The sequence below is a fragment of the Bemisia tabaci genome, chromosome 5 (genome assembly GCF_918797505.1).
Source record: "Bemisia tabaci chromosome 5, PGI_BMITA_v3".
In the NCBI taxonomy this organism is placed as follows: Eukaryota; Metazoa; Arthropoda; class Insecta; order Hemiptera; family Aleyrodidae; genus Bemisia; species Bemisia tabaci.
Genome location: NC_092797.1, coordinates 32799214 through 32943392, shown reverse-complemented (window position 1 = coordinate 32943392; position 144179 = coordinate 32799214). Strand labels below are relative to the sequence as shown.

Sequence of the window (144179 nt, the reverse complement as noted above, 5' to 3'; positions counted from 1 at the left end):
TCCGTCTAAATCTAGAGCTCAGGCATGAAAATAGAGGATATTAATACCAACACGCATCTGACTTAAATAAGAGAAGGTACCCAGATAAATTTTCCTCTTGAGAGACTGCTTCCGACAATCACTTCCGCAGACGCTCGGGAAAATGGCAAGAAAAAACGCTGCTCATTACGCGTCTCGCTAACTTACGAAGCAGTTCATAAAATCCAGCTAAAATTGAATAGGTAATTGTTACTTTAACGAGTAAGTTTAAGCGATTTACTTGAATAAATATATTAATAGTACATTAGAATCTCGAGTACCTTGTATTCGATCGCCCGCAATTATTCCGGATTCTTCGCGATTTTTTAATATATATATATATATATATATATATATATATATATCCGGAGAGAATGATTGTCAACAAGTTCATGGTAAAGCTGCAGTTGCTCAAATAAACAATGGCACAATCCTCTCTCAGAGGTTCCTTCTAAAATTGGTGTTTTAAGGGTATGTAACTTTTTTTTGCATAATAAGGATAGAACAAGTGAATACAATAATAATACTCTTTCTTTTTAAAAACTGCTGTTCACAGCAGTTCTTTATTTTACAACTTTTTATTCTTTGTACATTCAACACTTATAACAATAACAGTAATAATCGATCGCCAATAGTTTGACAATCATTTACTATATTTATGGTACAAAATAGTCTATGATTTCATGAGAGAAGTATAACAATCATCACAATGACTGCAAGTAAATGTATTTTGTGACGACATTTTTCTCAAAATTTCTCTCTATTCCTATAAATAACTCTTTATTAATGTCTGTTGTTTTTTTTTTCATTCTTTATCACGAGTGCATTATAAATTTATTTCTTCCTCACACGCATAGTAATTTTGCATTTTTCTAATGGATACGTCCGAAGATTCACTAAGCTATTAGACTTCAATCAATATTATCAACTAAATTGAAGGTGTTTTTACTAAAAGGAACTATGTTGCACAGAAACCCTATGAACATATAGTTCTTCAAGCATGAATACCTTCTTATAAGGCATGACCAAATTGTTTTCTGATACGACTCAATTTTCGTAAAACTGATTTTTCCCCCTTGTTTTTAAAAAAAAAAATACATTTGCAGCTGAACATATAGTAAACCTTAATATGAAGAATGAGCTCGTGCAACTTTTCTCAAAACATGTAAAACAGGGCTAAAGTTGGTCATTTTTTAATGCTTACACAGTGTTCTTTCTTAACACGTCAGAGAAGTTCTATCTCTTGGCATTAATATATATTGTGTGGAGGTAACGTTGCATGGTGGCAACGATCATGGTGTCAACAAACCAAAAATCTGATCATGGAGTCAACGATTGTTGACGTCGTGATCAGGCAGTAAAACGCAAAAATGGGCCCTGAGCATGGTGTCAACGATCACGGTGTCAACAAACAGAAAAATATCTTCCTTGTGAGTAAAATTAAAAAATTAAGTGTACAGGAGAGGTCTGGGTCACGTATAAATTTTAAGTGATGCCCTTAATAAATAGTTCGTTTTTTACAATATATAGGCTCATGTACTCATTCATAGTTAAAAATCAAATTGCTGCTTTTATGAATGAAAAATTTCACATTTCCAAGCCTCTTTTTGCTGAATTTGCCGTGCTAAGCAAAAACGCAATATAATCCCCGAAGTTTGTCACGAAGTTTTCAATGAAAAACAAATTTCAGAGAAAATTGTAAATATCTTTATCTCAGTTCTCAGAGATTTGCATACGCAATGTTATCAACAGTATCGAAAGCTGCAAAGAGGAATATTGATAGAATTCCTGAAAAATACATATTTTATTTGAGAAAATCTGGCATCGACTGATGCTCATATGTTATTTTTCCTTAGCACGGCAGGTTAATAGCGGCATGGTGTGCTTTGCGACATATCGATTGATCTGCCATTTAAACCTATTAGAATAGGGTCGATAGACAGGGTGTTCGCAACGAACACTTTAATAATCGATTCTTTACTACCACTTCAAATGGAGAGATATCAATAATCGATAATTCACGCCTCGCCTTTGCAAATTAGTGCGATCCAAGAAGCTACGCAGTGCCACCGTGCTAAGGAAGAAAGCCGTATGAACATTCGAGAGTTGCCAAATTTCCCTTAATAAACCATGTATTTTTTACATCATTCATGCATATTTTTCCTTGAAATTTTCAGATATTTAGATTAAATTGCGTACAAAATCGTCTGAAAATTTCGAAAATAATATTCGCAATTTTCCTAGTAAATTCGGTTTTTATCGGAGGAAACTTGGCAACGTTTGAAGGCTCATACGGCGTTCTTCCTTAGCACGGCAGAGTAGCTAGGTGGCAGCGTTTCACTCTTTCGGGACATAGCCATGAATTTGATGGATCCTATCTTTCAAATTGACAGAGTCCGATTGGTGATCAGACGCATTCCTACTAATACCTTCGGGCGGCATCTCCTTGGTTACCATTTTACTCTGAAGCCTGTGAGGTTCGAATGGTATCTCGTACTTTTGATTGATCTGCGTGTCGAACTTGTAGTCGGTGTTGGCCGAGTAGAGAGCCCTGCCGTGACCTATGACCTTGTCGTACGACTTGTGCGGGGACCTGAAGAACTCCTCGTGCGTGAGGATCATCGGTTTCAGCGGAATCAAATTCTGCTTCTCGATTTTCACCTCGTTTTGGTCTCGCTGATCCGGTGGCGGGGACGGCTTCGAGAAGGGACCGTTGACGTAGGAAACGTATTTCACCTTCTTCTTCGGCGGAGGCGGAGGGCTCGCTTTAAAGAACTGGAAGTCTGGCTCCGGTAGTTGCGGAGTGGGGTCCGGCTGACTTGGGTGGAAATTGGGTGAGTCACCATTACCTGGGGGTGGAATTGTGGTGTCGTGAGGTTTGGGTGGTTCGGGTGGAAACTCAGCCGACGGGAAGTTATCGGATTCGTCACTTGTCAACCCTAGTTGAGCTTTCAGTTCCTCTGACTGATGGACGTATTGGTAGTTGTCGTTGAACTCGTTCGGGCCCACGTCCGTGTTGATGTAGTCGTAATTGTCTTCTTTAGCCCCGTTCTCCTCCTCAACTTTGTCCTCATAGACTGGACTAGAATAGACATTCGTCGGGACTTCATACGTAATCGGTTTTACAGTTCCTTTCTGTTTGGGAGGCTCGTAGGTATCTGAATTTCCCGCGTTCTTACCCTCGAAAGGGAGATTTGGACCTGTGGGATGACTGTCTCCTTTCCCGAAAGGATACGAGGATTCCTGTGGGAAGTCAACGCTCGTAGGAGGCCTGAAGCTGTTCTTCGACGGGAACCGAGAGAGGGGTTTTTCGTGGTTGAATTTGTAGGGAAAATCGCTCGGGAGTTTCCCGTCCTTCGTGATGGTAGGTTTGGGTTTGCGGCGCGGTTTTTTAGGGGGTGGATCGAAGTCCTTAAAGTCATCGAAGTCGACGGGGGTGTCGGTCGGGAAATCGTCGTCGAAAGATGGAGGGGCAGGTGAAGCGAACTTGTTGGGTCGGCTATCGAATTTGTTGAAGTCGTGGAAGTACTTCTCCGCACGGACGGCGTGACCGATCCCGGTGGCTGGGAAAGAGCCACTTCCAGGTCCCCCATGGCCGTTCAGTGAGAATCTACTGAATTCCTTCCTGTACGGAGGCAACGGTAGATCAGTCGGTCTGTACGTCGGGCCATCATAGATTGGCGGACCACTAGGTCCTGGACCTGGTGGGGGTCCAAGCTGAGGAGCAGGTCCTGGACCCGGTGGGGGTCCAAGCCCGGGTGCAGGTCCAGGCCCTGGGCCAGGGTCCGAGTAAGCGTCATCGTAGTAGGGTCGATCCTCGACGGAGCCGGGTGGAGGGGGTGGTCCTTCACCCTCTGGTCGATCCTGATTGTAGTCTACGTTCTTGTTGTCGTTGTACCCGTTCCCTTGGTTCCCCTTTGGGGGTGGCGTGGGTGAGTCGCTGTAGCTCGGTTTCCCTGGGCCTGGATGTCGTGGATCGCCCGTCGCTGTGCATTTCACGTATGGCCTTATCGGACCGATAGGTATCCGGTAGTAGATATAGTGAGGAGAGTACGTGCTTTTATGGCCTTTCAGTGGGTAGTGGTGTATATGATTCACATGTCTGATTTGGGTTGGCACAACGATTATGATTCTGTGATGCCTGGAAAGTAAACCAGGGAAACATCAGAATGGAGGGCTAACATTTATAGAGGACGAATGAATGAGAGTAGGTATAAGGTACCTCTCAGAGGGTCTCTCAGAGAGCCTCGACTAAAGTCTGGAGATCAGTTGCAATTATTGTCTTTGAAGAAATATTAATGAGAGAAAGTCCTCACTTTTCTCAGGTGTTTCTGGGCCAGGTGAAAAAATTTCAAATTGAGCATAGGTTTAAAAGACTCCATGAATCAAATGAATAGCAGGTAGCGGATCTAAATTACCAGAGCGCCTCAAAATTGGAGACAGAGACGTTGACATTACGTCATAACCCTCAGTTAGAGTACCTATATTGAGAGAGTATGGCCACTGAGGTTACCACCTCTGATTGGCTCAGCCATCTTAGGCTGAATGGAGCCCTTAGGACCCAAAAATGGCGGACGCCATAAATTAATGTGATACAAAATGACTCAAAATGTAGTTTTCTTTGCTTATCGTAACGAGAAATTTACCCAAATGCTCTATTGCGACATCTTTACATATTTTTAAGGCTAATCGTGTGCAATTTTTGAGAAAAATTATCGTAGATGTAGTAAGGTTGGCAGCAAGTGCGGTTGGTGATAACCGTCAAAAGTTGGCAATGACCCCCCTCCCATCCACAAAAACCAAAATAAAGCACCGCCATTTTTGGGTCCTAAGCCTCTCCATGGGGCCCAGTGGCCATACTCTCTCAATATAGGTACTCTACCCTCAGTGCTAAGTGGAATAGAAGACAGCGCCGAAAAAAAGCATTTTCAAGCAACATAAACAGGAGGCTTGGAGGTCTAGTGTGGTCTTAATAGATTTGTCACTCTGCTATCATAGTATTTTTATTTGACAAAAATAAACGAAAATAACTATGACGTAAAATGGTAACACTTCTATCTGTAATTTTGGTACGCTCTAGAAATGTTTCTCCCATGCTAATCCCTCAATTTAAGGCATATTTCACACTTTTACTTGACACTATCGTCTCCATAGCCGACTTTGGCATATTTGAAGGATATTATACAATTTTTCCGCAAAAATTCCTCAATGACAATTTCAGCTGTTTCCGAGACTTCATACAAGTAAATCTTCAGGAATAATGTAGGTAAATATAACTTTTACAGGGTGGAACTCTCACATTACATCGAAATTAGAGAATGTTTAGAATATCGTGTGTTATATTTTTCAAAAATATCGCATTAGGATGCAGTTTGCTCTGAAAAAAGTTAAAAAGCAGAGTATCAAAACTGTAATGCATTTTCTTGATTTAATTTTTCTCTTCATTATATTTTACTTTGATATTGATTAATACAGAACCATTATGCATCTAACCATCTGAGAACCATACATTTGTCGATAATATAAATTATTTTTCAAAATGTGGAGACAACTTACGTGGCATGAGGAGAAAAATGTCCTGTAATCGTTTGACCTTTTACGACGTCATGAGTTATCCAAATCGTCATCTGTAAAAATAATTATTTCAAATAGAATTGGCTCGATATCTCACCATTACATTCTTTAGTAAAATCATGGCTGAATCTATGAGTGCCAAAAATCGCACTTTAGAAATCGATTTTAGAAAATTATCTTGTCACTTTTAATTTTGCAGGAAGGCGTATTTTCAGTGAATCCTCAAATTTACCTTCAAAATCATGAATATGCTGTTCCATGACAACTGAAGTCTAAGTAGTCATATTCCAATTAAACTCTATTTTGCAATAAGAAAACCAAACGTGGAAGCACATCCTTGCATACAGAAACTAATGGTACATACGTCATTTCTAAAATAAGTCAAAATTATAGTTCTTTTTTGCACAGTACCGTCCAATTAAGAGTCATTTGAGGGACGCGTCAGAATATTTCTCAACCAATTGCTCCGTTCAAAGGGTATATATTAAAACTCACTATTAAACTCAATGCAAGTAAGGCGCTTTGGAAAGAATTATATTTTAATATTTCCCGGAAAGTCATTCCTTTTTAATGAAATGGGGTCCTCCTTGAAAACTGATGAATAATACCACATTTTACACCTAATATAACTTTGATAATGATGGCCAATCATTTGTCACTGCATGTTCAAAAAACTTCGATTAACGCTGTGAACTTTTGTAAGAAAAAATATTTTATTGAGAGCAACGAGGCAACGTGGGAATGCTCATACGGCGTCGAGACATAACATGGGCTCTTTAAGCCCCATTTTTCGATGCCGCGATTATCCCAACGCGAGCTCGAATAATTGCGACTACGAGTATAGGCACGTTGCAGCTAGCTGGATTGAAGGTGCATGGCACTATGAAGATGACGCGACACTCGAACGCGCTCCCTTCCCTGGCTTGCGCTACGCTAAAATCGCTGCAAAACTAAAACAATGCGTTTTCTTTTGACGATCCCTGCCCAGTTTTTACCACAATTACAGGATAAATATGTATCTTAATTGCAACGAATCAGAAACTCGGACTATGTTTAAACGATGCAGCTGGGATTCTGAAACTTAATTCGCTAAAATTAATTTTGGTTTAATAAAAAGAAAACGGAACGAACGAAAATTCCGCGTCGACATTTTGATGCTTCTATTTGAGCTCATTTAAAAAACTGCAAAGAAACTCTTCAGAAAAACTGTAACCGCTCAACTTGTTGCGATATTGAATTTAAAGAGCGGTACGGGCGTTTAAAGTAGGCTACTACGCATTAGAAATTAATTTTTAAGACTGAAAAATATATCTTTAGCTTATCTCTTACACTCAGTCTCAGTGTTTTGTTTCTTATCGGGAGGATGCTTGTGAGGATGATTATATTGGAATTCATTTAAAAAATTGCAAGGAAACTCTTCAGAAAAACTGTAAGTAGGTTTTTAAAAACGGTGATCAAAATTAAAACATAAAAAGTGGTGCATAATGTTGCACTCAGCAATGAATACTTTAAGCTTTCTTTCGCGTGCACCCGTCGGCTTTTGAATCCATTCACCTCTGAAATAACTTGAACATGGTTGTTCTGCTAATTTTTACGTGTAGTTTTATTTCTGCAGTTGGCGGCCACAGGCCCCTCATCACTATATTTATCATTTATGTTTGTTTTCAATTGAAAATGAAGCGAATAGAAGGAGCCAATACTGTTCAGATCCTTCATCTCATAACTGCTTATAGAATCTCCTTTTCCGCACGACAGGGAAATCCGGCAAGGTGACGCCAATCTCAAAAACCAATCATCCGTCAAAACAAATCCGGAATAATTCTTCACAACTGTGTCTGTGGACTCGCATTCAAGCATTTCATACTGTATCTGGACTCATCGATGAGCTACGCTTACAAATCTATGCCTTCAGTCATAACATGGGTCTCCCCTTAGGAAACTATTGAGATCAACGCGTCATAGTCGATCATGCTGATTTGTGACTGCATCTGATGATAACCGATTGACGCAGGTTGCTAAAAAAATGTTTTCATAGCGGCGAATCGTGGTATTCGTTTGCAAACGGAACAATTTCGCAGCTCCCATTTTCGTACTCTGTTGGTATTGCATGTAATTTTTGTATTCGGTGAGTAATTTTCGTGTAATCTATTTATGAGATGGAGGTGTCGTTGGGATGGGCAGAATGGGTCTTGTGCCTTTAGTGACCTCTTTTCTTTCATTATAAAATAATCCTGTTGCCCGACTTCAATTAATACACAATAGATACAACTAAACTAGACAAAAAACAAACTAAACAACTAGGAGCATTTGAAAGTCTTATACATAAAACTTCGCTTAAATTAATTTTTGAACTCGAAGGTCTGTTTGCCTGCTTTTTTTTATTTCCAGCCCCTCATCATCAAAATTGGACACGCTGACCAATTTCTTTTTATAGCTACCCTCGACGCTCACCGACTAAATTTGAAAATATTCAGTTTCATATTTTACTTCAAAACATTACTAATTCATTTTTATTTTAAAAAAACATGGCTTTACAGCTTTTGAAAGGATTCATAAAATTTTACACGATGTAAAACACAACATATCCATTTTTAATTTTAAGATGTTCGTGTGAATTAGTTCGCTGTGGGTTATGGGAAATGGTTAATGGTTTATCCATTCTTTCCAAGGTCGCTCAGTGTTTCAGTCGTCATTTTTAGGATCTGTTTAATTATCTGATGACAGTCAACTTTGCGACGGTGATTTATTTGGCATTTAAAGAAAATAAACCATTTGGCATCAAGACCTGACCGTGGACAATTGATAAGTTTGGCATGGCATAGTGTTATTGGCCGACAAACGTCACTTCCCGCTCAACGCGTTGCATTAGTTTAGACTGTGCAAAAATGACCGGATTGACGCTTGAATTTTGCACCAGTGTTTACATAATTCTGACTGTTGTGCAAGATCCTGGTATGAATGTTATGTACCCGCATTGAGTAATTAACAATGCACTTACATTTCAATATTTGTTTTTTTGCTGTTTTTGTCTATGCTTGTACTGTCTTGCATTAATGAAACAAATCGTTTTAAAAAAACATTTAAAAAACTTCGATTAACAGATCATGGATTGAAAAGAAAGCTACATGCACTAAAAGCAATTTTAGAGAGCGCAGACGGTCAAAAAGAGAGATCATACAATTCGTAACTGAAAATTTCTCAAACTACTCGCGTATAAATCCTTGCCGTAAAATTGGATTAGCGTGGTAAACATGGTAGGGCAAATGCTGACAACTTTGACAGTTTAATTTATATTTTAAGAAAAACAAATGATACTCAAAATAAGTAACCAAATGAGTTAAGTAAGACCAAATTAAAGCGTAATGTTCAGTAACTTTGAGTGTTGTGACTGGTTAGGTGCACACATAAGAGCTGACTGTACGCTCTGTTATCACTTAAATCATTTATCTCACGCTAAGAATTATGAACACTGAAACGGAGTGTAAGAAATGAGCTAATGATATATTTTATAGTCTTTAAAATTAATTTCCAATGAATGGTCCTCTACTTTTAGTGTTCCTGACGCTCTCTCATCCATATCGAAACAAGTTGAGCGGTTAAGGTAGCAGCTGGTATTTATTACACTTGGAAATCGTTAGTTTTTCTCGATTTCGCCTCGTTTTTTTCTATGCATTTTTCCCTAAGGCGGGTCATGAAGATTTAATAGAGCACATTTTTCTACACAATAACACTATGCTCTAGTATAAAAACACTTCTCACCTGATTTTGAATAGTCTAATCGAGGAGCTTGGAGGACAAAGCGCTAAGTGGAGTTTTCGAAAAAGTTGAGATATAATGATTGTAAGTAAAACTTGCCTTAATACATATGCTGCGGTAAAATTCGCTTCCAAATTCCAATTATTAAGCGTCAAAAAGAACGCTTGAACTCTTTTTTCACAATGACGATCCATGTGATTTCGAAACTTCAAACACGTATTTCTCGGAACAGCAAAAACTGCACTTATGTGCCTTATCCTCCAAGCCTCTCAATCGTGCTCTAAGACGTCAAGAGTAGTGGACCATTCTGCCACGATTAGGAAAAACGTTTATGCAGATTGTAATACTGCCAAATTCTTCCCGATCAAACATAAATTTTTGACGGTTTTTGTAAATATGTTTCTTCGAAAATTTCAGATACTTTAGATCGGAGTAAAATTCATTCCAAAACTGAAGGAAAAACATATTCTTAAGTTTCCAGAAAATTCTAATTCTCTCGATGGAACTTCAGCAACGTTCATGAATGCTGATGCGGTTCTTTTTCTTAGTGCAGTGGCATTGTGTGAGAAATGGCAGATCTGGCTGACGTTGACCTGTGAACCCGACGCTTCGTGATCAGACACTGTTTTCCTGAGCGTGATCTTGGCTCTTAAGCGGGGGCGGGGGTCGAAATCCGACCGAACAGGAGCAGAGGGCCCCGATAGAAAGTGAAACAAGGGGCTATGGAGTTAATTTTTCTCCCACAGATAATCAAGGGCACTTAAATGCCTTCAACCTCCTCGTGGTTCACGGTTAGACACACGGACAACATCAGGGAAAGAGTATTCGAGATCGACCTTTCGTGATTAAAATTGCAAACAAATACGAAGAGGGAAAGGATTACACTACATAAAACAGAAAAGACCAACAGCAAACAGAAAAGTTGACGATAGGAGGGGATCGGCAAGACATAGAGCTAGAAGATTGATGATGTATTAAAAGCTGCGAATATTACAAATATTTAGGAGTTCGAATATCCCAGGATGGAAAGATGGACGAAGCCATAAAAGATCGAAACCTGCATGGAAGGAAAGCTATTGTTATATGTTAAATAGGATTCTTTGGGATCAAAGTATCTCCAAAGAAAAAAAGAGATTGATTTATAACACCATAATCAAAAGAATTCTGACCCACGGAAGTAAAGTATGGCCCATGAAAGATCATACCCGAAAAATTCTTAAGGCAATTAAACTGAAATAGATTTCTGGCGAAGATCAGCCGGAATCTCTAGGAGAGATCACGTAAGGAACGATGGAGTGAGTGAGATCATGAACGCCGAGCAGAACATCGTGCATGAAATTATGACCAAATAGCTTGTCTGGTATGGTCATGTTCAAAGAATGGCGGATGACAGATATCCTAAGAAGGTACTAGATTGAGTTCCTCCTGGGAGTTGACGTAGGGGACGTCCAGCAAAATCGTGGACATGTGTCATTCAAGACGGAATTACAAGATGCCATTTACTAGATGACCTCTGTATCGATACACAAGAATGGCGATTAGGTGTGTCGCAGAGGGGACGCCGTAAAAGCGACTTTTATGTAAATATACACTACTTTAAACAGTAAACTTTTAACGTCAATCGAAACAAAATTAAATATAGTATAGGCAACACTCTGAACTGAAAGTGTGAAACTAAGACAAGGTAGGTGAACCAATCTCTCGAGAGGTACGCCGCTTGAATACGGGTATCCTGATCATGCATTAATTAGACCGAGTTTAGTAGAAAAATATCTACAGTAAAGGACCTGTATCAATGGAAGGATTTGACTGGAATCAATCAATTACTGCATTTCGAGTTGCATTGCATGCATTCAACCTAATTTTGTTTCTAATTTTTTATTTGGTTTTTTGTTAAGGTTTTCACTGCAATTATCTATAATGACAGAGTACCTTTAATTCTTCACTTATACATCAAACACAGCCCTTAGGCAAGAATAGTTGCCCCACAAATCACTTTCGCGCATCGGTGTGCAAAAACTTGACCGCAAAAGATACTAACTTCCTGAGTCAGTGTGCAGTGGCGTATGCCTGTTTTACGTACGAGATATCTCGGTAGTATAAACGAGGAATTGAAAGCGCTCTGTAATTTTGGATCCTAGCAGGAAAGTCCACTGTTGGCGCCGCGCAGCGTGTAAAGCGGGATGTGCCTGGACAGTCAAAACGCCTTCACATCCGTGCGTATGCAACATGGACATCCATGGAGCCCGAATAGTTGCATCCGAGAGTTAAAATAAGTGTTTGTCGCATTCGACACTAAGTAAGGGCGCTTTGTTTTTTTCTCTTTAAAAGTAACTTTATTCCAACGTTCCCTATTGTACCGATGAATAAACTATTACTTTTTTTGGCAACATTGTCAATTTTCCGAAAAATGCTTTAGCTGTTTAAATATTAATAACGACGTTACCGACCTAAAATGCGGACTGCGGCTTATATCCTTTCTTTCCGCCACCAGGAATCTACAGGTTCAGTAGGTCCTGGGTTTAAGTCCTAGTAGTGGCGACTTTTCAAGGAACTCCCGAGTGGTTCCGCTGATTTGGCTATTTTGGCTTTTTGAAATTCTACTATTTTGGCTAAAATCTACGTTTTCGCGGTTCTACCTCAGATTTCGACCAGGGCCCGAAAGAAACGTATCATGAGCTTCGAATATGATGCCAGGGATACCTAGCACGTAGCAATCTGGAGTTGACAAGTTTACCCATATGTGCATTAGTGTGCAATTCATTTTAAACTAAGAATCACTCAAGTGACTTGTGAGAACATTCAAGAATATAGCAAAGCTCTATGAATCCATTATATGTGAAGACAAGCTCTGGGTTTAGTCTAGAACTTGAATGAAATATGGGTCAAACGGGAGTTTTCAGCTATTTTGGGCTAAAAAGTTGGAAAAGTTCGAGTTTGAACTTGAGCCCGAGGGAGACGGTTGATCATATTCAACAATGTTACGTGCCTAGGTGTCCGTGACATCATCTTCGAAGCCCATGGCCCGTCACCTATGGGCCAAAGTCGAAAGCTGATGTAGAACTGCGAAAAACGAGAATGTTTTGCTATTTTGGGCTCCGAAGCCATATTTAGGTCCCTGTTTTGCAGTGAAAAATGTGAATATTAGCAAAACTCGATTATTTCTGGTTAATATGCATCGTCAACCGTCATATATCCAAAAGTTTCCCGATTCCGTGGAGATTTCGGCTCAAATCGCAACCCCTCCTTCACTTCGATTTTTACAAAGTTCATATTATAATCATAAAACCAAATATCTGTCATAATCTGTTGCCAATGGGTTCAGTTCCAGGGTTCATAGGTGATCATTAGTCAAAACGATGTCAAATTAACTTCTTTTAAGCTGCGGCATCGTTATCTCATTTGAGGGGCTTGGAGGACAATGCGCATAAGAACAGTTTTGGCTATTTCGAGAAATTCATGTTTGAAGTGTTGAAATTATTTGGATCCTTATGGCGGAAGGAAAGTTCAGACGCTTAAATATTGGAATTCGGGAGTAAACTTTTCAAAGCATGCGCATTAAGACTAGTTTTACTGGAAATGATTAGATTCCTAATTTTTTCAAAAACTACACTTATGCGCCATGTCCTCCAGGCCCGAGTTCGCCCATGTTCCCTGCATGTTCCCTGCATGTTCCCTGCATGGTCCCTGTATGTTCCCTGCATGGTCCCTGCATGTTCCCTGCATGTTCCTTGCATGTTCCCTGCATGTTCCTTGCATGTTTGCTGCAAGTTAAGGCACATTTGGATTGAGTTTATCAGAAAGGAACTAACTCTCATTAAGTTTAAACTGAGAAAAGGAGGTTGGAAGTTTTATTTAGACATAAGGCTCAATGCAGAAACTAAACTTTAACCTCGCTTTTCACAAACTAGTTTCTTTTTCCGACTTTCAGATTTAATCAGGAGAAAGTAAACTACTAGTGGAACTCAAAAACATTCTTAACTCAATTTTTTCGAAAATTTGAGTTGGTTCCTTTTTGATAAACTTGGTCAATTTTGCCCTGCTATGTCACATTCTGGGTGGAGCCTGTAGCTCAGTGAACTTTTAGTTTATGTTTATACTGCACTTACAAATGCTATCCATCGTGTGAACTTTGCGGTCATTTCCTGGCACGAAACTCATGAACCGAACAACGCGAGAAGGGCGAGGTGCCTCCGGAAGCGCGCGGAACTTCAGGCGGTGCACATAAACTCGAAAATCGGACAGGAGCGAAAAAGACGGATGGGTCCTGTAGCGACGCACTAGACATGGTACGGCATGCCAGGGGCAGGGCGAAACGGGATATGACCGGACGCCGCCGATGCACTAGTACCAAACCTGATCACCGACGTGACATAATTCACACATTAACTGATAATATAATGAAGGAATGGACATAATAACGATCGCCGGTAGACGGGGGACAACTACCAGGCACTTATTTCGAAGGCACGGAAAACGCCGCCTCGCGCCGGGCCGCCGACGTAAAAAATTTTCTCTGTCGCTCGTCGGAAAACCCACTCTTTCTCTCTCTCTCTGATTGTCTCATTTGGGCAAACATCGCCCCCTCTGAGATCGATCCGATGGCATGACTCGGATTTGATGTTTAGTCAACGGCGACAGTAATGAGTTTTGGAGTTTCTTTCTTCTTCCTCCTTTTCTTCTTTCCCGCGACGTGAATCCTACAGACTGAGGAGTCCCGAAGGGGAGACAGAGATGGACAGTTTTCGCGGAGTTCTTTCTCGCTCTTTTTTCATTTCCTTCGTTCCTCCGCGACTGCCGGCCCATCTTCCTTTTTCCGTTAAGCATCTGAGTATTTCGTGGACCAGCTCTTGCATAAGTTCTATGGCAATTACCTCATTTGAATTATATTTTGATTTCATCGCTCGACATTTTAATTGGGGCAGTTTGTCGTGCTGTGTTGAGAAGTTTTTCTGGCAAAAGTTCGATTTACGATATTAACACAGATGTTCCAAGTCGTAATTTACAATGAGCGAATTATTAAGTTCTGTAGTTCTTACAGTATACTTAACGATAAGAAAGGAGGGAATTAAAACATGGGTAAACAAGACTAAAACAATAAAAACACTAAAAGGCAGGACGTTTCTAGCTGCATGTTACCAGCTCATTCTCCGCTGCAAAAAACACAAAAAAATCAATAAAAAATTGAGTCACAGCCTGACCCCAGCCGTTTTCACGTAACCACTGGTAACCACTTCGAGAGTGCAGCTCATTATCTTACTCCTTATTAATATTCATGTCAAAGTTCCAGCGAATGTTTCAAGGGACAAAACTACCGAAAGGTGATCGAGGTGTCGAGGTGTTAAAGTGATAAGGTGTTAAGAATAACCTCAATCTTCCCAATATGGCCTGGTTACACGCTCAAATTTCCGTCAAATACATACATACCAAGCTGCTACCTCAGCGCACTAGAGCGCTCTGCGACTCCAAATCGCCATCGCAATCGATCCTCCCACAAATCATCGGGCAGATTACACCGTCTGATCTCCCCCTCCACTCCCTCTCGCCAACCTTTTACTGGACGTCCACGCCGCCTTCTTCCGGGAGGAACCCAATCAAATACCTTTCTGGGCAACCTACTATCTGCCATTCTCCGCACATGTCCATACCAAACCAGCTGCCTGGTTTTGATATCGTGCACAATATCTTCCTCAACTCCCATTATTTCACGCACTCGGTCATTACGAACGCGCTCTCTCCGCGAGATCCCTGCAGACCTTCGCCAAAAGTCCATTTCGGTTGCCCGTAAGATATCCTCGGAATTTCCGTCAAATTCCGATCAAAATTATGACCAAGATGGCGGTCAAGAGCTATCTAGATTGATAAGTAAAATTAATTAAAACAGTGTGTGTTGATTGAAATAAGCATGGAATAAGCACGGTTGTATGGAAATCAGATGAAGGATGAGCCCCACAGCTCCATCATCTACCATCAAATTTTTGCAGGCCGCAGAAATTTGATGGTAGACGGTGCACACCAGTCAAATTTGAGCGTGTAACCAGCACAATACAGTAGTCCGTTGCATGTTAGTTTTGGTCAGAGCTCCGGAATCAATTGGATCCATTATGCCTTTTTTCTCCATTGTTTCTTTTTTTAATCCACATTAACATACTCAGGAGTGGCAATGAATGATGATGATGAATGAGTAAGCAGAATAAAAAATGACCCAATTTCTTCCACAAAATTGAGGAATGCTGAGCCAATCGTGACAAATCGCTGCTGTGTAAGAAAAGAAAACAAGAGTGAGAATTACTTTTTTCACGAGATGCGAACGTAACGACAGATGTTCACGGTTAGTGCCCACACATCGTTGCCCCTCTGGCGTAAGGACTTATCTCGATTTACGCATGGGCCCCCGAAATCATGGCTTTATATGTAAAACAGAGTTCATAAGGAAATTGAGATACGCCCTTACGTCAGAGAGACGACGACATCAAGTGCCCAAAATCGATTGCACTCACAGTTTAGGCAAAATCAAGCCAATCCAAGATAATGATACCCAAATTATTCTTATCCAACCACACAAATCTCGCCCAGTTTAAGGGATTAGCCCTACTTTTATGTATTCCATCCGTGCCTTGCAATCACGTTCTCAAACCACTGATGATGCTTGCGTCTATAAAATAAACAGGGTGGCAAAACCTACCGTGCCAGCAGCCTGATTGTTGAAATTTATGTCGGCACGACAAGAATCGAAAATCGATATATTACACAGCGCAAATAGGGCTTTGTCTTGTCTTGCCTTGCCAACAAAGCTAGTTGAAGTTTCAACAAGCAGATTGCAGGCCTTTTTCTCGGTTATCTTAGGTCGGACAAAATCCATGACTGGAGAGGACAAATAGGGAATTGACTCCAAGGATTCCGAATTTCATGGTCCCCTATGGTCACTCCTTTACGTCAAAACTATGAAAACAGTTATTTCGTCGGAATCGGATAGTGCAGAAAATCCTAATTGATTTTTTTCGTCAATATGAGGCTCTTTCTGAGTACAGAGGAAATCGAATATGGCGACCTTGAAGGGACCGGCCTTTTTCGGTCGTTATAGCCGATAGTTGTTATAACAGATAGTTAAATTTTCACGCACTCACCTCAGATTGAATAGCAAAGAGTAATGCTGTGCTGGCGCCAGGGTATGAAGACGAGGTTTCCTTATTTGCAGAAGAAACACGACTATTTCTAACATTCTATTTTCATTTTTTTTTTTTTTTTTTTTTTTTTTTTTTTTTTCAACTTTATTTTATTTTATTTGTGTGTACACTGATGTTTGTTACAAGCGACGTACACTGGTCAGAAATTGCGCACACCGCGGGTGATAGGTCTAACACCGATAAATCACAAATATTCAACGATAAAGCGCACACCTTGGTGTAGGTGCAATCCGTGAGGTACGCATACAGTCATGTAGGTGCTAATATTAATGGCTAACTAACAATATCGCCAATCTGACGATTTTGGCAAAAATTAGCTACCGACTTTGCCGCATTCTACAGCATAAAATACACAAGCTGATGACTTTAGTTTTATTCCAATTGCTTCAATGACGCTGTAATGTATGAAAAAATTGCAATTTTAAAATTACAAAAATGGCAAAGTTTGCTCTTCGTTCTGCAAAATCGTTCATTTGAAAATAGGCGGTATTGTTCGTTAGCCATCGATATGCGTATCATTTTTATCATCATTGAATTGTATTTTGACGCAATGCTTGAAGTATTCCTACAGGCTTGTAGGCGCTAATATGCGTTACAAGCCGACCGAGCTTACCGTACTGTGTAGTGTGTTTGGCGCAATGCGTGAAGTATTCACACGGTCTTGTAGGCGCTACTATGCATCCAACATCGACCGAGCCGACCGTGTTGTGTTTGGCGCAATGCGTGAAGTATTCCCACTGCCTTGTAGGCGCCAATATGCGCTTAACGACGACCGCTGTGTGTTTGGCACTATGATTCAAACTGGCGGAGTTGAACAGTTCTCATCTCGCTTGGTTGTTTGCACCGATGCACGAAAGCCAAAGCCCCATCACAGGGCATAAAGTAAAAAATAAAAAGAACATGTTACTAAGGTGGAGTTTTTGCACACACTGAATGGATTATTGTCATTTAAAACGTGCCACATAAAATCCAACTAATTATCTTCTCTTGATTTACGTATCGATAGTCTTAAATAGAGATGTTTAATATTGCATTGCCTCACTGTCGCAGTTTAGTTTGACGTTTGTTTTGGTGCATCAGAGTAGCTAAAAATAAGTTGAGAGCGTACTGCATTGCAGCAAGTTCAAAAACGTCCTTTAAATGAGGGGCTTGGAGGACAAGGCGCATAAGTGCAATTTTTGCTATTTCGAGAAATAAGTGTACGTAGTTGTCAAAAGTACATGGATCCTCATGGCGGAAAGAATTGTTCAAACTGACTTTTTGATGCTTAAAGATTAGAATTTGAGAATTATATTTAGAATTAGAATTTCACAGAATATGTATTCAGACTATTTTTAGCTTGAAATCATTGATATCTCAATTTTTTCGAAAAGTGCACTTTTGCGCCTTGTCTTCCAAGCCCCTTAAATATGATGAGACATTTGCAGACTTCCTTGGTAAAGAGGTTGCGTGTAGTGTGGTCTAAAGATGAATGACCACTTTCACATTGTGCCAGTGGCACGATACGGTATTGGACACAAACTCGAGACCCTGTCACTTCCTGGATTTTTACGGTTGACCGCAGTGTGTAATCTGACGAGCGAGTGGCCACAGGGGGCACACTTGAACGCATGGAGCATGCATTGAAAAGCGACGATGGAAATGAGGAATAAGAACAGGAGATTAATTGCTCCACGCTAAGACATCGTGGAACAGATCGCGCTGCGATCGACTCCTGGATCTCGATACCGTGTGATTGAGTTGTCAATGGAGCGAGATTATTTCGTCATAATCCAATATCTTGGTCCTCGTGTATACTTGGGTTGTCTCTAAAACGGGTTACTTAACCCCGCCCGGATTTTTCGTTGATGGAACAGTGTCAAGAGACCATTTGAGGGGCTTGGAGAACATGGCGCATAAGTGCAGTTTTTGCTATTTCGAGAAATACGTATTTGAAGTTTCGAAATTGCATGGATCCTAATGGAGGAAAAAAAGTTCAAACTGACTTTTTGATGCTTAAAAATTAGAATTTGTCAGCAAATTTTTCGCTGAATATGCATGAAGACTGGTTTTATGTGAAATCATTAATATCTCAATTTTTTCAAAAACTGCACTTATGCGCCTTGTCCTCCAAGCCCCTCATTTAGTTTAAATAATGTCGTCCCAGAAATAGGCAGCAAATATTTCACCGTCGCCATGCACCATTTGCTATTTTCATAAATTTTCTTTAAAAATACATACTTCAAAGGTATCTCCTATGGCTCTCCTCAAAAAATCAACAATTAGAGCCAATTTGTAATTCATTTTTTATCTTTATGTCCTCTAAAGTGAAATAGATAGAATTTAATCAAATCAGGAATCAACATGGTACCATTTCTTTTGTAAGCCGTTTCGCAGCCCTCTTAATCATGACATTCAGAAGTGAATAAAAGTATTTCAATACTTTCAATGATTTTTTTTCAAAAAACTTTTGTTCACCTACTTTGTGAACAAGTTTTTTTCCCATATTCAGTTGTTTTTCAAAAAGAATCTTTTATGCCACCAAATTGATTTCGTTTAATATTGGGTTGCAAGCTAGAACAGATGGAGTTAATAAAATTAATGGTATCGAGGCTTGTTACGTTAGGTCTTTTGACAGTGAAACCTTTTACAAGTACCGGGGAGTCAGCCCGATGACTCAACCCCCAACCTGGAGGACCAGGGTTTGATTTTGGAGTTGCCTCTCCTAGACAGGTTGCTTTCACTTCAGCTCAGAGCCCTGAGCCACGGAGATGAGGGAGTGTCAACTCCCTGATAACCTGTGGGAAGACCGAGCTTTGTGGCGATTAGGTGTCGCAAAGCGCCAAAGAGCGCTATAACAGCGACTCGTATGTATGGTATCGAGGCTACACATATTTTTCATTTAAGAGGAGTCAAGGTAATAAAAAAATCCAAAAATTTTGGAAAATGTATGGTTTTCTTTTTGTGTTTGTTTCTAATTAATGATTACAAATATAACAGAAATGTTTTGAATAAATATTAAAATTACCTCAGGAAAAAGTAACAAAACAACAATAATAAGTTTTCACATAGCATAACAGTCAAGCTCTTATTCAACAAAACATAATTTAAATAAAATTAAAAAATATGACGTATACTCTTTACCTATGACGCTATAGTGCTATAGATGTTCGTCCTTCAATGATGTTTAACATCTATTTGAAAACGAGGAATTTTTACTTGGAGATTTTAAGCTCCTTGGTTGATTAAGCTGGATCGTAAATTACTCCGTTTTTACTCGTGTTTACCAAAAGGGGATAAACTTCCTAGCTATGAAGTACGACTTATTATTCCAAAAGTTAAAAACTGTTAGAAATTCCTGATGTACATTGACTTCCTTCGTACGTATGCGTCTGTAGTTACCCACTGTATGAATGATGACGATGTGCTGTTTGATTGAATCAAATCAGCCAAAAAATTATTACAGCAATGTACCCCCAAAAAATCAAATGTGAATACTGTAAAATCTTTGATTATTTTACCGTATTTGATTATGAAATGTAGACATTTCAGAAATCACCACTTTTTCATCTAATAACTCCCGCACTAGCTAAGGAACTTCGTTTATCAATTTGAGACTTACAGGCATAATTTTGATTTCTCTTTACTGACTCACGTCGAAATTAATTTATGCTCCAACTCGCTCGTTATTAAAGTGAGGTTCGGTGCAACAAGTGGTGAAATTCCACACAATGTTCTGCAACAATGGCCTAGCAACACGTAGCAATTCTGATTTTCAATCCACGCGCCCCTCGATTAAATGCTTTAAAACTTCATCAACGCGCCATTTTGTACGAGGGCTTGCTCTGAAACTAAGCCCGCTTAGAGTGAATGTATAAAATTAATTGCAAGTTGCATAACCGGAGGATACTATCCGTGAGACGCCTGCGCTGAGCGTCTAGTGCGGAGACAATTGAATTCAAATCGAAACGATTTTCCCATGAAAATCAAGTGTCACTCACATGCGCGGCGCGGTAGGTGAAGACGTGAAAGTGTCGCAGACAAGATGCGTGACTTTTAAATGTAAATTAAACGAACATACGTTCCTCCACGTACTATGCATGATGTAACTTAAGCCAGAGCCACTACTGTGTAATAAACACGGCACTATAAACATAGCCTGGTTGTGGAATGGAGCTCTTCCATGCGTTAGAGATTTGCAATTTAAGTACATAATCATACGTAAAATTTCGGAAGAAATACGATAGTGATACCGATTTTTTCAGAGACCACTCAAAAAAGCTCTTAATAAGAGGCCACAGTGGAGGACAACCCCTACGATCAGTCAAACAATCCATGGACAGACAGGGAGCAAATACATTAGAAAGGTCCAGTAGACTATTCCAGTATACAAGTCCCAAAAAAGCCGCAATTCCGGACATCAGCATTTATTTACTCCCGCGACAAGATCTTGATATTGAGCTTGGAAAGTCGCTTCAGAGAAAACCAGTGACATCATCGTGTTTCTCGCGTTTTACGTCCAAATCGTCTTACGACTGCTAAACTGTGCAATGCGGGTGGTATCATCTCCTCAACGCGGCGCGGCAGCGTTAGTTGAACTTGCTTACGGCAAGATATTGCTACGCTTCTCTTGTAAAAATTATTTTAGGTTTATCAAAAATGAAATCAATCACCTGAAAAGATGAGAGAGCAAAATAACATTTGATTTTTTTGAAAATTCTCTTTTTTAAAAGCATTTGTGTTTTATAACTTTACTACTTTGATATTACAGTATTCGTCTGGTATAGGTAGTGTTAAAGTATCTTCATGCAGGAAGCTCTTTTCAAACACGACCTTTGCTAACAGATACTTTTTACAAAATTGTTGGAAAAATTAACTTAATAGATGCTGGTAAATCCATTTCATGGAAAACTACTCTAATTTTACTTAATCTACGAAGACGAATCTAAAAACTCTAATTCCTTCATATTTAGTATGGATAAGACAAAAATGCTAATGAAAGCAAGTGAAGCACATGTAAATATCTTTGGTTAAGAATAGACCTTTTAATGGATGCATGTGAATGTAATCTCTTCTTTAAAAATGTATTAAATTTTAAAAAGTTATTGAGTGTGATGCATTGTCACTGGCCATTGTCAATAATCCCAGAGGACTTCACTAAACAGAGAAACTTAGAATCTTAATCCTGCTGGCCGAAATTCGATAAAATTGGCAAAAGTTCATTATGATGTACCATGTTGTTGTCATTTTCATCAAATTACGACGGATTGGACCAACAAAATCAAATATAACCGCAATAGCTTATCTGTTTTCGGCGAAAGATTTTTTTCTTAAATTTGCCACTCACAAACGAGTTTCAGACAATAGGATGTAAAATTGCGGGCTGAACTTCTCGAGAACATTAACTTGCAAGAAATGTTCCATATTTTCATTTTCGCACTCACTCAAACATACAAATACATCTGGAATAAATTTTATATATTTTTGTTTCGTTTTTTTAATTACTTGGAAACATGCATCCATTTTAAAGTCAGAATTAAGAGTAGCTCTGAAAACAAGGCTTACATATATTTCCGTCTTATTGGGGATGATTTGATGAATACTACTTCAATAGTAAACTTTATAAAACCCTTAACGCATCGATGATGATTTAAAAGAATATCTTTTTAGAACTATAGTTTTTAGATACCACATTTTGCCTGTTTACCATTCTGGCACACCCAATGATTATAAATCTCCCCATGATAGTTTTTCTATACAGGTAAGTAAGTGGAACATAGCTACAGAAAAATGTTCTACGTAGAAAGCGGTTTTTACAGCTAATAACTAAAACCGATTTCCATAACGATCAAGCACCAACAACTACTTATTTTTTACGTTTATAAATCATAAATTATGACTAAAATTTTATACCTAAATGCGTAACCAGATGGCAATAATTTACAAGGAATACATTCTATAATTCTCATTACCTAAAAGATATGTTAGTGTGTTCTTGGCGTACTTTTTTACTTTGTTTCAATGACAAAAGTTTTTTTTAGAATATGATGAGCTGAAGTTATCTCGAGGTTCTGATTCCTCAAAAATTTCGATACAAGTGTTAAAAATTATCAGTGCAGAATTTGTTTAAACAATTTCATTGAAAAAGGAGTGTTTCAGCTTATGATCTACGTAAGTAAGTGAAAAAAAGATAAAAAAAGTAATCTCGGGTTCAATAATATATTAAGTTTGTGTGGAAATAGCTGAGTTTAACTTAATTTTCGTCGATGGTTTTTCACCTTAAAATAAAATTTGTACATTCATGCTCTCCACCAAGGAAAAATTTTTTGCACAACGAATAAAATATCAATAACGTTTGGTGTCAACACGCGAATTGTTGCGTATTAACTGTGCACGGATAAAGAGCACTCGGATTGAATCAGCGTAACCAACAAAAGCTACAGCACACATTTTATTCGCTCCGCATAAATATTTCCTCAGTGTTTTGTATTTAAATACATACACATAAAATAAGTCTACTTAAAGCTACAGCGAGGAAACTTAAAACAATTTGAGCTTACTTTAGGATTTTATTTTCTCCCGACAATATAACCGACCTATCTAGCTGTGAACGTTCCAATTTTTTTTTGTCTAGAAAGCAGAGCTATGGAGAAAACACTTTAACACCATAAAGCACGTCACAATCCGAATATTACACTCATCATCTAAGAACTCAATTGGACGGTATTCGAAATCAGTGTAACTATATGGAACGTCCATAACCTAATTCCCTCTCATGTCTCAGTTTTTAAAATCAATCAACACTATGTCTTGACATATTGTTGGTGTATTTTTAACACGAATGGGTAAATCCACGAGTAATTTCTCGGTAATGTTACGCTGTAAAATATTTGTGTGAGAAAATAGACTAGGAGAGAAAATTACGCAACAGGAAAGGCACTTAGGCTCATTCTGGATAAATGCGTCCAATTATGCGTTTGAGCGAAGAGTAAATTGGACGAATTTAACAAGAACAGCTTAATTACATCAAATATTACGTGCTGTTTCCTCATGCTTCAATTTTTTCCATCAAAAGACTATAAAAAATTCTGACTTGAAACGTGAAAAAGATCAGTATGATCTAAAATAAATTCAGGATAAAATTCAAGGCAATATATTGCTCAGTTTCCTGTTAAAGAAATAAAACAAAAGAGGGAATTAGACGACGTGAAATGTAGTCGGCTGAACGTAAGTCTGTCCACTTCCGCTGAATTGGCATCTTTGAAGAAGTTTTGTGCATGGTCAACTCAGCTATATAAAAATAAATAATTTTGTTTAAAAATTCAGTCAAATCCCATAACATTTGTCAGCGGAAAATCATAACGGGTTCTCTTTAAAAAAATTTGGAGACATTTTTCTTTTAAAAAAATTATAAATTACAAAATTTTGATCACGTCTCACCGACCTCCCACCTTCCACCCGGCGACGCCATCATCGATGACTATTTCCATACCCTGCGCTGCCGTCGCTTGGTCAGATTTTTTATGATTCGCCAAGTACGTCTGGCTATCACTCTCCGTCTTCCTCTCCTCACTTTCATACTCGCGCCCTTTGTGTCCCCGCGAGTACAACTCCTGAAGCTCCCGAGTATAAATAGCATCTACGTACTTCTTATACTCCGGATCCCTGTACCTCCTACCCTGTATCTCCTGCACCCTCGCATCCTCCATGTTCGAGGACCTCAACTCGGACCTCGCGTCTTCCGTCGGCTTACGGTAGGCCAAGCGATCGGGGCTGGACCGGTACACCCTCACCCTCTCGCGGTCTCGCTCACGCTCTCTACCGAGCAGTCGATGACTCAACGGTGAGTCATCGGTCCGGATGTCGTAGAGGTAATCCTTGTCGTGGAGTTCACGGCCTTTCTCCTCATGACTCTCCGTGAACCGGCTGTGTTTCTCCCTTGGCACGACCGTCCTCGAGGGCGCCCCGATGGCGGCCGCGAAGGGCCGTGGCACGAACTTGACACTCCCCGTCCAGCTGGGCACCTCGTGTTTCGAGCGGCCCATTATAACCTCCGCGTCGTTCATCCGAAGACTAGGTTCGTCACTCAGGACGTCCTTGTAGGTCCTGTAATCGTCTTGGAGGTATCTGTGCTCGGGGTCTTCTTTCTTGGAGCGCTTGTAAAGATCGGGAGAGCCTCTCAGGGCCATGGGCGTCAAAGGGGCGTCAGACTCGAAATTGGTGGCCTCGATGTCGGGATCCCTCCTTGGTGGTTCCTCCTCCTCCCTGTCCCTTTGAGCCGTAGAGCGGTACTTCGAGCTGTACATGACGCTCAACGGCGTCCTGTAGCGAGTACTTCTACTCTTGTGCCCAGGGTTGAATCCGTTCGCGTAGAGGTCCGCATGCTTGTGCATGAAGTCCTCGTCCCTCTGGTAACTGTACACATTCCGGCTCGGAGACCGAGGCATGTCGTCGTACATCTCTTCAGGGTCGTAGACTGCCTCCGGTTCGTGCATCATGACTTCGTACTCGTCTTCGTACTCGGGCATGACCTCCGGTTCCATGTAGTCTTCTAGCGGCTCCACCAGGTTCATGTGGTAGTACGGCATGCGGATTTTGGGGTTCTTGAAGCGCATCGGGCGGCGGCCCATCATGCCCATGGGTCTGCGCATGGGGACGGGCATCCACTGTTTGTAGGCGGACGCGTAGCCCTGGAGCCCGAAGTTGGAGCGGGGCCTGTAGGGTCGCTTCCTTCGGCTCCGGCCTGGCCGGCGGCCCATGAACCCTCGACCCATTCCGCGTCCGACGCGGGCATTGTCTGATTTTGGTGTTGTGACGGCGGGCTTGACTTGGTTTAGGATTTTGTTCGGGATTGGGATGACTGAGTAACCGAAATCTTGGGCGTAGAGAGCTTTCTGCAGGTTCGTGACGACTTTCAATGGCTTTGGTAACTCTTCCGTGGTCCTGGAACAGATACATAAGAATTTTTTATACCGGTTCAAGAAATACTTATTATGGAACTTGTGAAAATTTCAGGGTTCTGCGAAGCCTTTTCAAGAACTTTAAATTTATGTACGGAAAAACTTTGTTAATCTTTGTTAGAAGTGACTTGCGGTGATTTTCGTTCTACAAATCGTATTGGACGTGAAATTTTGTTGGGCAAAAATATACGCTATGATTTAAATTCGCACCTTGTCTAGTGATCCATTGAACATCTGCACTGAGTGGTGAGAGCAATAGGTTTGGAGACTTAAACGCGTGGTAAAAAAAGTAAGCGCCAAAAAAGTAAATTCCATTCTACAAGGAATTGCAGTCAATAAGTATGATCGAAAATTAATATTTATTTTTCTCTCCCTCATATTTTCTTCTATAAGGAGCACGCTGCATAGTATCTATAAAACATATACTGAATTTTAAAATGTAATCCCAGATAATTTTGAATTGTTTAAATTATTTTTCAAGCTCTTAGATGCATGTACATCGGAGAAACTCTTTTTCTCTCAAAACTTATGAAAAACCAGATTTGACAACAAGGATTAGACAAAAGGCAAGACATGCCCTTCTTTGACTCGCCCGACAGATCCAAAACCGTCTTTATCACACATCGACTGCATGCTTTCAAAGATGAATCCAGGGAATCTACATTTCACCTGCGCCTAGTGCACAGTTATTTGACAGCTGAGCTTACTCTTTCTAGGTTCCAGCCGAAATATTTGTAAGATCTTCATTTCTTTATAATTTCCGTTTCTTCCAATTCCCATAATACTACACATCACTTGCATCGAAGCATAAAATTGCTTCTGCTCCAAATTTAATACTTGGAAATCTCAGCGCAATTCTTACGCATTTATTAATTTTTCAAATGAGGGCACATGACAAATAGGCAAGTAAAGTAGGGTGAATATACCATGTTTTTATCTTTATCGATCGAGCTATTGTTCGTTATTTCGTTCGATATTGTTCGAGTTTGTTTTTGCTCCTCTTTTTTTTATTTACTTACTTTGAAAACAAAAAAATAAATCACGATTTTGATTAAAATCGATGGCTCGATTACAAAAAAGCGTAACCCGACTGGATCATTTGTAATCTCTAATTAACCTATATTTATTAAAAAAGAAACCCACCTAAATTTTCAAAAAATATTATTGAAAGAGAGAGAAAAATGCACGTGCATTCTCAAGAAAAACTGTTTTTCAGTTTTCTTTTTAAAAAATATAACCTTCATGGAGATTTGCAGCGTTGCAATTGGAGATACGCATTTTTGGAATTAAACTATCATGTAAAACTTGTCTATTCTGCTTTCAAAATTTAAAAACTGATATCATACAGCAGTGGCGTGGCGTGAATGATCGATTATCGATATTTCTCCATTTTAAACTGTAGTAAAGAATCGATTATCAAGGTGTTCGCTGCGAACACCTTGATAATCGATCCATTTCCATAGATTTAAATGACAGATCAATCGATATATCGCAAAGCACACCACGCCACTGACACTTTAAATGCTTACAATACCTTAACCTGGGATTTAAAAAGCAAATGAACACCCGAGAACAACGTTACATTTCTAATTTCATAATTAGTAATTTTTCCCTCTTCTTTAGGAAAAAGTGTTCAACCTCATTTCTTGAAAATATCCCTGGTTTTTCTTCTCTAAGAGCAGAATTTTCTGTACAAATTTCAGACAATGTTGTTGGTTCATTCTTTCTAGGTAGTTTTTTTTTAAAAATTCTCGATTTTTCGAAAAATTCAACCTTCTAAATCTTTAGTCTGATGTAACTTACTTAAAAAGGAAAAAGAGAAAACTATCTCACTAGCCTATGTTTTCCTGAAAGTGCAAATTTGTTAATTCGGGGGAAATGGATTGTAAATTTTGAATAGAAGTACTTACTTTAATTTAGCCTCGCTGCTCTTTATACCAATCACGATTATCATAAACCATAGTGCTGCCGTTGCCTGAAACACAAAAGGGGATACAAATTTAATTTTTCGAATATGTAAAAAAAAATTAGGACTCAATGTCTCTTTTAAGTATGTGTAACTGAAAATCTACGCAGGATTTATAATGGTGAAATGACTTAAGATTCAGATGACATGGATTAATTTTTCTTTTAGCAAATCTACGTAGTGATTTCGATTTTGACGTTTGAAACTGTCAGGTTTAATTGTCAAACCTTAGCTCAAAAAATTTTATCATGACAAAAGCAGGAACTCTTTGGCAGTTCTCTGAAAGTTGATTGAAAACGACTTCGTGCCATTTTCATCTTACATACTTAATGCGACCGATTGCATTGGTGCGAGTTTATGATTAAGACAGAAGAAGACAGAAAAGAAGAAATCTTATCACTAGTGGTCGCAACAAAATATATCAACTGTCAGATGTTTGATTTTTGAAGACTTCAGAATGCTGCCAGCCCCTCCTCTACTTCAGCTAATTACAGTGGCAAGGACGAGCTAAAGCCACTCATTCACTAAAATAAAGAGGACCTCCTATCCATCTACAAGAGCATCCATTAACTTTCATCGAATTTGACCGATGTCTGCTGTATTAAAAATCTGGCCCGGGCATCAAAAGTTGATATGAGCCGCGCTCAAATGAGGTTTTAATGTTGAATTCGTGAATTGCAGAGCACGGTATATCAAAAAGTAAAAAAGTAACTCATGAACAAGGAATTTTGAAGAGTTTCACAAACGATATAGAGCTTTTGAATAATGAAATTTTACGAGTTCTGTCGAGATTTACCCTAAGCTGTAGCTCCGGGAATTCAGATTGATTCAAAGATAAAAAGATGACCAAAAATCGTGCTTAGTTAGGTATGAAATCTTGAACGTAACAAAAACCCGGCGCTTTGGAGACCATTTAAAAAATACAGTATGTACAGATCCCCTAAAATTTCCCATTTTAAAATCTAATGAACTTCACTCCAGGGATAGAGGTTCATTTCCGGCCTTCAAATCTGGAGTTGATTTTGTTCCCAACCCCACGAGTGCGAATTTAAGGACGAAACCAACCCCGGGTTTGAAGGGCGGAAGTGACCCTCGATCAATAAATGAAATTCTGTAAATTAGTTTCTTTAAAGTTTGAAAAGGGACGTTTACGGGGGTCTAAATATACAGTGCTTCACCTCTTCTCGTTTTCATAAAGATACGCTTAAATACTGGACACAAATTACTATAACAATATCACATTCACCAGTAGACGGCAACTATCTAGAACTGTGTACATTTTATGAATAAATTGAACCCATCATCTATGATCAAAAGTTACTGCTATCAATTAGTGATGGAGTGAAAATGAATCTGATGGGTTCCGTGTCAAAACTATGATTACTGGTAACAATACATTTTACAATATGAAGACAAGGCACAAATAACTATGCCCATTTCAACATAATAAACCCATTCATTCTACTCCAAGAATTGGCGACTTGTCGCTACGATGTAATACATAATCTATCACCCGATCATACTGATAATTGTAGAAACAAAAATCCTTAACGCTTTCTTAAAAAGTATACTTGTCACTTTCAATGGTCAAAAATGACAAGGACCGCAGTCATTTTATGGATGAGATAGGTATATCTCCAGAGCCCCTAGTTATTTCCTATTTGAAAGGACCGATTTTGTATCTTCTAAATGCGCACATCTTAGTAGGTAAAGGTAATGTTCTTTTATCAAAACCAAATGACTCTTCCACCAAGTTGCACGTCGTGAAATGCAGTTTATTAGTTTCATCATTATTTCCCGCGATTGACTCGCGTGAAAGCAAGGAGAACTAAAACGCCTTCATCTGTTCTCATATGCAATACAGGCAACCGTGGAGCATGTATAATTGCAGTCGGGAGTTGATATCGATTATTCACAAAGAGATCGTGAGAGATCTCTTACCCGGTTCATATTTAAAAACTTAAAAAAGAGCAGGCTTATGGAGACTTTAAATCCACCACACGATATCCCCGAAAATCATAAAATTCAAACTAGTGGAACTCCAGAATGAATTATGACACAAGAAAATGGGGAAATTCTCGATTTGGTGTATCACGCAAAGTTAGAAAAACGCGGGCTCCTTTCAAAAATAGAAAGAGAACGCACTCATCTCGGAGTTATTACCTGAAGAATTTTAGAACAATTATGGAATTTGGCAGATATTAGAACTCCATAACATGTATTAGGACAAATAGTGAAAATTCGGGGAGTCAAAGAACGTATGTGTGAATGTATAATATAATGGTCTTATCATCGGTAGGTATATCATGGAGTAGTAGGTAAATAACGTGACTCAGAAAAATTATGTTCTTTCACTGAGAATGAGAACTAAGTACGCTACAGCGGATGATGGATTGAAGACGGGGTTGTGCAAATTAAATTGAGCAGGCGAAGCAGGTGGTCCTCCTGAAAACGAAACTTACTCATCAACTCAAAACTACCTAAATCTAGAAGTTAAATATGATTACAGGAGTAGAAAATAATGATGGGCGCGGAAAGTAAATTACACCGTGGAAAATGAAACTCACGTTGAACTCACGTTGGAAAATGAATCTCACTTACAATGCTGTCCGCACATTTCATTCATGACGAAGAGCTTGGATTTGGAGGAGGTTAGGGAAGTTGTTTCTGATATAGTGCATTATACATATCATTCTCAACCCCTATTCTTTCACGCTCTTATTCATTCCGATAACGCTGTATCCGCGAAATCCCAGCAGCCTCACGGTGGCGCTTTTCCTCCCCCCCCCCCCCAAAAAAAAATTGATCCTAGATAACACCGTTTACATTTCGTTTGTTTTGCCTTCTTGCAAAATGCAATCGTCGATGACCCGATCAAACTTTTCATCTCAGCCAAGTCAAAATCCTAGGTACTAATACTCTACATGCTCTTTGATTCCGGTTACCACCTAACTCTACACGCTGAGCACCTCCAATAACTCATGTCTCAGTCTCTGAGACACTGAAGTCTAATTCAAGTCTACATCATCATTTCATTAATTTTCATGGCATTTAATCAGGCTCATATTCATTTTGCTCTAAAACCACCAGATTAACAGCAAAACATGAAGTAAAGAGTATATGCCCAAATTAATTATTGTTTTAATAAAGTGGTATAGCCTCAGATTTTGACGGCGTCATGTTTTAATGGGTGTGTTGCCTCCATAAGGATTAGATTAATGAATAGACTTTCGCAAGTAAGACCGCCAAAAAATTACGATAGACACGTCATAAAAGTGTCAAATCCACTCCTTTAAGCACAATTTATGCAGTCTGAATCGCGCAATTCCAAACTTCTCGGATCCCTTGCCACTTTCTACTTCGTTGTCTTATCGTGAACCACGTTTACACAAAGGGAGTTTAGAGGAGGCCTAGCCTAATTTTATGAACGATTTCATAAACTGTCATCAATTTTTCTCACGCCTGACTTACGTCATTTTAGAATGTTTCATTTCGCCCTCTCTTCTGCACCAGGAAAAAAAATTCTTTCAAAAGACAAAAATTGCACAAGACAAAGATTGATCGCAGTCAGCGAGATTACTTGCATTCAAGTTATGCCCTCTTACGTTTTATTCTTGACACACCCAATTGCCAATAACAGAGAAAAAAATTTGAATCGAGTAAAGCAAATTCTGTGTTTTGAAGCGAATTTCGGACTTCTCCAATGTGATGCACTCACCGTGATCCCTGCGCAATTCTAACGCTATTGTGTCTAATTATTTATTTATATCCCTTATGTTAACACAGTCATTAAGGGGCATGAAACGATGAACTCCTCCCTAACGAGCTAGTTTCATACATGTTCGATGTGTCGAGTGTAAGTACCATGTAAGCGTGAAATTTTAATGGGGACCACGCGATGTAATCCTGGAATTCTAGCGTTGTCCAACATTCCATTGACCGTAAAACCGCGCGTTGGTCACTTTCATGGCGTACTACAGCCTATAAATTGAAACGTAGAAACAAACAAGGACTAACGAGCAAAATGGAAAAGCCGAGCTTCGTTCGGGTCGCGAAACTGAGAGGGATCTGCAGCGCGTTACCGTATTTGCGCGGTGGAGAGAGCGGAGGACATAAAGATGTCAAGATGGGGAAGGATTCGACCCGGAGCACCAGTGTAATGGAGGCATTGGCATGGATACAATCGCGGGAGGACCCTGGATCCTGCTACGAAAAGAAAAGAGGTTGGAAACAACTTTCGATAAACGGGAAGTGGGCTCCGCGGATTACCGGCGATAACGATTCGCCGTCAATGCGCCCCTCTCGCCTCCTGGAATGGGCGATCTAGTTTGGAATTATGCGAAATTGCCAGCGAAAAGTACCTGAATATTTTATCGGCTTATACTGTGACTCAGAAGGGAGAAATGTGTCGTAAGGTGGGGGGGTGGGAGGGGGACAGGAGGAGATAACCAGTGGGGTAACTAGGGATTCTTTAAGGGGGGCATTCACCGGAGGGTCTGGGGGATTCTGCTTCGAAAAGGTAAAAATTGTGACAGAAACAACAACTCATATTGTAACTCGGAAGAAAGAAATGTGTCGTAAGGTGGGGGGGGGGGGGGGGAATGGGAAGGGGAGAAAGCGGGAGGGAGACGGGAGGAGATAACCAGTGGGGTGACTAGGAATTCTTTAAGGGGGGGGGGCATTCACCGGGGAGTCTGGGGGATTCCTCGAAAAGGTAAAAATTGTGACAGAAGCAACAACTCAACCCTGCATTATTCAAAAATGCGACGGTGAATTTACATTATTTTGTGTACGTCCCTGATAATATTTTATGTAAGCTCTCCAAAAGTAAAAAAAAAGGTACAATCAACGAGGCTAAGGGGGAGGGGTCCGAACCCCCTGCCCTTCCCCTTGTCTACGCTACTGGAGATAACTAAAACATGGCTTAGAGGGGTTGGTCCTGCATCATTCGGCTCATGGAAGACCCAAATTTTCAAAATATTGATCCCTTTGGAGAAATTCAAAGTTCAGTGACGAAAAATGGAAAATCGGAGAAAATTGTCGTTGAAGATTGTTGACATTGTTGCCAGTCTTTGTAACGATTCCTTTCAAACGCTTATTATTCGTATCATGAATGCGTCGCTTGGCTGACAACAGTGCGTAACTACACTTAGAGATGAGCCTTGGAAAGTATTGAGTGACATAGACGACAGGGTTCATCGTGAAATGTATTTACGTTTCTATGTCAGAAGGACAACGAATAATGCAATTTATGACCTAAAACTAGGACCCTGTTTTTAAGGGAATGAAAAAGTGTACATTGTCGAAAATAGAGATCGATAGGTGTATTTGAACCCAACGGGGCTTTTTCCGCTGCACCGAACAATTTGAGTTTTTACCTTTAGTTAAATTTTTCGTCGCCGCGTCACATTTGAAGAGTAGTAGGTAATGTAAACGCTTTAGTAAACGCAATTAGGTGTTGCCAAGATTGTGCCTCAAGGCCTGAATGACAAAATATCTTTGATTCGCGGTTCTTTCATTACGAAATTATCCCCAATGTCGGTCTTTTTTCCGGAAAATAATCAATATTCTCAAGCTACTGAATTTTCTAACGAGTGTTTAATCCTAGCAACACCTTATGGCGTTCACCAGGTTTTGAAATTCTACCCTTAATTTCTGACCATTCACCGAAAAAGGAAACTTAATCGAGTAAAACTCACAACTGAGTGGTTGATAGTATAACGTATAGAAGAAAAATTGTTTATGCATTTCTGTAACTTTGCTCTACGGACAAAAAATGCTGAACATTTTTTAACTATACTTTTGTAACGTTTTATGTCTGAAATAAAAAAAAACTGGCTCGGAGAAAGAGCCATTTAAAATTCTAACCTGCCATATCCACATAAAGCTAAATAGCCAAATTATACAAATAGTGCAAAACTTAACACACAACTTATATTGGCACATAAATGAAATACACGATCAGCATCAGGCTGTGCAAGTACCGTTCCCAGTGTGTACATCGTGGTTCAAATCAACTGTTACCATCTCCTCGTCAGTAACGGCTAAGTTAGATGAAGCTTTGAAACTGTTACTTTCATAAGCTATTTTGACTCCAACGAATTGGATACAAATATTTCCAGCTATACGTACCGCCACCCCCCCCCCCCCCCCCCACAACCACCTATCTCGAGACTTTCAACTTTTTATGATATGTTTTGACTGCGGATTCGGATTTTGCGAAGGAAGTAAAAGCTTTTTCTTTCTCTTTCTTGTCCAAATCCCCTTCCTTACTTTTTTACTTAAAACGGAGCATTTAAATTGTTTTAGAGATTTAGTTTTAGAATTTTTAATCTTAAGTTGCGAGCTTACGGTACGTCAAATTTTAACTCATGAATAAAGTCATTTGGATGTGAGAGTTGTTGAAAACTAAGCAGCCCGTGACAAGACATACATTTTTAAAAAATACAACCGCGGCACCGCGGGTATACCTAGACACATGCACACAGAGCACCGAACACATGCACCGAGACGTTTCGGCTGGAAACACCACGGCCTTCTTTAGTTGGATAAAACGCATAAAAATTAACAACTTAGTACTAGGTTGTACCTTTGCAAACGAAATGAATGAATGTGTTATCAAAAGATATCAATCGGATGTTGTCAAATTTTCTTGGATAAAATATTATTTTGGAAGAAAAAAATTGTTTCTTTAAATTTTGAAACACATTAGATTATATTACGAACAAAATTCTGTGACAAATTCAATGAAAAAGGTTTTCCAGAGCAGGAGTCCTTTAATGAAAAGAAAGTTTTCATTATCTAAGCGTTGATATGACGTTTTCCCCTGTTGGTTGAAGCCGGCCCATTACGTCGTAATGAAGGAATTTCCATAAAGTCTGACACAAAGATGCTGTAATCGGTTCAAAGACAAAACTGCCGAGCAAGCTGAAGATCTCCGAGCTACCGCACTTGATCCTCAACGAAAGTAAGCTTTGTTTTGTTCTCGCGAAAAGTGATAAATGATGAGGATAATGACGTGCACACCTCCAGCAAATTGGTTCTAACCACTAGTGTCTTGATTAATGTTTCTGTTGGTTTGAGGAATAGTTTTCTCGGTGAGTGCACGGTAAGTTAGAGGCGAAGTTTATTGGCCGTTTGCTCTCTCAACTACTGGTGTTTTCTATTTGCACGTAAAGGTCATCTAGTAAGCTAATCATTACTTTTTTTCAGTCTTGGAAACTGAGACAGGTGTTTAAGGTAAAAAGTTTACTCTTGTTCCCATGCAGACATGAAAACGTGTAGTGGGTGGACTTTTCTTTAGCTCCTACATCTTTGAGACGTACTTTTTTAAGATATGTGGACTGTGCGCATGGATTTATTATTAAAATCTGGTGATTTTGATACCTGAAGGACATCGACATTTGAGTTCCGCATTTTTATAAGATGGTAAAGTTTTTAAGTTGACATGAAATTGAGATTAATTAAGATCGTAACCGGTAAAAGTAGGATATTTTCGAGGACAGCTATTTTTAGGTATTTACTAGGTGGCTCCGCTCTCCGATCGCTACGCGGCCCAGCCCCCGGAGCGCTGCGCGCCCTCAAAGGCTCGCGGGCGGGCAAAAATCGTCGCAATAGCCCAGATGAAAGAAATTGAAATTGCCTAAAGTAAATTAAGAATAAAAAAAAAAGATGCCTCATCAACAACTACAGCAAATCAAAAACGGACTTTGAATTCCCCTTTCTGACTCCAGCCCATCGACCGTCTGAATCCCCTTCTTCACCCCGTCCATCGAGCGTCTAAAAAATGATTTTATTAGAATAGAGAGGATTTTGCAAAAATTCAAGATATCTTTGGGAGGAATTTGGCACTTGAGATGATGCTGACGGCTTTTACCTATCAGCGTGATAGCATGCTAATAGTTTCGGAGCACGAAAGAAAAGGTCTAAACAATGATCAACCTTCCACGTGTAACTAGACAATGGGAAGAAGAGCGAGCATACTTCATAAAATAATTGGTTGAGCGGAACGTTTCATCAGAATAAGAATGAAGGGCTAATGTCAGCGAATGTCACTCTATATGCGGAAGTGATGTTATTGTAATATCAGATTTCTATGTACCTTTATTCGGCGAGCAAAATATTTTAAGGTCCCTCTGTATTTAGTGCTGCATTGTGCATGCGACCTAAGCGTAATTAAGTTGCAGTAGCTAAGGTCGTTTTAAGTGCATCTTCATTGCTTAAAAAGCTGCTGAAGTGGAGAAAAAATTTTACTTTCTCTTTTTCCAACATCTATCATGCATCCTCAAAATTTTGATATCAGATTCATAACTAACTGTCTTACATATATATTTATTAACACACAATGGAAAAATGTAAGGCCTTTGAAAAATAGGCTGACATTTTTGTCAATACCTATTCATTCCCATCCTTTCTGCAAGCATAAGAGTGCAGAAAGTGAAATGGGATAGGTCTTAGAGGGATAGGTCGGAGAGTGCATAAATGTCAGAGAGTGAAAGAAAATTTGAATGATTCACCGTGATTGCAATTTGATCTGCGGATTACTGCTTCTCAAGTAATTGGCTGTTATCCATCTTTGATTGTTGAAAGTTCCCAAGATTTAGATCTTCGCAGATTATGCCCGCCGCCTGTCTTCCTGCATCTCATCCCGACACTTAATTCTTTCTCTTCCGTATTTCTCCCTATACCATCGTTCGCAACTGGATAGCGTTTAAAAAACCGATCATATGCACGCACACACAAGGCCTTTTCGAAAAAGAGAATTTCTGTTTGGCGAAAAAATTTCAATTGAATTTAGTTTAAGGAGACTTGATTTTGGTTATAATTCTGCGTGTACGAGAAGCCTTGCAAAATCGAAGAATGAAACTGAAACAGCTTCTTGGCTGGCCTTGCGCAGATAGAACGTTTTTATTTCCTTATTTTTGCAAATGTAGCCGTATTGCTGCACTGTATTCAAACCAGTCTTACATCACTGCATGTAGATTCTTTTCCGAAACTCCGGATGTTGGTGTGACTAGATATCAACCCCTTCGATTCACATTTTACTCTATTTTTTCTCCTCCTTCTTTACTTCTTTCCTTTACTTTCTCATTTTCTCTTGGGGTCATGTGGTGAAATGATTTTATCTCTATCAGCCGGCAATCTCTTTTATCCTTAGATTTTGCCTAATCTGATGAAAGAATTTTAGAAAATTATCCAAATTTAGCAATGCAACTGCTTTTTGGTGTATTTGACTTTGCAAATCTATTTGTACTAAGTTTTCTTAAGTTTATGTGAACTTTTGCTCAATTTGATTAATTTTTGTCCAATTTGATGAGGTCTTCTCAAAATTGAAAACGTTGGTTCTTCGGCGAGGGGTCAAGCTGAAATCTTCATATTAATTAACTTTCCAAAATTTTTGTCATTTTGCGTATTCTAGTCAGACCTTGTCCATGTTACTAATCAACTTCATCAAGGCTTGCACAAAAGATCAAATGTTTGTAACTTATAGTCTCTATTTTGTCAAGGATTCCTCCAATTATAAGGTAAATAAGTGAGCAAGCCTAAACGAATGTTCATCAAAATTTGTTAAAAATCAGCCTTTTTAAAATTTCGCAATTCTGAATTAATTGGTTACCTAGTTTTCGCGTTTTTTACCAAACGTACAAGTACTACCGTTATAACGTGCTTGACAAGATTATAAAATTGTGTGATATTTTGATAGAAAACTGTAAAATTTGATCGCTTCTATTCACCTCCACAGAATATATCATGTTCTTCAAACTGTTGCGAGTCTACATAAAATTCCTAAAATGTTGAACGAAATTTACATTAGGGTAAATTGAATTTCCTCTCTACACAACTTACTGAATTAACAAACATTACTAGACTTGCTTTGTTTCTTCCTTTTTTTAAAAAAAAACGCCGGCAACCTCCAAATTAATCAACTGTACTTAATACTTGTTAAATCGGATCACATTTTGACAAACTTTTTACCTTGAGATTTTCATTTTCTTTACCTTTGTTCATAACCTCTCCGACAATAATGTTACACTCTACGACTTTTTACCTCATGTGTTCATTTTCATCCCTCTATTTAAAAAAATCCTTGTCATAACTATTTTTTTAATATGGCACCCGAAAAAGACACACTAACCGGAGCTTCAGTCAAGTATTAATTCTCAAAATTGAAAAGACGATAAATTGAACACTCCAATTTTATTGCGGATCTAACAAAAAATATCATCAGAACTGTCTTTCTGAAGGAACGTTTGACACCTGGAACATAAATCTCAGCGAGATGAGCACATATTTTAGTTATTTTTCCTAAAAGCTTGCGAAGAAGATTTTTTCTCCCGCAAAGAGAGTGTTGGAGTAAAAAGCGAAACTATCTAAATTAAAAAAAAAATAATCACGCCGAAAAGGTAAGTGTACGATTCTCCATCACGGTGTCGCCGAAAAACCACGCTCAGACAAAGAACTTTCCGCTACATGAATTAAAACGTTTTATACTTTTGAGAATTTGCGACCTCGGACTTTTCGTTTAGAACCTTATAGAAACGTGACGCGATGCTCAATTGAAGATGTGACCTTAGCACTCTTTGACTCTCTTTTAAATAAATTTGGAACTTATAATGAAACAAAACAAAATCGAAGTTCGGAAACCCTTCCTGGCCACAAATGAATACGTCAAGTTATTTTATCCTCATGAATGTTTCCATACATTTTTTGATGTAACCATCAATATTTTGAGTGAATTGACCTATCAAAGCATAATTATTTAACGTCAAATAAATCTAGCGTCTTCACTGCAATGTCTTTTAAATTCTGCGCACCTTTGCACGAAAGGGAAATTTTAAGTGAGAGTTTTTTGTTATTTCTTATCAGAATGTGAACGGGATTGTATTAATATGTTTACGATTTCAAACTAACTGGTGTTCGTGCATTAGAAAAAAAACGCGGAAAAAAGTTTTTAACGGTGGAGTCCAAGCTGAATGAATTCTTAGCTCCGCAATCAATTAGCTCTGATAGTTCTCTCACCTGGGTAATAGTTTGTTAGGCTGATCAGTTTAAGTAATGTTGTCTGTTTATTTCTGAGTACCACTTTCTTTTTAACTTGAAAAATAACTGTAACATTGCCAATTTTCCTTAATCATTCACATCATTGCTTTCCGCAAATGAAGAGACTAACTTTTTTACTATGCATCAAATATGATATGGATACTTAATATGCAAGGATAACGTATGTTAAGAAGAAAATTAAATTAAATTAATGAACTTTTAATGACTTTTACTCCCGAAAGTCAAAGTAGAAGACGAGAAAATAGAGGAAAGAGAAGTAATTCCGTAAATTTGTTGAATTTATATCCTCATGTCGAACCAATATTTTTACGAGTATCAAGAAATTGGCGATAAAATTTAAAAAATATGAAATGAAACTTGAACAAATTTCAAGAAAAATGAATCCCTCTTAAAGATTACTTTCCAAAAAAAAACTCGATTCAAATCGGACTCAACAGACATCGTGAAGTTATCCTTGATATAACAATCAACTATTTTATTATATAGACGCGCGTCAAATCCATAATCGGTTCGATTGATGTCACAATCTATTGATCCCCGACAGTGTCAACCGCTTGTTTGCATAATAGCCCGCTGGTCCAAGCGGAACACCTATTGATATTCATTATTCAAATATTCGAGGAACAGGTGACATGAAGCACGACCTCAGATAATCTATGACATCATATTCGGACAAAATATGATTTTCCGATACTCACGCTTTTCTTACTCCCCCGAGATGAGGGTGCAATCGACCGAGGTTAAAATGAAATGACCGCCCACGCCACGCGATTTTTCCTTTAACTTATGGAATTCTCAAAAAAAATACCCTATACCCTTCTTATAATTCGAACTAGCAAGTATTTAAAGAAGTCGACTTTTACATCTGCTTGCAGGAGACGTCTCTTACCCTTTTCAAACTGCGTATAACTGTAACATTGCGTTTTACAGAAAACTTGCATTGAATTTTGGGTAAGTACGCAGTAAATCACAAAAATACATTTTTTAATCGTGAAATTTAATTTGATGAATTTATTGTTAAAACTTGAAAATTGGCGTAATTTATATATTTAATTTTTACGTATTGAATTCTAAAAAAACCTGCTCCTACAGACCCACTTTACTCAGCAAATTATAACGAAGCATTAATTAAAATTTTTTGAAGGGGATAGGATCGAATACATTTTTTTTTTTCACTTCTTTCCAGTGTATATTCGCTTGATAGATGTAAAACATTTACTTCCCAAAAGTCTAAAAAAGGTTTTTCTTGTTTTTTGTTTTTTTTTTTAAAAAAAATTAATTTGAAATGGCTAGGCGTATTAAATAAATTGCACTTATGTTATTCAAATGATGGCGACGACTTGAATCCTTTTTTCCTGAAGTCATTCCGCAACGATGAAATAAATCCAATCGCATTATATCCAGCTTGAATATTCCAGTAAATTTCACGGGTAAAAATCCACATTTAGACGGCAAACAACACACTTTAACGAGTAAACCAAGTTCAATATCAGTAGACATCCATTTGAAAAAAAGTGTTGGGGAAAAGTGAAATGAACTTGGAAAGTAACTATACCGTATATCTGACACACAGGCACAGCATTTTCACGAGGTTTTCTTAGGGGTGAGTCGAAAAGAATTAGCACTGAACACCGAGAGTCCGAAACATCACACCGAAATCCGATCGACCGGGGCGAAACGTTGTTTCCGGCGGAAACAGATGCACTGGTCTAGGCGGAAGAATCCGAAACTGCGAATCGAGCTATCTGAACAGTGAAGCAAGTTCTGTTCTAGCGGCGCGCTCAAAAGTTGCCATAATCGTGAACGTGAGGAAGCTATTGGAAGCCTATGACCTTGTTCTTTGAGTTTTATACGGCGGTCATGGTGGGGGTGCATCTTCTATGCACCAAGAGTCGCTGCAATTCGCGGCATTTCAGTTCGTTTTGCGAACCTTTTCACTCCTTCTTCCTTTTTGCTTCTTTTCATGGCCGGGTTTTCTTTCTCGGTATTTAGGTTTACTTTTTACTTTATTCCAAGAACTGAATAAAACATTACATTTATCTACAAAAATAAAATTCTTAATCCTCATTAAAAGATGAATTGTCTGCTTTTGTAAATGATGAAAATTGATATATTTACAAAGGTCGATTTTTACGATATTGTTGTTATAATGCATCGTGAACCCTGGCCAGGAGCATTATATTCCTGATCGAAGTTTATTATTTTATTCTTTTAGAAATCAATCCAAATAAGGAGTAGGTTGACTTATTTCTCAAAGTTGCAGTAAGCTATTCATACATTTATAGTATTTTGTTCGGATTGCTCGTGTCTTATTTATCAAAAAGACTTTTTAGACAGTTCGTAGGATGAATCTCAAATCTCACGAGTATGCACCAACGAATCGTATTGTGAATTATGATCATAATGAACTAAAGATATTTTCTGTTTCTTTGCAATTTACTGTTGAATACTTTTTCAGGCTTTGAAAATTCATGCGTAGAGATATAACTGCAAATCAGTAAAGTTGGGCCAAGTTGTTCATGTTTATGAGTCGAGTGAGTAACTGCGGTACCCTGAAGAGACTTGAACGCGGAAAAGAAAAGTAAGCTAATTTCTTCAGTATGTTTTATTTTAACATGCAGGACGTATCGATTCTTTTGTAAGACAGATATGCTAAATATAAAAGCATTACAGATACGAGTGCACGTGAAAGTCATAAATTTCGTTTGTCTGGAAATATCGCAGGATTTAATTTTTAAAATTTTGAAGAGGAGTTGAAAGGTTTCGGAATGATATGATACTGTCAGGTTCAAATATTTCAATAATACATTTCCACCCACTTGTGCTGTAAAAACACAAATCAATAAATTATGAAAATTTAAGCCATAAATATTGAAAAAGAAACCAAAGCAGCTACTATAACCTACTCAAAGATTGATCTCTGCAACGCGACATTAATGAAGGAATTAAGCGGAATTCTCTCCAAAAACGGATTTTTTTTCCTGTCATTTTAAAGTCTTACTTGTTTTTCGATCTAGGGAAATTGCATCAAATTGTTCACGGAGTAAGAAGGATGGTTTCTCTGAAAATGTTCAAAATGAATTTCAGGTCCCACCTACTTTTCTAGTCTTAAAAATTTTGTGGTAAAAAATGCCTCCGTCCTGATAACAATGCTCCATTGTTATCGGAACTGAAACAATCGTAACCGCAAAGTAACATTGTAATTATGACCAGAAAATGGTATACGATATCGAATCAACTTTAAACATTGTAAGAGCAACGAGTCTTCTTTCTCCGTGTGAGTCCATCTATTCTTCCGCGCTAGGGAAGAACGCCGTATGAGACTTCAGGCGTTGCCAAATTTCCTCTCAGAAATACCTCTTATGGAAGAAAGTTATGAATATTTCTCCTTAAAATTTTCTCAAATTTTAGATCAAATTGTGAACGAAATTCTCTGAAAAATCGGAAGAAAAATATTTAAAATTTTTTCCGAAAATTCGCGACTTGGCAGAGGAAATTTGGCAACGTCTGAAGGCTCATACGGCGTTCTTCCATGCTCCTCACAGCAGCATTAATCTCTCTTAATTATTTTTCTATGCTTTTTCTTTGCACTATTAATAGTTTTAATAATTCCCCTCGAAAAAAAATAATGATGAGACAGGGAAGACCGAATAAATATGTGTATAGTCTCCATTCTATGAATAGAATTGAACAAGTAAGTTGTTCAATCCATGTCTGGCGGTAGCCTGAGAGCGAGTTCGTTACGTCTCGGGTGACAGGTTGTTACATTGATTCATAACTCAGTAACTGGTGCAGTTGGTGATCCGCGTTTGTAACCACATCAACGATCTGACAGCACCATGTCATCGCGAACTTCCAGTCACCGTTTTGCGGCTTATATAGACGTCCACGTTTGATTGATTCGTAAGCATGTTACGCCCTCGGCGAATATTCAAATCGGATATTATGTCAAATCAAGAGAGAGGTAGTCAGTCATCATCGCTTCGATTGCACTTCTAAGTTTTTACCAGTTTTAAAGCAGGATGTTATTCACGGGTACATTCAATCGGGACGTGCGAAAACCGCTAACGTCCATTTTTCCAGTCTTTGGTTTTTTGAGTTGATAATACTTTTTGGAGTTGGATGCAAACACGTAAGTGGCGTTAATACCCGTCTCTGGGTTACCTTAATCCCTAAACGAGTCGTTTCATCACTTTTATGGTTGTATCAACTCTTTAAAAGTATTATTAACTCAGAAATACGGAAGACTGAAAAATGGACATTAGCGGTTTTTGGACGTCCCGATTCAATTGGACCGCGTTAAGCAGAAAAAAACCAAGCTACATCAACTGTTGCCAAATTTAACTGGGCAATTTTATATTTTTACATGAAAACTGTTATTGGTGCAAATTTCAGTGAATTTGTCGCACAGTACGAGGCAACTTATTGAAAATGTTTAAAATAATCCGCGCAAATGCTCTTTTGAAAAAAATTAAAATGCCCGGTCAAAATTGGCAATAGCTGATGAGGCTTGGTTCCTTTCTGCTGAGCACGGTTCAAATACTATGTAAAATGTTGCGTCATTATGTGATATTTTTAAGGCTTTTCAGAACTCTAATAAACATTCATTTCCAAATTTCTGAGTGTTTTACAGAATACCAGATACTCAAGAGTGAGAGCGAAAATTTCATGAAAATGGTTTGACATATGAAAATTTAAAAAAATAAATAAATAAAATTAGAAGTTATGTCAATTTTTCCTTAAAAAAATTTGAACGCTCTTTTTCAAAAACACACACAATCAAGGAAGTCTTCCCGGTTTGATCATCTACCCAACATTTATTGAATTGTTTGATTTTCCCATTTGCCTTCGACATTTCTAGAAATAGGTGTTCTAATATCCAAACTTCTATTTACATTGCAAAAGATAAGTGTGAATAGTGTCTAAATTAGTTCGAGTTAGGCCCTGGTAAAAATTGGCAGTAAAATCTGTATTCTAAAATACCATAGACCTACGGCCGGCTGTAAGATTTCCAATAGCTTCTATAGCCGACTACACAATTTCTTACAGCCTTTTATAGCCGATGGCGATTAAGCAACTCACAGCCAGGCGATAAAGTGTATGCTAAACGTCACTAATTACGGATGCTAGGACTTTGTGAGTTATTGGACCACTACTCTCTTTTTGGGCCGTAGTATCTTGATTTATTTTGAGAGGAAAGCTCCGTACTTTTGATGGATGCCTGCCATTCCTAATATATTAGAGCGCCTTCAGTTCCGTATGATACTGTGCAATACCTCTGGTGTGAAATAGTTGCTTCAAGCGCCGTGGCACGCTGCGGTGCGGCAGGCGGGCAGCCAGCGCGAAACGCGCATTGGCGCCTACAAACCTAACAGGGATACTTCACGCGTTGCGCAATGCGTGAAGTATCCCTGTTAGGTTTGTAGGCGCCAGTGCGTCGCCACTCCGCTTTGTGTTAGGCTCTAATATTTAATCTGGCGGAGTCAGCGTTATTCAACTCATGATTTTGAAATGTTTGCACATCCTGTATGGATTATTCTCGTTTTAATTGATGGAAAAAAAATATGTATTAAAGGAAAATATAACGTGTGTTTTGTAAATAATAAGGTGGTTCCGTATCAAACTTAATGATTTCCAAAGCACACGAATTTCTGCACAATTTCTTATAGCCTTTTATAATCGATGGCGAAAAAGCAACAGCCAGGCGATAAAATGTAAAGCCCGGCCATAGGAACTATTGCCCGGCTGCATAATTTTTTATCGCTTCGTATAGCCCGGCCGTATGATTTTCTCCGCATTCTACAGCCAGCTATATGATTTTCTGTAGCCTTCTTTAGCCGGCTATAAGAGTTCCCATGGTATTTTGAAACGCAGCTCTTATCGCCAATTTTTACCAGGGGGATCAATAATTATACGCACTGAAAAAAAGATCAAGTTCTGAACGCCTCAATTATGGGTACTTTATACAATGCTATCGGTTTCGAGCTTAAGGACCGAATTTTTTCGGTATAAGGATCGTAGCTTTAACTCTTCCGGATTTAGAGGCTACGTGAAGGTTGATGTTACAAGAGCCAAAAACTAGGTACAATTTGGCAAGCCTCTGCAGATTTTCTGCTCAGGCCTTTAAGCACAAATGGTGTGAGATAAAACTATAAGAAAAAGTACAAACATTTAAAATTTTTCAGACTTGAAACCGAATTAAGTGCAGAGGCAGACACGAGACTCAAAGTAGCGAGCTTCGTGTGGTCATCTCATCGCCACGCAAAAGTAACCTCAAAAATCCGGAGCCTCGGCCCATTATAGCTAAAATAGTGAGGAGCTCTTCTACGAATACCTCGAACTGGTTTGTTCTCTTGAGGTCAAGTTTTAATGATCGGGACACGAATGACACTCTGTCTTTTCACGGTAAAACTTTCGGTTTCCAAACCAGGATCGCGCAAATTTAAGTTCCTGCTCATGAAGGGCTAGACACCTCTTCCACCATTCCTCCCATTTTGAAACTTACGCAGAGTCCGTCTTCGGTTTAAACGGCTCAGCTGACAAATTAAGAGAAGAATGAGAAACTTGTTCCTTTCTCGACTCGGCGGAGCTAATAGTATGGAGGCTCTCAAAAGATTTTATCTCCCAACAATGACCGCACCTCGTTTAGTAATATAGATTGATGATAGATGAGCTAGAGGTGCATAATTTATTGATACGCCTTTTAGAGCCATAAAATTATGTTTAATCTTTTTATAAGTCTTCGAATGACAGGTTGCTGCCAGTAATATTTTAAATGATGCGCTGACAATTTCATTGTTCTCTTCGTTGCGACTTCATTAAAGAATAGCTTTAAATTCACTTCCAATTTTATCATTTCTGCAATTTGAATGGACGTCTTTTACCGGTTGGAACTTTTTGCAAATGCATTCCATTTCTTGGAAATAAACTATGCAAACTGAATGTATGTGTTTCATGCTCCTTCTTCGTTTAATTTATCTACACATTCAGCCTTATAGCAGAAATAAGTTCCAATATAATTTCAATTTTTCAATCTCTATTTATGGTTTCTGAGAGGCAAGTCTCGATGACATTCATTTTTCTTCCCAAACTCACTGACGGATAAGAGACAAAAAAAAACATGTTTAAACTTTTCATAATTTCAACTTTCGTTTTCATAACGTATCAAAGTTAGCTGCAGCCTTGTTTAGAAGCACTCGTGTTGCTTGTTTAAGTTCAAATATGACATAAATTGATTTGAAAGTCTCTATAATGCAGCTAATGACTTTTTCTGATCCTTTAGCATTAACAGCCTTTTCACAGCTTCCTCCCCAATTTTCACCCTTTTTTCATTTCTCTCATTCCTTCTTCCTTCGTGTACTCTATGTTGGACACATTAAACATTTTCAAACTCAATTCCTAAGTCGGAAAATATAGCGTTACTTCGGCACAACAGTAATTTCTGCTCCAAGAAGAAAAACCAAAATCTATCTACTATGATCAAATATTTACAAATGCAAACACGTTACGACAAATTAAAATATTCTTCACGGTAAATAATACATTGTTTTCTGTGTGCTACATTTTTTGGACAAGTTCATGAGTTCTGTCATTTAGTAAACAGTAGCAATTTTGTGAAATTAAGCGTCAATTATTTGTCAATCGGATAGTTTGTTCCCCAAATCTTATCTGAACTGTATTGATTTCGATAATTTCCGCTGCGGGAAGTTTGAATCTATCTATTCCCCGGAAAAAGAGGTAGGGGTTCAGACCCAACAAAATTAGTTTACTAACCCAAATGTTGCGGCACTTTCACAATTAATAATTGGAAACGCCCATATCATCCGACAAAATGGGGTTGTACCAAACTTTTAGAGGATTACCCCAAGGTGGCATGAAACGTAAAAAAAAAATAAAAGATTTGAAATTCCAGTGAGATATTTCATGAAAATTCCTGAGGCTGTGAAATATTTCATGTTTCAGGGGATAGAGTATGCAACCCATACTCAAACCCACAAATAGAAGAAAGTCACAATTTTTAAAATTTGCGAAACATGAAAAGGAACCGGTATTTTTCAACTTTCAAAAAATTCTGAAATTTCGTGAAATTTTTCACGTGAAATTTCAAGATTTCATTTTTCATGAAATTTTGCCAACCTGGCCGTGGATTACCCTTAATACTTTGTTTTCCCTGTTCTACAGATTCTATAGTTTTCCCTTTAGAATAATTTTTAACATATCCGATGTTCCGTCTCTGGCGCTTCGTTTTAAAAAAAAATATGTTTCGAAGAATTTTAATTCCTACCCTGTCTATTGGTCCAAAAATCGGAAAATAGCGAGGATTGAAAAACAAAAGTGACCAACAGACGATAGTATCCGGAACCGAGATCGAGGCGGAAGATGGGCAGTTTTCCCAGCGCCCGCCGCCGCCGCGCCGACCGCCGGGGTCCAGCGCCCCCCACGACCCCCCTCAAGACGCGTCACGACGAGCGACCCGAATGTTCAAGGACAATCCGCGGTTCATCGCGAGCACGACGGACGGTCGGACGGACGCGGAAACCGGTCGTGAAGCTAGTTCCGATTACTCTCTCCGTCTCACTCTCTCCTCTAGCCCCCCACCCCCTCCACGTCGCCCCTCTCCCCCTCCGCCCTGCGCGCCTGGTGCCCTCAGGCAGGGTCCTATCTCAACGAGTCCCAGGACACTCTCATTCACTTACGCCCGTGACACCCATTGACTCCGATGCGAATATCCGACTGTCCGTGCCCAAACGGGAAACCAGTTTTCGTCTCAGTAATTCAACTTGACCATCTCGCCGCGTCGCTGCCACGTTTGACCGTTTCGACTAGCTTCTGGCTGTCTCCAATTAGGTGCCTTAATAGATAGAGTGTGGGCACGGGAGGATCAATTTCTTATTGGCTCTGCCATCTTAGGCCTCATGTAGCTCGCCGGAAAAGGGGAGAGTACGCACGCACGGAGAAAAAAACTTCGTTCGTGGGACCCGAAGTTGAGGTCGTATGGATCTCTGAAGTTTTCTGATCACGCTTCTAAAAACTTGAGGTCGAGCTGCCGAAGTTCAGGTCAGACATCTGAAGCACTTCGGTATGTATCGGAGTACTTCAGATGTGTGACCCGAACCTTTCGGTATACATATATCGAAGTACTTCAAATGTCTGGCCCGAACTTCGCCAGCTGGATCTCAAGTTTTTAGATACGTAATCCGAAAACTTCAGAGATCCATATGACCTCAACTTCGGGTCCCACGTACGAAGTTTTTTTCTCCGTACGGATATGTTGATAATTTGAAGGTTAGGTCATGGAGCTTTTAGGACCCAAAAGTGAAGCCAACCTATGAAATACAATTATTCAGAATGATTTATTATTAGAATTGTTACAACTCTCCGTATGTGAAGCACGTTCTTGACTTGAGTTTTGCATAAATGTACTCATATTGTGGGAGGATACTCATCTATGAACATTCATAGCCATCTTGGTTTGATATTGGAATCCGAAGATTGGCAGCAGTATTTTTCTGATGCATTTGTGCTAGACAGTTGGCTGCCCTTGTAGGCCCTAAGAGCTCCGAATTTTCACTAGTCCTTACTCTCCCTATTTAGGTATTTTAGCCGGAACCCATACGACATGCTGATGATTCAAAATGACAGGAAACGAGGTTTCGTGTGCTTAGCCATGACGTTTACTCAGATCACGTATTTTACAGTGGCGAGGCGTGAATGATCGATTATCGATTTCCCTATTTATAGCTATGGCAAAGAATCGATTATTAAGGTGTTCTTTGCGGACACCCTGTTTATCGATCCTTTTCCATAGGTTTAAATGGCAGATCAATCAGTAGATCGCAAAGCCCGTCACGCCACTGGTATTTTAGTGTATTTACTCAATTTGAAACTGATTTTGTGCAATATATTTCAAAAACAAATCAATCAATACCTCTTCCATGACAAGGTTGCCAACAAGTGCAATGCGTGATAACTGTCGAAGGTTAGCAGCAATCCCTTCCCATTCATGCAGAGCCACCACCATTTGTGTGAATCCTTAGGGTTCCCATGCGACCTAGTGTTTTTTACTGGTACTCGATCTCTGTATAGAGCTAATGACCTCTGGGTTGCATGGAGGTCCAACGAAGGGAGGAGCAAAAAGTGTAGCCGTAACTCTGGATTGGGGGGGGGGGGGGGGTTGTTGCCAACCATAGACTGCTGCTTTTGATTCCAATTGCCACCAGCGAGGTCGAGGTTGAAAATATATTTTTAAATGTTATAGATAAAATTCGTTTTAAAACTGAGTAAGTACACATAACTACTAGATTCAATTGAAGTTCACGGTATGATACAGGACTTAAGCCGCTCTGGTACTTTGCCACCGATGATGCATTGCTGCATCAGCCTCGTGAAGTACTCATAGAGATTAGCAGTACCGCTCTCCTCCAACTCAACAAAAATTCCACCTAGACCCAATGTTTCGTTATTTTTAGGTCTTTAATTGATTTAATTATATCGATGGTCAGGGCCGGATTTACCTACTTCCCGCCCATGGGCCGCCTGTATTTTGCCGCCCCTTCTCATACATTTTGAAATATCGATACAAACCATCAAGTGAACATGCCGGAGGAGGAGGGGTGCGTAAGACGCGTTTACTAGTGTTGGGCACATTTTTTGTGAAAACCCTGTCAACACTAGCAAAAGTTCACGGAACTTTGCGCAAAAATTAAGTTTCGTAAACCTATCTCTATGTGGACAAGGCCTTTCATATACATGTAAGAAATGAACGAAAAAATTATGAAAGGATAAACATGAATGCGGTTTAATGATTTTAATTTCCGCCACCGCGCCAACCATGCACACAGTGTTTGGAGCAATGCGCAAAGTATCCCTACAGTCTTGTAGGAGCTATGCGTTTTTCGCTAACCGCTAGCTGACCAGCTGACCGCATTACGTTTGACGCAATGCGTGAAGTATTCATGCAGTCTTGTAGGCGCTTATATGTGTTTCATGCTGACCGGCAGGCCGAGGGCTTCTCCTTTCCATCTCATAAGTCCTCGTCATCATTGCTCTCTGCGCCGCCACGCCCGAAGCCGCTCCAGGCCGACTTGCGTGTTTGGATTCTCTCTCAACTAGACTGAAGAAAGGCGCTGTCTCTTGTATCACCGAAAGACCGAAAAAAAGTGTTGGGGTTATTCCCTAGAATTCCAGCACTACCTCAATTTGTCTGATGATATGGACAAGTTCAATAAATTTGGGTAGTATAGCAACTCAAGTTACGGTAGTATACTGCAACGTTTGTGTTAGTAACCTAATTTATTGGGATACTACCACAATTAATTGGAAATGTTTAAGTCGGGACTTAAATCCTACCTCTTTTTTCCGTGTTCTCTCCCTCCGAAAAAGTCACGTTGTAAAATCTCAACCTCTGATTGGTCAAAAAAACTTGCCACTGCTTGATTAATCTTCTTTGATCACATACAAAGTCAAAAAACAAATTAAACGAATTCAGAGATGAATGAAAAATGCATCGAAATAATGAGGAATGCCAGGAGCGCAAAACAAGTCAGAATTTTTTCCTAATACAGAGCTTTAATCCGGCGTGAAAATGAGTTATGGAGGATTGGAACCCCCCGGTGGGGCACCATCGATTTCACTGATGGCTTATCCACCGCCCGGAAACGTTGCGAAAGGGACTCGGCTCGATGTGGCAATCCACGAAGTAAACCGTAGCGTCGTCGTGTAGCACGTAAATGATGTGCATCAATTTATCAATGTATTGACCCCCATGAATAAATATTTATCTATAGTTAATTCTCTCTGTGTTTTGTACGTACGGACGGGCTCACTACAACGTAACCCCGACTTTAATTAATTAAATTTCTGTATCCACCGAGAACCGTTAGCCAGCCAAGTCGTCTCGGGACTGGACATCGATCGAAATTAATTAAAAAAGCTTCTCTTTCCCCGATTGTCTCGTAAATTGTAAGTAGATCGACGTGGGACCAGAAGATAGTCCCATTGCTCACCGCCCCTTGTTCGCCTGTGAAGGGGGACGCTTGGTCTTTTGTTCTGACCGTTGCTCTATCCTTTCCATGTGATTGAGAACTAGAAAGTTCTCTTTGGCTTATGCAGAAAATAAAAGGCGGTGCTTTACCAACGCAAAAAGTGACTTATTCCGCAGTACTAAGGAAGAACGCCGTATAAACATTTGAGAGTTGCTAAATTCCCCCGGATAAAACATGCATTTCTGAGTAAATTTGTGCATATTTTTCCTTGAAATTGCTCGATATTGTAGATTTAATTGCGAACAATATTGTTTGAAACATTTGAAAAAGAATTTTCACAGTTTTTGCGGTAAATTTTATTTTAATTGGAGAAAAGATGGCAACGTCTGAAGGCTCATACGGCGTTTTTCCTTAGCACGGCAGTATAAGTCACTTCCTTTCCTAGTAGTAATTATACAATGTTAATTTTTGGTGACAATCGTTTTGGTGTAGGTAAAAATTCAATATTATTGTGGGAAACGGACTATTTGTCATTGAATCGCGCGGATTGCGCTTACTTTCTTAACCGTGCGTTTAAGTCTCCAAAACCTATTGCGCACACCACCGCCTGTTACATGTGTTTAACAGACAACTAGACAAGGTATGCTAATTCAAACATCATCATGTTATGCTTTCTCATCAAAATTGCACGTAAAACACGATTCGTGCGACAAAAATCACTGAAATTAACTCATAATCAAAATAATAACGTTTGTGGATGCATAATTTCCAACTTCTCGCTCCTGAAAATAATGATAATCCACTTGAGTTAAATCGCACACCATGCGTTGTCATGACAGTCTCTGCGATATGAAAATATACTACAACCTCGATCTTGACGCTTTTGCTCCACTGCATTAAGTTTTCCGTATTTTGAACAACACAAGGTGCGAAAGGAATGCACTGATTGATTGAGAAGCTTTCCAAAACGATTGTGGTGCCGAGATTTGATTCGAGTAGACTCTTTTATTTTCTAATGAGCAGAGAATTCAATTTTTTGTGACTAATGTCAAATAAAAACGCTACTAACTTAGTTAGGAGTTAATTTTAGTGATTTTTGTTACTCTTATCATTTTGTACGTGAAATTTTGAAGGCGAAACTTATTACTGATATAAGCATTCTTCTGCTTAAATTCGAGTCTTATGTAGTGGTCCCATGACGCAATGACCGTCTGCCAATCAGAGATAAGGCCTCTCCTCCGCCACTGAAAGGAGGAATGTCATTCGAGCCTTTGCTTGGATTACGGCTCATGTTTTATCTTGAAGCTTTTTTCGAATCACCTTCGAAAGCTACGCACCTCATTTATTGATTCGAAACCTCGCTACATCTTTTGATGACTCCTCCTGTGTTATCAAAATAAGTGTTTCGGTTCATTTAATTGGTTTTTATTTGGACGAAAACTGTTAAGCCTATTATATGGGTCTCCAGCTCTCAGTGGGAGGGAGAGATAAAGGTAAGCTGTCCCCCAAAGCTGCAAATCCAAATGGCGAAACGAGCAACTCTGACACTGTATAAATCAGTGAGCTCTTCCTGAGCACCATGAACTTCACGTCTTCCAATGGTTGGTACTCTCGGTTGCTTGCGTGACGATAAAATTAAAGGAGCATAACCTCTCGTGCGCTCCGCACGCTGAAAATAAACTGATAATTCAAATGGTCATTCGAATGTTTGAGCGACAGCGGGGAGGAGAAAAACGTCGCGTTATGCGGCACTTCATGTGAGTTTTTACGACCTAAATGATCTTACCACTCTCATACTTGCTTCATGAGCTGACAGATATTCCAGCGTTAACAAGTACAACTCATCCTCCTTGTTAGGTAGTTGCACATCGAAGACTAAGGTTAGAATATGGATATTTTCATTGCAGTCCTTAAAGAGCATGTTTATTTTTCAAATTTTATGAGTGAAATCATCCAAAATATCCCCTCAAAAATTTCTGTGAGGTCATGTTCAACGAATGGTGCATGACAGATTTCAAAAGAAGGTACTAGATTGGGTTCCTCTTGGGAGAAGACGCAGGGGATGTCCAGCAAAATCGTGGATAGGTGGCATTAAAGAGGAAATTACAATATGCCATTTACCAGATGACCTCTGGGCCAATAGACAAGAGTGGCGATTAGGTGTCGCAGAGCACCCGGGCGCGCTGTAAAGCGACTTGAATATATGTATGTAAATTTCTGTGAAATTCTTGACATGAATGAAAATTTCAAGGAAAACGTTGTTGGGGGAAAAAATGAGACCTTGTGGGCCGTTCATAAATACGTAACGCTCTGGGGGGAGGGGGGTTCGAGGTGAGCGTTACACCATTTTGTTTTTACGTGTTTAAGGATAGAGACCTACGTCATAAAAGCTTAACGAGGGAGGGAAGGCGCGGTCAAAAATGCCGGAAAAGTGCGTTACGTAATTCATGGAAGTCCCCTAACTGAAGGTGTGCAAAATTCACGATACTTTACATACAGGCATCACAATCACGTTTGATCTTCTGTTTTATTAGTTCAATTAAAAAAAAGCCTGAAATTAACTAAGAAAAATCTAAATTTCTAGTTATTCTGGCATCATTGGCCAGTTACGAGACGTTCGTTTTCATCAATGATATCCATGACGCCTAGTGAGTATCATTGATAAAACCAACCTAAAAATAACTATGATATTGTAATTTAGTGTGTTGCTCATTTTCTTTTGAATGAGGCCAGGCCATATTAACCAGAGATTCGATATATTTCATAATACTTTTCTAATAGAAAACCTGTCAAAACAAGATTATAAGACAATTGACATACCGTCATTTCGGAACGTGCTCAAAATAATAAACCGCACAATGCCAAAAAACTAGCTCACGAGAACCTAAAAATGACAGTAAGCCGCATCATCTTCCTCATCGTTGCCAAATACTTTAAACTAGAACGCGATGGTTAAATGGGGACAGATAAAGGTGTTTTGAAAAGTTGTGATTTTTACCAAGCCACTGAATCCCGAAATACCTCCGTGAGAGGTATACAGGCCTTATAACTCTCCTCCTCCCAGCCATCATTTTTCCTTCAACTACATTCATATTTGTGACCATGCACTCATGCAGGAACCCTGAAAAATCCCATAATTTCAGGCCGAAAGGGCAACACGATGAGTTCCTTGTTATCCGCACGCACAAGAAACCGGAAGCGGGACAACGATGTGAGGTGACAAAGAAACGAGTAATAAATGGTAAGATGGCGGCATTTAGCCTCACAATTAGTCGAGGAAGGTGAGTGAGAACTTTTCACGTGCTTGCGGAAACTGAAAGTCGCGATTAGGCTCCATTAAGGCTCATTCCTGTGCGCTTCTTCGACGCTCATTGTCCTCCCGTATCACAGCCGAGGTCGGGTGCCAGGACTGCCAGGGTGCTTCGAATCTGGAATCTGGAATCAAACCCGAGCTCCTCGTTTCCTCCGTCGAGCGCGTGGAAATGATGGCAACGCAGGAAGAGGAGGCTGTGAGGATTAATTAGATGGCTCGGGTGTGCAGTTTTCTCACGCTGCAATTCTGGTATTTTCACACAGAGATCGTTGAGCTTTGCGCCGGGCGAGAAGAGGGCTAAAGAGCGACTGCACAGAAAGAGAGGACTTGTCGTCCTTAAAACGAGATGCTGATGAGCCCCGGCTGATCCCCTTTTTTCACAGCAAATGGACAATCAGTTGTAGTGGTTTGTTACAGCAACTGAACAGATTGTCATTGAAACAAAACGATTCGATATTGGGCCAGTTTCTGGAACGAAAGAAGAGCATGCTCCCTTGGCGAATCTTAAAAGTTAGCGGCAGTGGCGTGGCGTGAGATGCGATGTATCGATTGTAATGCCATTTCAACCTGTGGTAAATAATCGATTACTAAGGTGTTCGCTGCGAACACCCTGTATATCGATCCTTTTCCATAGGTTTAAATGGCATAACAATCGATAAATCACAATTCACGCCACGCCACTGGTTAGCGGCACTGTTTTTCCTCCATTTCAACACGGAAAAAGAAACTTCGTGCGTGGGACACGAAGTTGAGGTCATATGGATCTCTGAAGTTTTCGGATCACGTTTCTAAAAACTTGAGTTCGAGCTGCCGAAGTTCGAGTCAGACATCTGAAGCACTTCTATATATACCGAAGGGTTCTGATCACACATCTGAAGTGCTCCGGTACATACTGAAGTGCCTCGATGTCTGACCCGAACTTCGGCAGTTCGACCTCAAATTTTCGAATACATGATCAGAAAACTTCAGAGATCCATATGACCTCAACTTCGGGTCCCATGTACGAAGTTTTTTTCTCCGTGAATGAATGTAAAAAATTGCTTTGGGGTGAGACAGTTTGCCTCTCCTAAAATCGATATTTTCAATGGATTTATATAATGCAAGAACAATAGTATTGCCGACTTGCAAAATTGCCACTGGTGGGCTTAGCTGAGACTGTGAGTTTTATTAGAGTTACCAGTCTTTATATTTTTTCTTTCGCGTGTGCTTCATAGTTTTCTTTCGTTGAAGCCACGTGTCAAAATGAGAATCAGCAAAGGGCATCCATAGAATGTAAGTTCACCTTCACCATAATTTGGAATCCTAAAAAACACGAATAGGTCTTTGCCAAGTAGCTGTTGCAAACCTTTGCCAGACCATTACAGAGAGATATCAAAGTCATATCGCTCAAAAATTACGATGAGCGCTTTGACAAGTCTATAATTCACCCCACACCTTATAATTTGCATCAGAAAGTTCATGATTTTGTGGCTTTCGCTGGAGACGGTACAATTGTGCAAACACCTGGAGCAATGCGAATGATTCGCTAAAAAGTTCCGATGACCTCAGGTGATTCAGTGCTTCAAATTAAAAACACGATACAAAATATTTAATACTCATTTTACTAGTCGTACTTTGAAAGTATGGGCTGATGAAGGGAGTATGTGTTAGTCTGTGTCTTCATTAAGTAATCTGGCTAACATAAATTAATTCATCATGCTTGCCAAATTTTAACATCTTCCTTCACGCGCCAATTTTGCTATTCATCTCCTGTGGATTTCAAAAGGCTCGAACCATTTAAAGAGTCATGCTTTCTAACGGGCAGATTTCACTAATTTTTAAATCATAATTACATAATCTCCGGGTAGTTGGAGCCATCAAGAAGCTTTTGGGTGTCACTCTATTCAAAAGAATTAATACTAAAAAATAATTATGATAACATGAATTGATATTTTCTCTGCAGAATTAAAAATTCTTCTTTGATTATTACCTTGCACAGATTAATCTAGTGAGTTCTGTTGGTTTACTTGGCATAGCATGGCTCATTTCTCAAGAAGATGCGTGCACGTTATTTATTCAGCGATGCTCGCAAGACGGCCTTGCAGGATTTGAAAGTCAGGGACAAGGAGTCTGGTTCGTGACCTCTCGGTTAGAGTGAAAGTAATGTCCCATGCTAGGGTTGTATGATATGGAGTAATGCTTCATTGTATGTGTGCTGGTCATGAAAGTTGGAAGGGCGAAGTGGTGTCAACAGCATGCGTAAACCTGCGCCCGAGCAAAAGCTCTGAGTCTCCTACATAGCCGCAGGATAACCTGATATCCACGCGTTTTATGACCACGGAATCGACGGTTGCCATTCCTTGATAAGTTTCGTCTCGATGGCCAGTCGCATAATTTTCTAATATTATAATACATTCAGTATTCAAGTTATTTCAATTTCTTCATCTGACAAAATACAGGTATGTCAGCATCTGTAGTTCTCGCTTAATATATCCGATCCACCACGGTAAAAGGGATGTTAATTCCTGGAAACGCGAGACGGGTTTTTTTTTTTAAATGGTAAAGTTTTTGTCAGGAAACGTTCTGAAATTCCGAAAAAGTGATATCAAGTGTTGTTTGCTAAAAGATAGCGAAAAGTTACATTGTAAATTGACATCTGTACGTATTTATGATAAAAGGAGCTTTATGTGCACAGGGTTTGGGTGGTGTGACACGGTTGCATTTGGCATAGAGGGTGTCCCAAAAGTCGGTGCCCCCCTGGTAACTTTTGAAGGATTAGAGATAGAAAAACGAAACTTTGGGAATGTTCCTATCTCAAAAGGGACCAACTCCTAGAGGTTTCAACACTCTTGTCCCGCCCTCATGGGGGGGGGGGGGCACGGGGACCCCCAACTTTTATTTCAAATGGTAACCCTTATCTTGTGATACTTCATTGTAAAGAACACACAAAACTAAGAATTTTGGCGCAATCTGCAGATTGATATATTAATTTTTGACCGAGTTATGATAGGTCAAAGGTCAAATTTGACCTATTTTCAAAAAATCATAGTTCCGATTCAAATTATCGTAGAGAAAAAAATAAGACGAGAAAATTTACCAAATTTTAAGCACTTTTAAGTAAAAACCACAGAAATAACTTCAAACTAATTCTAAGGGGGGGGGGGGGGCGGACCACCGAATACGTCAGTTCAAAGGTCATCCGATTTTTCCGCAAAATGAGCCACTTTCCGCTTACTTTGCCTCGACATTATCTCGGTAAGTTCAAAATTAGTTCAACATTGCGTTTTCAAGTCCTCAAAGTTCGAGCAAAGTTTAAAAAAAAAAGAAATTTAATCGGTTAAATTTCATCACCTTAAATTTCGTTTTTGAACTTTGCCCAAAATTTGGGGACTTGAATACGCTATGTTGAACTAATTTCGAACTTACCGAGATAATGTCGAGGCAAAGTAAGCGGAAAGTGGCTCATTTTGCGGAAAAATCGGATGACCTTTGAACTGACGTATTCGGTGGTCCGCCCCCCCCCCTTAGAATTAGTTTGAAGTTATTTCTGTGGTTTTTACTTAAAAGTGCTTAAAATTTGGTAAATTTTCCCGTCTTATTTTTTTCTCTACGATAATTTGAACCGGAGTTATGATTCTTTGAAAATAGGTCAAATTTGACCTTGACCTGTCATAACTCGGTCAAAAATTAAGATATGGATCAGGAGATTGCGCCAAAATTCGTAGCTTTGTATGTTCTTTACAATGAAGTATCACGAGATAAGGGTTACCATTTGAAAAAAAAGTCGGGGGCCCCCGCGCCCCCCTCCCCCTGGGGGAGGGACAAAAATGTTGAAACCTCCAGAAGATGGTCCCCTTTGAGATAGAAGCACTCCCAAAGCTTCGTTTTTCTATCTCTAACCGTTCAAAAGTTACCATGGGGGAAGGGGGGTTACAGACTTTTGGGACACCCTGTATTTTCAAACGGGGAAAAATCGATCATTCACACCTCGCTACTAAAAGAGAGGCGCAAAGGAAAATCATGACCACTATGGCGCGACCCAATGCAAATGTTATAATACTTCCGCGCGCAGCTGGTAAATCGTCCCTCCTCTGAGGTAAGGGCAAATCTCTAATACCACGTGAGCCGCGGACAGCGTGAAGTTATATAAATATCAGGGCTCACATGAAAATGTAGATAGGCCCTTACGCCAGAGGGGCGACGAAATGGACTCGAAAGGAAATGCACGTCAAACGTATAATAACAGAAATGAATGAGTTCTCATCAGTGTCAAACCACTTTAATGCGAATCAAACACCCTTGCAGTTTGCTTCGTTTACTGTCAATTGCTGCCAAGACAAAAATATTTACGACATGAATCGATCGGAGACACGGAATAAACACGACACGATTCACTAAGGTATCATCACGCTGCAAATTCACGGCAATGAGAACTCTACGAGAATTTCTAATGCGGAAAAATCACACTAAAAACACATTTTCTGAACATGAAAATACAAATAAAACTCTTGACTTCGCTGTAACTATTTAGGTCAGAAAACAACCTTTGCAAAAAATCCTTGTGAAGATTTCCAAGGGGGCTGACAAGGTGTTCATGGTAACTACGAAAACAGACTAAAATAAAAGTTCAGTCACGGTAGAGGCTAAGATAGACCTGTGATACTCTTCCGTAGCAGGGAATTTCACCGATTTAGTTGTATTTGTTTCTCACGTAGAAAATTCGAATGGTAAGCGATTAAAACTACTTTCATTTTAAACACTCGGATCTAAAGCCGCGTCATACGGGTGCACCATACGTTTTTGAAAACCACGCATAAGGCAGCTCGAGGAACGTGATTCTTCTTACCTCCTAATTTCGCAGAGTGAAGGGCAAGGAATCGTATTTGCAAGCGAATTATGCATATGCGCTCTTTCTTATATGTCTTCATCGTTGGTCTGATTTCCCTCGGTACGCGAACCATTCAGATTTTGGCGCTCCCTCCGGAGAGCAAATGGGAGTCTTTAACTTTAATAGCTTTCAACGCATGTCGAAGCATAGTCGATGAATCGAAACAACAATTATTTTACATTTACGAGGACGGTTTACATTCCGAACCTTCCTTCGAGAATTTTAATCAACGCTTACATCAAGCTTCCATTAAAACCATTTTGATATCTCACCACACTCAACTGACAAATGCTGTCGATACCGATCATGCCAAAAATTTCCTATTCATTCTTAACGATGTGAGAGAGCTGATGAGCTTAGTTCTTTACACAGTCTCACAATCAAGACTCTTGGAAGAAAACGACAAAAACATGAAAAGTCTCAAATACGATCAAATGAGAACAGAACATCAGTCGAAGGGTGTTTTACCTCTGTACTGCGTGACTGTAGATGGGCGCTCTTTTTGGTCGCAAGGGGAAAGAACATGCAGTAAAGCTTTGAGACTATCATCAGCCGAATTGGAGCCCCATTCGATTCTAAGCGATCGGGTGTTTAATGTAACTCGCGGTTTGTACATCAACAAAATTTGGAATTCTAAGAATTATCTGGTTTTTACATTAAAACATTTCGATCCGATTCATAAACACCCGGCATATACAGCACTATTAAAAACAGAAAAGGGAATGCAAAAGTACACTGCGGATATAGACCCGGTCGCTGGGCTGGTGTTCTGTTTCAAATTTTTTTGGCGCTTTTTCAGAGGACTGAAAGCAGTCATTTGCCACTCGCGGGGTTGTGAAAGATATGATCCCTTCATGGATAAACTCATCTCAATTGAAGGTGAGACAAATCACTATTTTTTCGACTTTTCTTGGAGCGATATGCACAGGAAATCAATCAGCACATTCTACATTTTAGAAGAAGATCATTATTCTAAGGTTATTCCGTCTTCATCCTTAGCCTTTGGGTGGAATTGTACGACGCAATACGAGGTCTGTTAGATTAGAAACCGGATTTTGGTCATAACTAGCCCACAATGCGTCCAAATTACGTTTTCTTGAGCTTTTCTGATAGCTGAAAATATATTTAAGAACGCTACGTTCACAAATTTGAAAAATCCTAATTAGCTTCGTTGGTATGTGGCTTGAAGTAAGGCAACCTCAAGGGTGTTTTGCGATTTTTATGTTTGACCGAACTTGTCTCTCTTTTTTCGGTCTTGCACTACATTTTTCAACCCACAAGGACGATTTGAGTTTCGTCTCCATATCGTAGCCGTACACTAAAGTATTGCCCCCGAAAATTATCGTATCCAAAAATGTAGGATCATTGTTAGAACGTTCAAGCAGCTCAACGAAAATTGACATTTGGTTGGATTTTCGTTCAACGGACAACAAAAGGGGCAAGTGTACCTGAAACTCAATGCGTGTCTACATTTTCTATCGAAATTGTATGTACAGAGCCTTCAGAAATATTACTCTGTTCAACTAGCTCGAAACGACCATTTTCGAGCACTTTTGCCCGCCCTTCTTCCACGTGACAAGTGTCAGTTGCAGTTGAGGGTCGATTCCCATGCTCCTCATCTTTGACGAACTCCTGACCAGTTTTGAATCGTGTAACCCATTCAAAACAGTGGGAACATCTCATACAATGATCATGGTAAACTTTATTCAGCATATACCAAAAGTTTCGGTACAAGGTTTACCGAGTTTAAAACAAAATTTAATGTTGAATCTTTGCTCTATCAGTGATCGCATGATGAAAATCGCAAAACGCACCTGACTTACTCGTATTCAAGATGACACAGAATAAACACTGATTAAAATAAACAAAATCTGTGAACGTAGCGTTCTTAAGTATATTTCCAGCTATCAGGAAAGCTCAAGAAAACCTAATTCGGACGCATTGTGGGCTAGTTATGACCAAAATCCGGTTTCTAATCTAACAGACCTCGTATTGGATGACTTAAAACGTGCTGTAAATTGCGCATTGACGTACCCATCGCACACGCCATACATGGATGACAAATTCAAATTTTACGGTACTGAAGCAGGCTTGAAATTCGACATAGACTTGCAACCGTTTGATTACGGACTAAGTTTAGAGGGAACTAATTACTCCAGGTATGATTTTTCAGTCAGCCTTAATACAAGATCTCTGTGCTTTGCTACTCCACATAGTAGTTATATGTCACAAGGTCTAGTGATTTTTAAAAGCTTTTCGCCACTCGTATGGTCACTCGTTGTCATTACGATTATTAGTTTCTGGATCATTCTAGTAACTTTCCATTATTTACAATGCAGAGTATTTTACTTCTTCTACCCAGACGCAGAAGTTGAATTTTACAGAAACTCATCTTCTCTGTTCACTGTCTACGCGTACTTCATGTGTGGTAGCCCAGCAAACCTTCGCCTGGGCCATCTTATGACTGGAAAAGCCCTCTTCGTAATTTTCAGTTTTTCTGCATTCATCATAACTAATGCTTTTTTGGGTTGCATGACAACGCTTCTCAGCAAGAGAGTTCTGTATCCGGAAATTGATTCATTGCATGCCTTGGAGGAATCAGAACTGCTCATTCAAATCATTCATGGTGATGTCCCATCGCAAAAGGAAATGTTCTCTCAGCAGAACCAATCTGAGGTGTTAAGTGCCAAATTGGTGACTAATTTATACGATTACTCTATAGGGAAATTCGGGGAATTCATTCTGAATTCTTTTAGCTTCCCTGTGGATGATGAGTGTTCCGAAGTTTCTAATTTCTCTAATTATCACATCACGGAGATTAAAAAGAATATACTTTCGATGGCTGCGGTGGATGCTATGATGGTCAGTTTACCGTTCTCTTCACGCCGCAAGGAAAATATCCGTATAAATCATGGATTTTGCGTTGATTTTGAGTATCATCTAATGCAAGAGTGCCTGATTACGTATCCGGTGATGATTCCTGTCCTGAAAAATTCTTTTCTCTACGATAAATTGAATCGAATAATATATCAAAACCTGGAAACTGGGCATACGGAAAGAATATTAGAGGGATCTGATACCGGATTCATTGAATTTTCATCGGAGGGAAACAAATGCCGAGAACGCTGAGCCGAAGCCATATAATCTAAACGATTTGCAGTCGGCTTTCATAGGGCTCATCATAGGTTTATTTGTGAGTTTCCTCACTTTCGCAGGTGAAATAATAGCTAATTTGTATCCAATCGCTGTCATTCTGAAATATTTGAAAACTCTTAAAGTTTTCTAATCGTGAAATTTAGAAATTTACAGAGTTCTACAAATAATAAAAATCGAATTCGGAAATCGCGCCCGCCATCCGCACAGTGGCGGTTTTGCAAGCTGGCGAAACAATCATTATCGTTCATATGAACCCATTGAAAATATCGATTTTAGGTGTGACATTCTACAAGAGGGATCAGTAACATCATGTATCAACCTCGACCAGACCGTTCTTAACGGCTGCCATCTTGCCTTACTCACGAATGCTCGTTTAAGTGGAGGATCAAATTATGCAGCACTGACCTCGTGTTTCTTACTTTTATATGCTTCAAAGGAATCCGCGGATATTCCTGTCAACTAAATGCACTCGTCGATTTTTAAAAATGCAAGAATTGAAAATTACTGAACCCGTGTCATTGGGGTGATCAGGCACGGCGCTTCTGCATCACCCCGTAAGAGGACTTACTTGATATCGGCACACAAAACTATACTGTTTGTAGAGAAATGCAGTTTCTGAGGCGTTCGTGTAAATACGTCGTGACCTAAAATCGTTCAACAAAATCCAGGAAACTTATCGATCATGCAAGAATTGAAAATTACCGAACGAGCTCATTTATGCACGTTTAAAAAGAAAAGCTATCCAGGCGAGAAGTAGGAAGTAGCGCAACTTGCTTTGCGATGTACCGGTTAATCTGCCTTTCACTATGGAGTTTGAAGATTCTCTTTTACTACTTTAATTACGTTTATTCTAAATAGTAGGGTATCTAATCCTAGTTTTTAACAGAAATTTAAATTTTTATTGGTAAGATTTGTTTAAATTTTAAAAATTTTACTTATTTATAGTTTGTTTCATCAATATCTTCTATAATCAATATAATGCATTTAAATTTTTAATTAGTTAACTCTAGGTTTAACCGCAACTGCTCTATGGAAAAGGTTCGACAAAGAGGGTTTATTTTCTGGCTATTTGACTAAAGTTCACGACATTGTGATGCGCTGTCCTCGAAAAGTTGAAAGGGATATGCATATTAGACATGTTTTCCTATGCGTATGCGTCGTATGTATGTAGGTTCCAGAGGAAGATCATTTTCATTCTAACATTTTGTTTTTGTCACAAAAGTTGAATTGCCGAATAAAGGAAAATCATCGTTCTGTCCAAAATAAAAATCACCAACCAAAACAATGAAATCTCTTTTCCCAAAATTGTGCCCTATATGCGAATAGAAACTGATTTTCTGCTAGACAGATGACCTTCATAGTGACGAGGATAACATCGAGGGATTAAGAAAGGAGAAACATGAAAATGAAGGTAGCTTCTTCTTTACGTCTTCGACGTTAAGTCTAGTGACTTAAACGCAGGTTGAGAAAAGTTTCAGTGAGAAGATGACCCTGCAAAGGTTTAAAAAAATTCCCAGATTGGCACGCGAATGAAGAAAAATGGTAATGGAGAATAACTCATAATCTTCGGCTCTGACGTTGAGCCCAGAGACTTAAACGCAAGTTGAGAAAAGTAGCAGCGGAATGCTGTCGTGCTAAGGAAGAACGCCGTATGAAAATTAGAGATTCGCCAAATTTACCCGGATAAAGCATGTATTTCTGAGGAAGGTATGCATACTTTTCCTCAGAATTTGCAGGTGTTTTAAGTTAAATTGCGAACAAAATTGTCTGAAAATGTAGAGGAAAAATATTCGCAATTTCCCCGTTAAATTAGATTTTTATTGGAGGAAATGTGGCAACGTCTGGAGGCTCATACGGCGTTATTCAATGGGACGGCAGAATGGTGGCCTTACGAAGATTAAAAGAAATTTCCAAAATCCGCACTCTAACTCGCCTTATAGGAGAGGACAATGAAAACTCAAGGATAACACCTTACCCCTGCCCTGATGCTCTGTGGGTTCGACGTTATAAGTGATTCGATGGACGCCATATTTCGTGTCACAGACGCCATGCGCATATATCGCCATCAATTGGTTCCTAATATTTAGGCTACTGCGCCATTTTTCTCCTAATTTTGAGATCCGCAAAATCTGGTTGTCACAGGAAGTCACTAAAAGCAACAATCTATTACCAATTTAACCAACAGAATTTACAGCACTAATGAAAGCGTGGTTTTTCAGAGAATACATCGCATTCGAGTCAATTTCGATATCTTATGCTCTGTTGTCTCTCTCCAAAAACACGCAACTTTATTACGTTTTGTTTCGGTAACAATTGGTAGTGATGCTTTAGTCTACTTGACAACAGAATTGCGATCTCAATATTAGGCAAAAAGTCGATGTGGCCAAAAAATAATGGCTAAACGGACTTGATGCGCTACATCGCACGCCGTTCTGAAACTCAAATGGTGCGTCCATCGAATCACCTTAAGCCCAGTGACTTAAACGCAAGTCGAGAAAGATAGCACTGGAAAGGTTGCCCGGCAAAGGTTAAAGGAGATTTCCCAGATTGGCACGCTAATTCGCCTTCGCTCGAATTGCAGGTGCGAGTCGAGAGGAAAGTGGTTATCGAAATCAGGGAGGATCGAGGCGGCGTGCTGGAAGGTGGGTCGAGAAAAAGGAGAGTGTGAGAGTGAAAACTTTTACTGGAGGCCAGGGCCGGCTCGAGGCCCCGCGATGAGCAGCCGTGGAGGGTCGCGACTCTCCGGTTTGCTGAACCCGTTGCTAAATTTCCCAGAAAGCAAGAGTCATCAAATGATAATGTCAGTGTTTATCTGGTGAATTTGGCAGCGACAGGTGCAACGTTGAGCTGGGAGGCATCGCGACAGAGCTTTTAGGGGAGAGTGCACGTCGGGGAGGAGCGGGCGGCAGGTGGCGGTGGAAGCTGAAATCTAGGTAAAGGAATTCACGGTTTGGTCGACGGCGACGCAGGAACCTAGATCGGTGTGCCGGTGCCGGCCATGCCGGCGCGGCGCGGCGCGGGCTGGGCGCTCGTGAAACATCGCCGTTTCTAGGGAAACAGGTTACAGCTCTTCTGGCATCGATAATATATCAACTTGACCTTTGATCATAGCATTCTGATCCTATGTATTCGCCATTCTTCTTTAGGTATTTTCTACGGGTTATCGGCTTTGAATGAGTTTTCCCTTTTTCGCATTTTCTCCTTTTGACTCCTCCCCTTTTATCGTACCTTGCGCTGGTCCCTTTGGGCTGCTCTTGCGATCATTATTTGGACTGCATTTTGCAATTTGGAACTATAAATTTTGGCTCCTCTGGAAAAACACTTATGTGCATAGGAAAACTAATGACACATACGTTGTTTTTAAACCGGGCTAGAATCTATAGGTCCAAATTGCAAAATGTGGTCCATTTAGTCGAATGGCTTGAGCTTTGAGTGGAGCAGACTCAGGCCTTATGACTCCTGAGATATGTCAGATGAGGGCGAGTAAGCAGGAGAGGGGGAAAAGAAAGAGTATGAAAAAGAGGGAGAAAAGGGAAGAGAAGGAAGAGGTCTAATATAGAGAACAATGGGATGAAGAAGAAGAGAAAGGAAAAGAGGAAGATGTGGAAGAAGAAGAGGAAGAAGAAGAATAGGAGGAAGATGAAAAAGAGACAGAAGAAAATCCATTTTTCTTTTTATTGATCTTCTACTTCTTCTTATTCCTTTCCCTCTTCTTTCTCCCTTTTCCTTCCTCCTCTCTTTTTCATCCTCCTTTCTTTATCTTCCTCTGCCTGGTCTCTTTATTTTTTTCTCCTTTTTGATCCGAATTGGAAGAAGAAGACTCGACTCAAAAAAAAATCCTACCTGTTAGATTAGGGTTACATCGGATGAGCACTGTAGACAACAAGAATCTCTACCGCATTCGTGGCCTGCTCCTCAAGACATTGAATAGAGGTGCTCCTATAACTTCCCCAACCTTCGAGGCTATAACTCGACAACTCGGAGCCTCTCCTCATCCATATCAGTGCAGGTGAGGGGAATCTCACTTTTTTAAATAATTTTTTAACGTTACATGTCAAATTTTCTGGGATACTTCCAAGCAGTTGATTTAAAGCCTCACACAGTATCAACTGGACGTATTCTGCCAAACGGAACTATGTGCATTAAGGCATGAGCCCTGAAACCCATAATAATGCACGCATAGCAGGGCTCATCTCATAATGCACGTAGTTCTGTTTGGGAGGAACACGTCCAACTCAGAAATTACTTATGGCGGAAGAGGACAAAGTGCAGGAGGGCGTGAAATAATGATATTGCATCACAAATGATGCAGAGCGATAATAAACCGCATTTGAATTAAGCGATTAAAACTGAAAGTCAAGTCTGGAGCTCGCACTCTTGCCGGGCGTTTTGCTATAGTTTTCTTGTTCTTCTTCTCGGCGGGTCGGGAAACGTATAATTAAGCAAAGGGTTCGAGGGCGAACGGAGAGACGGAGACCCGAGCGTGACGTCTCTCTTCTCCCGGCTCAATTAATCGGTGATCGGGATCGCGAGATCACTCACTCCTGATCCGGCCACTCTCGTCCGCGCTCCGATCACAATCCTGGGATCATGTCGGCTCCTTAAGGGGTCGTTTACTCCTTTTTACTATCCACGCTTTACTCTTCGGCTTTGACGGCTGCACTCTTTTTCAAATGAGAGCAGTCTCTCCATGTTAAACCCTCTATTGGATTTGCCAGTCTCCTCTGGTTCAGAAATTTTGGAGGGTATGGATTCGATTGACATGAATCGATCGACACCGAATTGATCGACAACTTTATACATAAAAAAAAAGAAACGATGTCAATTCAATCGACGTGAATCGATCGAAAACTAAAAACGTGTATTGACCGTCGTGAATCGATGGAAAACTCCATGATTTGATCGAAAAACCTGCGAATCGATCGCGAAACCCATGAATCGATCAAATCATGCCGATCGAATCGTTTTCGAACGATTCACGTCGTTCAATTCATTTTTTTTTTTTATTTTCAAATCGATTCATGTCGATCAAATCCATATCCTCCGAAATTTTTCTTCGACTCATGAAGACAAAAAAGCTAACTTTATTTGAGCCTTTAACTCACGAGACTGCGGCAGCTAACAGTTCCTCTGTTTCTATTGCGTATAATTAAAGTACGTAAGGTATAAATATGAAAGGAAGAATGGATAAAAATTAAAGATTCCTCGGGGCTATTTGTTTTCTAAAGTTGATTTTTTTACCGTCTATCCTGGCTTGAACCCGAAAATAATTGCGAGGCCTGGTTTACAGTATCGAATGAAAGTGCGTGGGGAGCCGGCTGAATAATGAAGACATGCGCGCGCGGCATAACCTTTATGAAACTGTTATTTTCGACCATTAGTCTTCTTTGTGATAAAGTTCAAACGCCCGCAATAATAGTGGTCCAGTTCTAATCCCTCCGGCCATCAGATACCAAGAAATAAAAATTCAATTTGAGGCAAGAAAATAAAGGGAGCACTTGCTATGCCACCTTCTCTCTCTCTATCACGCCGCCGCGCCGGCTGGTGTCAATATTTGCGTGCCTGTTTTATGACTGATGCCGTAAATATTTTCTCATTAATGTCTTCCCTGGAAAGTGATTGAATGTTAATCGACTGGACTGGTTCGGTAACAATTAACGTAGAATGAAAGATAAGACTGAGGACTCTACAGTGAGCGCTCCGGTTAATCAATTCCCATGCAGATGTAATTAAAGATGTACATGCATGATTTACTCGTGAATAATTATGACATCACAGACAGCTGCTTGCGCTTTACGCTGTCACGCTTTATAAAGGGGATGCCGCGATTTGCACCACTTACACGACTTACTATAGATGCACTGCAATGAAGCCCAATTACATATGAATCTGCGCGTTTTTTGCCAGCTAGATTTGCCTATCAAACGGTAACACTGCCGTGCTAAGGAGGAACGCCGTGCGAACATTCGAGAGTTGCCGAATTGCCTCGGATAATACATGTTTTTTGAGAACGATTATGCGTGTTTTTTCTGAACATTTTATACGATATTGCGAACAAAATCGTCTGAAAAAATTGAAGAAAAAATTCAATCTTTTCCCAGTAAATTAAGGTTTTACCAAAGGAAATTTAGCAACGCCTGAACTCCTGAAGGCTCATACGGCGTTCTTCCTTAGCATGGCAGAAAAGCTCTGCCATGAGAAAGAGGAACGCCGTATGGGCGTTACGGCATTGCAAAAATGTCTCGGCCAAAATTTTCATTTCCGACAAGCGTTGTTAATATTTCTCTTTTAAATTTTTTTGATGTTATATCTTAAATTGATAGTAAAATTCTCTGAAAAGTTCGAACAAAGTTACGGACATTAATTCCGAAAATTCGTGTTTTATAAGTAAAAATTTAGGAGCGCTTACATTTGTATAGTGTTATTCTCCTCAGCAAGGCAGAACTGCACAAGGAGAATCATAGCGTTCGGAATGTTAGTGTCTCATTTCAGGCGCACCCTTAATTTTTAGTATGTAGTAATTTTTAGTAATAATGTAATTTTTGTAGTTTTAATGATTTCATTGTTACCGGGACTAATTTTAATGCTATTACAAAAGTTATGTTGTACCTTAAACTCGGAATTTAGGTTGTGCAAAAAGTAGAAATTAGCATAGTAAGAGCTACGACTCCTTTTTTTGCGTGGAAACTTGTATATATAAATGCATGAGGTTTCAAAAAAAAATAAGTAAAAAATAAGGTTTTTTCATAGGAAAATAATTTATTTGAAGAATTTCAAATCGTCCACTCAAGAGAAACATTTCAATGAGCTTTTGGTAAAAAATAATCAGTTTTGACCTCTCTGAATGAACAACCTCCTTTTCATATCAAGTCTTTTAAGAGAATAAAAATAAAAAGATTTTCTTTCTTTGGATGAATTATTAGCTGAGGTCATAGTTAATTTTACTTTAAGTAAGTAGTCTCTTTGTATTGTACTCTAATTACAACTGGATTAAATGTTTACTAGGGTCGATTTCTTCAAAGAATCGGAAATATTTAAATGACCCTCACAACCAAGTATTTCTCTACGGGGTCCTTCTTTTTTGCTTATATTAATTTCCAATAAGTGCTTGGTGATAAATCACTCTACATTTATTGAAATTATCTCCTTCTCATGATGAAAAAACCAAGTTTAACTCAGCTAAAACTGATTTGATGAAATGTCGTAATTTGACGACGAACAATCCTACTGCCCGGACAGACCCGAAGCATACACGGGTATGTTTTGCGCCAATTATGCATCATGCTCCTCTGACGTAAGGGCGTATTTCTACTTCAAGGTGAGCTCTGGAAAGCATATAGTTACACGCACAAGAGGGCTCATCTCAAATTGCAGTCCCGCCCCGACTTCAGAGGAACGATTTCGTGTTTATTAACAACAGTTCTGCACACTAAAGGCAGCATTGACTTCAGAGGCTAATCCAGCAATTTGGCAACACCGGATTTTCTCCATTTAAACCTATGCCAGAGAATCGATTCTTGTCGGAGCACCTGACCCCTCCAAGAATCGATCCATTTCAATAGGTTCAAATGGCGAAAAGACAATGTTGCCAAATTGCTGGATCCCCAATCATTGACTTATAAAAATAAATCAGTCTATTCCCCCTAGTTACGCTGCCTTAGCGCAGTACATTTTTGGCATTTTTTGTCGCATCGATCGCATGATCTACTCTCGACTGTCAAAGTTTAAGCTGTTGTCGTGCCGACGGGTTGGACGACATAGGTCTCGCGTGTCGGGGTGGCTGGCTGAGTCGGCTGTTCCGGCGTCGATGGAGGCTGTGGCTGATCGGCCTCCACTTTCGTCGAGTAAGACACCGGGCACATGCATGGGCCGTAAGAGTACTTCATCCCTCCGTCCTGAGGTGCGCCGATGAGATTCGGATGCGACATCTGCAGACCCTGGGGACGATCCTGTACGTATAGAGGCACGCTTTGCACGGATCCAGGGTGCGTGTTACCCATGTACATGTTCGGAGGAATCTGGAACAGAAAATGAGATCTTAGTCAGGGTGTGATACTTGATCTGAAGCGTGCATTTTGCTTAAAACCTCCTATACGTCATCGGAAGATGAAAATATTGTAGAACTATCAGGTTCACTGAGTAACAGATCTGATGGCATAGGGCTGATGATTGATTTTCGGAGATTCAGCCTACAATCAGAGGACTTTTTGTAGATTCTTCGCGAGAAGGAAGAGGATTTGCGTTCTTTGTATTATCTGATGGCAATTAGTATGTTTTTCATTTCTATTTTCTGAATCTGGATGGAGAGGTTGATTTTTAGGATTTTTATAATATTTAGTTTTTAATTAAAAATACCGATCAATTTATACGATTTTGAGTAAGTCTCTAATTTTTTTTTTCTCACGTAGATATTCCCCCTCCCTGCCCCTAAAAAATTAAATAAGTACGTAACCAAAGTAATATATAAAAAGAAATAAAATAAAGAGTGAGTTCAGAAAATCTCCCGGCTACTGTTGGACCGCGTTCAGCAGAAAGGAACCAAGCCACATCAGCCATTGCAAAATTTGACGGGGCAATTTAATATTTTACAAGAGAACGTTTGTGCGGATTCCTTTGAAAATTTTAAGGATTTGCTACATACTATGCAGAAAATTCACTAAAATTTGCAAAAAAAAATCCGCACAACCGTTTTCATGTAAAAAATTAAATTGCCTGATTAAATTTGGCAATAGCGGATGTGGCTTAGTTCCACGCTGCTTAGCGCGGTCCATTTAAACCAATGTAAACAGACCATTAAGTGCCGTTCACAAATGATTATAGGTAGGAGGGTTTTAGACTGCGCAAGGATTCTCTCCGTAGGAGGGTAAAGAGGAAAATGACTCCCAACACACGGAGAGGACAGGGTTAGAAAGAAATCAGAAAAAAGCCTGATGTCCTTTATGGACGGCCCCTTACCAGGCTTTGAAGGTGAGTAAACTCATATTCAAGTTCACATGGCCACTCAGCGTGGCGTGAAAAATACGCGGCTTTTCATAGGGATCCGCCATGCCGCGTTACTAGTAATTGGCAGAGAGGATGCGCCACAACGGTCATCATTACTACAGCTGCAATGTTGTGGTTGACGCCAACAACGGTGGAGGGAGGGGGGTGTGAGGAGAGGGGACGGGTGGGAAGAGGCTACGTCCGAGTGAGAAGTGACCCATATCTTACTCCCACGGCCGTAAAGGCAACGTGCCGTCTGCCGAGTGCCGCCTGCGCCGCGCCGCGGTCGCTTCTTCCGCAGGCGGAACCAAGTACCAAGTGTCGCGACTTAACTTACGTGGAAGAGTAAATACCAATAACCCTATCACGAATCAGGGAAAGTCACGTTTGTCACCGGCCAGCGGCATCGAGGTTGGGAAACCCAAACCTGGAGAACAGCAGGGAAAGGCACCCAGTGCGACCCACTATTGCCCATTTTCTGCATTCTGCTACAAGTGGCATACTGACCACTAGGTTAATAATTAAAAGCTTCGGCTTTTTTGTTAAAAGTCTTTGAATCACACATGATGTTTAAACTCTCAAAGGATCCTAATTAAATAAACTACTCAGTGGCTCTTACTTTTCTTTACGCGCGTTCAAGTCTCTGGTGACCACGATTCAGAGGGCTAAAATTTGTCAAAATTTGGAGGCACAATTTAACACACTACGTGCACTATTTGGTGACTCTTACTTTTTCCTCCCACTCGTTTAAATCTCTTTGTTGATGACCACGATTGAGTAGGTCACTACGCCTATCTTTGAATCACACATAATGTTCAAACTCTCAAAGGATCCTAATTTAATAAACTACTCAGTGGCTCTTACTTTTCTTTACGCGCGTTCAAGTCTCTGGTGACCACGATTCAGAGGGCTAAAATTTGTCAAAATTTGGAGGCACAATTTAACACACTACGTGCACTATTTGGTGACTCTTACTTTTTCCTCACACGCGTTTAAATGTCTTTGTTGATGACCGCGATTGAGTAGGTCACTACGCCTTTTTCGCCAAAATTTGAATGCACGATTTTACACACTCATTACACCACTTGAAGGCTCTTCTACTTTTCTTTCCGCGCATTCAGGTCTCTAAGTTGGTGATTGCTATTCAGTATGTAGACCGAAATGTCTTTCTTGCCAAAATTTTAAGCACAATTTATATGAACTGAAAATATGAAGCTTCTGTATGATCGAGATTTTATCATTATCTCGATAGATTTATTGGACAAGCTTACCGTCCATAATTCAAACACGACATAAACGCGTTTTCAATAGTATGTTTATAGTGCGGCGTCATCTCCGAGTGCTGGAGCTTGGAGTGCCTCCAAAAAATTGATTTATATTTCGATTTGCGACGTAAGTAGTGTATCTTAGACACAGCCTCACCTGTTATACATCATTTGAGAAAAAGGACGTATTGATATGGTATTCCTACTCTAATTTTTTGTTTTTTTCGTTTGAATATGATTGCCCTCCTTCCCATGCATTTCCAGATGAGACGAAAAAGCTTAAAATTATTTATGAGAACAGATTCCTGGCAAAAAATGCACAGTTGAAGCATCTAAAAGTGCAGGTTTCTCAAGAGTGTTTCCACAATTATGCAACTTCACATCCATTACATGAACAGTCATATGATTTTATTATAATGAGCTTTTAGTCGACCAATCCTTTCATTTATTGAATTTATATAATGGGGAATGACTAAAAATTGTTTCCATTTTACTTTTAGCACGGCTAAAATTTGAAGTTAAACGATCAAGGAAACGAAGTCTTGCACTTAGAATCTTACATTGTATACTGCAATGTTGGAAAGCGTGCGATTGAAGCAATGCCGTCCATACTCATGCTCTAGTTTTGTTTTAAATTTCTTCTTCGCGTATTAATTGCAAGTGGAATATTAATGAACTCTCGAGGAAAAGATCAGTTGGCAGAGAATCAAAATAAACAGATCAAGAAAGTGTATAAGTGACGACCAATAACAGTCATGCATGCCTCGCAGCTTAAAGCATTCACTCAACATTCGACTTCATAGAGTCATCGGGTGCTTGCAAGTTACTCACTAAAATATTTTCAGGTTGCTATCATTATAACTAGGCTTTCTGACCCCCTACATTTTCGTTTCTTGTCACAGCTCATTTCTATCGAATGCTGGGCCGTTGTCCATTATTTTTTCGGCTATCGAAAGGTGATGGACCGTATATGAGCCTACTCTTTTCAAATGGAGATATGACCCAGGTTTTAGTGTATTTTCTGAAGGAAATATTTAAATTGAGAATTTGCAGGTGTCTGAAATTTGATTAATTCCGTGTTCGAGTGGACGCTATGAAGTGAGCTGAACATGACGATACCCTTAATTGGTTCATAAATTGATCAATTATCGGAGGAGATATAACAAAACTATCGAATCTGCTAAAATGCATGCGTTTAAATGGGAAATGTCGTCAGATGACGTCACTAGGTGGCGCATTTTTTCACTTCTATATCTATTTTTATACTATTTCTCATTGCCGAAAAAAATTATAATAAATACTGCAAAATCAGCTCTTTGGGAACTCTCAGATGAAGCAATAAAAAATGTGCGCGAAAATTCTCCATTATCAATAATACTGCGGGGACTAGGTAGGTAGATTTGGATGTTTATAGGCTGAAGCAAGAACAATTATATTCGATTATTCAAAGTCTCGTGTTGACGGCAACGTTGAGACGATGAAAATAAAGCGTGCGTTTTGCATTTCTTATGGCTTATCCCCGATTACAATGATCGAGCAATGAAAAAATAATTACTCAAAGGGTGGAGGTGGATGCGCATCAGCGGGGGGGGGGGGGGGGGAGCTTTATGATTGGTTTGGGAGACTTGGCCAGCATCTGAGATAGAGTCACGACACGGGGCCAGGTGGAAAGAGAGAGAGATCAAGAGGTGAAGATAGGAACGTCTGCACGGCAACTCTCGCTGCTAATACCGAAAAATACATTTCCACCTAACCGCAGTTGTCAGACACTGCTAAAAACCCTGAGCTCTATTTGTTACAATTAAACATATTTGTGGAAAAGAGGTCAATCAATATTGGAAGCTTTAAAAGATAGTCTGAGGGATGGATTGGATTTTAGGATTGGAGTTTTCAACCCGGTTCTGGGCTGATTTTCTGCCCAAGGACTACCATAAACGCTTTATTGCTTTAAAAAATACGAATTAAGCCTAGAGCAGATAGATCATTTTTCCCGAAGTTTTAGTGTAAATGAATTTATTCGACGTAATGCTTCTTCTTGCGAAAATCACATTAGACAAAAGAAGTCTTTCTGCAGGAGAGTTGAAAACCCCTAATTGTTTCTGGATTTTAATGGAACTATAAATGGTTTTTACGAGTGCTCGTAATTGTTTCGGCGCGCGTACGGCTTCTCAGTCTCTTTCAGTTGTCTGTCCATCCATATGTAACTTATGTTAGCAGTAATACACTATTCCACTCATGGTTTTCTCTACAATTCCCAATTCTTCCCCATAAACTTGTTTCACTTACATCCATCCATTGGAGAATTTGCTCGAGTGGGTGTTATTCTGTCATAAGAAAATACATCATTATCCGAGTTCTTAGTATTTATAACATTTATTTTCTCTCATGGGAAATTGAAGGAAATAATGAAAAATCAGAAAAGTTACTGCTTCGTGGCGTCATAGAGCGGCATTTTCTATTTAAATAAGTTTATTTTAGCACAATAGATCATTCTCTTACATAGATCCTCCAATAATTTTTCAATATCGGAATCGAGAAGATTCTCGAGATCGTATATAGCATGGGCCATATTTGATAGCAGTTCGATGTATCATTTGGTTTGAAACGATAGAAAAATTATAGGATTTAAGTTAAAAAAGCAGAAAGCGAAGAAATTCTTCAACAACTTCACTTTCCATTGCCATGTAGTGCTCAAAAGAATCAAAAATCAATCACAATAACTCGTTTCCACAGATCGCTCGATTGAATTTTGAGACTTTGCTTACATTTTAAACGAATCGATATCGATACAATCTCAGCGATAGAACGCCTACTTTATGTATCGAATACAATCCATACTTACATACATAGGAGTCGCTCTCACAGCACTCTCTGGCGCTCTACGACGCCTAACCGCCACAAAACTCGGTTCACCCACAGGTCATGAGGGAGTTGGCACTCCCTCGTCTCATCCTTAACCCCCTGTCGCCAACATTGCACTGGGCGTCCCCTTCGTCTCCTCCCAGGAGGGACCCAATCAAGCATCTTTTTTGGCAGCCTCTCTTCCAACAATCCATACTTTCCATCAATAAAAGAAATTCTTCAGATGTCAGACACCTGAAAATTCTCCATTGCGTTGCGACATTAAATCTGACAACAATGGCGACAGAAGATGCTACGTCACGGGATGAACGGATCCACGCTACGATCCTCCAGATACCGGAGTGACATATGATAATATCCGGCAGACGCGACTACTCCAGTTCCTACCGTTGCTGAATTTTCCCCATTCCTCCTTCGATGCTTGGTTAACGTCCTTTAATTGATGAGAGAAACGATGCGATCGTGCTCTCTGGGCGCATCGAGCTGATCTTCAATCCTGCCGTGCTAAGGAAAAACGCCGTATGAACATCCGAGAGTTGCCAAATTTCCCTTGATTAAACATGCATTTTTGACAACATTCATGCATATTTTTCCTTGAAATTTTCAGATATTTTAGATTAAATTGCGTACAAAATTGTCTGAAATTTTTAGAAAATAATATTTGCAATTTTCCCAGTAAATTCGGGTTTTATCGGAGGTAACATGGCAACACCTGAAGGCTCATACGGCGTTCTTCCTTAGCACGGCAGAATCGTCCTCCCACTCCATCGTACTCAGGAAGAACGCCGTATGAGCCTTCAGATGTTGCCAAATTTCCTTCAATTGAATTAGAATCCTCAGAGAGGCTCGTGCATATTTTTCCTAAAATTTTCAACAGGATTTCATTCTTAATTCGATCTAAGATATTGGAAAATTTCAAGGCGAGATAATCAGAACTTCCCCCTAAATAAATACTTCATCAGAGGAAAGTTGGCAACATTGGAATGTTCATGCGGTGGTTTTCCTCGGCGCGGCCGTACTCTCTTTCTGCGCAGTTTTATACGTTCGACGAATCCCTGTTTCGAAAAATAAATGAACTTCTCCTGTGATAATATCGACGTCAAGATGTATGAAACTTCTTCGAGTATATATCGAGATTTTTACCAACATACGGGAAGGAGTCTAGTGTTTTATGGTCTGGTAATGAAAATTGATCGTGAGAAAGGGCAGGTCAGGCTTTGTGCAGAGACCATGCTGCATTACCAACAGGGAGAGATATGTTTCTCATTTACCTTATGGGTTGAGGGTGATAGGTTTCTTGGTGAAGACTTTAAAGCTCCATCTTAGCTCCTACTTCATTGCTTCTTTTTTATGACTATCATTGCCCTATTTTTCGTATCTCTTCAAACTTAATTCAAAAATCTGTGGTCAAAATCTTCAAAATCTTTTGGTGCTTTGCAATAATGAGAGTCCCAAAAGTTACCAGTTTAGTAGTGAGTGTTTTCAAATACGTGGGACGATTGTATTTGAAAAATAATTAATACAATACAACTGTTGAAAATTGCTTATTTCTGTGACCGAGCATTGAATCATGCGAAAACTGTGAGGTAGTATCTACACTGAGCCTTTAGACCGCACAATGATAAGTCGGATCAGTAACCGCGGTTTTGGAATTTTGTGATCTCATGTTCCCTCAGACTTGTTGCATGAACCTAACTACCCAAGCTTACAAATACGTATAAATAACCTCCCACAATTTTTGCATTAGGTCTTCCTTTCCGATTTATTTTTTTAGGTAGTTCAAAATGTTAAAAACTATAAAAAAGGCAGGACTGTTTCAATCATCAGAAAATCACTCTTACGCATAGCAGTACAACGTCCTAACTTCCCCACATGAGTCTTCTCTAAAAATGTAAAAGAAAAGTGCCTTCTTTAAAGGATAAACAAAAGAGAAAAATATAATCAGGAAACTGTAAACCTTTCTAAAGACATTAATCTTAAAACGAAATTATCTTTGCGAAACGTTATGGATATAACGTGGCTATATTATTCAAAAGTTTTGGTGATCTTTAACCTCAGAAGAAAGGACGTAAGAGAGAAAAACTCGTGCATTCTTAACTGTGCTTAGTCAAAACATGGAATAATTCAAGACCAAAATTGATAATGCAGATAACTGCCTTCAAAACCTAGAGTAGGCAAAAGTATTCACCGTACATTAAAATAGTAGTAAATATTTTTTATAGTGTGCTCCTTTACTCGTATATGCACTAGCCACTATCCTGCCCTAAAGTTATACATTTTGATTGTTTAATTCAATTACGAGTGCATGCTCATGGTTCAATGGCGTGGCGTGAATTGCGATGTACCGATTGTTATGACATTTAAACCTATGGTAAAGAATCGATTATAAAGGTGTTCGCTGCGGACACCCTATTTATCGATCCTTTTTCATAGGTTTAAATGGCGTAACAATCGATATATCGCAAAGCACACCACGCCGTTGCCATGTTTGATTCTAGTAAACTCTGATTTGTGAAATTCAATATAATACAAAAATGTTCGGAGCCAAGTACTGAGCTGTGCAGAAATTTTCACACCACACTAACGAAAGTTCCTGGAACAAGCAGAACAGGTCTCTTGATTGTTGGCTAGTTATAGACTCAAGAATATAAAGGTACGAAAGACTTGCACGACATAAGAGAATGCCAAAGTCCCGTGAAGAACAATATTCAACCGAGCACCAAAAGCGGGGACACTTATCTCCTTCAAAGTCTTCACTCTCGGATCCCTCCACCATAAACGCTGAACCCCCTCCCCCCTCCCAACACCGAGATCCTTCAAAAATATCTGCCCACGCAAAGTCGGTTGTAAGCCTCCCAGAAGGCAGGTTCCGTTCCCCCTCCAAGCGTCTGCCTATAAAGAAATGATGAAAGTTCCGTGCAATCTCGGGTCGGAGCCTGTTTAAGCCACGCTTTTGACAGGCAACCTCGTCGCTCCTCCGACGTAAAGACGTACCTCGATTTTCGCATGAGCCCCAGAAAGCATGGATTAACGCGCGGAACAGGGTTCACGAGAAAATTGAGATACGGCTTTACGTCGGAGGAGCGACGACCTGTCCAGGGTCGGGGCTGAGTCGGACCATGTGCCCAGAATTCCAAACGCGGAGCGCCGACAACACTCGCTTGGACGCTCTCTTCCGGCATACTGCTGTCCTATGGGAAAACGACGTATGAATATAGAAATGTTGCCAAATTTTCTTCATAAAAATACGGATTTTCCGGACGAATTATGAAAAATTTCCCATAGACTTTTCAGAGAGTTTCATTCGTAATTTAATCCAACGTATCTGAAAAGATGAATGCAATCAAGGGCCGAAACTGGCCTGGAGTGTAGTTTTAGCATTTTTAAACTGTGCAAGGTTTAAATGTAATGAATTTTAGCTGATAGTCAAATCTTTTTGGAGAGACGCAATGTCGCAAACATGGATCTGATGGAAGCGGAACATCAGGAAGTGACAGGCTGAAATCGGGGCATTTTTATTAATTTTTTCCCCAATGTAGATGAGTTAAATCAACAAAAATACTCCTCCTAAAATTTTTTCGTTTCCTGGTCGGTAAACGACATCAAACTCGAACAAATTTTTACAAATGGTCGTTTTTGGTTTCAAACCCATTTTTTCAGCAATATATCTCTTTCATAAGATTCAGTTACCAACTAAATTCAATTGATACTGTTGAATGTAGACCTTCCAGTGTCAAACAATGTGGAGTTAATAAATCCAGGGTGGGACAAATCTTGGTTAGGTTAGGTTAGGTTTCTACAGTATTCCTCATTTCGAGGAACGATTAACATATATTTCCTCAAAAACAAAGAAACAACTTAAATCGGGACTAGGGCCGCAAATAATAAAAAGAACACATAAAATAAAAAACCCGGGAAGTTTTCGATTTAAGTTGTTTCTTTGTCAATGTTTCGGGCCGATTAAGTTGTTTCTTCTTTCCTCAAAAATAAGTAATTATCGGTAGGAATTTGGCATCATTCGAATGTTCATAGGACGTTTTTACTTAGGAGGGCAGCCTGGTCCATGGTGGACGTCGAGTCAACTCCTTCGCAACCGAGCCCTGCAGATGCTTGTCTCAAGTGGCGACAGGAGCACACTTTCCTCTGAAACACGTATTTCCAGGCTAGACGATAACATCTCATTAGCTCCCGATAAGATTTCCAATTAATGTCTCATACACAGCCTCCCCTCTCCATCGCTTCACTAGTCTATACCAGATGACCATTAATAAATGCGTGGTGTAGAATCATCCTGATACACATGTACATGCATTTCGCTTTTTTTAATATTTGCATCCAGCTGGAAACCAGTGCAGTGACACAGAAATGAAGACTTCCCACTTTACAACTCCGGTAATTTATGCGAGGACAAATCGAACAAAGTAGAAGCTGCTAGTCTGCTGAAAGTGTTGCCGCGGAGCTTGCCCGGTCGCAGCTGTAAGGAGAGGCTGGCCTTATTTGATTAAAGGAAAGTGTTATACAGTGATATAACACGGATGTGATGAGCTAAATATCGGGCATATGGACTCAATTGGAACTATGGACCGAAAATAGACACTCATGGAAAGCAGTCGAAGCCCCGATCCCAGAATAAACCATTAAATAGGGTAAAAATCAAAGCATCATGAGATATTCTTTCCCATCAAGATTTCACTACAATCAGTGACATTCTCAGACAGGAATATTCGACAGTCTCCTAGAACTTTTGTCTAAGTAAATTTCCGACACATTTTATAACTTTCCTATGTTTCTTACGAGAAATTCCTTAGCTTTGTGTTCTTTCTACCCAATCGTTAAAGTCTCCGTAGAACCCCTTTATTCCTTCATGAAAAGTTTCGTGGGTTCTCCCCCCCCCCCTCCACCCCCTCTCTAAACTTGGGACACCTCATGACCTTTGCAGAATTTCCCGTGAGAAGTGCCTCCGAACACCGCGGCGTTTATTCTATCCTTTCGTTAAAGTCTCCGAGGACCGTTTCATTTTTCCGTGACATTCTATTTTTTTTTTCAACTACATTTAGAGCACTCTAACATGGAAAAGTCTAAGTCTCCCTCGAGAAATTCTGCCGTTAGGTGTTTGTTCTATCCTTTTGTTAAAGTCTCCAGAAATCCCTGCCAACAGGATCCACACGGTGGCTGGCTAATAGTTTAGATACTATAATATGGTGTAAGAGGCCGTCCCTAAATTACGTAATGCTAAATTTTCAATTTTTCTGACATCCCTCACGCCCTGTAACGCTCCGTAACGATTTGCTAGACGTATTGTTACGTTAATTACGTATTACGTATCGTTTGCCCACCCCACCCCCGTTTCAATAAAAAATAATCCAAATATCCCCTTACATTTACTGTGCGGATTGTCGTTTCTTTGTAGTGAAGTGAGGTGAAAGTATTGCAAAGATAATGTTTTCAAGATTCCTTAAAACCTCTAAAGATATCCGACGAAAAGTTCTACAGGAATTCGAAAAAAAAATCACTTAAACTCGTTACGTAACGCTTCGCTCTACACCCCCACCCCGACCTTTTGTAACGCCGCGCAAAGCCAGCGAAGACCCCTGCTTCCCTTGTCCCTTGGATGGTTACGTAATTTAGGGACGGCCCCTAGATAAAATTTGCAAATAGAAATTATGCAACAATCAAATGTAATTAAGTTCTTTCACGCCTAGAATATGACGTGTCTGCGTCACCTGTATTTTGACTAAGTACCAGCCCTGCTCAGATTAATGTCTTGCTCTGCGAGGGTAGTGTTACGATCCCTAGTCTAAATGTAGGTAAAGTCTTTTGACTTACCTCTGCTCAGACGTGAGAGCGCTGAACCATTTTTTCTTGTTCTTTTTTGTGAATGATTTCAATGTGCCTATAAACAAGGTATTAATTAAAGCAGAAAGCTACATGTTTTCTCTGCAAAATATCACATGGAAAACGAACCACTCCACGGGAAGTCTAAAAACTAACTCCTTAACAAAATATAAGTGTTTTCAATTAACAATGATTTAAGGGCTAAAATACAAAAGATGCGGTTATAGGATATTTCGTCAACAATTTTTTGTCCGCGCACTTGTTTCGCTCAGTAGTTAATTTCCGAGCTTTCCGTTATGCGAATCGTTTCCTTTGCAAGATTCCGAGGAGAAAACATGTGACTTTTACTCCTAATTAAGACCTTGTCTAATGGTTTACATTCAAATTCAATATAGAATGTAGAGACATGTTAATGTCATGACCAGGATCGCAAACTGGTTTTATCTGGGAGCTAGAAAATGTTGCAACAGCTCTGGGGCCGGCTAATTAGTCGATGCACTTACATTGTCCTTTAGCACTGCAGCGGGGACGGCTACCGGGATGGCGACGGTGACAGGGACGCCTTGTCCGGGGGCGGCGTCGTTGTAGAAGACGCCCGAGTGGAGCATGGGCATCCAGTTGTTGGGCGTCGCCACCGGCACCGGGTGGTGGGCCCCTTGCGGTGGAGTCTGCTGCGGCTGGGCCCCGCTCTGGCCCTGGCCCTGGCTAACCTGCGCCTGGTTCGCGTTGTATTCCCTCGTAGCGTACGGGTAGTACCTGCAACAACCACCAACAGCCGCAATTAGCCGACACAGCATTGTCTATCCGCACAATCAGTCCCATTGTGAGCCAATCGCGTTAAATTCATTCGCGCTTCCGCGCCGATGCCGCGCTGTGTTGCCACTTGGGCAGTTTTAGTCGATAGAATCAAATGTTCGGTGGGAAGAGGTTACAGTGGGCTGATTGTTGAAATTGGTAGACGAAGAGATAGGCAAAAATGACAAAAGGGATTTGGAGGGATCCTAATGGTGGGAAGGAACGGTTGCAATAGACAGAGGAGGTAGGTAATAGACTAACTAACGGCAATCAAAGAGAGACCCTACAGTTAGTCCATCATTTTCTTCCTTAGTCTATTGGCACTACCCATTTAACCAATATGATCGCTCAATACTCCCTAGATCTTCATTGTCCGTCGCTTTGTAAGGCCCTGTCTCTACGGGACGTTTCATGGGATTTGTTCCAGGAAAAAATTTCACCTGCGCGTTTGGGAAAAATATTATTGAGTTAGTCAATTCTCATCACAGTACTAATTAAGAGTCCCTGTGGAGTACCAGGAATGACTTCAAAAGAAGAAGACATTTTTTTGTGTTTTAAAAAAAAAAAATTCCGGAAGTTTCACTCCTGCGATTCGAACTTGGGAAAAATCCCTTGAAACGTCCCGTGGCGACAAGGTGTAAGTCAATTTCAACTATCAGCCCGTTGCTCGATAATTTATTTACATGAGCCAGAATAAATACATTTAAGAGACCCCACACTATTGATTTAAACAATGTTACAAGAGTTTTAGAGAAGAATTTTAGAGGTCAACGCTAATTTTCGCGTGCAAATTAATAAGCAATTTTTGGAAATTTGATTTCCTTTTTATTTTAGGATCGGAAAACATCGAGAGAAAAAACTCCGGACAACGAAAACTTCCTACTGAGGGGTAATTATAAGCGATCTTGCTGCTATGGAAATTGCTGCATGCATCGTGCAGAGCTCATTCCGTTCCGCTCGCTCAGCGGATTTACAGTCCTATCTCAGGCACGAAACCCTCGAAAGGGAGTTTAAAAGACGGCAGGTCTCACGCCTAAAGTAAGCACTCAATTTATTCGAATCGCCGGAAAAATCCACATTTCTTCCCACCTATCACATCCTATACGTGAACCTCTTTGGAGAGATCGGCCGAATTCGTCGCACATTTCAACGCATACAACGCATATTCCAATAACATTCACACAGAGACATTCGCCAAAATTATAGCTCTTATAATGTGTAAGGTATAAATATTTGCACAGAACACAAATCAATAGACTTAGACTTTTTTGCGTCCAAAACTGAGAGAAAACCGAGTTCCGGCATCTACTGCCCGCAAATGCCAGGATTGGGCCCGCCAGTAATACCTCCCCGCACGCACGCGGGAATGAGGTATGCTCGATGTTCAGGAGCGAGCGAGTGGGTTCAGACCCCGAGTACAAGCCTCTGCACCACCCCCCCCCCCTTTCCCAGCCACGGGTACTAGGGGCTTAAAAGTTGATTTCAAGCCTACCAATATATGCCCCCGCCGTTTTTATACGTTAAATTTTAAGAAAAAACATGTAATATGCGTTTTATAGCAATGCATCTCTTTTTTGAGAGTCAAGTAGTTTACCAGAGGATCAGGAAAGCTGTAGCTTCTAGGTAGGACATTTTTTTATAAGAAATTGAAAAACTAAAAAAGGCTTATTTTGACCGATGATACCATACACACTCCTGGATTCTGGTCTAGCTGATTAATCCTGGAGAACTTCGCAAGTCGTTTCTATATTTCAAACATTTTCGTAAAGGGAGTGTCTCTTTAGACATAATCTGAAACGGTAGTTGCAACTATTCATCCGCTTCTACACAAAAGAAAAATATTCGATTTTCAAGATATTTCCTGCGAGGCTCTACAAGTGCACCGATGAGTGAATGTTGCGTCGAAAATATGTGGAACAAGTGATCCTTAGCGTTGGAATCGTGTCTTGCACGATGAGGAACAATAAGGCGTCTAACACGGCAATGCATCCCGTAGCCAGAAGAGTATCGTTGCGTTGCCAAATGTATGTAGCTATTTAGTTATAACTGCAAATTTTAAATATATAAGTCATGGAACATCTTAAAAATCTAAATTATTACCTAAAACATGTACTTAATATGATTCCATAAATCAAATGAAAATTTTGTGTTCATCTCATTTAAAGAGAAATCTTTCTTTCTAAGTCATTAATATTAAAGTCAACTAGAGACTAAACTTTTTATATTCTCTTTAACCCTTACGAAAGATTAAACTTTAGTGAAACTGTATGATTCATGATTATGAGAAGGGGGTTATCGTTCCTTTGCACAAGAGGACTAGAAAGTAAAGCGCTATTTTCTTGCAACGCGGCGACTCTGCGCGGAAGAGGTAGGTATTCAGTGACCCGCAAGTTAATGTAAATCAGCCATTGTTCTGGTGGTCTACTACCAACAGGCCTTTTACTTTCTATTAAAAAAAATTCTTGTTTACAGACCAGAACTCCATTTCTGAGGCTGATCCCCCATAAAATTCCCTTGAAAAGTGCAATAAATCTTCCCTTTTCCGTCAGGAATACTGATGACCGTAGCTTTTCTGTTTTTCACTGAAACCTGTATTGCTGTATACTGTGTGGCTCCTTGTAATTTGGAGTAACTACAATTTGATTCTTGAAAGCTGTATTGCTTTATGTATCATAGAACGCAAATATTATACATACTAAGAAAGCAAAGCTGTGTATAATGCTAAAATATTATATTGTTTAATAAAACTTAAGAAGTTAACTGTGAAAGATAGTATTTTATCAGCATCGACTGATTTCATTGTTCTTTTGCTCGACTTTATAATCTGCTGATGTGAGCATGTCAATTTACGAAATGTTCAATCATATTAGTCTCTCGTCATGCATTCTCAATAATAGAATCTGTACTGAAGCTCTGAGGATGTTGAATACCAACATTCCAAAAAAGCTTTAAAATCTTTATATGATCTTTATATGGTAAATACATTTGTTACAAATCAAAACGTTGTAAATTTTAATAAAAAAAATCGAGCCTGATATAGTTCAAAAAATTAATTTTGTTGCTCTATCTCTCTCCTTTCAAATTTCAGCACAAAGCATTTCAGCGACCGCAAGATGGCGGAGGACATTTTTCTCCCCAATCATGTATCGGTCATTTTAAAAACAATTATATTCAAAAATGATCATAATTCTATTAGTCAGCAGCGAGGATTCAGAGAGACCGAAAAAAGTTTATTACGTCAGAGGTTTCCGTGCCCTTAAACGTTTTATGGGCGTGTGAAAAAGAGGCACAGTCATTAGCGACTAATGTGTTGACACGGCAGTAAAGAACCTGTAATCGTCATAAAACCCAGATTACCGATCGTCTGCGGAGCGTGCCATTCATTACTTGTTTGGGAAAGGCACAGGGTGTCCCAGAAGTAACACACCGCTAACTCTCAGGCGAACACTAAAGCTGGAGAAAATACCTAACTGAAACGAAGGAGGGAACTGCTTTGCTAAGTTTAATAAGACAATCGGATCTGGCTAAAATATTGGAGAAATCCTACTTTGATTATGTTATACCCCGCCAAAACTCGTATCGAGTGAGCCCGAATAAAAGTACGTTAAAGTAGAACTCCTGCATTCAGAGCAAAATACGTGATACGACTATTTTAACTCATATGTAGCTCAAATTGCATAACCACTAATACGAAGGAAACTAATCACATGCCGCATGAGGCGCTTTTGAGAGAGGAATATTTTGAATGATACTTTGCACATTTCGGCACGTTTACAAGTCATGTTACATAAAGTGTTAATATCACATAGTTTCTCATACGAGAACAGCTTTTGTGGCTGTAATGTTACAAAATGCTTCACCGTATTTTACCCCAAAATTCGATAAGGAATCACGTACTGTAGCTCTTGATTTTGTTCACTGTTAAAAATCTTGGAGTAAAATCCAGAAAGCATTTCACTCCAAAATCTATTTTCTCTCCTCTCTTCTCCTCCCCTCTCTCCTTCCAAAAAAAAAAAACCCCGCGAGTGATACGAGCTCAGAGAAAAATCTACCCTTTTTGTGATATAAACTTCTTATTTATGTCACACGTATTTTCTAAGGGAGAGTACACCGGAGTGAATTTCACTCCAAGTTTCACTCCAAAACCAATACTTTTCCCCGCCTTGTAGGTCATTTAGGGGGCATGGAGGACAAGGCGCATATGTGCAGTTTTTGCTATTTCAAGAAATACGTGTTTAAAGTTTTGAAATTACATGGATCCTTATGGCGGAGAGAAAGTTCACACTGATTTGTTGATGCTTAAAAATTAGAATTTGGGAGCAAATTTTTCACAGATTATGCATTAAGACTAGTTTTACTTGAAATCATCAATATCTCAAATTTTTCAAAAACTGCACTAACGCGCCTTGTCCTCCAAGCCCCTTATTTTCGGTCTCTGCACCATTTTTAAGGATGTTATTCACGTTACCAAAATGCATTATGAATTGCAAAACGCAAGAAACCGAATCTGTGCAAAACTTCCAGGATTCTAGCAAAAAAGGGGCGAGCATAAAGGATATGTTGCACGAAGATCTCACCTTTAACGACTTCGAAACGGGGTCTGAAACGCAGAAGTCATCGATCCTTCCACGTAAGGAAGTAACTTTATTTTAATATGAGCCTCCCTCTCCATACGACTCTATGTATTCCAAGGCTCACGTCAAAATGTAGTTGCGCCCTTACTTCGGAAGAGCGTGGATGTGTGGAAAGTTCTGGGGTCAGAATTGGGGCCCGTTGATTTTCTTCGCACCGTGTGCATGTGCACCTGCCGGCGGAGGGCCCCGTAAATAAAACCCGGGGACTTTTGCCGGCACACAGAATGCAGAATGCACTTATTTGCGAGGCCGCAGAGGCAGAATCCTGTTTCCGTTTTCACATGTGCACCCGCCGCATCGCATCGCCGGGCCGCGCAAAAGCTGCGCATCGGTTTGGCAAGAAATTGCATTCACGTGTAATTCAAAACTCACTCGGTGCAGCAAACTGCAAGCCCCAAGCTCGATGTTGCCATATTTGAATGAACTGACCCAGCTGCATTCTTCGATGTATCGATCTCAGATATTTAGAATTCGATTTTTTTTTCTCACTGAATTCCCATATCTCACTCCATTTTGAAGAAAAAAAAGATAAAAGAAAGAAAAAGACTCAAAAGTCCATTAAGAAAGATCCATTTAAAACAGATTTTCCATTTAAAGTCCAAGAAAGGAAAAGTCCAAAAAGTTTAGAGGTTAAGGGTTTAGGGTTGAAGTGTTTGTCCAAGAAGGACCATTTAAACACAAATGAAGCAAATATGCCTTTTGACAAGAAAATGTACGTATTTAATCTCTAAAAGAAATATTTTTAGAGCTTTATGGATGATATAAATGCTTAAAAATGTTAGTGATGGCAGTTTGAGTTTTGCAGTCCACAAAACATAGTTTTTAGATAGAGCTATTCTAACTTCTCGTCTGCCATGTGTGGAACACGAAATTGCCGGATGATAATGGAACTTGCAGGACGTCCCTGAATTATTTTGTAGATAGCTGAAGAAAAGTTTTGTCAAAATCTCAAATATCTTAATAAAAATCGCTGTGCCGGAAAATTTTTCCCTCCATTAAACCACGATCTCGTCGGTTTTAGTGACAAACTGAAGCGACTGGTCAGTTTTTAACTTCTTGCTACCATGATTATTAGATGTTTCACGGAAAACGGAAGGCTTGTCAAAAAAAATTTCCGCTTAAAAGGCTCCAGATCTATTTCCTCAAATCTTCGGTTCTGGACTTACTGCTTTTTAAGGTAACATAGTAGGATTAAAGTACAAAACGCAGTGTTGCCAACTGGCGGTTTTTAATGCAACCGTCATTAAGCCAGTAAAAATGTTACCGCCCATACGAAAACACTGAATCCTCCAAAAAAAAGTTTCCCTCTCTATGGAGGCTACTTTTACCCGATTTGGAGTTTCTAAAATACTTGGCTCACGGGCTGATCGCGGCAGCTACGCCGAAGAAATGCAGCCGAGCTCTCCTCTTCCGGACGTGTGCTTACTTCTTAGCCGTTTGAACTTTGACTCGCCAACGTTGAAGACAGCTATTTTGATGCTAATAGCCCAACGTCGTGATTTTCAATTCTTTTAATCCGATGTTCGCGGGGATCAGATCATGCGAGGGGGCGGAGGGGGTCCGAGTTTCGCATCCCACAATTCGCATTCGCGCGGCTCCTTCCCCCTCCCCCCTCCTTCCCTCCTCCTTTTGCGCCTTTCCCACCACCGCGCCGCACATGTGAAACTTTCATTACTTCCGGCAAGTCCAGGCATCAGGTGTATGTTTTTGCCTCGAATGCTGGTAATTTTCTTGCGAGTGCTTTGCAATTTCGCGAATTTTTGCGCCGGGATCGGAACGCACCACGGGCGCTCGGGGAAGTTTTCTTTCGTTCTGCTAATCAGGTCTCGAGAATGAAAAGTAGAATTCAAATTCTTACTTTCGCTTTTTAAAAAAGAACAACAAAAACCGCACAACAACAACATCAACCGAGCTCCAGGCATCGAACAAAACTAACAAACTCAGTTATATCGATAGTCAACTTATCTTCAGCGTTATCACACATTCAGCACAGCAATGTCATAACCTCACAATCGTCATGTAAAAGATTTTCCACGTTTGATCTATTCATTATCCCACCAATACAACGTTTTAATTAGTAAAAACAAGCTGTAGTTTTAAAGTTTTCCTCTCATATTTTTTCAGGATATCTCATGGCTTCATGGCCTATCTCATGGCTGATAATCAATGCCTCTCTTTTACAGTGGCGTGGCGTGAATTGCGATACATCGATTGTTGTGCTATTTAAACCTGTGGCAAAGAATCGATTATTAAGGTGTTCGCTGCGAACACCCTGTCTATCGATCCTTTTCCATAAGTTTAAATGGCATAACAATCGATAAATCGCAAAGCACGCCACGCCACTGCTCTTTTACCTCCCTCTCTAAATTATAACTTCCATTATTTGGCTGCGAAAAAACTTCAGCCAATTTTGTCTAATGAAAAGAAAAAGAAAAAAACGTAGAAAAGCTTTGAAGTATTTGTTTGAGAAGAATTATAGAGAGGGTTTTGTTTTGCTTTTGTGTTTAGGTACCATGTGTCATTTCCCTCTTTACCTTGAAAAATTCCAAGCAAAGCTCAAACCCACATCTCTCTTGAAAACCAATGGACGCTTTTTATTTTTTTCCTCTTTAGAATGATTAAATCAGCATGGTGCGCGAAAAGAGATTTGATGGCATTGATCGATTTTGAATTTCTCTTGGGCTCCTCAAAGTTAGGGCGACCTTATTTGGCGCACCCATGAACCTTCAGCACTAGCGAATAACCAGACGCTACATGAATCCTCTGATCTCACAACCGGGTTGATCCTAAAAAGGCTTGTTCATCTAATTAAAGTGAAATCCTGTGTGCCATGTTTTGTTTACGTTCAGTTCAAGCAGGTTTTCAAGCGCATGGTAAAACAGTTAGTCAGCCTGGGTAGAAGTCATGTACTAGTCAGTCTTCCAGATTGAGCGACGATGCTCCAGAAAAGATAATCTCGGTAGCTCTTTATCTCTGTTTTAGATTTAAATCTGCGACTTTTTTAAGCGCGACAAAAAATCAAGGGGAAATGAATGACAGCATCAAACACTATTAAACGAAAATAAAATTCCTCTCTATATTTTATACCACCAATTATTCCGAGAGAGCCTCCTCTATGCATTCTTGTGTGACTAAAAATTACTTTATGGGGATGCCTGTCTTTTTTTTAGAATAATTCTTATTTTAAAGAACTAATTAGATTTCTTTACATGAATATGACATTTTCAAAATTTGGGACCCTTAGGGCTCAATCGCAAAATGACGTGTCCTCTCGAATACGGTAGAAACGGGCAGGACCGATTTTTGCGTGGAGCATGGAGTTTCCATCACTAGGTCATATACTGGCAGTGACCTTGTGTACTGTATGGGCACGATTTAAACCACTAGAGGAATCATTAACACAAATCACGGGTGTTCCACCCGACTCAGTCCGTGCGATCGGAAGCAAAAGAGCATTCTCGAAGTGTGGTTATCCTACTTTGAGCGGTGCATCTCAGCTGCCATCTGATAAGCGAAATCTCACCGATGGAAGATGACCGTGTGCCGTGTCCATGGATGCTACTACGTCCATCTCTGACCCACTGATTTGCGAATCTGAGGGGGTCATCGGTTACACCTACTTGCACCTGCCGATTTCAAAAATTCAAGGACATAACTTCTAATGGTAATTGCGACTGCACTTTCTTCTCCAGCTTGTCTCAAACTTCATTAACTTGTAGGATTAGGTGCTGTATTAGTGAATACTTTATTTGAAGTGCACAAAGTAGGCACAAGTATAGGCATTGGAAGTAGGCACAATCGATTCTTTCGCTGTTTGAACATACATACTTTTGGTTCCTAACACGCATGCCAGCAGTTGAAGTCGAAACATAAGACATTGTGTAGTATTATTTAATCCTCACGTTGAAGTTAGATATTTAATACACTCGGTGACATCTTAGATCATTACAATTGATGTTTTTCATCTCACTAATTAAAATTATCCATTTTTATTGATCGTGATGAACTAGATCCTAAAAGCCAGAATTGAATTTGAGCTCGATCAAAAGTATTTTTCTTGCAAGTGCGGTCATGAGGATAGGTAGCCCTGCAGGCTAATCGGTAGACAAAATTATAGACAAAGGAGGTCGGAAGGATATGGAGGGATCCTATTGGTGGAAGCTGGTGGTTGCAATGGACACAGAAGATAGGTAATAGACTAACTAACGGCAATTCACTAGACGCCCTATAATTAGTCCATCATTTACCCCCTTAGTCTATATGAAACATTCATTTCAACCGATTGGATCGCTCCGTACTCCCTATGTCTCCTTTGTCATCAATTGATTTGTCAATTTGTTCATCAATTTCAACAATTAGCCTGCTCATGACTGGCACTTGTGTTAAAGCTATGAAGCTTCACTGACTAAAATTGCTAGTTCACTGATAACGTTTATAGATTTGAAACTATTTTCACTAGTCAGTGCGATATACCGTGATCTTGCATGCAAAGAGCACGGCGTGTTTAGAAACTATCGGCATGATCCCGATTCACTGAAAAGCATTTTAGATAAAATCTGAACAAGTCCCTTCTCGACTTAGCGAAGTTTACCGACATTCTTTATGGCCTGTGTAGGTAAATCCACAGCTTGATTAAAATTCTGAGTCGGATTTTGCGGGGAAACTGAGAGCGACCTTATCTGCTATCGCCCCGTTTTAATTAAGAGTATCCGATCGGAGCAGAGTAATGTTCTTTTAGGAGAGTTTGGATATTCCAAGGAATACTAGACACCACGACGTGGTGCGGAACTCGATCTATTCAGATCTGTGGATTGTATTCATGGTTTTCGAGAACCCAAAAACGCAGATCAAGGACCAGTGCTGACCTGCCAAAGAAGAAATGCGTATGAACATTTAATTTTTTCCAAATTTTCCTCCGATGTAACAATTATTTTTTCAAAAATTATTAATAGTTTTCGATGAAATTCTCAATTAACTAATTTTAAATTGCAAATAAAATTCTCTAAAAATGTAAAGACAAATTTTCCCAACTTTCCCTGGAGATCCAGAATTCCCAAAGGGACTTCGGAATGGGCCTGTTGCAAACTTTTGCTAGAGCAAAAATAAGAGTTGTTTCTTATAGATAATGCCTCAAAAATCACGATGAGCGCATCGGCAAAGTCTGAAATGCACTCATAACTTCACAATCTGCGTAAGAAATTTGCGTTTTTTTAAGCTTCCCGCTTCAAAAACGATCTACGGCACAAGTGAACATTTTGTTAGAGGAGTCGCTCCATCGTCGGCGATATTCATCATGGCCGACGCTTGCGCGCAGTTCCGCGCGTAATTCGAGGAGAGTTCAAGGTCAATCAATTCGGGCGTGGAAAACATGAACGTTAAAACACGCCGATTGTTATCTGGTCTAATCCAGTTCAGGTATTATCTCGTCCCATCACACGTGTTTTGGCGGATTGGCGTCGGCCATGATGAGTATTGCCGACGATGGAACGACTCCTTTTACAAAATGTTCACCTGTGCCGTAGTATCGCTTTTGAAGCGGGAAGCTCAAAAAACCGCAAATTTCTTACGCAGACTGTGAAGTTATGAGTGCATTTCAGACTTTGCCGATGCGCTCATCGTGATTTTTGAGGCATTATCTAGAGAAACAACTCTTATTTTTGCTCTAGCAAAAGTTTGCGACAGGCCGACAGGCCCATTATCTAAAGGTATATACGTGGTTCTTTCATAACACATGGCGGTATTATGCTACTACTGGTGCTCAGACATTTTCCTGCTTGTATTGATGCGCACTATGGCTTCAACTTCTAAATACAACTGAATGTATAATAAAGCAAATATTCAATGGCAATTGAAATCAAACGAGTTTCTATAATTAAATTTCATCGTTTAATATTTAAAAGACTTAACGATGCATGAAGTGTTAAGTTTGTAAGTTAGGTTTACAGGGAAAATACATCTTAAGTTGGTGTTTTTAAGGAGCTTCCTTACAACAAAAATCTGTGCACTTATTATTTTTCGCGTCTAGATCCCTCTATTTCTGTTCCACTGTATAATGTAGTGACATAGAAAAAAATGACATAACAGAGAGGATAAAAAACATTTAAGTACAGCCAGGGGTTAAAGGAGACACGAGCTTAGGCTAAGTTTAAGTTATGCGATCTGTTGCAGTCCAGTAGGATATTTGGTTGACATTAGTACACCTGTGGCAAGAGTCGTCCTAACGACTCTTAGGTCAGAGTTTCGGTCACTCTCTTATATTTGCCCAACAACTCAAATATTGACGACTAATGGGCACTCATTGACTCGTCACTTATTTCACTTTTATGAATGGAGTAGTGATTCTTCTGTCAATATTACGTTGAAGTTACGCAATATTCCGCCAAAATACTTGTCCAAGTTCTTTCCCCGAGAAATATCCTCTATAAATTTCACGCCGTTGCTTTTTTAACATTTTATAAGTTTTCGGGAGACAGAGGACCTTAAACCCGATTTAACTCGCTTAACTCTTCGATGACAAGTAAAATTTACCTAACTCGTATCAACTTGACCGTTTTCAATATGAAGAAGATTGGATAATAATAAATGATCACACTGCATGAGTGATGATGGCAGCGTGTCATTTTTCCTTGCAGACTATCTTCTTCCAATCTATCAGGATTGGATTTAGAAATCTTGAATTTTCACCTAGAGGGACGGGGCAGGGTATATTGGATGACTCACAAATGAAGCATTTAGTATTAAAAGACCGCAAGGGCACTTTTAGTGAGACTGAGATAAAAACACCAATGAATGGTACTTTTACTTGCTAATACTGGATACTTTCTACACCGCACCTAAAAAACTGAAATAAATTGGCAAAAGTTAAATTTTGAGGGTCAAGGGGGATATTCACCTCAGAAAATTTTAAAATTCTTCCAATCAATGGACTGAAACTGAGAAAAATCAATTCACTCGGAGTTATTTTACAACAACTTCTTAATTTTGCCTCCTACCAGAAAAAGTGTGTCCTCCAAAAAAAATCCACAGTTAATTCCTAGAAATCCTACTGAGATTTATGATGATAAAATAGTTACTTTTAAAATGGCTCAAATCTATTTTTCCTTCTGGGAAATTTTGCGTATAATGTAATAACTTTATCTTTTAAAATGTTCAGGGCTAATTGTAGTGGTTCTAAACTAGAATATAAACTTCAAATCAACAAATAAAAAAAGTTGTAATTTCCTCGGTTATTTGAAACTTCAAAAAGGCTATTTTGTTGCCCTTTTCAAGCGCTTCAAATAATATGAGTCAGAGAGGCGATTAAAATTGCCTTTTACATTTACTACCGAAACGTTCGGTCACACGAACTGAAAGTCTGGCTTGACAAATTGAAAAGTTGGAATTATATTGGGCACTAAAATTTCAGATCATATGACCGAACTTTTTTTCAATGTAACACGGCGAAGCAAAGGTATATCATTTTATTCGTCTTTGTAATAGTTTCTTCTCATCTTATTAGTGTATTTTCCGAAGAAAATACACTATTGCATCCTCCCATGATGTCGGACCCAGACCCGAGACCTTGTGGAGAGCACCGATCACGGGTCGTAGATCACGAAAATATATGCCATTCAAATTCATGTGTATATATATGTATGTATGTATGTATGTATGTATGTATGTTAGTTAGTCAGATGTAAGTGTGTATATATGTATGTATGTATTTTTTATTTTTACCTTGCAATTACTTACCAGCACATAGGGTCTCCAGTTTTTAACGCACGAGATGCGGATCTGTAATTTATGTACATATTTTACGAGTATACCCTGGGGATGGAGGACGAGCAGACGGAGATAGCGTGTAAGACCAGTGCGCGAAAGTTAATTAACAGGTAATAACAACATTGATCCTAGCCTAATATTCCTCCTAAGTGAATCTTGAATGACGATGCTTCGTTTAAAACAAATTAATTAATCACCACTAGCGGAGAGGAGGGGAATGGAGGGGTTCAGGTAACGAGAACGTGATTGGATGAGAGTGCGACCTCCCACAAACATCGTGAGTTACGGCATTTACTCCTACATCCTCGTTGCCACGCGAGAAAAGAAAAAGTAAGCAGAGGTTCCTAATATTTAGAACTGCCGTTTTACTGAGGAAAGCATTAGTACCGGCTCGAGATCAAGTTCCCTTCGAAATTTGACTTATCTAATTGATCGGGCTGATTCATCCTAAACAGTAAAATATTGGAAAAAAACATCATCATATTAGCTGATTTCATCATTATTATTTGGACGAATTTAAACAAAGTCAGCCTAACTACATCGAAATTTGCCCAAGCCTCTTTTTTCATTTTTTTTTTTATTTTTATTTTATTTTTTCACACAAAAATTAGCAACATCCTGACTTGAAATTTCATAAGTATACTGTTTATAATTTAGGGGATATTCATAAATTGTTACAAAGCTTTTTGCGATTTCATCATTATTATTAGGGCAACTTTAAACAAAATCATTCTAACTACATCAAAATTTTCCAGTTTTTCCTCTTTTTTTAATTATATTTTTTGTTTTCGTTTTTTTTTCCAGAAAACTGAGCAACATTCTGACCTGAAATTTCATGAAGTGTCTGTTATAATTTAGGGGATATCCATAAACTGTTATGCTAAGGCGTTTCGTGGCTTAATTTTCTCGTAAAAATCATGAGAGACAATTAGGCCTCGTGAAAAATGCCGTTATTCGTTGGATCTGGTCAATACCTTTCATCTCTGTAAAGAAAATTTAGATGAAAATGGAATGGTACATAAAGTGGGAGCCCCTTAAGCAGAAAAGAACAAAGTCACATCGGCCATTGCCGAATTTCATTGATTGATTTATTTTTTCTACGAGACAGTGGTATTGGAAATTCCTTTGAAACTTCAAGGGAAATTCCTCTGTGACGTGCTTCAAATTCCCTGGAAATCTCAAAAATTATCTGCACCACGGTTTGCCTGTAAGAAAATTAATTTTTCGATGAAGTTCGACAGTTACCATTGTATGTGACTCACTTCTCCTCTACTTATTGCGGTCTAATTATAGTGTTACACTGCCGTGTGAAGGAAGAACGCCGTATGAACTTTCGAGAGTTGACGAATTTCCCATGTTAAAACATGTATATTTGACGACATTCATGCATATTTTCCCTTGAAATCAGGTATTTTAGATTAAGTTGCGTACAAAATTGTCTGAAAATGATGGGAGAAAATAGTCACAATTTTCCCGGTAAACTCGGTTTTTGTCGAAGGAAACTTGGCAACGTCTGAAAGCTCATACGGCGTTCTTCCTCAGCACGGCAGTATACACTGAAAAAAAAGTAGCTAGGATCAAGCATGATAATTCTTGAATTTGCCGCCAAGAATTTTCTTTATCTTGCTTTAAGCTGACTTTTTCTTGATTCGCAAGAAAAATAATGCTTGGGTTAAGCAAAAAAGTAGCTTATACTAACCAGCAAAATTCTTGATTTAAGAAGAAATACTTCTTGGCGGCAAATGTAAGATTCTTTTTTTCCAGTGTAGCCGTAAGGCGGCGGTAAGTCAACAGCATCAATAGCGGCAACGGAGCATCCCATCACCGGAATTCCTCGACGGAAACGGGAAAATACGCCGGCGTATCCGGAAGATGGAGCTCGGACTTTATTTCGTGATTTTAAAAATTTTTGAACCGAAACCGGACAAATTGGCCGCGCTTTTGCATCGTTCCGTTTCCTTACGGGGAAACGGGACGCCACGGGAGTACGGACGACACGCAAAATTATGAGCGCACGCTTGGTGCTCCCGCGTTTAAGTTCCTTCATCAGGCGGTGTTTGTTCACTTCTTCGGGTACATAAATCTGGACTCTTTGGCGGGTTTGCTCGCGAAAAGGGAAGTAAGAGGAATCAGATAAATAACTGAGGATCGCTAAGAATCAAGTTAACTCTAAATCAGGAAGTCTTTCTCTCTTTTTTAGAACTGTGATGCTAAAATATTGGTATCCCTGTGGTGCGTTGCATGGTTAACTGCTACTAATTTTGCTACTAATTGATTCTTAAGCTGTGTATATAGATTAATTTTTCAATAATATTTTTAAAAGAGCGTATCCACCAATCTTAATCTTAATTATGATAACTATAATTGAATCTAATAATAAGTTTAAAGTAAGTATAAAAAATAATATGATTAGTCAAATGAAAAGATATAATATGTGATTGTCAATGAAACACTAAACGGGGCGAGAATTCAAGCCCAAATAAACATATTTTCACAGAAATTTCAATGTAAAACACATGGAACACACAATGAATAGTTTTCACATTCAGTATATAGGGTACCAAAATTTCTCGCGTTTCTTTCGTTTTACAATTTGTCAGAAATCCTCTTGTATTTCATCTTCCTCTTCTTCGTTTTTAGCGGCTCTGGTGCTTCCACTAGAGCTGCTATTCCGGACGGTCCCAGCTGGGGAGTATCAATGCAGCATGTTACATTGTAGAGACCGCGCGTTGGTTGATGGGAATCGGCGCCATTTTCGGCTATGTTCCTTGTCATGACTTTATTTTATTGCATACTGTTTTATTGTTAGTCAATGCTATGTTGTGTATTGTATTTTTGGAATCATGGTGATACAGTCAACAATTCAAAACTTGTTTGTGCTTTTATCTCGTGATGGAAAAAATGTACTTTACGTTCAAAATTTGAAAATTTGAATTTTAAAGTTTTCGCGGTTAAGGAAGCTTTAACCACTGGGTTGGAGCTTCCTAGTCATTTACTCGATATCAGCTGATAGCAAACAAAGGTTACCAGGGAAACCGTAAACGTCTAACAACTATCGTGGCCATTGGGGCGATTATTGAAATGATATCGACTTTATGTCGCCGCTTACGACAGGACATAGCCCTATCTTAACTGTGTAATATATCGCAATTCGATATTGTTTTGATTTTTAAAAGGAGCAATTCATTCATACAGTTCCGATTAGTTTTGGCGAACGGGCCCTTAGCCTGCTTAGTACGTATAATCCCAAAACGCAGGAAAATAGATTGTAGGAAAATATTTGCATCGGAAAATCGTAACAATTTTCCCCTAGATGTCTTCCATTCCGGGTACATATTTATTGAAAACGGCGACTTTTTCAACAGTCCTATTTTTATCTACAACATCTAAGTGGCCCTTCATAATCATTTAATTTTGGCCCCTGGCCAGAAAAAGGTTCGGAAATTGCAGTGATTTTGCCGAAAATGCTGAAGTAAGTAAATTTGGGCATTTTTTTTCCTTCTTCAAACTCTGTGGAGAAGCACTTCTCCTCCAGTACATCTATTTTTTTACTTATCTCTCGCAAGGTACATTTACAGAAGGTGTGTTCCAGTATTAACAGTTCAGATTCGTTGTTTTTTTATTATAACGCTTATTTCGGAAAGCAATTATTACATTGTTCAATTCTACTGACTTTCAACACTCGATTATACTCCCGGCAAATTCTGCAGCAGCGTTTCAAATGTTGACTCTAATGCTTCCAACAGCCATCCGATGTCTAAGAGTTTATTCCTAGATTTAGGGATTTTCCGGAATTTCCAGGGATTTAGGGATTTTTCAGGAAATCTAGGGATTTTTTTTTGATGAGGTAAAGTTACCAAAAATCAACTTTTTAACCTCAATTCTAGCTTCGACAATCGAAAACATTTTTTCATCTATATTTTGTAGGCCTTTTTGGCAACACTATTTTCCCCGCAAATAAGCCGGAAATTAAAACGATTGCGTCCTTCGATGTACTTGACATTCAACTGCATTCAACCTGTTAATAATAAGAAATCAACTAATATTCTTTCATTTTATTGGTCTGGATTAGCACTGCTTTCAGAGAGCGCCAAAATTCAAACGAGCCAATCAGATTTAAATATTGCAAATCGCTACATCGAATGACATCATGATTCTTCATAAAAAAATGGCGCTTTTTGCAAAATCTAGGGATTTTTTAAGTATATTTGAGCAAATCTGGGGATTTAGGGATTTTTAGCGAAATCTAGGCATTTTTTTTCTTCCCCGCTAGGGATTTAATATCGGAAGACTGGCTTCCAGTATCGTAGCGTTGATCGTCGCTGATGTCGAAATGGAACCTAATGCCGGACTTACTGTAACACCTCCATTCCTCAATTCCGGTGAGGAATACGTCTCTACCCTTAACTCAATATAAATATACAAATTGATAAGTGAGTGCTTTAGTCTCCTGAAAACAGAATTGCGAAACTTAAAATTGGAGAAAAATGATGAGTAAATGAAAAAATGGAACCAATTGATGGGATATGTCGCATGCCATTCTGACACAAAATATGGCGTCTATCGAATCACCTTAACTAAATAAAATAACCAAATTTTCAACTCTCAAACTATCAACTATCAACTATCAAAATTCAAACTATCAAAATTTCCAACAATGACAAAAATGATTGTAATATACCTATAATGTAATGAAATATACACGCTCTAATCATTTAATTTGTATTACCTTTATGTTATGTACCTACATGTTATACTATTTTTATAATAAATTTTGCCAACATGCTTTTCAATTCAGTCTACAACATTTCATTCCGACGTGGCAATAATGATTTATAATGCCCCTAAACATTAAAATGAATTACAATAGTAATGCCGCATTATAATGTCGTATTATACATCGCAACGATTCATGTCCTACTGATTATTGATTATTGTAAGATGAATTCTGTTTTCTCTGATTGTATGTTTCATACGTGCGAAGCAAGTACGGGTCACTAGAAACGTGGTTCGTACGGGTGGCTGATGAAATTGATCTTCGAATACCTTTTGATGAGCTAGGGAAATGGAACCATCTGCATCTCATGGACAATAAATAGTTGCCGTAATTAAGGTCATCCCGTGATTAAGGTGCCGTGATTTAAGTCATAAATTCTTCATCTAATTCTTGATTCATCTCCAAAATGTCTGCTAAAGCTTTCATGCGCTTCTCCTTGTATGCATGAATGAGCAAATTGGGTATCGAACAAGCGGACACTTTTTGAAAATTTAGATGATTCTGGACAATATCGTACAGAAGTCCACGAGCTGCAGATAGAACCATTACCTCTAGCTCATCAAAAGTTATTCGAAGATCATTCAACAACCTCTTTGACAAGTTGCAAAAACTTTTCGTTAACAATAGTGTCACACGGTACTAGGAATATTTACTATTTAACGAACCTTATATTTCCCTGACTCAGTCCTAAATTATAGAAGTATGCGTTACTTTTCCAGCAATCCAAAAAAACAATTATACAAAAAACCAATACCTACACTTTCAGATATAAAAATGCAAATTTTTTGCAGCCTCGCTAAACGACTTATCAACCAGAGATTTTTTAGGAAGCGGACCTCCAAAGAGCTTTCAAAATTAAAAGTATACAACAAGTGATAATGCCATGTATTCGCCATATCAAAGCCCAATACACATTTATACACCGGCTACGTAAATCTGCTAAGTTACAAAACATGAATCGACAGTTGTCGGATTGTACATCAATGACAAAATGTGTCTAGGCCCTCATTCTTGACTACAACTACTGCCCCCAGAGCCGCTCTCCGACGCCAATGCGTTGGAGCTTCCTGCTTGTTTCCTATCTTCTCTCTGTCTCTCCTATTCTTCTCATTTTCTTATTCTTTATTTCATCTACTTCTTCTTTCTGAACTCATAAGGTCGTCATCCTGAACCGTGCACGCCCTTTTAATATTAAAATATCCCAACCCTAGATTCTAAAAAGAAATTCTGAATTCTACTCACTCTCTTGGAATTCCTGGAATATCCATGAATATCTCTTATCCACCACCCTTCCATTAATTCAGGGAGCGCTTTTGCCATTTCGGTGGGTGACACTTTACCCTTGCGACGGCTAGCATCGCTGAGACGGGGATTTATCGGCCTAGGTATTTCGATAACGAATCAACGACCAACAATCGAGGAGGGATCGATCGTGTGATTTATGCGTCCCTGGTGGCCGCGCGTCCGTTTGTCAAAGGCCGAGTGACGTCGGACGTCATCGGCTCCGACCGGTGAAAAGTGGTCGGTGACTTTGAGCGTGAACCTTTAATAAAAAATGCACTTTCTTCCGTCGAAATGGACTCGCCAACGACGCGAAGACCGAAGACGTGCCACTTCTCGTCTCGACCATCGCGCACCGGGAATCCCCGGGTCGCAATTACTTCGCCACGAAACTCTCACACTCATGGTTCCCTCCTTAGTAAGGGTACGGAGCTGAGCACCATATGGATTGCATTTTGCAAAAAGGAACCACTAGCATTGCAATGATGCTAAGATTGTGCAACTTCATCCTTTGCAATAAAATTGTGGAAATCGTGAAAAACTATGAAATTCAGATGGTAATTTTTGTCTTAAATTTACAGTTTTTAGCGAGTAAAATAGAAACTAGTAAGGGATAATCGGGTTTTCCCTCCAAGACAAAAGAAGTTGCACAATCTTAGCAACATTGCAGTGCTAGTGGTTCCTTTTTGCAAAATGCAATCCATATACAAAGAGAGAATGAATATGGCATGGCGAATATTGGAATTTAACATCTATCGATGGGACTAAACGAAACTAGGATGAAATCGGGACTGTCGCGAGAATAATTTTTCACTCACGCAAACGGCGATGTTGGCTCGGTGCCCCCCCCCCCCCCCCCGATAAACAAATTACGGGAGAGTGAAGTAGTAGTACGGTGGTTATAGAGGTATTCTTTTTTGGGCCAAAGAGTGCAATCACAAAAATTTATCAAGTTAAAAAACGACGTGCATGGTGCTGTAGAGATAATGGGATGAAGGAAAAGCAGAAGAAAAATGCGAAGACGAAGTAGAGAAGAAAAGGGGGAGAAAATAATATGAGGAAGATTATGAAAGGGAAGAAGAAGAGAACATAAGAAAAAGAAGAAGAGTAGGATGAAAGAGAAGAAGAATGGGAGAAAATAATAAGAGGAGGAAGATGAAAGAGAAGAAGAAGATGAAAGAGAAGACGAAGAAGAAGGAGAGAACGATAGAAACACAGCTGTTGGAGAATCTCTCAAAAACGGAAACATACGAGAAAACTTGGTGTCTCAACGGTTCGCAACCAGGGCCGGATTCACCTACTTGCCGCCCATGGGCCGCCTGGATTTTTCCATCCCCTTAACTCTCATTTGTTTTGGAACATCAATAGATCGTATTCGACAGTAGTTCGATGTATCGTTTGGTTCAAAACAATAGACCATAACCTCAAACAAAAATTTTAGGATTCAATTTGGAAACGCTGAAAATGAGTAAATTCCTAACAATTTCACTTCTCATTGCCATTTGGTACTCGAGAGAATAAACATTCGATCACATAGGACCCGTTACCTCAGATTTCTGAATTGACTTTTGAGGCTGTGGTTACATATTGAACCAATCGACATCAATATGATCTTACCTGTGTGATCTGTCGAATACGATCATAAAAACTATCAAGTGAACGTGCCGGTGGGGGAGGGGTGTATGAGACGCGGTTACTCGTGTTGGGCACATTTTTTGTGAAAGCCGTGTCAACACTAACAAAAGTTCAGTTCCGTAAACCCATTCCTGTTAGGACATGGCCTCCCATTTATAAACGAACGAAAAAATTATGAAAGAGCAAACATAAATGTGGTTAAAAATTGTAACTTCCACCGCCGCGCCGACCGCACCGTTTTGGCGCAATGCGTGAAGTATTCATGCAGTCTTGTAGGCGCTATGCATTTCACGCCGACGCGACCGCCGCTGACCACACTGTTTGGCGCAATGCGTGAAGTATTCATGCAGTCTTGTAGGTGCTATGCGTTTCAAGCCGACTGGTGCTAACCGCAGTGTGTTTGACGCAATGCGTGAAGTATTCATGCAGTCTTCTAGGCGCTATGCGTTTCATGCCGACCGCCGCGCCGTTCTAGGTCAAATTGAGTGTTTGGTTTCTCTCTTAACTTGACTAATTAAGAGTGCTGTCTCTTGTATCACCGAAAGACGACAAAATTAGAAATTACAATACTTTTACTCTCAAGAAATGAGAGATTTCGTCGCCTTTTTTCATTTGTAATGTATGTATTTTCTATGTATTTTCTATGTATATTGTATTTTCTGAATCTGATTTTTTTTCTCATTTTTTTGATTCCTGCATTCACAGAGATTGCAAAATTTGCCGCCCCCTACATTTTGCCGCCATGGGCCGCGGCCTATGTGGCCACCCCCTTAATCCGGACAGTGCGTACTGTTTTTCTCCTTCGCAACGAACCTAGATAGGCCGAAGTTACTTGATATATCAGCTTTTTCGTTTTTTGGAAACGTGCTTTTTTTGTCATGTTTTCATCTGGTCAAGTAGCGCAAGTAAATGAGAAATTGGATTGAAGGAAAGTGCAAGAGATGTGTAAACGCTCTTATATATGTTCGCCAATGACCCTCGGAATCTCTCACTCATGAATAAAAGTGGTTTGAAATTTCATCCAGTCGTTTACAGAGGTATCAATTCACCCGACGCGATTTTGCTCTTTTGTTAAGAACCGGATCCTAAGCTGCAAAGCTTGAGCTTGAAGGAACACCCAGGCGTGCTCAAAGTGTATCGTATATTGAATGTTTTATTGTGTATCAATTTACGATAGAACTGCATGGTTTTAATCCTTAGCTCCAAGAGCTTTCTTCGAATTGAACGCAATTTGGTGATTGGCAGCGGCTCAATCAGCAAGAGAGCTGCAAGACTCACAATCAGCTCAGGGAGAGGCACAATCAGGACCATTGAGGCCTTTTAAAGTCCTGACATGGACAGTTGCCGTTAAGGAGACAATCAAACAGATATGCAACAAAATATTTTTTATTTATCAACTTCTACTTGAAAGACAAGTAACGAATCAATCTGTCATGAAAAACTCCTCGTAGTGTGAAAAAGGGTAAGTTATGAGCTGAACATGAACGCATTTAGATTATTAAATTGTGAACTTCAAATTATAATGCGGTTTTAGTAATCATTGTATGCATGCATAAACGAGGTGGAATAAGTCATCCATCATGGTGTCCCAAGGCAACTTCATCGTTACTACTCCTTTTAGCCGTAAACACTTGTAGTTTTTATTGAGTTTATTATGATTGATTTACCAACATTACCTATACATGGGGATGATTGTTTGAATGATGAATTTTCCTATACATTTACTTCCCTTTTATCACCGTTAAATGCAAGGCTAGAGACTATGTAGGCAATAAGACAGTCGGTACAAATTATAATGTAAATATAAAAATAAAATGTCATTCTTTATAGAGTTTAAGTGAACATTGTTGCATATCAATCACACCCCTATTTGATGATGAAAAAACCATCCATAAAATGCACGAAGTCTGATATTCTCATAAACTACTCACGATCAAGGGAAAAACATCAAAATTTACAACGTTACGGCTTATAATTTTTTACAAGTTCATAGTATATGTACTTGTGAAGACGCGGCTCTGATGAGGACTCAACTAACCCACTTTCAGTCCAAATTCTCTAGTTGGAGCGAAAAAATAACTTAACAGCTTGATTCATACGGGTAATAGAGCACAAAGTAACTTAAGTATTTGGTTTATTCGGTCATTGCCCGGGTTTTTCATTGTTTTCTGAGCTAAATACGACGCAAATTGTACCAAAATCAATGCTAAATTTGGGTTGGTTTGTGTTTTCAAAAGTACCATAACAACAGAAACATTTTTCTCAGTGCATTCATTTCGAACGATCTGAAAATTCGAGAGCAAGAGAAAATCTTGGTAGAGACGGGAGGGTGGCAATATGATAGGTTCAAAAGATTAGAAACATCTCATTCTCAAGCAGAACATCCAGCAAGATGAATTTACGACGCGACGTAAGAAAGAAATATGGGAATAAATACGCGATAAATAAAGAATAAAAGTTGAGGGCGTTCGCGTTGGCTATGCTTTTAGAAATCGCAGCGATCATAAGACCGCGAATTGCGCCGAAGAAGCCTCGGATATCCTGCCGCGTTAGGGAGGAACGCCGTATGAGCCTCCAGATGTTGCCAAATTCCCTCTGATAAAATACGATTATCTGCGAAACTCACGAATCTTTTGCTTCCAATTTTCTAGGGAATCATATTCGCAATTTGATCTTAAGTGTCTGAAAGCTTCAAAGAAAAAAATGCGGTATTTTTCACGGAATTAAATATTTCTTAAGAGGAATTTTGGCAACACATGAGTGTTCTTGAGTCGTTTTAACTCAGCAAAGCAGAGTTGCGATGCAGCGCCGGCTGCTGTCGGGGCGGAAATATTGGTGGCGACACGACGACCTTTCTTTTGATTCATCGCGGGCGCTGCATCAGATCCCTCGCAGATTGTTGCCACATAGAGCCAAAATATTTCATTTTTCAGAGTGCACAAAATTATGTAAATGTGGTGACAAGACGGTTTCATATTTTTTAAAATCGTAATTTTATATTAATTTGTAATGCAGTTAATCGGAAAAAAATGAAACCAGCGTGGATAATTGAGAAAAATAATCTGTTTTTATTCAAGGTAGTGTTTACTGCTGTCAGGCATTCTTTCACGTATCATGTATCGCTGCCATTTCAGGGTAAGAAGTCATTATTCTGTGGATGTAAAAATCGCCTGCAAAATAACAACTATGCAATCCTCCAACGACGCCTGTGTTTGATAAGTTGGCTCTCATAATTCTCGATACATATTTCGAGGTAATGACCTCGCATTAAAGGAATGCAACTTTTTATTAGGTACCTGGCCTTATGGTTAGCGCACCTGACTTTAAGTCAATACTTTCTGGGTTTGAATCACGGTAGTCGCGAAAAATTGCCTTGGAACTGACAGGTGGATCTTCAGAGACAGATCAAACTTATTAAACTTTACCTTTACTTTGAAAGCCTAGAGCATACATGTGTTCACAACCCTCAACATGAAAAGCCTAATATTGATGAACACGTTAGAGTACGCCACGGACAGAGCAAAACTCTTCTCATTCATTCTTGACCGGGCCTAGAGTACTTATAAAGGGAGGATTCAGACATTTTGGAATGGAGCTCTCAGGGCCCAAAAGAGCATCAGCCAACTCTCTAACACAAGAATTGTCACAGTTAATCTTCAGATTCTATTTATCAAACGAACATGGCCAAGAATATTCATAAATGAGCGTTCCTCCGCAAAAAAAATTAAATTAATGCAAAAACTAAGTCAAATACGTGAATTTATTGGTTGTCTGCTTTTTAGGGCCCTAAAAGCTCGTTGACCTAACCTCAAAATTACTGACTTGTTCGCACTCTCCCTATACATGGACGTACTTCTACCAAACGGAACTATGTGCATTATGACGTGAGCCCTTTTATGCACAGATGCTTATGAGTCTTAGGGCTCATGTCTCAATGCATATAGTTCCGTTTGGTAGAAATACGTCCATATAGAAACTCTAACCAGGCCTAGACGATCAGAGAATCACCTCTGAGTCCGCGAGTCCTTGCTGATGATCGCAACATGCAGATCGACGAGGCGGTTTCCCCACGTGTGACATGTGCGCAAACTTTCGCGATGCAACGTGACAGCCGGAGTGGAGATTCGGTAAGATTTGCATGGACCCGGAGCGCCGGGCAGGGGAGGGGTGTGCGATGTGCATCGGTCGGTGCATCGCTATCGGGGCGTGATTAATCGCGGAGCCGCGAATGAATGGCGTGGCGCTGCGCGGCGCGAGCGCGACCACGATGATTTACTCGCCGCTACAACAGATCCATAAACCTGACGAGCATGCGGCTTTATTACACGCTCCATGCGCGGCCACTAGCCACACATCGCACATAACGCACGCCGCACAGTGGATCGAGTCGATGAGTATGGGTCGGACAAAATTTGGAAATTTTAGACGCTTATAACTCCATTCATACGAAACTTTGAGGTCTTAAAAGTGGCTCCATTGGTTTCCTCGTGAAATTTTCTTGCAGAATCACCCCTTACAATTTAAAATATGACGAATTAAACATCAAAATTTACAGTTTGAGTTAAAAATTTCATGTCCGAATTCTCTGATTGACTCGATATACTGCGTGCGCCGTGTTGTCGCGTCGTGCGTACAAACGTTATCCATCTCGGTGCATGGAGTTCGTAATTAATAATTAAACGCCCATCTTGACAATGTTGCCGCGGCGTTTTTGCACCTACCACCCTCTACGAAGAGCACTGTAACGTGATATTGACGTAAAGTTCACGTCATGTATATAATCCCCGCCGCCGTTCCGAACCTGGCCATTACCGCCCTGAAACACTTGAAAAGGCAATTTCATGACATTTCAGCTGGTATGTTGAAGTGCACCCATGGGCAAAGCTAAGCACTTTTTGGGGGGTCGGGGGGCAGTGGGGCACCTCATTGAGGGGGGTGTCCGGTGTCACTTGCCTAGTAGGGTCAGGGTGGACTTCCCCTGCTCCAAATGATGGCTCAAAGGGATCTCAAAGGGGTATCGGGGGAACAGCAAAGTGGGACAAGCAAATAGGGGGAATCAGCAAAGAATTAAGTTTTTTAACGGTCTGACCTGAGTCTTTCGACCTTGGTTGTTACAAACAATTTGATTGCGAAATACAATGTCAAAGTTGAAATTTCTTTCTTTCATGTGGAAAAAATCGCTCACATATCTCGGAGGAGGCATGGCCACCTTGCCTCACCCCCTAATTCCGCCCATGGACGCACCCTGAAATTACGTGTAGAACTAATTTTTGAGGGTTTTCCCCCATCTCCTCTCCCCCGCAACATGTTAATTTCAACAACATTTAATTTGTCAACTTTGTGCGTTCAAAATTGACTCCTGCATGTAGGCTGAAAATAGTATCATTATTTCAATCCCATCCAAAAAATTGACGGTGGTAAAAAAAAAATCAAATCGGTGAGAGTCAAAGAGACACAACCGCGGACATTTTGTCAGCATCTCTATCTGACTATCTAAAATCGTGCATTATCCTACTCTGTTCTTCCGTTTCCAGCATTGTGGGCCATCAAAAATGTCATAAAAATTTGTCCGCGCTTCGTTACGATGAATATCATTTCATTTTTGGTAAACTAGCATTGCCCACGCATCTCGAAGGGAACCGTGCCTGGCCGGAGTGACCGGTCTATGCCCGCTCCGACTTCTGTCAAATCGTCTAGACGAGCTCAACGACCCACGCCTGCGCCTATACTAAAAGAAGAACACCGTAAAAGCCCTCAGACGTTGCCAAATTTCCTTCGTTCAGACACGAATTTTCTAGGAAGTTAATGAATATTTTTCTCTCAATTTTTCAGATGGTTATATTCGCGGCCTCTTTTTAAGTATCTAAACATTTAAAGGAGGAAAATGAAAAGATTTTTGAAAAAACAAATATTTTCTCACGGTAAATTTGGCAACATTCAAATATTCACACGACGTTTTACCTTAGCGCGGCAGGATAGAGCGCAGTCCAAACTGGCTCATTTTTTACGCGGAGATTAGAAACTCCCGATTCCCTCATTTTTCGGGCAGAATCGTTTTTTTTTTAGGACCGCTGTAGGGTCCAGCTCTCTCGGAAATGGAAAATCACGAGGAGACCAAAAATCATAGCTCCACTCGCGGTTATAATTTCACTTTTTATAGGCGGGGACAAAATATTCGGGACTACTCTCATTTCCGTGTCACGAGATTCGGGGGAAAAAATTGAAGAGGTCTAGAGGAGAGTATCTCCAAAAACTCGGATATAAACGCACTTCGTTGTGCTGTCACGAAGTCTTTTCCGGACTCGGGTCACAATCCGTCGCTCTGTCGATGGAGGAGCGTTACTTTATCATGCGATAGACCGTGGTGTCTAGCATTAACAATTCTTTCCAGAGCTCGAGTTCAAATTGAGTTGTGCCCTTTTTCGAGAAGAACGACAAATTTCGGCTGATTATATCGTTCATGCGCAAGGCACACGCCAAGAATATGAATGCTGTCAGTAAAATGGTACGAATATCGTGGCATCGATCGGTCCTCAACCTGCGATCAAAGTTACGAACGCGAGTCTGATGATCTTACAATCGGCGCATGGAGTAAGTAATAAAAGAAAGATGGAGGGTGGGGAAGGGGAAGCTAAGGAAAGCCTGAACTGAAGATCTTATTCAATTTCTTTATCTTGCCATTTTTCTACCTCTTTTTTTTTACAAACTGATCGCGGTGGACGCACGTATCGTAAGACGGTATGTTGGAATTTTTTAGCCAACGTGCTTTAAAAATCAGCACAAAGCTGAAAATGTCAATTCCTGGATGGTCGTTACTACGAACGTTACTACGTGTTGCAACGAACGGCGTATCTCCTTGAGGGCAAATTGGACTACGTTTTGCAATTTGGACCTATAGATTCTAGCCCGCATTAAAAACAACGTATGTGCCATTAGTTTCCCTATGCACATAAGTGTTTTTCCAGAATTTATAGTTCCAAATTGCAAAATGCAGTCCAATTGTGCTTGTGTGTGAGCTTTTTTCCCTCTGTACATGAGATTCTCTATACTGATTATTAACGCGGGTTGGGTAATAAATTCCAACATGTTCCTTTTCTTTTCCTCTTTCCCCCAAATGCTCTTTTCCACCTCTCCTCTACTCTATTTTCCTTCTTCTTTTGCGTGTTCCTCTTCTCTATTCGCTTTTCAATTTTGTCTTTTTTCTCCCCCTTCTCGTTTTCATTCTCTTTCATCCTCTTTGATTTCTAATTCCTCTCTTCCGTAATTCTCTCTTGCTTCCTCTTATTCTCATGTTTAGCTTTCCGTCCTCCTCTTCCTGCTATCCTTATTTGCTTTTTTCATTTTTCTTCCTTATCTTCTTCCGCTTACTTTTGGTTGAAAAAAATAAAGCAGATAAGAAAATTAAGAATGAATGAATTCTTACTTTCCTCATCTGCTTTATTTTCTTCTCTCGATCACTTCGTTCTTTGCATTGAATATAAAGAATCTTAAATTTGCCGCAAATAAGTATCTTTTCTGAAATGAAGACTTTTGCTGCTTCATATAAACTACTTTTTTGCTTAACCCAAGGATTATCAAAATCATAAATTTAGAAAATCATAACGTGATATACTTCATAATTTTACTAATTACAGAGAGAGTTTTTGAACTATCTATTTTAATTAGGATAATTCGAACTCACGGAAATGATTTTATAAAATCATCAGCGTTGTTGAAATTATAAATTCCTTCTTATATCAAGAAAATTCAGCTTAAATCAAGATAAAAGAAATCCTCGGCGGTAAATTCAAGAATCATCATGCTTGAGCGAAGCACCTTTTTTTCAGGGCATCTCTTCCTTTAATTACTGGTCTATCTAAATAAAATGTAAACCTTTTTAGGTGGAGTATCATGATCTCGACTCGATCAGGGAGCGGAGATACGGTAGGCCACCCGTGCAGCGCGCTGTAAGCTGCAACGTCTGCCACTGCCAATGCCAATGGTTGCAACTCGCACTTGGAGATGGACCATTAATCTCCTACTTGGTTCAACGATGACTAATTGACACTCCGGCCCTAACTGGCTGTTTAGTGTTCTCGCTTGTCTGCTTGTCAGCAGTATGATCCTTTGTGGGCGAAACATGATCAGCAAAGGCGTTCCCTACTTCCCGTAGGACTTCTCTGTGATTTTCTCCTTTCTCGGCAAGCGTATCGTCCATTGATGCAATTTGCATGAGTTAATAATATATCGACAGTGAAACTACCAAACCACGTATCTCGTTTACGGTGTTTAAAAATCTACGCTCGCATTTTATTTTTTTGAAGTAGACCAAATCAATATCATTCCTTGAAATTTTCACAGAATTTTCTCCGCACGAAGAGGAAAAATCACAGAAATTTTCAAGACTGGACGTTGAGTAGTTTTTCATTTAAAAAATAAAGTATGACAGGAAGTCTGCGACGTCGCAAACCGAGATACGTGGTTTGGTAGTTTCACTGTCGATATGAAGTAAGTCATGTTTCTTCCTATCTAGGATTACATTGATCGATCTTGCAGCGACACACTTGAGATTTTATTATTTTTCTGAGGCTTTAAGGAAGACTTCGTCGTCGAGCTACCAATTAATGGGGGGGAGGGGAGGGGACTCTGCACTGTGACTTGTGAGGCCAACTTAGTTGTGATCTTCATTTTTTTTCCACTGTGAAAGCGGAAAATAAAGTAATTGAGTTTATGGCTTTTCCAAGCTCCTAAAATAAAACTTCGTCACCAGTTCATCCCTAATCTCCACTGGAAAAAAAAAACACATTGGATCTAGTAAAAACATCGACAAGAAAAAATACTCTTGATTCAATCGGATTTTTGCTTAAATCAAGGACCAAGCCTCTTAATTTTAGCGGATTTCCTTTTGATTTAAGCAAAAATCTGATTGAATTGAGTGTATTTTTTCTTGTCAAGAGTCTGGAATCTAGTCTAGATCCAATGTGTTTTTTTTTCCAGTGTGGTGGCAATATAAATATTGAGTGAATACAGAAATGGAGAGGAAGATATTATGAAGATATACACAAATTAATTTGGTAAAAAGAAAGAAAAACTCTGCTTGATCGTTTTCATTCCAATTTTTTACTGTTATTCATATCTCATTCGATTATGTAAAAGCAGAAGAGTAACGCATAACGCATATTATAACGCCTGAGGTGCGAAGCACCTCGGGTAGTTACCGCAAAGCGGTCTGGAGGTGTGGCACCACTCTATTCTTATATGTTTCCACGTTGATTATTATTTATAACATTATATCAAATCTTCGTATTAGTTTCTAGCCTTTGATGTACACACCAAATAGGAGATGCCTTGCAGGTAACAATTGATGAATCTACAGTGATTCTGAGCAGCTCATCCAACAGATAATGGAAGTAATACCGATGCCGATCACGTCATCTTTTTAACTAGCCGTGTGTCACAAATTACTCTCCTGCCCATGCCTTTTTTGTTCATTCCCTTCCAACTCCTCTTTTTTCCCATCGTGTCTACCTTCTAACCTAATTCAATAGACAAGTTTCTAAAACTCATCAACAAGAAATATTAAATGCGCAAGGGTTGCAGCCTCTGTTTAAATCCTATTAACCTCTCTTTGCTGTATTCTGCTGCTGATCAATCTAATTTTAAGTAATTAATTAATGGTCACTTCTCTCAATTATCTATATCTCAACTCAAACGGATATTTAGGCTATTTAACGTTAATTCTTTATACCACCATTTAATAATCACAGAATAGAGCCTAAACATATACATTTTTTTATTGACAAAAAAGGACAAAATTAGTAACGATTACGATAAATTCAAGGTATATCTCTCTTAGCAATGACTGTATTTTCCATTTTGACATATTTAACTTAATACTTTCTCAGATGAATATTGCTATTGTGCAACTTTAAGAATCGTCTCAATAAAACATTTTGAAATTCATTCTCAAATATTGCGTAAAAAAAAGATGCTTATACAAAACTTCCAAACAACGACTCGTGAAAAATAAATGCGAAGATAACAAGGTAACTGGCTGGATAACAATGTGAAGATAACAAGGTAACTGGCTGGATAACAATGCGATGATCAAATACATTTTTGCGAGTCTTTTTCAATATTCATTTAATAGATCCGGAGGCTGTTTAAACTTTAACAAAAATCCCGGTGTAGCCTTTTTTAGACTTTCATTTCAATCTGTAAATTTAAGTATGATTAGAGACCATTTACGTCATTGAAATAAATCCGTTCAGATGGTTCAAAATGACACTGCGCATTAACCTCTCTGAAATTGAGACAGCAAGCCCGTTCGTAAACGCGCTTTTTCATACCCGTTCGTTGAAGTCTTCGCAACTGACGGCATAAAGGGACCAGGCTGAACGAATGAGGCCAACCAAATAACAGTGGGAGGTTGATGGCTTGGGCCTTCGGCTTGCAAGCTTTGTAATTTTTAGCTTTTCAAAGGCTGACATTCGCAGAACCTTTCTCCTGAGCGTTTTAATGATGACTTCAGCGAATGCAAATTCTAAAATTGGACAGAAAAGACCAAGTTGCCGTCGCCGCCTGACCATTCTTTAATTTTAATGATCTCAAATGACCACTTTCAGTGAATTCCAATTGCTCTTGTCGCGAATTTTACGAGGGTATAAGACAGAGAACGCAACGCTGACTTTAAAGGAATAGTTAATTTATTTATTATATTTTTGCTTCCCCGTTCCTTTCTAAGCATATTTCTTCAAGGTGTCACTTTAAATAAATCGGCTTTCATTAACTTAAATTTTAACTTTAAATTTTAATAAACTACCTCGACGGATAACTTTCATTAGTAATGTTTTTCTTGTTTCGAGTATGAAAAGATAAGTCTGAATGCTATGATGATTCTTATTAAATATAACGCTGTAGAATTGATGAGTTATCAAAAATCCCTAATTGGATACATATATAATTTGATTCTTCGATATTAAACAAATTATTTCTGTGAATCGAAACCGCAGACGACTGTTCAGACCGATTTGTGATTAGAATTGATGCAGATAATTTATAGCATTTAGACACTATTTAATGTTTTAGTTTGATGTTCATCAAATGCATATCTATTGCATGGCGTGAAACTTCCTTTTTTACATGTAAAATTCCTCATTACATATAAACTCCGTTTATATCCAATGAAAACGCTCAAGCTGCATAAAATAAAGAAATATTTTGTGTATTCTGCATAGCAAACATATTTCATTGAATGCACCAATAAAACATTTTCAGGTCCGTGGAAATCATCCAAAAATTCAATACTAAAACTCTATTCAGATTTGTTTTTAAGTTCCATGCAGCCTTGCAATTTACTTTCTACCTTCCTGTAAAATCTGGTAGATGGCAGTCTCTCAAATTTTGTGAGAACACGCCTATCGACTATATAGAAACTACGTAAACTTATAGAAATAGCTGAAAGAGGCCTAACAAGAATTAATAACGCACTAATACAGAGAAATTGAATTTCTCGTCTGAGCGCCAAACGACTAACAAAGTGATAGATTAACGTTATTAAACATTGGTGATAACACAATATTTGATTTCTGTTGACTCCCTAGCCAACCGGTTTTACAATCTTGGAAGGACGTATCTTCTTTATTTATTGATAGTGGTTTTGCCTCTTCTTCTTTGCTTGCTCATTCACGGGAGCTATATAAAAAGTTGTGAGCATAAAACCGTCCAATATGCCAAATACTTTTGAAAATGAAAAGGAACAAATCGAAAAATTTCAAATATCAATAGAGACTAGTTGAAGATATACAGCGGTTACTTACCTCCATGCGTGGCTTTACAAGTCGAAACCACTTCTGTTTTGACAGATTAACTGACCAGTCTCGTTTTAACTGTTTAGAGGTTAACAAAAATATGGGACTGTTGCTTGTGACTCTCCTCTATCTGGATTGGACGCATAATGCTAAAATGAGCTATGTTACACGTAAACTTTATGCTCATTTGGTCTATATGTTCAAATTTATTGGCGTATCAAAATTATTACTTTACAATTTGTGCAAAAATATCCAAATTGTACTGATTTTCGTGAAAAATCAAACAGAGCAGTGGTGAAATTTTCAAATAGAAACGTTCAAAACATGTCTAGTAAACTCTGAGTGTAAATTTTATGAATGCTAAAAAATCGCGCGCTCTTGTCTAGAAAACGACGGAATGTCATTAAAAACACATGATTATGGTGGTTTTTGGAAAATAAGGAATCATACATCCTCAAAACACAAATCTGACAACTATTACTTTATTGAATCGGTCTCTGATAAGGGAGCATACATTTGAAATTTAATTTATCTTCCTAAATTTTCGGCCCTCTGAGGGCTATTTACACGTTTTCTAGAATTTTTTTTTTTATTTATAGAAATAAGAAAAAAAAATGTCTCTAAATGTCTATCTTTGTGTCTATGCCTCCATGCTCTACTTAAATATCGAAACTAAGTGAGGGAACTTTCAAAATTCACTTTAAACCCTATTTTTTTTAATAAAAATTTATCCGTTATCCACCATTTTCGTAATGAAGGCAAAAGCCTAAATTTGTAGATCCACCTAAAAATGGCATTAATCCCCCCCCCCCCCCGAAAAAATGATATCAAAACTTTCAAACGCATATTTGACCTATAAAATCGAAGCTATGGTAAAGAATCGCGGTTATTATGGTCAGAGGCGGATCCAGCAATTTGGCAACACCGGATTTCCTCCATTTAAACCTATGATAAATAATCGATTCTTGTCGGAGCACCTGGCCCCTCCAAGAATCGATACTTTTCCATAGGTTTAAATGGAGGAAATCCGGTGTTGCCAAATCGCTGGATCCGCCAATGATTACGGTGTCCGTTGCGGACGCCCTGATAATCGATCCTTCTCCTAACAGTTCAGTTACACGATCAAATTGAGCCATCAAATTAGGCCTCTCATTGGTCGCATCCTCACTTCAGGTCTTTTTCCACCAATCAGAGCTTCAGTTTGATGGCTCAATTTGATCGTATAACTGAACCTTTTGGTTTGAATGGCAGATCAATCGATTCATCGGAAAGCACGGCACGCCATTAAGAGAAACCAACGTGACAACCTTGATGGCACAGAGAACTGAAGGAGTCGGAGGCGTCTGCTGTTCTCAAAATGAAGACGTCAAAATTGTTTAAGGCGCGCCTCTGCCTGGCATCGGATTCTCGGCTGAAGCCTCGGAGGAGGTGCAAGGCGACGCGGTTGCAGCGGCTACATTTTTAGTCGAATCACCTCGCGCGCCAAAAGAAAGTAGCCGCCGTTTTAATTACCGCAACATCGATCATGCATCACGCACCGCGGCGCCTATCCAAGCGCAGGCACAAGTGCAATCAATACATGCAACAGGAACTCAATCAACTTTGAGCTTGACCGTTGGCCGCGATTACACAGACGTGGAAAACAGCTCCTGCCGCCTCGGGCTATGCGCCCTTGAGGTTGCGAGTGATTATACTCGAATTGCGTTTTCCACTCGGGACATTATTATAATGGCCTTTTCTCACGTTCGTAGTTCAAGCTCTCCACGGGTGTGACAGTTTAATTTACCTATGCTGGATTTCGCCGTTTCTATTGGCTAATAGAAATTGCCTGCCTCAATACATATAAATAATAATAATGGACCACTAGAGAGGGTACGAATTTAAGCAATTTGACACATGATCCTTAACCGAAATTTCACGTAGAACACGATTCGCGCAACGAACCGAAACTACCGAAACGCGAAATTACTGAAACCAACTCCTAACGAAGATATTATCGTTTTTATTCCACACTGGTTACCAGGAATTTGAACTGCCCGCTCACAAGAAACTCAAAGCTCCACGTGAGTCAAATCGCGCACTACAACGGTTTCAGCGAGCTTCTCAATCGAGCAATGTTCATTTCCCACCATATGTTGTTCAAACTATAAACAATTTGCCATAGCTGAGCCAAAGCGTCAATATCGAGGTGCCAGATTTGTATATCGCAGAGACTGTCATATGATAACGTTTAGCGCGCGATATGAATCACGTAGAGCATTGAGTTTTCATGGGCGGATGGTTTGAATTCACGCATCAAGAATCATTAAATATCGTCATAAGAAGTTGATTTTGGTAATTTTTGTTGTGCGCATCGTGTTTTACGTGACATTTTGGTTAAGAAACATGAATCAGAATGCTGAAATTTGTACCTTGTCTAGTGATCCATTATTTCGCTGCAAATTAGCTAAAAAGGTAAACAAAGTGTTTCTCCTTAAATGGGCCGAGTCCGAGTTTATCGGAGGGGAACCAACCGACATTTTCGAAAAAATTGAGTTAAGACTGCTTTTGAGTTCCACTATTTTCTTCTGCCAAAAACTGATGGTCGAAAAACAGAAATTAGCTCGTGAAAAGAGGGGTTAAAGTTTATTTTCTACATTGAGCCTTATACAGGAATGAAACTTCAAACTTCTTTCCTCAGTTTCAACTTAATGTGGGTTGGTTCATTTCTGATTGACTCGGTCCAAATGACAAGGGGTTTGAAGTAAATATTAGACTGAAAAAAGCAAAACAAGCTTTTGAAAAGGAAACGCACAAATTCTTGCGCGAAACAGTGCGGTCGGCGTCAAACGCACATTAGCGCCTACAAGACTGCATGAATACCTCTCGCATTTCACCAAATGCAATGCGGGAGTAATGTGCGACAACTATTCGACCACGGGGATATTGACAGTGTAAGTCGGCATTCACGTAACTCGGTCTGCGACGTCACAGACTTTCTGTCATACTTCATTTTTTAAACGGAAAACTACTCAACGACAATTCTTTAAAACTGCCGTGATTTTTCTCGTCTGTGCGAAGAAAATTCTACAAATACTTCATGGAATGATGTCAATTTGTTCTCCTTCAAATAAATAACATAGATGCGGAGATTTTCAGACACCGCAAACGAGATATGTGATTGCGGAATTACGCCGTCGATTAACAATGGTGCCCGTTCTTAAACTTGCGAAAGTTCGTTTCTACTTTGACTGTCAATGACGCAAAAATTTACCTAACCTTGAACCTAGAAACTGAGAGTTGAGTCTAGAAGTTGAGTTACTGAGGCGTCAAGTTGTTTCTGTAGTTAGACAAGACGCGCATTAGAACCTTACCAAAAAGTAGTAAAAGTGAATTAATAACCGAGTGAGGCGGTTTAAAGCACAGACCCCGGACTCATCTTCTCTGGGCCGGTTCAAATATTTGCGTTCCAACCAAAAGAGGAGTAATTGAAGGAACGTAGCGGGCCGGCTGCAGAGAAGCAGCAACACGCCTACTATTTAAATGATCGTTAGAGCTGTGCATGGTAGACCGTGGTCTCTGCACTGCCGTGCTAAGGAAAAACGCCGTATGAGCCTTCAGACGTTGCCACATCTCCCTCAATAAAAATCGAATTCACGGGGAAAATTGCGAATATTTGTCTTCAACATTTTTAGACAATTTTTTTCGCAATTTGATCTAAAATACCTAAAAATTTCAAGGGAAAATGTGAGTAGCTTTCCTGAAAAACACATGATTTATCTGGGGAAATTTGGCAACTATCTAATAATCATACGGCGTTTTTCCTTAGCACGGCAGTGCAGTGCACTGAGGGTAGGGGTATTCTAATGAGTCTTCGGCCGTGCCACAGCGTTGCCACACAGGGCGAAAAATCACGGATTTCCCGGTTCGTAGAGCAAGTTCCGCGGTTCTGCGCGGCAAGTGACCGTGGCCTCGGCGCGGATGCTAGGATTGACCTGTGACCCGCGCGAGGAGCTGTGACTCGAGGCGAAACGGCTTTCGATTCGAGCGCCGCGCGATCCCGGCTCTTTTTTCTCCTTTTTTTATGATTGGCCGCGAAACCGGGGAAACTTGAAAGAAAGGCGGCGGCGGCGGCGGCGGTGGTGCTGCGGCGGTGGCGACTGCTGGACCCCGGACCCGAATCGGAACTCAGATGCGAAGCAGGTTGTCAGCTCTCAGGCGCAGCTTGAGAATGCGGAATCCTATGCTACAATCCGCGGTGCATTATTTCCTGCACTAGGGAAGGTAACTCCATTCCAAGTTTCCAAAATTGATTCAAACAATTCCAACACCCGCGTTGATATAGGTTTGGAATGCTGTTGCTGAATTTTATGTGTAATTAGGGACCAAAAAACTAACGAAATTTACAGTCAGGCATGACCGAAGGTCTCTTGGAAAAAAACACAAATTGTGAGTAGAAATTCAGCAACGTTGAAAAGAAGTTACGTTTTTCCGTGTGGGATTTAACGACTGCAACAGAGACTACGATGTTGTTTCATAGATGAAAGAACATAACTAAGTTTAGATTTTGCAAAATATCCATCCCAAATGTTATTTTTATTTTATTTTATATTCACCCGAAAATGTTGAAAATTTCCATGGTGAAATCTTTTTTGATTTTTCTTCCAATTACTCCGAAAAATCAATAAAATTTACACAAAAATTGCACAATCATATTCTTCTAAAAAATTTATTTCCTACGGTAATTTTTGTAACCTTGGTATGGAAAAATATTTTTTCGTCTCTGAAAATACATATGTTCATTTTGCTAAACGACGTCCCAGTGATTGCGCGATTCTTGCAAGTTGGCAACACTGATTTTCCTCCATGTAAATGTATGTAAAACAATCAAATATAGGTGAGGCAACCTGCCTTACCTAGAGTCAATATTTTTTATGGATTTACATGGAGGAAAAACAGCGTTGTCAACCCACGAGGATCAATTTTGCGTCCAATTTAAGAAGATCAGAAACCATAGAAACGCTCTTTTGTGAGTGTATCGATAGATTATTTTTAGAAAAAACACCAACGTTGATAGAGACGCCGTCATAAGTTGCAAATGACAGGAAATGTCACCATTTTTTAAACATGGTTATTGCATAACTTTCTACCTTAACTCTGTAGTTTTGTGAATAATTTGGAGACTTAAACGCAAGGGTAGAAAAGTATGCGAGTCGACTTCACGATAGAGGGAGGGAAAAAACCTTAATTACACGACCCAATAAGTTCGATAGGAGCTTTACAGCTTAGAAGTCAGAGCTCCCTGTCACATGAACCGACCGTTTTAGCTCACAGAACCGAACCGAAGTTGGCTAAACCAATGGGTCTACTTCAATGAACCGAAAAAGTTTTATTCACATGGGATATGCTTACTGTCCTTTTTACTGTTAACTCATTAGTTTTTTGAATAGTTCTCGTAAATCTTGGTTTATGATGTTTTTTTAGTTCAATTTTCAATTAATTGAACCCAAATTTGCTTCTGTCAACTGGCAAGGTCAGTTTACACAAAAGAGAGTTTGGTAAATCTTACTGGATCCAGCAGTCGATATTCTTTTTTCTCCGCGTGCCGTAAAATCGTTTTGCGTTCTTTTCTACTTTGCGTTAAAATTTCAATGGGAGGTCGCTCTACCCCACTTTTCTTTCTTTAAAGGAGACTTTCAGATAGTTCTAGAGGCCTCTACCGTGAAGAGCAGCATTATTGTAGGAAATCCAACGCAAAAAACGTATAGAAGAAACACGGCAACAATGAAGGTGCTACGGTGCTACCAGAGTTTACCTCGGTGTCATTTATCCCTGGATTTTCAATAAACTCGCGAACGGAACGGGTTACGGAGCGGCGTAACGTCACATGGTATCAGTGTCGCAGTCGCTAGCGGCTCAGCGGCTTTGACGAACGGCCGGGGCCCTGCCGCACACATCATTCCGCCCTGACGCGGCGACGACGCGACGTCGTCCGATCCTTCGCGTCGCGTCATGTCCTCTCCGAGTTTCGATGTCGTCTTCGCCGATCGCTGTTTTCCCCGCCAACATGCGGATGATGACCGACAAAACCATTGTGCCAACGGACCTTGACCCTCGCTCCCATCTCGTTTGCGCCGGGGGTCGTTTGCATCGATCACGAAAGAAATTGGACGCGTCACGGATGATGGACGTCGAGAGACGTGTTTGTAGTTTCGATGAAGACGTGCCTAAAACGTGTACAGGAAGAAATTCCAACGTTCAAGACTAGGAAATATATTAATATAGCTAAAATATTTCTGGGTGGGGAGAGGATTACGTATCCTTTAGGGGGGGGGGGGGGGGGGGGGCGGTGTTACTGAGCGATTATATACGATCACAACTTTTATGAGTACCTACCAGCCACCAGCGCTCTGGAAGATTATGGGCCCCCTAGAACTCACTGGCTAAGCCCTTTACAGAGAGAAAGAAGGGCGTAAATTGGACCGCATTAAGCAGAAAGGAACCAAGCCACATCAGCTATTGTCAAATTCAAGTGGGCAATTTAATTGTTTACATGAAAATGGTCGTGCGGATTTTTGTGCAAATTTCATTGTATTTTTTGCGTAGTGCGAAGCAAATTCGAAACAAATTTCGAAGGATTCCGTATAAACGTTCTCTTGTGTAAAAAAAAAAAAAAAAAAAAAAAAAAAAAAAAAAAAAAAAATGAGTTGCCCCGTTAAATTTGGCAATAGCTGATGTAGCTTGGGTCCTTTCTGCTAAACGCGGTCCAATTGGAACAATTGCAACCTCTCACTGATGCTCGGTTCTCGGTTCGACCTCTGACCTTCTTTTGGAGGAAACAGAGTAATTTGGGTCGATTTAAATCATGTATTAGAATATATTTTTTAGATTTTTTGAAATTGAATACGTTGACCAAATGGGCTTAGAAAGAATTGCGGAAGTTGGTATATAAATGGAAAACCTCGAAGGAAAAGATTGCCCGGAAAACCGCCTAAGATTTGGACACAAAGCTGGCTGGCTTTCTCCGATCATCATTTTATGACATTTCGAACATTTGAAATTCTAAAATTTAAAGAACCCTTGTAAAAAATTAACGCTTGCAATTTTTTCCAGAGAAGGTATCATCTCATCAGAGGTCATCACAAACTATCTAACCTTCTTATTTACTTGTCTATGGACCGCAGTGGCGTGGCGTAAATGGTCGATTATCGATATTTCTCCATTTAAAGCTACGGTAAAGAATCGATTATTAAGGTGTTCGTTGCGAACACCCTGATAATCGATCTTTTTCATAGGTTTGGGTGGCGTATCAATCTATATATCTTAAAGCACGCCACGCCACTGATGGACCGCTTTGAAACACTTTCAATGAATCGAGCGACCCTGCAAGAGCCTCTACGAGATATTTACTCCACGGGAATTTTAAAACGCAACACCTGTCACCAAAGTGTTCGCGCCGAGAACTATAGAGTTCCGTTTCCCCGACTTTGAACAGGTTCAGTGGACGAAAGTCGGTGGTTGTTAGCTGCTGGAGTGCGCACGCAATCCTTTGACTCCCGATCTCATTCCGATCCTATCTCGTCCAGGTTGCCCGACTTCGCACAACAAAACCTGCTACACAGTCTATTATTTGTTTTAACTGTGCCTTCTATTATTTTTAATTATAGCCTATTCCACCGAAAACTGTGCTAACCATGCGAAATTAAGTCACAAGTTGTGCCTATAGACCAATTTTCATATTTTTAGCAACACGCTCTCATAACTTGTCGAACGCGCCGGAGCAAAGCGTCCGGAACCTCAGGATCCGCAAATCGAACTCCCTCACGGTTCAACTCCAAAGCTGTGCTAAAGGCGAGAAATCTTCCTTTTATCACTTTTGTCCACGGTCATTTCTAAACCAATTGCACCTTTGACGGGGAGTGTAGAGTTTTCAGTACTCAAAAATCCGGAAGAAGAATCCCCCTGCCCCCTTCATTTCCGGTTAAAGTGAGCTCGGTCAACCAGTCGGTTAAATTTTTTTATTTTTAGGAAAGATTTAAAAAATTTTGAGAGCAGATTGCAAATTTGATGAACACTAATGCTCTTTAATTGAGAGGACTATCTCAAGGGGAAAATGACCACTGAAAATTTTGCCTCTATGGACGAAGACCTCTGTTCCCCTGGACAATCACTATTTGAGAAGAGCCTTAATAATTGCACTGCACAATTGCATTTGACAATTTATTCGCTTAGTTCAGAGAAATTGCAATTTTTTTTGTGAAATTCTTCGTAAATTTTGTCAGTGAATAAAGAAGGAGATTTAATTAAAATATGGGTAAACAAGACTAAAAAATTTTAAACACATTTTTCAGCCTTGTTTACCCATATTTTAATCAAATCTCCTTCTTTATTCGTATATTCGGGCTATATTTTTGTGCTTTATTGTAATTATCGTTTTGTCAGTGATCTAACGGAAATTTCCCGAAATTTTCAGTGTAATTTACACATCCATTACCGAGAAAAAAATTAAGTTTTCGGAAGGAACGTCGGAAGCTGCCACAAAATAAATCCCTCTGACTCTGACCCTTTCGCTTTAAGAAGTGGCGGCAAATTCTACGCTCAATCCGGCGTGACGGCTCGAGTCTCATCCCGTGACGCTCTGCCGATCGGCGCGCGAAAAACAACGCGTGACTACTTTCTTGGGCGCCGCGCCTTGCCGCACGCGGCACGCTACTCCCGTAATCCTTGCCCCGAACCCGAAAGCACGCCACCGTCGCGTCGCGCCACTCCGGCGATAATCTTTTAGCCCGGGTCGCGGGTCCCAAGCCCCCGCGCAGGGATCGCACTTGATCTGATAGCTTTAATAACTTATTGTCGGCCCGTTCGTTGAGCGTATGCCTGCCTCCGTTGGGCTACGTTCCCACAGGCAGAGCGCGACGCGAAGCTGGCCGCCCGACTGGTCGCAACTAGTAACCTTTTCTGGGGAAGAGTTAGAATAACTATAAAGGGAGCATAGGAGCAAGTTGGTAATTTTGAGGTTAGGTAAACAAATTTTCCTTGATTGGGTTAGTTCATAATGGTTCTTAAGAACATCCAAAGAAGCCTAAGAGTAATGGACCAATCAGGAAATACGCATCCATGGTAAAACTCTCCCTACACAAGTACTGTAAGTTGGACGACTAAGTTTAGACAAACTAAAAAACTTCAATTCACAAAGATGTTAAATGCGGTGAACTGAGAATTTTGTTTTCTGATCTTCACCCTTGGTTCACTGAAGAAATAAATTTCAACTTAAAGCGATAGATTTATTACTCCTCTGAACCAAAAAAACACTTACTTAGTTCGTATAACCGAGTTGTTTCCCCTCCATATTGCATTGAGTGGCGCGGCCAACATCGCGTCGCGGTCTGCCTGTGGAAGCGAGGCTGTAGAAAGCAAATACCCCGGGTCGACTCGTTGACCCCTGACTTTTTGAGCCGCGATCTTGTCGAGTGTCAATGGTGTGCAAATGGCCCCGCTCCGATTCTCCATGCCGTTGACAAAAGCACGTTTTGCGCGGGAAGCTCTACCCTCTCAAGCAAAAACGGTGGGTTTACGTCAGGTGTAAAGTTAAGTTGAGGGGTTTTTGCTTAGAGGAGGAGAGTTCCTAAGGCATCGCGATCATGTTCCAACCGCCCACGAATATTAGGATTTTCTAGTTCGAATCAGCAAGACACAAGAGCAGAAGAATGCTCTGCCGTGCTAAGGAAGAAAACCGTATGAGTCTTTAGGCGTTGCCAAATTTTCTTCGATAAAGTACGGATTCCCTGGTAAACTTGTGACTATTTTTACTCCAATTTTTCAGAGAATTTTGTTTGTATTTTGATCTGAAGTTCCGGAAAATTTCAAGGGAAAATATTCATAACTTTCCTCACAAATAAACATTTTATTAAAGGAAATTCGGCAACTTTCGAATGTTCATACGACGTTCTTCCTTAGCACGGCAGTGCTTTACGTCGCCTATGCAGAATCCGTATTAAGTCACTAAGAGGAACGATCTCGTAAATTACAAGATTATATAGAGCTTTAAAGCATTAAAAAGTCGCTCGGAGTGTATTTTTACTGCGTGTATCACGAAGTTAATCTCAATGATAAAAAATTATCGTAAATCTGCCGTCTGAAGCAAAAACGATGTAGCTCAATTCAATTTTTTTAAACTAGTGAAGAGGGCCGGATTTACTTACTTGCCGCCCATGGGCCGCCTGTATTTTGCCGCCCCCTTATTCTCATTCGTTTTGAAACATCAATAAAAACCATCAAGTGAACGTGCAGCGGGGAGGAGTGCATGAGACGCGTTTACTCGTGTTGTACACATTTTTTGCGAAGCCCTGTCTACATTACTAGCAAAAGTTCACGGAACTTTCTGCGAAAGTTAAGTACCGTAAACCTATCTCTGTGTGGACAAGGCCTTCCATTTCTAAACATCGAGCGAAAAAATTATGAAAGAACAAACATAAATGTGATTTAATAATTTTAACTCCCGCCGCCGCGCCACGCTGACCGCACTGTATCTGGCGCAATGCGTAAAGTATTCCTACCGTCTTGTAGGCGCTATGCGTTTCCCGCTGACCGCACTGCATTTGACGCAATGCGTGAAGTATTCATGCAATCTTGTAGGCGCTATGCGTCTCCCGCCGACCGCTGCTGACCGCACAGTGTTTGACGCAATGCGGGAAGTATTCATGCGGTCTTGTAGGCGCTAATATGTGTTACATGCCGACTGCCTCGTCGAGGGCTTCTCCTTTTCATCTCAAGTTCTCGTCATCATTGCTCTCTGCGCCGCACCGTTCCAGGCCAAATTGCATGTTTGGTTCCTTTCTTTACTCGACCAATTAAAGGTGCTGTCTCTTATATCATCAAAAGACGACAAAATTAGAAATTACTATACTCTCAGGAAGTGAAGATTTTGACGCCTTTTCTCGTTTGTAATTTTCTTTCTGAATCCGATATTTTTTTATATCTAGATTTAAAAAAATTGAAAAACTTGCCGCCATGGGCTGCGGCCCATGTGGCCACCCCCTAAATCCGGCCCTGCTAGTGAAATTTTTTACTGCAGACAAACCAATGATCATTTTATTATTTTTTTATTCTATTATTATTTGTAAATTAAAAACTACTTCATCGATACGATTGGCAACGCTGGAATTAAGTTTCGGCATAAGTGAAACAAGCAAAGCGGCCTCAGTTCGTGTCGAATTCGACGATCACCATACCAACTTCATTCTAACTCCTGGATACGACCATTCGAGCTCCCTGGACGTCCGTGTTGCATACGCACAAAAAAGAAGGCGTCTTGACTGTCAGGGAACTCTTCATTTCACCCGTGACCCTCAGCGTCAGCGCCAACGGCAGGATTCACTGCGAGGACCAAAATGGCAGGGCGATTTCAATTCTTGGTTTCTGTTCTTCGAAGTAAATTATATTATGTTCTACTCTTTCCCTCCTAAAATAAGGGCAGCGTCTAGCAGTCTTTAATTGTTTGGGTCGAGTTTGCAAACTTGGAAATGAGTTATTTCATGTGAGAAACGACGATTCACTGAACTCCTCTGATACTGACAAAAATACTCAGAAAAAGGTAATTTAATGGCATTAACCAAAATAATTACCAGTCTAACTACGTCAGACGTCACCAGAACGTCTCCCACAATTGACTTACTGTAGCAAGAAAACGAAGCAAAATAAGTATTTCTTGAAATCTAGTGAAAATATAATAAAAGTTAATAGAAATTCTTAAAGCACAAACGTTTCTACGAATCTAGGTGTTTCCTTGAAAATTTCAAAACCATCCAATGCAATACACATAACAAGAAAAAAAAAGAAGAAAAAATTGTTTAGACTTTAGTTACAATAAGTAAAATTAGGATTGATCGTCAGGGAACGTGAAAGGAGGTTAGGTTGTTTCTCGTTAGACGCTTTCAATGCACTGGAAAAAAAACACATTGGATCTAAAGTCCAGACTCTTAAAAACATCGACAAGAAAAAGTACTCTTGATTCAATTAGAATCTAGCTTAAATCTAGAACCAAGCCTCTTAATTTAAGCGGATTTCGTTTTGATTCAAGCAAAAATCCGATCGAATCAAGAGTATTTTTTCTTGTCAATGTTTTCAAGAGTCTGGACTCTAGATCCAATGTGTTTTTTTTTTTTTTTTTCCCCCAGTATTTTGGGACTCCTCACACTCTTAGACAAGCTTTCCGTCATTTATTAAAAAAACATATCAGCCAAAGGGCAATTGGTCATTTGCGCCTACGCGTAAAGGACTTTTTCGATTAATTCCAACCGAGATTTTGATGCGCATATTAAGTACTCGTGCTTCCATTCGGATTCGCCAGCGGGTGAATCCTACTCGATACTAAAACGCCCACTCACCACGGGCCGCCCTCGCAATCCGGACATATGCATCCGCGGCTCGGGCGAAAAAATGTAATTCGCGGAACCTGGCGCCCCCCGGGTCACGGCCGAGTGGCGGGAGGGGGGAGGGGGGAGGGTGGTTGGTTTGAGATCACGTCTTTTGCATCTCCGAGCCGCCTTGGCGCATAATCACGAGGCATCAAACATCAAGGTACGTTTGACGATCGAGAAAGCTAGAAAGTGCGGTGCAGTGTTGCATCGATATGCGGCGCACGGTGGATCGAGTCGATAGGAGAGGCCGGACAAAATTTGGAAACTTTAAAAGCTCGTAACTCCGTTTATACAAAACTTTGAGGTTCTAAAAGTGTTTCCATGGGTTTCCTCGTGAAATTTTCTTTAGAAAGCACCCCTTAAAATTTAAAATTTGACGGATTACAGATCAAATTTTGCAGTTATAGTCAAAAATTTCATGTCCGACCTCTCTGATTGACTCGATCCATTGTGCGGCGATTCGACGCACGCTCCCGCGCGATATTCGCCGATAAATTGAAACGCTCTTATTTACGACGATATGACGATAAGCCAGTACACCCAAACTATTACCCTAATGGCCGGCCACGTCCCATTGCCTCGCGAGTGGATACTTTTACGAGGAGTGGTCAGGCCACTTCTGCGGGACCGGGATGGAAAAACGCCGTATGGGTACATAAACGTTGCCAAATATCACCTGATAAAATATTAATTTATGAGATTAATTATGAATATTTTTACTCGAAAATTTCAGACAGGTTTGATTAAATTATGGATACAATTTTGATGAAATTTCAACGGGGAGAATTCAATGGTTTCTCAGGAAATGCAAATTTTATCGGAGGAGATTTGGCAGCATTCGGATGCTCATATGACGTTTTTACTCAGCGCAGGAGACTTCCTGGGACGTCTGCCCCGCGGGCCTGCCGCCAATCGTATGCAAGCGGCACCTTCGAATCAACATTAAGTCTCGTCATATTTTTCTGAGTGCAATTTAATTTACGGTCTGCGCCTTGTTTCGGAGATGAACCGCAATTCACTTTCATCCGTGGATGAGGTTTTCAAAAATGTGGCTTGCAACTCGAATTGTGTTATTGTTTTGAACAGTCTTTTTCTTTCGATCTAATATTAAGGCAAGACGATGAATACAATTTTATTTTAATTTCAATTTTTTGGAACTAATTTGCTATTCGTCTCTCGAATCGGAGGACGAAAATTAGGAAAATGATGAGGACAAAGATGAGAAGAGGTAGGAAAGAAGAAAAGGAGGAGAAATGAGAGGGAGGGAGGGAGAGGAAAAGAGAGAAAAATCAGAAAAAGAGAAGAAGGAGAAGAGTAGATGAGAGAGAGGAAAAGTTGTTGCTTCTTTTCCTTTTGCCTCCTCAACTCCTCTTCTACTTCTTCTTCTCTATCTTTTATTTTTCTTTCCTCTCCTCTTTCTTCCTCTTCCTCGTTTTCTTCTTCTCCTTCTCTTCTTCATCTTTCATTTATTTCTTCCTTATGTTTCTCTTTCTCATCTCCCTCTTTCCCTTCTTCTCCTTTTTCCTCCTCTCCTTCTTCCCTTTTCTTTTTCCTCCTCACCCTCCTTTTCTCCTCCTTTTTCTCCTCCCTTATATCTCCTTTCTATCTCTTCTTCTTCTACTTTTTCTCCTGCTTCGCTTGCTACCGATTCAACGCGTCCTGATATATGTTAAAAATCCCGAGCCTATCAAATTGAAGTAGAAATATGAAAATTTTTTAAAATATCCATCTTTCTTAATGAAAGTCTTTATCTGACATTTACAAAATTTTTCAGGAAGGTTACCTCCCTGTGCACGAAAGTAGATCGAACCCTTTCTCTGGGGAGATCTTTGACCGCGAAGCATTGTGGGTTGGTCTTGGCATTCGGCTCTATGTTTGAGCACAGTTTCAATAGTCCCCAAGACAGAGGCTGCCCAAGTCACGATTTTCCCGAGGTACCAATCGCCCGATCATTGATTGTATCTTTTCAGATGCTTATCGTGATCGAGGCTGCAATATCCACAACTCGCCGCCGGCCATGAGTAAGAGTTTAATAGGGTGCGTGTCGTTATGCGAAACTGATGCTTGAGGACCCCGGGAAAGGACCGTCGGGAGAGGCGTCGGAATTTATCGTCAGGGAACCCAGATAAAAGTGACGGGTCTCTTGAAGTAAGAAATCCTTGATTGAGAAAGGCCTAAAGAGGCCGTTCAGAAAATACGTAAGACTGAAAAATTGGATTTCCCCTCCCGTTTCCTACAACGATTTTTTTATATTCGAGGCCCTATTTGTAATGAAGAATGTCAATTTTACTTACGATTTTTTGTAGAAAAGCCATCCGTGAATGGACGATATGCATGAAAACACTACGAGCAAAACCGACTGCAAAAGAAAGGAAAACTTAATGAATAAATACGAATTATGGTGATTGAAGGGTATGGAAGTAAAAATTGGCTGAATAAAATAACTTAATCTAATCGCTCTTACCTCTAAAAGTAGAGGTGAAATCTTTAGATTTATATTACGCCATTCATAAAATCTAATATCGCCATCATAAATATATTTAATCTACATTAACAAAGAAAACAAAAAGTGTGACTTTCTCCTACCTTTTCTGACTTCAAAGAGATGCTTTGCGATTTCAAAGATCACGAAGAAAAAAGAATCTTTGCGCAGAAGGCTCATCGTGGAATTTAGTTTTAACTTACTTTTTCAGTCGTGGTTGCAATTCAATTTTCTGGTGACAAGAATCTCGGTCTGGTGATAATGCTGCATAGTTATCGGGACCGAGGTATCTATAACTACGACTACAGAAGTAGGTTATGATTTTTTTGCTCCATGTATGTTTAAAACATTTTGCACACTATTATTCTTTTAAAAAAATAAATTAATAAATGAATTACAACGTTTAAACTCTAACATCGGATATATCGGTCCCCCAATATGGATTCGGCACCTAGCTCTGGACTCAGTTCTCCTTCTATTAGCCAAGTATGCAAATTTTGTTACCTATCTGTATTTCTTCATTGCATGGGTAGTGTTGACGCAAGGCGATAAAATAAACGAGCAGTTTTTTACAGTTGATTTTGTTTCTAGGATATTAATCTATGACTGGATTTCAGGTTGGAAGTTCATTAATTTTCAATCATGTAAAAATTGTTAAAAAGTAAAAAGAGGATTTGAAAGTAAAAAGTATCTATTGACATCAGCATTTAAGTGATGCTTTCAATGCTTTTTAATTTCATTCAACTCTTTTCTTATTTCTAAAATTCAATTGTTTCAGTAACGTCATTAAAATTAGTTCCGTTAGTTCCGTATTAGTTAGTCATTAAACATATTGACTCTGATTGAAACAAACAACTAAAGAGGAGCCCGAAACCAATGACAAACGAGAAACATGTTTCTCATTTACTCTTTAACTCTAAACTTTACTCTTTTTAAGTAGAAAGATAACTTAAAGCGAAACAAATGAATCGCTCCCATTAACTTGATACACGTAAATAATGTTGGTTGCTTCCGTAGAATTTTTGGAAACATTTAAAAGAGGACGCTTTACTTGATACTTGAAATGTCGCCCTTTTTTCGGTCGTTTGGTACCTAATATTTGAAACATTTTTCTTTCAATTACAATAATGCTTTAATTTGTTTGAAGCCACCAACTTTATGGTGTGTTATTTGAACACTACCCTTCTTTTCCCAAAATTTTTGTCGAAAAATACTGTTTTGAAGAGCAAGTCCATTTCGAGTTTCATAGATGACTGTATTACAATATCATATTTCCTGTAGTATTTTACTTTAAGATAGAATAAGTAATTATCATTTTTGAAATTCTCGTGCGATTATCCTTCAATTTTTTAAGAATATACTATCTATTTTACAGTGGAATCACCTGCCATGTCGTAATTGAAGCAAAGTATTCGGAAAAGAACAAAAAAATTCAAAGGCGTAACCGACGTTTCAAAAATGTAGCCCACTTTAAGAGCCGGTTCTATACCACTTCCACTTGTAGTTAAATTTAATCTCTCGTCAAAGCAAAACTTCCAAAGTTATCTTGAGGCTTACATAATATTTTGATCCGAATGATATTTTCGATTTTGGTGAAAAGTTTCGGAGCCATAGACTCGCTAAGAATTAACGTGTACTTTGAGTGCGTGAGAACGGGCTTCGGTGCAATAGTCAGTCAGGACTTCATGACTGCCGTGATAGCGAAGAAAGCAGTAAAAGCATTCTGCAATGAACCTCGTGACACATAAAAGCATGTGCTAACCATGGTTCATACAGTATTGCCCTTACTGCTTTCTTCGCTACCACGGCAGATGAGATGAAGGATCTCTTGGTGTTTTGAATATTAATTGTCCGTCAAACGCCCCCGAGAAAAGTGAATTATAAGTGTGCGGGCAGTGTGCGACACCATTGTGCAGTGTGCACCCTTGAGACAGGGAAAGTTCAGTAACAGACCTTTGCTGAACTTTCTTCCTGCTTATGATACAACTTGACCCCACAGTCACTCTCGTTGGACAAACAAGGAAGTCTGACGTCATTTTTCAATGCCGCCAACTTTGCTCTGCTGGAATCTGCGCATATTGCATAAGGACTATAAGGAAAGTCGAGCGTAAAATCCTCATGCAGCTTACTGGTATCGATATGCACTCGCATAATAGAAATGGGGGAACTCGGGACAACTTTTAACCGGACTATTACTGGAACAGTATATCTGTGCCAGCCATCGTTACTCTTCATGAAATAACTTTTGTTCCTTCCTACATAATCATTACTGAATTCATAGACTAAGAGGATTAGGTATAATTTAAGTTAAATTTTCGTATTGACTTTCTTCTTACTCCTCTTCTTTTTCTTCTGAGTTTTGCTTTCTTTTGCATCACCCTCACTAATCCTTTTTACATGGAAACTCACGCTCTAACAAAAATACCATAACCGAGAATGGCATACTACAGATAAATGCAGTTTTGAGTACATAAGATGCATACATTATCAGCATTCAAAAACGAATAAAACGAATGATGAGCACCTTAAAATAATTGACTTTCAATTAATTTTACAATGAATATAGCAAACTTTGGGAATTATATGATATATATGACTGAGAGGTATTTGGCAGTCAAATGATACAAAATCATTGTAAAGTTCTAAAAACTGTGCGACTCAACCGTCAGAGTTCCTAACCGTTCAGTTTTCCAAATTAATCCTATGCACCCCTAGTAGAGGTGAGTCAGCCTGACATCAGGCTATGTTTCATAAACTACCGTGAGCCTGACTGATTTAGGCAAACATCAATCTGACTCAGGGTAGTTTATGAAACATAGCCTTACGTCAGGCTGATTCACTTTTACTAGGGACTTGACACTTGAATAACTTCAAAAAATTATGCTATTGTGTGTTTTACTCTATGAGAGTAATTTTGCACTATTTGTTTATCTATTTGCAAGATCTCTCCCCCCCCCCCCCAAAAAAAAAAAATTAATCTAATTATCTGAGTGCATCGAAAAATAAAATATTCAAAATTTTCGTGTGAAATGAGTTTCACTGATACATCTGAAACTTCAGTCTTATTCATTCTTCAATCGTAATCTCCGCCTTCACTATTAGAATTTACGCACTCTCAGATTTAACGCGACCCAAAAAATTGGTTTTATCGAAAAAGAAAAAATATGAAAAAAATAAAACTGCAGGAGCTAGACAGAGAGAATTGTGTAAAAAATTATACTATTTCTAAATGTACGCGCATTTGATCAGAGGGAACTCCGAAGTATCAGTCAAATTTTACACTCGCCATTTAAACATTTCATCTAGATCGATTCTTTGTCATGTAATGTGTGCTGCTGGCCCTATCAAAGCTGCTTCAACATTTTTTGCTCGTTCTACATGTGTTACGGCTACTTACAACTGTTTGGAAAACAATGAGACCCAATTTGTACGGTCTGATAAGATTATTTAGGTCTAAAAAGGTTGTTTTTCGGATTTAAAATGTAAGACAACGGGAGTGCCTCGTCCGAAAGAGTCCCAGCAGAGCCAATGCTCTTTTCGCCCGTGGTGGAGACAGTCTCCCGGTTAAATATTCCTACATGGTCAACATACGTCGGGTGCGTGGACTTAATGAGCAAGCGTGTAGGAAAAGGGCAAAGACGCCCGGAGCTGGGCCCTAAGTCGCGTGCCTTTCAGTTCGACCGGGGCCAAGAAACGCCAACTCCTTGACGCATCGACCGATTTTACGCGTTGCGGTCCATCGCCGGGGATCAGGGGAGAATGCAGCGCTCTGCACTCACCGTCTGCTTCGGCGGTAATTTATTCCGGGGTTAAAGAGTAGTTTACCGGTGATAATTGGACGTGGAAACAAGTGAAAGCTGTGAATTTACCGAGCGTCAACTAGAGGCGGTGCGCACTTGTCTCTGAATAATTGTAAATGGATCTCTGTGCACTTCCATCATGGGCTCCTTCCCCGTTGACAGTTGAATGCGGAATGCCAACTCTCCTTGATAGATGGCGGCCCAATCATACTACGCTACCGACTTGTTTTCCGAACAGCCGCCGTAAATCTTAAATCCTACATCGTCCTCGCCGTGAACTTTGTCTACAACTCCAAGCTGGAGTCCCCTTTAGAGTGAGAGTATCGACATTGAAGGTTTCGTTTCTGATTGGCTTGGCTATTTTAGGCTTCGTGGAGCTCTTGGGATCCAAATAACGGCCGACGTTGCATGCAGATTATTAAAATGAGTAGATTTCAATTGCTTGTATCACCGTGGACTTAATTTAAATTATGCAATTTAGGGTATTTAGTGAATTTTATGCGTTGGAAAAAATATTTTCTAATTACACCTCTTCTAGGGCAAGGATGGCAACAGGTGGAGTAGGCGATTGTATTGACAACGACCTTCTCCCTTTTGGAAAAAGGGGTCAAATCTTTCAAGGATCGAAAAGGGGAAAATAATTTTGTTGTTATGTTACGTTGCTATTATCGCTTGGACAAAATTTTACTCAAAAAGAGAAATTGTCATCAAACAATTAAACTAATTTTTTAATTTTATTTCAAGATAGTTTTCACTTTTAATTATATAGGTACATTTTATATATTTAGAATTGATCAAAATTTAAGGGTCGATTAAACGTGTCATCAATTTTCTGTGGCATGACGAGTTTAGAACTTACTAAAATCCCACTATATAAGAGTTTTTTTCTGAATATATTTACGAGAAACATATACAGAGCATACACACTTCCTGTACATTGCACCTAATTGTGAAGAGCATATACACCAAATGCAGATCGCATTTTTGCGATCCATCTCCTCTTTTTTAAAGACACTCATGAGGCTGCCTGATTAATGACTAGGTGCTTCACATGTTTAAAAAAATATAAATGTTCAGATATTTAGTACTTCTCACAACATTTCATTAACCTCACCTTGCTGAACAAAATAAATTCTTTCCGCGCGAATAATGTCGAAAACACCCATTTTCGAAATATGTTTGTGTGTATGTCTCATTCTAGTCCCTCGTTTCCTTTGAAATTCTATTGATGACGATTTTTGCTCAGGAGAACAAAGGATCTAAAGTAACTCTACCAAAACACATTTTCGAATATTTCGGCACAATTTTGCATCGCTAACTTCTTAACAATTCCTATCGAATTTTTGTTTTTTCATTATTTTCAATTTGTTTCAATTCGTTAAAATATTTTTATCTAAACAACTAAATGTTTTGTCTTTTCTAAGTGTGTAGTTATTTATCGTTTTCAATGATATTGAGAACTTGTTCGTTTTAAAAATATAACTATTTTCAAATTATTAAATTTAAAAAATCATTTTCAGTTTTTAATTTTATAAAAGTACTATTTTAAACTTTTTATTTTTGAAAAGGATATACGTTCAACTATTACTTGAAAACAATCAATTTTTTTTAAATTGAAGATTTTATTTTCCTTTATATTCTTAATAAATATGTATTTTTATTTTATTTCTTTTTAATTCACGTACACATCACTAATACTCAACGAAAAATGAACGCGCACTCATCGAAGAAACAACTAAAACCAAAGCTTTTCTTCCCTTGGCGAAAATAATCCGTAAAAATAGCACCACTCCCCTGCATGTGTTAAAATACGATAAAAAAAGAACAAAAATAATTTTAAGAAAAATCACAAAGTAAAAAAATAAAACTTGCAAAATGTAGCGAGCGACGGCGAAGTAGAGTATTGAAAAAATAAACTTACGAAAACAAATATCCTAGACACAAACATTTTGAACAGGGGTTTATCACCACTCTAGCGCGGAGATCGCCCTGAGGAGCGCTTTTATATGGGCCCGGGTTCCCAACCCTTCTGAATCTGAGTTCGCCTTGAGTGACGCACCACCACTCACACCACACTACCGCACTAATTGGAAACAAAAACACAGGCACACGCACACGGACCAAGCTTTGGACTTCTTCGTCCTCTTCTATCAATTGTCCATTATCCTCCTAATCCGCTGTCTTCGATTTACCTATTACACAGTTGACAAATTTGTCTCTAATTTTTTCAACTGGTCAATAATAAGAAATCTAAGAAAAATGAGGTTGGTGTGTTCTATGTACGAAGAATAAGTGGATCTATGTAGAAATCTTTGTGACGCTCTGAACGTGAAACATAATTCCAAAGACTTTTAGTTTTTTAAGAGGAATGGGTTATAGCTGGATTAGGGAGGAACCTTAGAGAGTAAGAAACCCTTAAAAAGGGATACAGAAACTGAGAAGATTTGGGAATTTAAGCTTCTCTCTCTTCGGGATGTTTTTCAGACTTTAAACATTTCACGAATCATAATTTTATATTCTGTCCCAAGAATTGATGCCAATCAGCGTGTTTTTTTTTTTTTTTTTTTTTTTTTTTTTTTTTTTTATTATTAATATTTAAAATTGAATAATTAGGTTATTTTCAATCAACTAAAATTTTCTGCTCCATGAGAAAAAAGTGTTGCGTGGTTACTAAGATCTATCAGCTTCTACGCTTGTTATAAATGAACTAAGACGGGTAAATAAATTAAATTCACAAGATGAAATTTTCGATTACTGAATTTTTTAAATAAAAATAAATACTGATGTGGTATATTGAAATTTGAATAAAGAGAAAATGGCACCATCTTAATCTCATTGCAATCGTAGTATGGTACCTAATTGCGAAACGCAATTCAACATAGAACTGTTTTTTCCTCTCGTTTTATTCATCTCTTCAAAATTAAAGTAACAACTTCAAATCGCAGTCTCCAGAATATCAATATAGCTTTGAAAGGGTAACTCAGTAAGCTCATCCCAATCGATTATACCTAAAATTATATTGAAGACCTGAATTTGAACATGAGGTGTAAACAAAACTCAGCAGGAAACTTTCGAAAAGAAAAACTCCACTGTTGTTCTCGAGTTATATATATCCTGGTGATTCAAAACCTACAATGGACTACTCACACTTTACGGTAAGTATGCATGCAAAGTGAGACTTGATAAACTTGGCAACAGTGGCTTTTTAGGAGAGCACTTGAAAAACTAAAACAAATCCCAGCACTGCGCTGGGGCTCTTAAGTCGCGTTGTTTGCGTAGGGCAGTCATGAGGTGAGCTTTGAGGTTAAGTGTGGCGCGTGGCCGCCGTGTAAGCTGCATCAGATACTTCTTTTGTTTTTGAATCATCTCAATTCCATGCAACTATATTCGAAAGCTGCAATACTTGAGATGGCAACAAAGTGTGTTACAAAACATGACGCGAGCAAGCAACTATTACTGCTCCTAAGCTGCTTACATTGCCTGCTCCAATTTTTGAAGGCGAAATATAGCTAGAACGTACGCCACTACAATGAGTACTCCAATTGATAGGCGAATATGACGGAAACGGAATGAACGCTTTGAACGTTGCCAAACTACAGCAAGCAACTATTTCTGCTTCGAACCCGCTTAAATTGCTTGTTCAAGTATTGAAGGCGAGGTGGCTGGGATATGGGCGATTGCTGCAAGCCCATGCATTGTAAGAGAGCTCATGCATGCGTTGGGATTTGCGATGTAATCACTTTTACTCACATGTAAAATTTCGAGAGAGACACGATGATATCTTTTGTTTTCTCTGAAAAAAACTTCAAAGCTCAAAAAAAGCCCTCTTTAAGGTCGCAATAAAGGGGATCCATGCGCTACAGTGAGAGGCCGCGCTTTTCTTACTCTGGCGTTTAAGTCTCCAGAAATATACATCAGTACTCAGTCGGGATGTGATATCATTTGGACCGAGTTAAACAGAAAGGAACCAAGCCACATCAGCTATTGCCAAATTTGATTGAGCAATTTAATTTTTTACATGAAAACGGTTGTGCGGATTTTTGTGCAAATTTCAGTGAAAATTCCCCATAGTTTGAGACAAATCCCCTAAAAATTTTAAAGGAATCCGCACAAAAATTCTATCGTAAAAAATTTAATTGTCCAGTTAAATTTGGCAATAGCTGATGTGGCTTGGTTCCTTTCTGTTAAACTCGGTCCATTTGTCAATCTCTCACATGAAATCGCCGTTTTCCAAACGAGGAAATGTATCTCTGCTCCAAGGTTGTAAATGTGACTGAAACGATTCAATTTTTATGTAGAGGCGAGGCGACGGTGCAATTTTCATCCGAAATTTTGCCGATTTTTGAACATGAAAAATTTAGGCTGAAAGCAGCAATGCGAACATGGATAAGATTGAAGGAAACTATGAAGCACATTTCCATTTTCCATTTACATAGTTCCTATTGATTTAATTCATTTGGCATGTGCACATATAGTTAGTCTCAGAAAAAATACGCCTTGATACATAGGTTCAAGCGTAAAACGGACGCGTGTAAAATATTGTTTAAAGGTGTTTTCCAAACGACCCCTTTGGCACTTTTAGTCTCACGTAAATATTAAATTAATTTTTCTTGAGTGACAAAATTTACCATGTTATACATGGTTCGTTCTTCCAATCGGTTGAAAAAATAAGAGAGTCATCAGAAATGGGGTGGAGACTAGAGACCACCATTTTACAAATTTATGTCAAAATCACCACCTGCTCAGTTTCATCCTCCATATGAAGGATGCACTCCCGAAGCCTTACTTTTCTCTACCTCCGCGCCAACCGGCTTCATTATTTTCATTTTGCATGCATCAAAGCATGAAATTATGCCGCTGACTGAACTACTTGGTTAGTTAGGAATTTTATTTTGCCGAGAAGATCAGCACTCTCGATTTGAATAATATTTAACATACATCATTCAGACAGTGCGTGACTGTTCATGATTTTTCAACGCACCTTTACCTCAACACAGGATTCGCCGGAAGCACTCATGATAGATACGATTATTATCGAGCACCTTGCAACACCTTTTTCGTTGATAGACATGGCATGATCCTGTCAGTATTTATCACGAGTTTCTTTTAACGTGTCAAGAAGGGGCGTTTTATTGCATTTTTAGAAGGAATTATAATCTCAACTTTTTTTCTCAATTAAGAGTGTCTGGGGGTATACCGGCGGAGTTGATAAAATGTGGCACCGGTAAACTATTTGAACATCTTCGGAAACTTATGCAAGACTGTTTGCATGGTTCCGAAATACCAAAGGATTGGAAGGAATCTTGGATTACTCCCAGTCATAAGAAAGGTAGTAAACAAGATTGCGATAATTACAGAGGTATATCGGTCACGGGAACCTTGAGCAAGGTCTATGGTAAAATTCTCAAGGCAAAGGTCGAAGAGTTTTGGAGCGGCCAGGAAGCCGAAGAACAGGCTGGTTTTAGAGCCGGTAGGTCTACCGTCGACCATCTGTTCACCATCACCCAGGTCATCGAGAAGAAAAGGGCGGTCAGCCAGGAGCTGCACTTGGTGTTTGTGGATCTTCAGAAAGCTTATGACAGCGTGCCGTTAGTGAAGCTTTGGGAAGCCTTGGAAAAAAGGGGTTTTAGCAAAGGACTTGTGGGGGCAATTAAATCATTTTATAACGGGACGATAGCAAGAATTAAATGTCGTGGAGAGTTGTCCGGAGGTTTCTTCGTCACAAAAGGACTGAAACAAGGCTGTTGTTTGTCACCAACACTATTTAAGGTATACCTAGAGCACGTTTTAGAGGAATGGAAGAAGAAGGTTGCAGGAATGGGCGTTCCACTCCTTGATGGGCAGACCCTTTATACTCTATGCTTTGCCGATGACCAGATCGTTGTAGCTCAAGATGAGGAAGATGCAGATTACATGACGCGGAAGTTGGTCGAAGAATATCGGAAATGGGGCATGGATGTTAGTGTGTCCAAGACAGAGAAGCTGGTCGTGGGAGCAGCGCATCAACGGCAAAGCATAGAGCTTGAGGATGGACGGCGCATCGAAGAGTGTGATGAGTATAAGTATCTCGGTGTCTGGCTTGATCAGGATGGAAGGATGGATAGAGCAATTAAGGACAGGATCATCCAGGGCAGGAGAGCCATCGCGATGCTGAACGGGGTGCTCTGGGATCAGAGCATCTCAAAGGCAAACAAGCACCGGATATATGACGCCATCGTTAAAAGTATCGTGCTCTATGGTAGTGAAGTGTGGCCTTTGACGAAAAGAACGCAAGAAATGTTGAGGGCAACTGAAATGGATTTTTGGCGGCGATCTGCCGGCATTTCGAGACGGGACCGTGTCCGTAATGAGAGAATTCGCCAGGTGATGAAGGTTGAGAAAGATATCGTGCACGACGTCATGTCCAGGCAGTTATGCTGGTATGGACATGTGCAAAGAATGTCGGAGGAGAGGTTGCCCAAACAAGTTTTGGATTGGGTACCACCTGGGAAGAGGCGACGGGGACGTCCCGTAAAGGGTTGGCGGCAGGGCGTTGACGAAGAGATGTTGCGGTGTCAGTTGCCCGATAACCTCTGGGAAGACAGGCATATGTGGCGTTTGGGTGTCGTAGAACGCCAGAGTGCGTTATAAAGCGACTTTATATATATATATATATATATATAAAAGAGTGTCTGTGCATACTTGTGTGTACAAGTGAGTGTGAGTGCTCTACGAGTATTCATCAGATCGACTACTTTTCTGTGAATTATTCTTATGTTTAACGAAAATTGCGAGAGGTTTTCAATATAAAAATATATTTCTATTAAATAAAAGTTTAAATTTTCAGATAAAAAATTGGAAAGTTGAAATTGGACTACCTTGTAATGAAGAGTATATATTATCGGTTTATTTAAAAAAACAACATATGTGACGTTGATTTTCCTATGCACTTGTAATTTTTTATAGATGAGCCGTATAAGAAGGAAGTTCCTGATGCAAAATGAAGCCTAGTTCAGTTAAGCCCTCCTCTTTTTGAGCTCGCCCACTCGGGAGAGCTCTTTGCGATCGATTTCTTTTAGCATTGGTAGTGTCGGTGGCGACAAATGTATGGTTCTCGTTGCCGGCGGAGGAACGGCCAAAATCCCATTGATTTCAACGTCTAAAAGTTGAATTTTCGCGGGTTACAGTTTTCCTCCGTCGAACATTTCCGTTCCCTCATTCAACTGAGGATTAATTGTTCCTCGTTTGCTACACTAGAGAGCAGCACTTTCCAGTGGCCGAGCATATCATAGCATGTTGCTATGGTTTTATAGCAAATAACCTAATTGTATGTTATTGCAACCCTGCTTCTCTTCCCGACTTCTGCGCTCTTCATCCTTCCTTCAACCGTCTTTTCCTCCTGGGCATATCTGCGGTCTCCACTAACCGTCAAATGATCTGGACAGTGATGGCAATGCTTAACCTCAAAGGGACGTGATCAATTATTTTTCGAAGATCATCCATCCCGGAACAAAATTTTAGTAGATTATTATCGAACCACCCATTGACCAAGACATTAAACTTTGTTTATTCTCTAGGGAAATGATCATCTAGTGTGTGATCCCGAACTTTTGTAAGTGGTTGTTTATCTGCAAAGCGGAATTAGGCCAATCAACCTACAACAACAACAACAACAACATAATTGTATGTTATCATCCTCTTATCTTTTCAATGCCGTTTTTGTGTGCAGTTGTACTTGCAATTGTTATTATTTCTTAAAATAAAAAAACATGGTGACCTCGACGTGATTTAATAAGTTCAATTAATTTTAAGTTACTAAGACTAAGATTGAGATTTGCGCATAATTAATGGATAATCCTTAAGACTGCCGTTATTGGTACCATAGAAGGTTAATTAACCTCAAAATAATTGCATGCTTGAGAGCTCGGTTGAGACTCGCATTGGGATCCTTTCAGAGTTTGTTTAAACCTCATATTAAGAATGCTTTAGGATTCGTTTGAGCCCCTCGCATTAAGAATGCTTGGGAGTTCGTTTGAGCCTCGCATTGAGTTTCTTTAGAGTTCGTTTTAACCTTAAAATACAGATGCATGAAGTGCTCTTTCGAGCTCCGTGCTATTTATAGTGCGCGAGGTGCTCCATTGAGCCACCGCATACCCACAAAGGCGTGATGTGCTCCATTGAGCCACTCGCATACAAAGACTTGAAGTGGTCTTTCGAGCTCCACGCTAAAATTCAAGGGAGTTCCTTTTCAGCTCTTAGTGTATACCATAAGTATTGTGTAAGAATTATGGCAGAAACGTTCCTCCGAACCGTGCTCAATTATAGTTTCTTTGAACTCTGTGCCAAAAAAAATTCAGAATTTCAGACTGCCAACTTAACAAAGTATAACCTTAATTCAAGTTGGCGACTTGATTTAAAAAAAAAAAATTAAAATTAAATCATATGGTTTCATTATATTGTTGACAAGTTAAGAAAAAGCTTATCAACGATGAAAGCCAGAAACAAAAATGCGATGGCAAAAATAGCCATTGCAACATTAGCCGCAAAATCACATTCATAAAAGATAATTCCATTTCTCTCTCTTTATTTCTCTTTATTTATTGAAATGTGAAAAATTTGACTTACGAAATTACGTCATAACATTTTGCATCGGCATGTAACCTCTGATAATTGGGTAAAGATTCATTTAATACATATACAATTTCAGAAAAAAGCATTAATAGTTGTTAATAGTTTCCCAAAGGCGAGCTCTCCAACACAGTAGTGTTGGAACCAGCAGCTTGTTTTCTATTAAACTCTTTGACTCATTGTTAAAGCTAAGAGCTGTATGTTAATAAAAAAAAACAGTCAAAAAAGAGCATGCACACAATACAATCTTGGCAATCTTATTTAGCCAGTGATACTACCCTTCGTTAAAGAATAATTATTAATTTTTAAACTACATTTTGCAATAAGAAATATTATTTGCTCATCCATTAAAACAATTTCGCGTACAAGGAATTTAATAGCACATATTGTGTTTCTAAAGTAAGCCAGAAATAATGGATTTTATCATAAAAAGGAGTCAAGTGTTACAGCAGCCCAAGGAAAATATTTTTGAGAACCACTTCTATTTGATTAGCCCTCACCTAGGCTGGCCGTTCACTATAGAAGTTCAACCTATCTCCTTCACCCTCAATCCTAAAGCATCTAGGTATCGGCTACAACCACCAGAAATATCTCAGTCCTCGAAGAAACACGAAGACCATTAATCGAATTAGACTGAGAACTGTAGAGTGTAGTCTCTACCTCTGCAACTGCTGGATCCTCATCTCAAGAGCAACTTCATCTTTAATGAAATATACTTGTTTCACAGATAATTGGTGTTTGTGCATACGTCAGCTCATAATGGAGAAACCATGATTCTCAGTTTTTGAAGTGTTTATCGGCATCTTCTGACTATATGGACCTCAATCCCTCCTTCTGACTCAATGGAGACAGACCTAGATTTTTCAGGCGAAGGTTTGGTGCTTCTGTTGCCTTTTATCTACAATAAATTAGACCACATTCAGCGGACATAAAGTTTCTATCCAATGCTGCCATTTTTTCATTACTTTTCTTACTCATTAAAAATGAATTAATGCAAAACTGATCCAGTTGGAGCTTTATTAATTTATCGAGAATTTAGAAGGAATCTCAACAAAGATAGCACGTGACAGATATTTTAGATTAAATAAATAATCCCCCAAAAATCATGGATATTCCAGCTCTGTTGGTTATGTGCTTAGCTGAATCTTAGTGAAAAAGGATTATGTTTAATAATTTCGTGGAAATTGCAGCCTGATTATTTACACTGGAACTTCTTGAGGCAGACTTTTCTTCACAGTCTTACTGAAAGTTAGAGCAGATCCAAGCAACTTCAGGAGTGAGACATTTTTTGAGGTGTTGAATTCTAAAAATGTTATCAGCTTACTGGCTACATCATTATATGAACGAAGCCCCAATACATCACGGAAAACCTCTCACGTGAAACCTCTTGACAGGACCCCTCCCAGCTACACACACTCAAAAAAAATTCTCGGCGTTTTTACAAAGGTCCGTTGGTACCTTTACCATCTTACTTTTTTTACCAATATTGGTAATTTTACCAAGACAGACTGGTAAGCTTACCTAAAAACCGGTATTTTTACTGGTTTTTTTTTTTTTTTTTTTTTTTTTTTTTTTTTTTTTTTTCAGGTAAGAATACCACTTTTATTCGCAATCAATTCCCGGTAACTTCGCCATTTTATCTCGGTAATTCTACCACAGTCGATAAAAAATATTGGCGTTTTTACCGGGGTCCAGTAAAATTACCGAAAAAGACAATAATTTTACCGAGATTTCTCGGTAAAATTACCAATTCCATAAATGGTAATTTTACCAAGAAAAAACCGGGATCAAATGAAACCCTGAATTCTTGGTAATTTTACCCTTTTCTTAGTAAATACACCGAGATTTTTTTTTCAGTGCGCACAAGAGTAGTATCGATAACATTTTGGAGTAAAATATTTGCATCTTTTACGCAATCAGATATGAAATAGCTCAAAAAACGACCACAAAGTAACGAAATAAAACACTAACCGAAAGGCAGGTCCTAAATGAATTAAATCCTGAGACAGGCGGCTTTACTGCTTTATTATTTGTCGGGACCGTCAAAAACGCTACCTACAGTGAGTATTAAACGGTGATATGATTGATGTTAAATTGAATTAGAGTGTCCAAGTCGCACGCTTGGAGTCGGTGAGGTGCCGACGATCGAAGAACCGACAAAACATCATCAATCACGTCAACAAAAACAGCGGCGGCGGTAGCAACTCAACGATCACCTCTCGCCTCTGTACGATGAGAAATGTCCTTAGTCGAAAGATATATCGATCATACATCGATATGTGCTTTTTTCGATCGAGTTGGCACACTAAATTTTTTACGTTCAAAGGAACGTAAAAGCTGCCAAAAAATTGTTCTGTAGAAAAATGTAGGAGAAGAGAGGGGTCTCAAGGGCTCGGTGGTGTCAAATCATAGATTAAACAATACGCGATAAAGGAAGAACGCCTTATAAGCCTCCCGACGTTGTCATATCTCCGTGAATAAAAACGGAATTTACTAAAAAAATTGAGAATATCTTTCTTCAAATTTTGTAGACAATTTTGGTTGGTTTTCTATCTAAAATATCTGAAAATTTTAAAGAGACATATGCATAAAACTTTCTTCAAAAATACACTGGAAAAACGATATAGTGCTGAGCACTAACTGTTCAGATCAAATGGAGCCAGCTGGTATGGGAGTGGTGCTAAGCCCTAGAACTTTAGGGTCCAGCCCTCATGGAAAAAAACACATTGGATCTAGAGTCCAGACTCTTGAAAACATTGACAAGAAAAAGGACTCTTGATTCAATCAGATTTAAGCTTAAATCAAAAGGAAATTCGCTCAAATTAAGAGGCTTGGTTCTCGATTTAAGCTTAAATCTGATTGAATCAAAAGTATTTTTTCTTGTCGATGTTTTTAAGAGTCTGGACTCTAGATCTAATGTGCTTTTTTCCAGTGCTACAGACTGTAGGTCTTAGCAGTACTGCTATATCAGCTGGCTCCATTCGATCTAAACAGTTAGTGTCCAGCACTACATCGTTTTTTCCGTGTACATGTTTTATTCGGTGAAATTTGGCACCTTTCGTACGTTCATATGGCGTTCTTCCTCAGAATGGTAGAATTGGTCTACAAGGAGAAAATATCGATGGATCGAAATTCAATCGACTGCGCCTGGAGTCACACGATAAAGCGATCAGCGCTGTGGAGACTTGAACGCTGGACTAGGAATAAGACGAAAGTCATCCTCGCGGCTTGCGGCACTTGGGGTTTGATCATCCTCCGACGGGAGAGATAGCCAGGGAGGAGATACCTCGCCCCCTCTATTCCAACCCTTTACATCTTAATTTTTCTTCGCTCAGTAACCACCTACTATTTACGATCCCCCGCATTCCACCCTCTCTCCGGGTGCCTGGGCGTCTTCCTCTGGGGCCCGCGGCGGCGGCGCACAATGGATCAAGTCAATAGGAGAGGTCGGACAA

At 39.5% G+C, this 144179-nt stretch overlaps 3 protein-coding genes across 3 annotated transcripts; all 3 read right to left on the bottom strand.

Annotated features, from left to right (window-relative positions):
- Nucleotides 1-674: 674 nt before the first annotated feature.
- LOC109037326 (uncharacterized) lies at nucleotides 675-13885 on the bottom strand. The gene is made up of 3 exons (XM_019051924.2): nucleotides 13458-13885; nucleotides 5575-5645; nucleotides 675-4159 (listed from the first exon to the last, which is right to left on the bottom strand). The coding sequence occupies exons 1-3, from the start codon at nucleotides 13488-13490 to the stop codon at nucleotides 2356-2358; spliced, it is 1908 nt and encodes a 635-aa protein (XP_018907469.2). The 5' UTR covers nucleotides 13491-13885; the 3' UTR covers nucleotides 675-2355.
- A 5566-nt stretch (nucleotides 13886-19451) lies between these two features.
- LOC109037525 (uncharacterized) lies at nucleotides 19452-40616 on the bottom strand. Its single transcript, XM_019052246.2, has 3 exons — nucleotides 40057-40616; nucleotides 27385-27449; nucleotides 19452-25457 (listed from the first exon to the last, which is right to left on the bottom strand). The coding sequence occupies exons 1-3, from the start codon at nucleotides 40081-40083 to the stop codon at nucleotides 23951-23953; spliced, it is 1599 nt and encodes a 532-aa protein (XP_018907791.2). The 5' UTR covers nucleotides 40084-40616; the 3' UTR covers nucleotides 19452-23950.
- Nucleotides 40617-69491: 28875 nt separating this feature from the next.
- On the bottom strand, nucleotides 69492-134223 carry LOC109037305 (uncharacterized). The gene is made up of 4 exons (XM_019051903.2): nucleotides 134039-134223; nucleotides 128130-128194; nucleotides 81269-81521; nucleotides 69492-69839 (listed from the first exon to the last, which is right to left on the bottom strand). Exons 1-4 carry the CDS (start codon nucleotides 134063-134065, stop codon nucleotides 69546-69548), a joined length of 639 nt encoding a protein of 212 aa, XP_018907448.2. The 5' UTR covers nucleotides 134066-134223; the 3' UTR covers nucleotides 69492-69545.
- Between the last annotated feature and the right edge of the window lie 9956 nt (nucleotides 134224-144179).

Bases quoted from the DNA above. Each gene is read 5' to 3' on its own strand.
- LOC109037326 (XM_019051924.2), bottom strand. From the start codon at position 13,490: ATGACCGCAAAGTTCACACGATGGATAGCATTT. The intron at 5,646-13,457 runs GTAAGTGCAGTA...TTATTTTTACAG, and splicing joins TCACACGATGGATAGCATTT to ATGACGATTTGGATAACTCA. The intron at 4,160-5,574 runs GTAAGTTGTCTC...TTTACTTTCCAG, and splicing joins CATTTTTCTCCTCATGCCAC to GCATCACAGAATCATAATCG.
- LOC109037525 (XM_019052246.2), bottom strand. From the start codon at position 40,083: ATGCTGTGCCTGTGTGTCAGATATACG. The intron at 27,450-40,056 runs GTATAGTTACTT...TTTGTGTTTCAG, and splicing joins GCCTGTGTGTCAGATATACG to GCAACGGCAGCACTATGGTT. The intron at 25,458-27,384 runs GTAAGTACTTCT...TATCTGTTCCAG, and splicing joins AGCAGCGAGGCTAAATTAAA to GACCACGGAAGAGTTACCAA.
- LOC109037305 (XM_019051903.2), bottom strand. From the start codon at position 134,065: ATGTTTGTGTCTAGGATATTTGTTTTC. The intron at 128,195-134,038 runs GTAAGTTTATTT...TTTCTTTTGCAG, and splicing joins TGTCTAGGATATTTGTTTTC to TCGGTTTTGCTCGTAGTGTT. The intron at 69,840-81,268 runs GTAAGTGCATCG...TTTCTGTTCCAG, and splicing joins CTGCAGTGCTAAAGGACAAT to ATTCCTCCGAACATGTACAT.